This window comes from Hemibagrus wyckioides, linkage group LG10 (genome assembly GCF_019097595.1).
Source record: "Hemibagrus wyckioides isolate EC202008001 linkage group LG10, SWU_Hwy_1.0, whole genome shotgun sequence".
NCBI lineage: Eukaryota > Metazoa > Chordata > Actinopteri > Siluriformes > Bagridae > Hemibagrus > Hemibagrus wyckioides.
The window spans coordinates 18,248,677-18,376,657 of record NC_080719.1 but is presented as its reverse complement, the minus strand read 5'-3'; the positions used below and the strand labels follow the sequence as shown (position 1 = coordinate 18,376,657).

Genomic DNA, 127,981 nt, shown 5'->3' with positions numbered 1-127,981 from the left:
TCTGATGCTCACATGCCCATTCTTGGCGCTTTCGGTGGTGCACAGGGGTCAGCATGGGCACCCTGACTGATCTGTGGCTATGCAGCACCATACGCAACAAACTGTGATGCACTGTGTATTCTGACACCTTTCTATCAGAACCAGCATTAACTTCTTCAGCAATTTCAGCAACAGTAGCTCATCTGTTGGATCAGATCACACGGACCAGCCTTCGCTCCCCATGTGCATCAATGAGCCTTGACCGCCCATGACCCTGTCACCGGTTCACCACTTTTCCTTCCTTGGACCACTTTAGATAGATCCTGACCACTGCAGACCGGGAACACCCCACAAGAGCTGCAGTTTTGGAGATGCTCTGATCCAGTCATCTAGCCATCACAATTTGGCCCTTACGCTTGTCCATTTATCCTAAGGACAAAATGTTCACTTGCTGCCTAATATATCCCACCCACTAACAGGTGCCATAATGAGGAGATAATCAGTCTTATTCACTTCACCTGTCACTGCTCATAATGTTATGCCTGATCAGTATACATTGTGCATCCATATATATATATATATATATATATATGTATAAGCTACATGAGAAGTGCCTTATGATGCATGATCCAGCTATACATGATAGTTGACTTAACATCCTTTATTTTTTAGGCTTTCACGTGTAATACAATATATATAATGGATATGTATAATATGTATAATGCATTGCACATGTATTTGCTCATATTTTATTTTTTCCCATGCAATTATATAATTACACATGAATATGTGAAAATGTTAAAACATTACATGAATAAGTTCATGTCCTAAAGTCATGTTTTGTCAAGTCTCTTCAGTTAAGATTGATCTTCTCAATTAGACTAGAGGTTCCCAACCATGGTCCTGGAGTATCTCCTATCCTGCACATTTTAGTATTTTCTCTGCTTTTACACACTGGATTCAACCCACTGGTTAATTAACATCCCTTCCTGAGTTGAAGTTGGTTTGTTAAAACAAGAAAAACAGTAAACTCAGGACAGGGGTTACTCCAGGACCAGGGTTTGAAATATGCCATGTAGGATGTCAGAGAATCATTTCAAGGTTGCCAGCAGTTCATGCATGAATAATTAAGGTTAAGGTTTTCTTGCAAAGTTAGCAATTCTTCATTTGTTCTGCTTAGATTCCTGTATAATGAAGAAAAAAGTGTAAGGACCTAGATCATGTTTAAGAGTTTCCGCTTCAGGACAATGCAGTAAAGAGGTGTAAATTAGGAACCATATCCTTGGACTACATTTGCAGTCCTCATTGAGTGATTTTAAACCAGGGTTAGTTTAAGCGGTCAGTCACAATCAAATATTGTGTGCATACTTGGCCACCTAGTGACATGTCTGTAGAAGTACATCGGTGAGAAAAGCAGGGAGAGTCCATTTAGTGCTAATTTTGAACTGAGAGATGCTTTTTATTTTTTGAAACTCATTCGTCATACCTTTCCATAGTCTTTATTTCCCATGATTAGAGAAACTGACATCCTAAACAGATTCTTAGTGAAAACATTTTTTAAAAACCTTTATCATAGTGTTCTACTTAGGAGTGCTGGGTCAGTGGTTAAGCTTTTTGGTTCTAGTCAGAACGGTTAAATCCCAGCTCTGCCATGCTTAGGTTAGCTTAAACAAGCTGCATAATCCCAGTTATACACCGATCAGGCATAGCATTATGAGCAGTGACAGGTGAAGTGAATAACACTGATGATCTCCTTATATATGATTAGTGGGTGGGATATATTAGGCAGCAAGTGAACATTTTGTCCTCAAAGTTGATGTGTTAGAAGCAGCAAAAATGGGCAAGCGTAAGGATTTGAGCGAGTTTGACAGGAACCAAATTGTGATGGCTAGACGACTGGATCAGAGCATCTCCAAAACTGCAGCTCTTGTGGGGGGTTCCAGGTCTGCAATGGTCAGTATCTATCAAAAGTGGTCCAAGGAACAAACAGTGAAGGCTCACTGATGCACGTTGGGAGTGAAGGCTGGCCAGTGTAGTTCGATCCAACAGACGAGCTACTGTTGCTCAAACTGCTGAAGAAGTTAATGCTGGTTCTGATAGAAAGGTATCAGAATGCACAGTGCACAATATTAGAGTTTAGCAGGTGGTCATAATGTTATTCCTAGTCTGTGTATGTCCTGAATTGTAACGTTTGTTTGTTGGAAATTTTTTAATTGTTCCCCCAGAGAATCTTTAAGGATATTGCATGGATCATTTTTCTCTCTAGTGCTGCCAGCTCTTGACTCATACCACCACTGTATATGAGTGGTTTATAACAGGACACGACGCACAGAAGGGCACTCAAGTGTCATCAGATTTGGTAGAATGTAAACAGCAAAAATATCCTGTGCAGAATGAGTAACTGTTAGCACTGACAGCATTAAATAACCACCCACAGTGCTGTATTAACACCTACAAGGTTACCTGCAGTGCTGAACAAACATCATCGGTGTTGAACTGCAAGCATAGTTAGCTATTTTGTTAGCGCTACATAAAGTTTACCTCACATGCTTATTGTTAAAAAAAATTAGTATATTGCGTTTATTAATTAAGAAATATTTTGGAAGTGTGTTAGCGGTTAAAAAATGGCTGACCAAAGGAAAACAGGTCAAAGAAAAAACAACCAGTATGCCATTTGTGCTCTGAAGTAATAAACTATAGATATGATATGACAGATTTGACTAATTCACCTAAATATTTTCATATTTGGATTATGTTCCTAAATCATGCAGAGAACCTTTGGTTTATTTTAGACAGAAATGGTTTTTGGAAACGAAAGGATTGAGAACCCCTGCTGTAGGCTCCATATAATGCTCTGCCTGTCTTGCAGCAATTCTCTCACACTCTCCCTTCCTCCTATACCCGCTTTTCTCTGCAGAGATTTTTTTGAACAGATCGCATACACACAGCACACACACACACACACACACACAATTCTGCTCCTTCCTGCCAGTTGCCATGGTAACCTGACATGTTTTTCTCCATTTGCTCTGATCAGTGGGAACGTTGGTGGCGCAGAATGCTGGAACGTTGCCAGCTCTCTCAGGGGACTCTCTCACTCATCCAGACACAAAGAGACAGAGAAGGATGGGCGTGGCCTTGTGATCCAGCTCTGGATAACATCACAGACAGGCATCTTACTGTGTCAGGACGAATGAGGCACTCCAGAGGTGCAGAATATGTTCTCATCTACTTGGTAATGTCACTGATGAAGTTGTATGCAGTGTATAGTGTAGGAAAGTGTTTATGTTTATCTTTATCATCTATACTTTTTAGGGCTCTTTACGTCTTTTTACATCCCACATATAAAACTACCATAAGGCGAAAAATAAAACATATGCCCTTGCGATTGTAGGCGTCTGACTGAAGTCGGCGTGATGCACATAACCACATGTTAGATTATTCCATGGTGATTTGTTTACTGGACCTGTAATGCAGCCATTACTGTAAGTGCTGCACACTCAGACTGAGGCGTTTTATTGAAGCCAAGCTGCCAAGTCCTACCTGATCTCACCTTTGGCAGTTATATCATCAATAAGTTCACGAAAACATGCTCGTGATGCTCCGTTTACACACTTTATAAATATAAAAAGGGTGTATTCATAAGGTTAAACAAAGGTGTGATAAAACAAACTGACCCGGAAAAATGATTTAAAAATAATAATACCTCTTTTGTACTGTTTGTACATTCCAATATTTAGGAAATTCGTTGATTGATACCTTTCAACAAGTGACATGCATGCTTTTGTAAAAATGCTTTGTAAGCTCTTTGGCTTTAAACATGGCTTCAACAGCTGAACAAAATAAAAAAAAAAAAGAAATCAAAATCCAAGAAGAAGACAATCCTACAAAAATAGCTGATCTTTATTTGGGGTTAATCCGGATGATTTAATGGATGTCAGCTGTATGATAATTACGTTTTTACTTTTTGCGGCTGTGTTTTTTCTTTGAGCCACGTGATTCAATCTGAACACATTGAATCACACACCGCATCCCAAATTATACAAGCCTTTTTTTTCTCTCTCTCTTTTTTTCCCCTAAAATGTTCCTGAATGTCTCTTAATATTTTCACACTGACAATGGAAAAAGTTCTGACAGGACTGATCTCGCTTTCATTTTTTTAAAATCACAAAAACCCTCCATTTTAATGAAGGTGTGTGTCTACTTTTTATAACCATTGTGGAAATTCGATAGATAGATAGATAGATAGATAGATAGATAGATAGATAGATAGATAGATAGATAGATAGATAGATAGATAGATAGATAGATAGATAGATTTGGCATTGGATGGGAAGTTTTAATGTAACAAAACAAGCAACAATTACTATGAAGGTAAAGTGACTTCCTAAACTTATCAAGGACAAAATTATTAATCACTTGAGCGGAGAGCGATGCCAAAGATCTTAAACATCCCAGTCAGTTCAACTGGCTCGATAATATAACAGAGGAAAGTTCTTGGAAGCACAATCATCCATGGAAAGGAGCATCACACAGATTGTGTGTTTTGTTTGTGCTGATGAGTCTCCCTAGCCTTACCTTACTTTGGTCAAGTCCTTTGTTTTAGTTTGACTAGTTTGGGGGTCTTTTCCTGCCATTAAGTTGGTTATAAAGACCGTGCATCTGACTATCTGTATGTGTAACAGTAAAAGAGAAGCCAACAGACATTCAAAAAGAGTTGCACGATGACCTGAAAGCAGCAGAAACATCAGTTACACAGAGAAGAATAACCAATGAACCTCCTCATGCAAAACTCCTGAAAGAAGAAAGAGGCACATCTAAGAGCATTTAGACGAATCACAATTCATGTGGAACAGTAATTCAACTTGTTTGGAGAAAGCCGGGTTGTGTGTTAGACCCCTGGAACACCATAACCAGGGTGAAGCACGGTGGGGTATCCTTCGTCGAAGGATATATAAGAGCAGAGTTTTATTTTATCAGTCTGGGGAGCCTGAAAATATTATGAAAGCTGAGTTGAATCCCATTGGTAAATATAGAGGATTTTGAAATTGACTGGGGAACGGAAAATAATTTGTCAAGAAGAATGGGCAGAAATGAAACCACAGTGCTGCAAAAAGTTCATTACTTCTTCTCGGAGACATCTCAAAGCTGTGATATGTAACAGTATCAGCTACTATTGGTAACTTGTGGTGTCGGAATATATTCCTATTGATTATCTTATTAATGATCTAACCTTTGTTTACATACACTATATTGCCAAAAGTATTCGCTCACCCATCCAAATAATCAGAATCAGGTGTTCCAATCACTTCCATGGCCACAGGTGTATAAAATCAAGCACCTAGGCATGCAGACTGTTTTTACAAACATTTGTGAAAGAATGGGTCGCTCTCAGGAGCTCAGTGAATTCCAGCGTGGAACTGTGATAGGATGCCACCTGTGCAACAAATCCAGACGTGAAATTTCCTCGCTCCTAAATATTCCACAGTCAACTGTCAGCTGTATTATAAGAACGTGGAAGTGTTTGGGAACGACAGCAACTCAGCCACGAAGTGGTAGGCCACGTAAACTGACGGAGCGGGGTCAGCGGATGCTGAGGCGCATAGTGCGAAGAGGTCGCCAACTTTCTGCAGAGTCGATTGCTACAGACCTCCAAACTTCATGTGGCCTTCAGATTAGCTCAAGAACAGTGCGCAGAGAGCTTCATGGAATGGGTTTCCATGGCCGAGCAGCTGCATCCAAGCCATACATCACCAAGTGCAATGCAAAGCGTCTGATGCAGTGGTGTAAAGCACGCCGCCACTGGACTCTAGAGCAGTGGAGACGCGTTCTCTGGAGTGACGAATCGCGCTTCTCCATCTGGCAATCTGATGGACGAGTCTGGGTTTGGCGGTTGCCAGGAGAACGGTACTTGTCTGACTGCATTGTGCCAAGTGTAAAGTTTGGTGGAGGGGGGATTATGGTGTGGGGTTGTTTTTCAGGAGCTGGGCTTGGCCCCTTAGTTCCAGTGAAAGGAACTCTGAATGCTTCAGCATACCAAGACATTTTGGACAATTCCATGCTCCCAACTTTGTGGGAACAGTTTGGAGCTGGCCCCTTCCTCTTCCAACATGACTGTGCACCAGTGACCAAAGCAAGGTCCATAAAGACATGGATGACAGAGTCTGGGGTGGATGAACTTGACTGGCCTGCACAGAGTCCTGACCTCAACCCGATAGAACACCTTTGGAATGAATTAGAGCGGAGACTGAGAGCCAGGCCTTCTCGTCCAACATCAGTGTGTGACCTCACAAATGCGCTTCTGGAAGAATGGTCAAAAATTCCCATAAACACACTCCTAAACCTTGTGGACAGCCTTCCCAGAAGAGTTGAAGCTGTTATAGCTGCAAAGGGTGGACCGACGTCATATTGAACCCTATGGATTAGGAATGGGATGTCACTTAAGTTCATATGCGAGTCAAGGCAGGTGAGCGAATACTTTTGGCAATATAGTGTATATATATACATGCATACATTTTTACTGTACATTTAAAGTAAAATATTACGTGTAAGTATCCTGTATCCTGAAGTGGATATACACGGTTAAATAATTAAATAACAAAAAAAAAGTGTGTGTGTGTGTGTGTGAGAGAGAGAGAGAGAGAGAGAGAGAGAGAGTGCTTACTTTCCCTTAGAATATTATAATTTGGCCAGTAGTACAAATTATACAAATAACTATTGCACAATAGGACGATACTGAAACTTGCATTGTATCTTAACCACAAAAGCACAATGCTGACAGGTTTGTGGAGGAATTACGTGTTAATGGATCTGATAGCATGTGGAAAGAAGTTGTTGCAGTGTCTGGTGGTTTTGCTGCATATTGCTGCAGAGGAGGAAGTTGTTTATGTGGTTCGACTGGGTTCAAGGGGTCAGAAATGAAGAGAGCAAGTCCTTGAGCAAGGGCAGGTTTATGCTTATGAGCCTTTCAGCAGCTTGAAAGCACCCTGCAGTCTGTTTATTACTAGGCTGATGAACCAAACCAGGTACATCTATTTAAAAGAGAACCTATTCTTACAAGAGGAGAGAAAAATATCACTGCTTTTCATTTAAATATATAAAGTTCAGCAAATGCCAGGTTTTTGATGTACAGTTTAGGAAAATGTTATTGCATTGCATTGACAAACACTGAGGTTAAAAAAATAAAAAATGTTTGGTTTTTGAGCTGAAGAGCTGAGAGAGGTCAAGAAAAGCTCCTGGTAATCAAAGAGGCCATAGTCTGAATAAAAGCTCTTTAAAATTGAATCAGAATCAGACGAGAGTGAAAATGTCATCATTAACCTGCTCCTTCAGGCTTTTCCAGTGCAGTCGAGGACATCGTCAATAACACACAATCAAATTTGCTTTCCGTGTTTCAGCATGAGGATAAACTGCAATCTGCAGAATCGGCGGATTAAAACTGGAATCTAAATTCGATCGGACTATTAGACGTGTATTAGATCGAAACCTGCTGGTAAAGGCACTTTGAGGGGCATTCAGGATAATATGAAATGTACGAAAGTAAGGAAGTACCTTAAAATCATTTTTAGATGATCCTGATATCTTTAAAAATTCCCAGCAATGTCTCATTCACAGAACAGTTCAGTGAATGTTCAGGGTCTTACTGTAGGCGTTTTACTGTAGCCTCGTCAAAATCCACGCTTCATCACGGTGACATGTATTGCCTCTCTGATTGTGATTTTAAAGCCCCTCCTCACCCTGTCCCTCACACTCTTCTCATTAAAATGATAAATTACTTCATACTGCTCAGCACCCGGATGCCATGGCAACAGCTAGAGCCCCGTTTGCCTGGAAGGAATAAAATAAATAAAGGGAAAGTACATTATGGACTGGCTGTGCAGGATCAAGGGGGCGTTTGCAAACTGTGGAGGATGTAAAGAACACCAGCCTCACAAATGTAGGAGGGAGTTCAGGTGGGCTTCAAATCCACAGCCAGTACCGTACTCAGTCTTCATATCTGCTGAAAGAACAGTGTGTTCATCCAGAGAGCTGGGGATGTATGTAAACTGCAATGAATTCTCCTCCACATTCAGTAGCAATATAATCTGAGGAGAGAATACAAGCCTAAATGTGAATATTAATTAAAGGGAGGAATATTAATGCTGAATTCTGTATAATAGCGGGCATATCTAATAGTAATTTATTACATTATAGGTACCCTACAGTCAAAGGGCTGTCCAAAGATCTATATTTAAACCTGTATCCCACATATACTCTCCAGCCACTTTATTAGGAATACCTGCTGATGCAATTGTACAGTTTTATATGATGTGAACAGCACATAGATGGATGGATGGATGGATGGATGGATAGATAGACAGATGTTCACATCAAATATAATGTTCTCACCTTGCTTAATGAGAGAGGTCTGAGGACAATCAGCAGGCTGACAGGAAGTCTATGTTCATTCAAATAATCGCTCTTCACAACCACAGTAAGCAGAAAACCCAGGGAACAACACGTGTCTGGGTCACAACAGCCGAAGACAACATGATTAGGTTATATAGGTTGGCTTTTTGAGGCTACAGTGGTCACAGGCTGACCAGCACAAGGCAGATGATGAAGATGGGGAAAAAATAGGCAAAGTTTTTCCATTCTCATGTACACCCTTACAACTCCCTTACCCTAAACCAACTAAAATTCAACTGAGCAGCTGAAGGTTAAGTGCCTTGCTCAAAGGATTTGCAACATGACCTTCCATTCAGAAATCCAATGTCTTATCCCCTGAGCTACCACATACTCTAACTGTCCAGTTTCAAAAAGCCTCTTCTCACTGATTCCTGTTAATGGTTGGCAAGACTGAAAGCTGATGTGGTCATCTGCTGTTTTAGCTCATCCACCTCAACGTTAATGTGGATGTGATCTTGGACGAGAATGTATTTAAAAATTTCTGTGACATACAGCTAAAAAAAATGGAGACCTTCTTTTTTAACTTGCAAGGACCAAGGATCTCCTTAGCTCTCATTACTGACCTGTTAATAAAATACACATTGATTGGTATTTTTAGACTAACATCTTTGCAATTTGCACTTTCATTACTAGCTTAAAAAATCAGTAAACGCAGAGTTACATGATAAATATGAGAATAAAAAATAAGCTAGTGCTTTGTGGCTTTCTCCTGCTGTCTGTAATTTTCTGTCAACACTCGTTCCAAAGGCACGAGAACACACATTTCAGCCTTTCTTCTTCTGTGTCCAATGTGCCCAAGGCTTTCTTCATACCAATAATCCTTAGTTCACACTGCATGCTTTCAAGCTCAGCACACAGAAAACATGGCAGTCTTTTCAAAATATTTCACAGGAATAATATAAAAGCCAAGAGAACAAGAAGCAGTTCATCCTGCTAGAACTATTCTATTCTATTGTGCATAAAATATGTACAAGATTTTATAAATATAGTCTAGTCAGTGGGTTATTCTGTAATAAATAACTCTTTGTATTTATTGTGCTCTTAAGGCTGTGCTATTATTCATAAAATAATGAACTTTGGTTTGGTAACAGCACCACATCACATTCAATATTGATTATGTGATATTTTATGTGATGCATTTTTAAGCGGTATACACCAATCAGGCATAACATTATGACTGCCTGCCTAATATTGTGTTGGTCCCCCTTTTGTTGCCAAAACAGCCCTGACCCATTGAGGCATGGACTCCACTAGATACCTGAAGGTGTGCTATTGTATCTGGCACCAAGATATTAGCAGCAGATGATTTAAGTCCTCTAAGTTGCGAGGTGGGGCCTCCATAAATAGGACGGTGTACAGACGATGGTCTGCAGTAATGCTTAGGAAGGTAGTATGTGTTAAAGTATCATCCACATGGATGGCAAGACCCAATACATGGATGGCTGCCTCTGCCAGCTTGCCTTCTTCCCATAGTGCATCCTGTTTCCATCTGCGGCTACGCAGCCCCATACACAACAAACTGTGATGCGCTGTGTATTCTGACACCTTTCTAGAACCAGCATTAACTTCTTCAGCAGTTTGAGTAACAGTAGCTCGTCTCTTGGATCAGATCACATGGGCCAGCCTTTGCTCCCCAAGGGCATCAATGAACCTTGGCCGCACATGACCCTGTCGCCGGTTCACCACTGTTCCTTCCTTGGACCACTTTTGATAGATACTGACCACTGCAGACCAGGAACACCCCACAAGAGCTGCAGTTTTGGAGATGCTCTGATCCAGTCCTATAGCCATCAGAATTTGTCCCTTGTCAAATCCTTACACTTGTCCATTTTTCCTGCTTCTAACACATCAACTTTGCGGACAAAATGTTCACTTGCTGCCTAATATATCCCACCCACTAACAGGTGCCATGATGAGGAGATGCTCAGTGTTCACTGCACCCGTCAGTGCTTATAACGTTATGCCTAACCTATTGATGAAGTATTGTTCAGTGCTGATTATAAATAGGATGCTTTCAATTTTGCTTTCAATCTTACCGATTTTCCTTTTTTGTTCCTTGACTAACTTTGGAGTTCTGCTTACTACATTATTGTCATGGAGGATGCATCGCTAGATTTGAACAAAGAACGAACTAGATTTGTTCTTTCATTAGTTAGTCCATTCTGCACCATTCCCAGCAAAACAAAAGCTGGTCCACTCATAATCTCTTGGAATCTCATGTGTTGTTACCCATTGTGGATGTAACCTGTATGCTAGTACTCTGTGATTAGATTTATTTCACAAATCTTATTGAAAACAATAAAATATAATCTTTGAATACATAGAATTTTAATACAATCTCATGCTGATATCATAGTTTTCCAACTATGCTGAAAGGTTTGGCAATATTATCGCAATATGAAAATTATATTATATTTATATCTTCACACGTCTGCACATTAAATGTCCATTGTGCTTCATTTGCCACACGATGCAAAGACAATCACTGATCAAATTTAATTCATCACTGTGACAAGGCTGAACTTCCAACTGATACAACCACTCACGTAACATGCAGTAGTCCATCGGCAAGTGAGCACAAGCCACACGCTCTTCATTAACCGAGAAAAGTATAAACAAAATATGAAGACAATAAATGCCTTAAACAATCCCCCTCACTTATGAACACATTTTTATTACTAGAACCTATAACTGGAACCATATGCCATTCAGGCACTTCCCTGTGCTTTATTTTCAAGTGCTCAGAAAAAAAAAATGCATTCCTTTATTGAAAATAGCAAAAAAGCTATACTTTTTTCTTAAGAAGACTTATGCAGGGAAATGTAGCGCATTCAGACATGGAGCTTACCGCTCAATAACTACCAGTTACTCACCTCCAGTAATTTTTGGTGTTTTTCCCATACAGCCAGAAATGGTGGTCTCTGAACTGTGTTATAGAAAATGTATAATGTGTGCATGAATTATAGTCAAGATCTAAGCGCATGAGCTCCATATGTCAAAAGAGTTATATTTCCCATGACTGTACTACACTGAAAAATGCTAAATGCAGTAGTAGTACAAGCCAAGCATTTTTGAGTGCAGTATTTCTTTAAGCAAAAGAAGTCAAGCTCTCTCCTGCACGAGGAGAAAGTTGATCAATTTAAACTCCATTAAAATGTATCTTAGAGTGTTATTATCCCCAAGGCAATATACTCTAAGATAGTACCACATTAAAAGACATAAATAGATGAAATCCACTTGACATCATAGGCACAGACAAATGTGCTTAAAATCAAGTACCAACAGATAAAAAGGCCACAATACAAAATAGCAACCTTGCAATCAGCCTCTTTTTCATATTTCAAATCTGAGATTCTGGTAAATATTATATATAGAGTATATATCTTCTTCATTAGGTTTCGGTGCCATTCCAGTCCAGAGATATGACCAAAAATATTGTGCTCATTGTATTGGCTGAAGCAGCATTTTTTTTGGGGGGGGATATGTTTTCTCATTAAACCATGCAGGTATTTACCCTCACTAGTGAGCAAAGTCATCAAAACTAAAAAAAATGCACAAAAATGAGAACGAAAGTCTGAGTGATGCATAGTGATATGGGTCCAACCTGCATCATTTGTGCTCCTAGATGTTGTGCCTTGTCACTCTTTGAAACGTCTTCCACTCTGCAGCTTTTTGTAAAAGTTCTCCTGATGGTTCTGAGGGTTCTCCCGATCAATAAGCACCAGAGGGGTTTTGCAGCGCAGACTGCGTCCCTCCATGTTTTGATCGAGCTTGGGGAGCTGGGGAGGTTGCGGGGGCTGAGGGGTTTGAAAAGGCTTATGGGAATCTGGGTCAGCCTCACCAGTTGAAGAGCATGGCGAGCTGTTCTTGACCTGACGATATCCTCTAGAGCCCTCGCGGTTCAGGTCATTGAGTTCATACGAATCGGACATGTTCCCGTTTGAGGATCCCCTCCATTCCCAGGGATTGGCAGGGTTGGAGACCATGTGGACTACAGGGTGGTGGGAGGCATGGGCATCAACTGTGATGATCCCAGAGCCGCTGTCACGTTCAGATGGTGGGCGATAGGGGGGTGACTCAGTGCCTGTGATAGAGGAGGTGGCAGAGGAAGAGGATGCCTCAGAGGATTTGGTGCTGGATAGCAGACCCTGCTGCTTGGACATGGCAATGACCTGCATGATGCGAGGTTGGTTCGTCACCCTGAGCACACCTGGTATATTGGCCCCACTCTTCTCTGTGATAGACAGCCACTTAGCACGGGTGCTGGCACTCTTTGGAGACACTGGAGGAGGGACTGGCGGCTTGGGAGGCATCACTACCCTTGCTCCAGTGGGTGCATTGGCTGGTTTGGCAGATTGTGGTACAGTGGTGCTGTATAATGTAGATGGTGCGCTCTCTTCTTCCGTGGTGTCCTCACCTAGGTCTGAGTCCTCTTTACTGCCCTCATCACTCTGTAGACTTGCACTGCGCATCTCCAAGGACTTTTGCTTCCATTCAGAGACTAGCTGATGTGAGCGCATTGGGTCCACAGGCACAGGCACTGTTACCAGACGCCTTGTTGGCTCCTCAGGGCCTGCAGCTGTAGCACGCGGTAAAGTGTTGCTGAATGTCACCATAGTCTCCTTACCCATAGGGCTGCGGGGGGCAAGGAGCTCTACGTCTACACTGGCCCGTTTCAGGCTACCTAATGATGCCTTCTCACGCTGGATGGGGCGGTTCAAGCCATCCAAGGAAGACGGTGACGTGATCTCTTCGTTACTCTCAGAGGCATGGCCTTTATTGTAAACCGAGTCGTGCCCTCTCTGGGCAAGTGCTCGCAGGGCATCCTTTGGAGGGGGTGGGGCAGGAACAGGAATGGAATCCTGTGCTGGTTTGAAGTTAGAAACAGCATAGAATGCCTGGGAAAAAACAGAGAAGGTTCAAGTGAAGTCAATTTCTGTTTATATTCACACACCATGTAATTAACTGACTAAACATTCTTAATTGACTGCAGCTTTCATTTATCTAGTGTATTTAAACATTACATGGTACTGTACACAGAATGATTAATATTGACCACCCGGCCTCAAATTTTACTTTTGCACAGTAGATGCGAAGGGACCACAACACTCACTCATGAGAATATTTTTACATCATGCAATCTAATTCTGGACTAAGGCAAAAGATCAAGGAAAGGAAGACATGACTGACATGAAAGCCCCCGAGGACTCGCACTCTCCCATCTTAAATATTACGCCTTTGGTAAGAGGAAGACATGTACTGTGATAAGATAGAAAGCAAAGGCACAGCTTCCACATGCATATGAAAGGGCATAGAATAACAGCCTCACCAGGTAGACCGCGATGCCAGCGCCGATGCAAAAACCCACATAGACGTCAATGGGGTGGCTGCGGTACTGTGTGATCTGAGTGAGACCGGTCAGGGCAGCTGCAATGGCAAAGGCAAACACCAGGACAGGTTTCAGCAGCTTGGTGTTGTCTGAGATAGTGGAGTTGAAGTACATCTAGAGGAACAGAGAGCACAACAGATGGTCCATACCCGCGTACTCAAATTCCTATCCATCAGCCTGGTATCTTGTGATATTTATATAATGATGGGCTGGTGGCTGAAAATGGGATATGACTGGTTTATTTCTACACAATCTGCCAGAGACCTTGCAAGATGATGCAGTTATGAATAATTAAATCCATATTTTCCTTAGTTAAATACCAAAAGCTATAGATGCAAAAACACTGAACCAGTTTGTGTAAATATATTCATTTATTTGTTCCTATTTTCAAAAACCCATTTCTATTATAATCTTTGCTAATACTGTTTATCTTGCCACATCAAGAGAGGGATTAACTTGGATTTGCTTATTGGTACATATTGTTTGCTTTGCTCTTGTCACCCAACACAGACACATTCACACCGAGAGGGAGAGACTTACTGAAATATAAACAGCAGCAAAGGAAGAAAGAGTTGCATGCTGGGAAGGAAAGGTTTTCCTGCCACAAAGGAAAGCAAATGTCTAGAGTAAGGCAAAACCATTGACAGCACTTGGGGTAAGGAAAAAGAGATAAATACAGAAAGTGCATAAAAAACTAATTCCAAATCCTATTTGAATGAGACTTTTGGATAATAGTTATATTATATTCATCCTGGTCAATGTGGGATTGTGGGATTACCTGGCTGACAGAATGGCATGCTGGTCATGGCCAGAGCAGATGTCTTTAGTGATGTAGGGATTTTTGTCACAGGAGACTCCAGGGAGGGTGTAATTGGGCTTGCATACAGTCAGAAAGAAGGGTGTGTGGTAGCCAGTGGCAATTTGGATGACGTCAGTGACCAGTGCCGTGGCACAAAGACCAAACACATGCACACCTGAAAAGGAGGAAATGAAGAAACGCTTAGTCCAAATGCCAAATGATTAGTCAGAAGCAGCAATGTCTGAGACAGTGAAGACACATGAGCATTCTTTCCCAATGTATCCCAACATATCTTCAGTTTTAAATGGAACTGTTGGAAAACAATGTTTTAAGGCTAAAAACCCTTTGAGATATCAGCATTTCACAGCTCAACATCCAACCTGTGGAAACAAATCAGCCATTAGCTAGCTGAGTGAGCTAAACTAGTTAGCCAGATTTTTTTTGTATTAAACGTTAGCCATTATATCAGTGTTCTGTAGTGATTACAGACCCTGTGGTGTTAAATATGTGGCAGTGCTCGGGATGTAAAGGGCATCTTTGCTAGTTATATAGAAAGATGTACGAAACATGCACTAGCTAGCTAGCCATTTCAACCGAGCAAGCCCCTGAATCCTGCACAAGATTTGGATAGTTAGCTAGCCATTTTTATTACTATTTTAAAACTAAACTGTGAAGGGCCTCAGTATATAAAGAACCCTTTTATGAATGAGAAAAAAAGTTCTTAGCATTACGAACATTTGTTCACTACTTTTAACTCAAATGAATTATTACTACAGTAGCAGTATTTTTATAATGCTATGTATACACTTTATACCTTATTTTTAGCATATGAGACGTTTGATCACTTACCAACAAAACGCACTGTTCTGCGGAGGAAGGAGTTGAAATTACATCCACCAGCATTGATGCTTCCCTCATTCCCAGACCCTATCTTGAGTCTGGACTGCATGCAATACACAATACCCTCTCCCATCATAATCTAGACAAACAAAACACAACAGCAGGCAATCCCTCAGACAGAATGCTTTCATTAATGGCTTAACAATGATATATTTAGATAACTGACTGACAATAAAGAAAGCAAACCTTTTTTTTTTAAGCATTATCTGAGATTCCCTCAATATAAAGCTAATGGTATAGTGGTAGCATTATGGCCTGAGCTGAGGTGACTGTATGGTGTTTTTGTATAATCTCCCCAAATTTTCCCTTCAGAATTAATAAGTACATCTATTTATCTAAACATCTGAGCCATGGAGACATTTTGCTTCCTCAAACTGACTGCCGATGAAACGGATCAGGTTCACTGTAGTGTATACTGTACAGCTACAGATTTCTGCGTCACCTTCTCAAACAACTAATTTGGCCAGCATATGCCTATATACAATATACAATAATGCAGTCTGATCACAACTCTTAAAAATGAGCTGTGATCTTAAGAAAACAACTTTTGTTATCTTGACATCACAAATAATAATAATAATAATAATAATAATAATAATACATGGCTTTCCTGGACTTTCATCCAAACATGCTGTACAATTATTATTCTGAGTAAGTACTTGAATAACATATTATATAATAAATATAATATTTTTTAAAACAGTTTCAAAACAATATTAGGAAGAATTTTGCTGGTTTACTGATAAAGCACCGATCACCTGAATCTAATAGATAAAAATTATTATAAAAGTTATTTATTCTGGTCAATCTGTGGGCTACTAAAAGTAAAGTAAAAGAATACCTATAATATAAAAGAATATAAAAGTATTAAGGCAAAGAATATTTCTTTATCAGAAGTCCCTTTTACGAGACCAAGAACATTTAACTATCTAAAGAAGCATTGTCCAAAGATTAAAAACAAATAAATAAACTAGATGCTATTCATACTACAAAAGTTACTCTTGGTCATTTAAGTCCAGTTCACTTACGGAAGCAGCGGGACCAGCAAAGGCGAGACTCAGCAGCATGAGCAGGGGGATAAGTTCCTCTCCGCTCTCCACGTAGGGCATGCTGAGCGAGCGGTCATGGCAGCGAAAACCCACCTGCGCAGGCTGCAGCACATCAGTCAACTCCAGGAAGTACAAAGAGACCATAGAGGAAGCCACGATAGGCAGCTGCGAGTCACATGAGCAAAGCAATGACAATGGAATTAATAATCCATCACCAAGCAAGAAATTATGATGTTGTGTTAAAGTCAATGCTGTCTTTTTCAGTGTCTTTGTTGTTAGACACACGGATTCCCAATGCACAGCTTGATGTTGTAGATCTCACTGAAAAACCCAACTGTGTACCATCGTTTTTGGAACCCATCATGAAAATAAGCGAAAATGATCAGATGAAATGAATATTACATGAATAAATAACAAATGGGGATTTTTTTGTAGTTGTATTAAGCAGTTTATTTCCCCTAAAATGATTATTAACCTTCAAATCAATATTTCAGGAAGCCTCAGTTAGTGGGTATAACAGCACTGAGTCTCTTCCTGTGATCCCTATTCAAGTTAAAGAGATGAAGATTAAAAAACATGAAAGTTTGCTTGATTTGGTGTTAATTTTTGCAATCAGAAAATCATGAAATCCTGGAAGGATGATTCCAGATAGGAATATAACTTTATATAACTTGAGTTAACTTTAGAAGAAGAAGTTAGAATGTTTGCCCCTTGGGTTTAATTACCACCTCCTCTCAGAGATTTTATGTTCTCCCCAGGCTTCATGGATTTACTCTGGGTACTCTGGTCTGGTCCTCCTTCAATCTAGGCTGATCTCTAAGTTAATGGTTCCCTGCAATCCCATATAGATGTACAGAAATTGGATGGATGGGTGGGTGAGTGGCTGGATGGATGGATGGGTGGATGGATGGGTGGCTGGATGGATGGTTGTTTGGTTGGTTGGTTGGTTGATGGATAGGTGGGTGGCTGGGTGGTTGGGTGGGTGGATGGGTGGTTGGACGGATGGATGGGTGGATGGATGGATGTACTAAGAAAATTTCATGATGGCATCAATTTTGCAAAAGACCTGGACTTGTTGGATGATTTGGACCTAGCCCAAATCATCCAAACATTCAATCAAAAACAAATATGACCTAAGCAAATATTCAAGGTTTTCAATGATTATTTAAAAAAAATTACTCCTGATTTAAGCTACTTTATCACAGAAGGCACATCAACATCCACCTGCAACCTGTACACTGAAATCTCTTTGATATTTCCCATATGGGGATTAGGCGACAAATATATTTTACATGTTTGCAACCTAATTGTTACACCATAGAGATAAAACAGGAGATACTGAAAGGCAACAACAGAGTTTTTAGAAAATTGGGACCAATTTAAAAGTTATACAGTTTTTCAGGAAGACTGACTCTATTTTCACACATTTCCTTAAAATAGAATTCATTTTCAATAATTTCGCTGCACATGCATTTTTGGAAAACTTGTTTCTAAACTTTTTTGCTTGTTTTCATAAAGGGTGCCAATAATTATGGAGCTGATTTCATCATTAAACAGCACAAGATATTAATATTCGGTAGAAGTGCTCACCTCTACGAAATAGAAACAGGGTAATAAAGTTAAGCTGTCCTTGGGTGGTTTCTTCTTGGTGGCTTCTCGTGCAGGCATCATTATGGATTCTCTCGAACGCTGAACTGAAGGAAAAAAAAAAAAGGATTCGATGTTTCATTTTCTTCAAGCTATTTTCCACTGCTTTCATCTTACAGACTCGCAGCAACTAAAATCCTTCTGACAGAAATGGAGTTAGTTCTCCGTTTCAAAAGGCAACGTCGTGTGGTTAATCTCTTACAAACAGGGGAAAAAAAGTAATAAGAGCAGAAGGTATGTTTCCAATCGAAATAATCCTCCTCCATGCAATGTGGAAATATGATGAGAATGAAAGCAGGAGATCTGTCCTGTTTGCAATCATGGAAACAGAAATGAATAAATTCCATGCCACAGTTTCTTAAAGGAGGGTGAAAAGAAAATCTATCTGCGTGTTTGAAAAGTTCTCTGTGCTTTATCCTTGACCAGAGTTTCTCAAAAGTTTTTCCTACTCTTAACTCATCAACAAGTTGGGAGAAAGGAAAACACCAAAATGTTCACGTGATTAGTATTCCAGGACCTGGATTGACCAGTAATGCCCAAATGATAACATCAACCAATTTTTTTTTTATATCATGATTAATGTGAACACAGCTGACCAAACCCAACCCAGTTATGAAAGCTTCTAGGTATATTATTTGCAGCCTGGATATAAACAAATTATCATTATCTACCATTAAGTAGATCATTACATCTCTTCCATAAAGACAAACTGCCTGCACATTCCTATTTAGATCATGTGCACTGACTGGACACTTTATTAGGAACACCTGTCTAATCAGCCAATCGTGTGGCAGCAGTGCAATGTATAAAATCCATGCAGATTAGTCAAAGGAGAACACCCAGGCTGGTCATGTGCATGCATCGCTTCATAGCTACAATTTACCATCTTCTCATGGTCAATTCCAGCACCATAAGAAAGCAAAAACTGGTCTCATGAACATGGGAATGAATTCAATGTCCTTCAGTAGCCTTGTTTGAGCGGGAGATTCACAGCATGAAAAATGCGCCTGAAAAAATCTGCATGTCAACATGGACCAGAATCTCAAAAGAATATTTCCAACATCATGTGGAATCCATGCTATGAAGAGTTTAGAGTAACTACCTGGTGTTAGTGTAGTGTTCCTAATAAAGTGCTCTTAAGCCATCAGTTCTAAAGACATGACAAACGGTTCATCCCTTAAGACATGTACTGAATTAACATAATACAAAACATCAGCATTAATAATAATAAAGGAAAAATAAATGTTACAGACTGAGACATTTCCCGGCCAAAGTGCTAGGGGGCGCTGGCAGGTTTATCGCTGTTCATTGTGAATGTCATGTGATTATGTCTTGCATGTCTTCACCTGCACTTTAATTTGGTTTGGTATTTATACCCTTCTTCTTGTGTCAGTTCTTTGATCGAGTCATTGTTCACAACTTGTTCACAATGTCTGCCGTTGTGTACTGTCGTGCTTAGTTTTCTGTTCGTTTATTTAGGATTGTGCTAATTCCTGTGACATGTCTGTGTTTCCAGGAATTTTTATTTTTTCATGTCTTTGTTAATAAACCAAGGATTGGTTTGATCCTGCGTATGGGTCTGGTTGACTATGTTCTCTGAACCTGTGACAATATGACAGATAAAACACGGCTTCCTGGAGTTGCGATCTGTCAAACTGTAGACACAGGATAATTAGAGGATTAATTGACATATCCTAGTTAGGACATTTCGACAGTTCTAATTTCTTCATAATTCACTCAGGAACAATTCAGCCATTTTCCAAACTATATATTTTTTTTGCTTGCATGGATTTTCTCTTTGAAATAAATTCTGGAAGTGTTGTGTTTTGCATTTCTAGTCAGGTCTATAAGTCAGGACATCATTCCGTTGGTGTACACATTGTGTCTTCATGACAGTGGCACAAAATGCAATGTAATGTTGCTTTGGAAAGCACAATAGTGTGAACAGAACAAGTTCATAATTACACGGGACATCATGAAACAATAAAATACCCTGAAAGTCTCTAAAAATACAGGTGGATTGTGTTTATAAGCTAAGTGATGCCGAATAGTTAGTCCTAAAAAGCAGCATACCTCTCTATAGCAGAATACTGATCATGGTATGGTTGAATTCTTGAATCTGATTGGTCAGAAGTTGTTCGGTATAACTACATGAAACAGATCATAGTTCTATTGTAAAATTAATGCCAGGTCATTTTAATGTTATATTAATGTGCATTTGAATACATTATTGTTTTTTTAGTTGTTGTTCTTTCAGCTGCTCCCTGTTCGGACGGATCATTTAGTCCGTATGTATTTATTTGGCACAGGTTTTATGCCTGATACCCCTCCTGACTCAACCCTCACATTTTATCTGGGGTTGGGACTATATATAGATAGATAGATAAACAGAGACAGACAGACAGACAGATAGATAGATAGAGAGAGAGACAGACAGACACAGCAGATAGAGAGAGAGAGAGATGTGGGTACTATAATGTAAATGAGAACAGGAATTAACTTGTCTCTACAACATTCAATCTTATTATTCAACTGTTAGTTCTGGTCTACTAATTTGATTGGACGAGCAGCGTCCCTATATTTCTAATAACCTCACTGGGACCCATCACTGCGTGTAAAACTGCGCTCGTCTGCATGTAAAAATTCCATTTCTTACTGCAAAACTGTTCATTATGGAGTAATCTGTGCTTACCGTATCTTTATCATCACAAATGTCCAATATGATTATGATGGGGTGAATAAACAAATGATGATTCAGATGAATCAAATTGAGTTAATGTTAGCAATAAAATGTGTGAAGATGTTACGGTTTACGCCGGTTACAAAAACGTTCAGATTCATGTTGTAACGCTGATGTGTGTCATTGTTCAATGCCAAACATCACTGTGAACGTGTAAGGGATTATGAATAGAACAATCTAATCAAATCTAATATTGAACATATTTTACTGCATTTGACATGTTGACTCGTGTAGATAATTTATACATCATTATACATTATAATTGTGCATTAACGCTCAAATCGACCCGCTTTATATTTTTGCTAAAAGTCTATTGCATTTCTTTTACATCATTTTTGAGAGCTGTATTTCATAACCAGTGACTGCAATAATCTTTTGTTTCTTGGTTATTTGATAAATCAGTTCAAAATAATAAACATTAATTGTTCCATTTAAAATTTCTAGATTTATGCCATCTAGGTATTTATTATTATAGTACATTTTGTTTACAACTTTATCACAAAAATAAATGTACATTCACTGTTAAATGTGATCTATTAATTGGAATCACAAACGTTATCTATATGTGTAAAAGATTTTATGTATTTTTTTATTTCAATTACATTACACAAAGGTTTATATTATATATATATATATATATATATATATATATATATATATATATATATAAACAAACCTTTGTGTTATGTAATTATATATATATATATATATATATATATATATATATATATATATAGAGAGAGAGAGAGAGAGAGAGAGAGAGAGAGAGAGAGAGAGAGAGAGAGAGATAGATAGATAGATAGATAGATAGATAGATAGTTGGGGGGGCTGAAAAGAGGATGTGCAGAAGATAATTTCAGTTATAGATATTACAGTTATCTTTTATAGAACTGTTTAAATTAATGCATTTGGATGTCGGAGGGCAGCCGAGTGTTGAATCTGCCTTGGGGGAAAAGCTGATACAGAATCTAGCAGCTCTCCCTGCTGTGAAGGAGGTGGGAAAAGTCATCCACAAATATGCAGTAGTGTAGTGTCATGTACTGTTACACAAGGCAGAGATACAGTGTATAGTGACATTTAACATGTACGCTGCTCCTCTTTAGGAAATGATTACATTTCATTTGTCCGCCATTTTAAATTCATATTCGCAATAATTCTGTACAAAACCTACATTCCATTAATGAATGGAAGTAATTTCACAAGTCCATATGTGTTGTATAATTAATCTCCTTACTGCCGTGATATCTTTCTCTTATTCAGTGGAGTCATTTGGGTGTAAAAAGCAATCCAGCTCAGCATTATTGGATTCTTCTCCCGTTTGTATTGTCAGTCCAGACTATCCCAAGTTTTAACCTAAATATTGCTACTGGATCCATCAAACTGATAGTGATCGTAAAGAGATCGTATTCTTTGAGGAATGTTTGTTTACCCTTAAAACCGGGAGTTTGAATTGCTTTTCATTCATTATAATAACTGCAATTACAGCACGAGTGAGAGGTTAAAGTTGGATAAAGGATAAAGTTTCCAGCTTTATCTTTTGAAGAGCTGAGATCCTAGATCCTAGGTATTTTCCCAGCCTAGATATCTATCAGTATTTATATAGTTTCTGGAAAGTGCTTTTTCCTTTTTTTCTAGCCTCTCCAAAAAAATTCACCCCAGATGAGTCTTCAGTCCATTGCAGGACACCATGGACACACACATTTCGCACATCAACTAATCAGCCTAGTGACATGTTTCAGTATAGCAGGAGGAAACACAACTGGACATATCTGGAGAACATGTGAAACTCCGTACATACAGGAACTTGAGGATCAGGATTAAACTAAGGAGCCTGGAGCTGTGATGCAGCAATGCTCCCCACTGTGCCTCCATATTCCTTGTACAAGATGCAAAAATTGCATAATGTAACGCAAAGGTTCCAGGAAAAAATGATTTCATTCAGAGTTTCTTGTCCATGCAATGTGCTTTTACAGCTTTAGGAGATGAAACCAGTGGATATTTGAAATGGCTGAAGTTGTAATTGCTATAATCATCAGCCATTTTGAATAGCAACTCAGCTTCAGATGCATTTTCCTTGCACAGTTTCTGTGGAAACTACACTTCAACACCACAGTTACTCCTTTAGTTATTTCCAGTTATTTCCTTCATACGATGAAATATAGTGAAAGCAAAGAGAAATACTTTGATTTTTCTACAGAGGTAGGTTATATGAAATGTCATTAAATTCCTGCATCCTCATTAAAATAAAATCGGTCTTATTAAAAATTTCTACTGCAGATTTATTTCGCTCCTGTGATACGATCATATGTTTGTCGCCCTTTTGGACGCAGCAATCATATCCAGATCCAAACAATTTGAGGTAATATCTGATTTCTAATCTGCATTTATATTAATTTAGTCTACGGTTATTTACTATCTTTTTCTCAGTTTGTAGATATGTTTTCATGATGGCAGATTTTTCTTTTATGAACCATTTCTCAAATAGAGCAGGATCAACTGTTCTCTGAAGGTTTCGATGGAAAGCCATCACCACCTGGGGCTTGTTTTCAATCTGTGGGTATACGTCACTCTTCACTTTACTGGTCTTCATCTCATTTCAATAGAGGATGAATCTTTTGCGCCAACACCATTTTTCGAAGCTACTACGACTGCATTTTCTGAAATTTGAAAGGAATATATGCTGTATATGTTAATGTTTCATATTTCAAGTTGTGTACAAAGGGCTCAAATTTTATAGAGTTTATTTAAAGCAAATAATTGAGTAATAATTTTACGTAATTGTTTTACTCCTTTGCCAACAATTTAAATTTTTTCACCAACCTTTTTACTCAACTTTTTCTCTCGAATTAGAATTTCCTGTGGAATAAAAATTACTGACTGTACTTTCTTTAACTGGAGACTCCTTCCAAATAATAAATACACATCTCCTCATAGAGAGATTCATCATAACAAAGTTTAATTTTTTTTTTTTGATTAATAACATATTAATCAAAATAGCATACTATTAAACTTGACTTGTTAGTTCTAATATTAGAAAACGTCTTAACACTCTGACCTGATTAAATACAGAAACAGCTCTATAGTATTTTAATATTTCGATAAACGTTCCTCTGTCCTGTTTCGTGTTTATGTAGCCTATTACATTCAAACTGCTAATTGGTTTAGCTGTATTAATTGGACTTGTATGGCTCTACATAACTGATGTATGGCTGGTCTTTTAACCAAACAGTCTTCATATCTGAACATTCATCTTTATTAAAAAATTACTTTATTTATCAGCATACTTGAGGTCTAGATTAAACTCTTCATGTCCAGTGACCAGTCAAACACACTAACAACAATGCTCAATGTGATACAATATAACATGGTTAAAGGGGGTTGAGATTTATGCCGATATATCAAAATAAAAATAAAACTGGTAGTTCCTGGACACAACTATAAGAACCGAGGCTCTAATACATTAATATTTCTCCTGGATCTAGATTACAAATATTTTCATTTATCCACCTTTATTATTTTGATTTTTTTGCTCTGCGATTTGCAATTCCAATTTGTAAGCTCTTTCTTTCTCTGTGTTTTTTAATTGTAGTCTATTACACTTTGTGCATTTTGGTCAGTCATACATTGTTATGTATGAGCACAGTAAATTCTGTTCATTTTTTTCTTGCCCTTGTTCTCTTCATCACCATCTTCATCAGCTGATTGCAAACCTAACCCTTTCACTATGATTTAAAATCTTTCCCTCCTCTTCCTGAAATCTTCAAGTTTTTTAATTTACTCTAACACCACTAATGTTTGTTTGTTAAAATTGGAGTTTTATTCTTCGGCTGTCGATGCCTAGCCAGCCATCTTGCTCTAATCCTCATGTACTCACCATTCAAGTGAATTCTAGTGCATTTTGTCTGCAGTAATTAGAGTACCTGTTCTTGCATGAAGACAAGCTGTATTATCTTAAAGAAGCACATATGTCTTCCAGCCAGTGAAGCAGTCATGAGGGCTCTTCAAGTCAGTGTGTGTGCGTGCGTTTGTGTGTGATTGTGCTAGGCATCGGACTCCTCGTTACACAGATTGACATTTGTGAAAACTGAAGGGCTTCCAATACAGAGCAATTTCAGTGAAACCTGTATGTTTATAGGCGGACTGCACTTTTTTCAACCTGGTTTGCAAATGTGGTCTTCCAAATCAGTGTTATATAGCCTTCTGTTCACAAATCTTCCTGCATAATGATCCAGTGCATGTAGGCATTTGATATGAATTCATAAATTGCTTTTATAAATAGATTTATATTTATATCTATCTGTATATAGATAGATAGATAGATAGATAGATAGATAGATAGATAGATAGATAGAGTACATACAATACATACATACATACACACATATACATTATATATGTATACACACATACACACACACACACACATACATATACATACATATACATATATATATATATATATATATATATATATATATATATATATACACATATATATATATACACATATATATATATATATATATATATATATATATATATAGACATAGATATACACACACACACACACACACACACACATATATATATATATATATATATATATATATATATATATATATACATATATATATATATATATATATATATATATATAGGCATCTGTACAGGCATCTTTGTACAGGCATCTCATCTGTGTGTGCGTGTGTGTGTGTGTGTATTAGAAGTATACATATTACTCATAGAGAACATGTCTAGATAGATAAGACTTGACAGTGGATTAATGATCATGTTGTTTGAAGATCTGACCATGACAGTCCATCACAGATTTGATAAAGTGAGGAAATCTGCATTCCGCTGCATGGACACTTGACTGATGTGCAGTTTATCAATAACACGCTGATTGCCGGCACTTAAGACGATCACACACACACACACACACACACTGCAATGTACACTAATGGCACCATAAGGAGTAATTAACTGTGTGTGAAATTGAAAAATAAGCATGCTTTCAGGACAGCAGTGACAGAGATGTTGTTGAAAACTACAATTTGCGCCCTTCATCACTGCGACAACACAACATGAGCGTTTAACTAACAGCAACCCGCATTATTACTCACCGGATAAACCCCAAGCAGCTCCTCGGTGCTGGTGGAGGTGTATTTTCCCCTCAAGTCTTTAAATCAATCAGCTGTTTCTGCTACAGTGGGTTACACACTGCAGTTTGTATTCGTCTTTCTGCTCACGTTTCCACACGGACATGCAGTGCAATGCTGCGGCTCCAGAACCGACTGAGATGATTTCATTTATTTCTTCTTCTTATTTTTTTTTATTTATTCTTAAATTGATCAATATAGTTAGTTCCCCCATATGAAAGTCTAATACTGTTTCCCCAAGACATAAGCACTAGAAATACGGGTGAGTGTCGTATGGACAAGGCAGTGATGTGTGTGAGGTGATGTGTGATTTAAACACACACACACACACACAGCCTCCATCCCTCCCTCCACAGAAGAACTCACGACACCGAACTGACACCTTCAGTGCTGGATTAACTCTTACACTGTCCATTTATCTGGGTTCATTTAGACTCTACGGGCACTTTACTGGTGATTATACACTGAGGTCGACCCAGAGTTTATTAGGATTGGTCATTTATAGGGTGATCATTTAGCTATCTAAAATGGAGGTTATAAACAAGAGGAACCCCATCAGGAGGCTGCAGTTCGCAGCGCGCATTGATACAAATAGTTAAACGCGGAAGAAGGAGCCTCATCACCACTTCGGGGAAAGAGAGTTGAAACAACATTGAAGTCAGTAAATACAGGATATTAAATTATTACTTATGAAGTTGAATTTAAGTGTAGGGTTAGAATGCACTCTATACGAGTTGCTTTATTTCCATAAAGCCTTCTAACACTCGGTAATAGTTCCCACTTGGACAAATGTTGACTGGACACTTAAAGTGTCTTCTAACTCCACCCCCTGAATCCTCCTCAGAGTGGACGAACAAATTTAAGACTAGCCAGATAAACAAAAGTTTTCTTTAAAATCACCAGCTGCATCAGATGTCATAAAATCAGCCATTTTATTGTGATGATGTATGCAGTGAAGATCACTGAATGGATGGATGGATGGATGGATGGATGAATCAATCAATCAATCTGCATCAAACTAAAGAAAGACAAGAGTTGTTACTAAAACAAGAGATTTATAAAGCTCCTGTCAACCTGCTTTCATAATTAGTTTCTTACGGTTAACTATAGTTGGTTAAAGCTCTAGCTAAAGCTACACAAAGGACCATTTTTATTTGTTTGTTTGTTTTCCCAGTTAATTTTTTTTTTAAATCTGCCATTTCCTGCTGGCCAGGTTGATTTGGGTGAGATATTTGATATAAAAGTGGTATCTAATCTACCAACAAACTAATCAGCATTAGCTGTCTTTTTACCTCATATCCTCCTATTATACCAATCACATATAAAACAGACTTTGTGACTGGGTGTGAACAAACCATCTGCATCTGGTTTAAATATATGGCGTTTTATTTCGTACATTCGTTCTGTGTAGTAGTTTATGTGTGGTAATAGTGAGTGGCTGTTTTGGGGGCATGTTGGCTTAGTGGTTAGCATGTGTGCCTCACACCTCCGGGACTGGGGATTCAATTACCACCTTTGCCCCATGTGTGTGGAGTCTGTATGTTCTCCCTGTGATTTGGATGTTTCCTTTGGTTACTCTAGTTTCCTCCACCAGTCCAAGTGGGGAAGGGTGACTGGTATCTCTAAATTGTCTGTAGTGTGTGAATGGGTGTGCGGTTGTGTCTTGTGATGGGTTAACACCCTGTCCATGATGTCCCCTGAGATAGACTGTGACTCAGAGTAAGATAAGCTAAACAGAAACTGGATGAAAGGATTGCAAAATAAAAGAGGGGCGTTTGAATGAGCGAAATAACCGTGATCTACTGTACACGGTTACTGTGCTGTAAAGTAAGATGTGTTTTTGTGGCTCATGCTCATTATTTAAAACGCCAAGACTCCAGTGTCTTGTTTCAATGCATTATTCATGTTTATATGAATTATATATACTTTCAGTGTTTATTCATATTAATATAAATATATCACTGAACAAAATGAGAAATTTCATCTGAACAATATCAGAAATCATAATCCTATGGGATTCATAAGTCACCTGTGACTGTGTGATAGGCAGCTAAATGAAGAGGAGATAAAGCTTCCAGCTGGATGTATCAGTAGAGTGTACACACATCACACATCTTGTGTTGACTTTTGTGAGTGCTGTGCAGCTATAAATATGCAGAAAATAGGCTGCACCAATCCACCACTGTTCATGACTCATAACTTGGGTATAAACAGAAGTACTGCCAAGTATAAGCTGTGCACTGTTTTTCCTACATGCTGTCCCAGCACTTGCTCTGATGACAAGTTGTTTACTTCGCTGGGAATACACCACTGTCAATCAGCATGCGATCGGACACACCTACACTGTTCAGATAAAACAAAATAATTAAAATAAGACTGTTGGGATACATATTTCTTGAATTTGCAGCATTTTACCAATGCTTATCACAAAGATTTGGAACAGTGTTGTCAGCTCTCTGAAGAGTGTTAAGATGGCTTGCACCGACCAGGCATAACATTATGACCACGTGCCTAATATTGTGTTGGTTCATCTTTTACTACCGGAACAGCCCTGACCTGTCATGCGCTGTGTATTCTGACACCTTTCTATCAGAACCAGCATTGACTTCGTCAGCAATTTGAGCAACAGTAGCTCGTCTGATTGGATCGGATCACAGGGACCAGCCTTCGATCCCCACGTGCATCAATGACACTTGGCTGCCCATAACCCTGTCGCCGGTTCACCACTGTTCCCTCCTTGGACCACTTTTGATAGATACTGACCACTGCAGACCAGGAACACCCCACAAGAGCTGCAGTTTTGGAGATGCTCTGATCCAGTCATCTAGCCATCACAATTTGGCCCTTCGTCAAACTCACTGAAAACCTTTCACTTTCCTGCTTCTAACACAACACCTTTGAGGACAAAATGTTCGCTTGCTGCCTAATATATCCCACCCACGAACAGGTGCCATGATAAGGAGATAATCAGTGTTATTCACTTCACCTGTCACTGCTCATAATGTTATGCCTGATCGGTGTATAAAATATAATCAAGCTTTTCTGTTCATTCAGCTTGTGACTTCATGTAAATCACTGAAAATATTGTGAAATTTGTGACTTGACAGATATGTTTAACATAGTTTAATGATACCACAAACAGAAGAATATACAATACTTAAATCTCAAGTTCAGCGTTTTGCCTTTTCTGGTGGTAAAATGATAAATGGTTTCGGGTTTTGTCCCGACTCCCAAAAAACATGCCAGTAGGAAGTGGACTGGCAATGATTGATGAATGAGTGTATGCATGTGTGTCCTTGTGGCAGGCATCATGGGAACATATGGTATCGTGAAAACTCAGTACAATTTTACAATTACAAAGACCAAAATCACACTCAATACAAAACAAACCAGACAAAGTCCACATTATCATCACATCTGCCCTGGAGTTTATTGTAAGAAAGTTATAAAAAACATAACCTAGACAGGTTTCTTAATATTTACAACTAGTCAAAAAATCATCCATAACTGCATGTATTAGACAATTCTTTTACTGAAATTTAAATATATTGTTTCACTTGTGTATAAAAAATAGTCCTTTTCTGAATCCAGTAACACAAGTGTCTGTTATTATCTTTTTCCATTTGGACCCTGATGGCAATGCTGACAATCTAACACATTAATGAGATTCCTGACAGAAACAGGACCCTCCTAAGATGGTGAGTCATGGCATTTAGGACCAGACCAAGAACCATATAAACCTCCATTGTCAGATTTTTATTGGAAAACCTGTCAGAGGAACTTCTTGCCAGCCTGAAAATAAACTCATGTGAGAGAGTTAGGTATCTTCCTCCAGAGGCCTCCACACAGACAGTTCTTTATCCATCGCTGTTCCCACTGCTTCATAGCGTTGGTCTTGTTTGGGGAGCGCAGCATCGTAACACAGCCGCATCTGACAGAAACAAATAGGTGGTGAATACTTAATAACCATTTAAAATCACATTAGTTATCATCACCGATAAAAACAGTGTTTATACACAAATGTTCATTGTAATAAAAGAAAAATTAGAAATGAAAAATAACCAACCGAATAGGTTCTGAAACATGTACTTCCTAAACAATTTGGCTACATTTCCCTTACAGTTGTTTGATATAAGAAATAGGATCTGAATTAATATTTTATGTAATATTATTTTCTTAATAATATATAAAAAAAAATGAACAAAGCATGTGTCCTACAAAATTTGTAATATGTACGGAAAGTTTTCAAAACTGGCTGGGGTTTTGACCATGGAGGGGTCAGTACCATAAATCTATAAATATTAATGTGTTTATAAATGCAGATATTATTACTTTTTTATTACTATGTAGATATTATTTCCAATTACATCAGTAAGGTTTTATATCCAATATCTGTTGTAGCCCAAATGGATCGGTACTCTATAAGTTCAGCAACTAATTACTTCATTTTTTGTTTCTTTGTACCTGGTACAGGCTTTGCTGTCCTCTGTGGGAGAGATGCCCATGTGTAAGCACCGGAGGTTGTCCATCCTCTGAGATGCTGGACTCCTGAAAAGATAATTGGATTCTTAGAAAATAATAGTGAGCACTCCTTCCAGTGCTCAGTGCCAAACACACCTCTGACAGAGGCTGCCAAAAATATCAGTGTGATGAGAAATATAGTGCACAAGCTGCATTAAGCAGACCACTTAATGATGTGCCTGAACTTAAATTCTAGAAATATTTTAAAAAGGAAGCACCCTTAGGAATGCTCACCTGGAGAAAATCTCCATCTGGGAGTTGGGATTAAGTCCGGGCAACGTACAGGGCTTTCCAAACTGCAGCCGTAAATGGTGCTTGCTCTGGATCTTGGTAATGACGCCATCGTTGATGGGAAGCCAGTCCATGCTGGGCACAAGCAGCTGGCTGGGCAGCAAACAGCACTCGTCCAGCAGCGTCTCGTCTGGCTCCTGAGGGTGACTTTCGTCTCGCGCTGCACGTGGATAAAAACCACAAAAACAAAACTGCTAAGAGAGTCATAATCAGACACTATTTATCTTATTATTAAGTCATGCTTTGTTTCCTTTAGGATGACAGCAATAAAGAAACTACATTATTTGAATGAAAGAGGTTAAATAAAATGTACTTGCACTGAACGTTGGCTTTCAGTGAACAATACTAATCAACAGCTTTTTAATCAACGATTTCAACAGATGGTGTTTTTAAGGCAGACTCACAGCAGAGCCAGAGCTTAGTGAGGAGGCGGAAGAGCAGAGACATGCTGTCCTGGTTGTCGGAGGTGGCTGTGTAGATGGGCAAGCAGCCGGGCTTCAGCAGGCCCCAGATGCGGATCATCACCATCATCTCCCTCAGCATGCCCAGGGAATGTCCGTCACGCAGGAAACCGAAGCCGGGACGTACCGTGGAGCCCTGAAATGGAGAGGAAGAGAGAGATGGATTGTGGTTCATTCTCATAATGTACATTTACATCTGAAGCGTCTCACAATACGGCACCTGTGGCAGATTACATATAATTTTGCTACTCATACATATAACTTACACCACAAAGCCATTATCACAGACAGACAAACTACTGCACCTTGGATTATCATACTTAGGTGGTATGGGATTTAGATTATAGTGAGTGTCAGTGGTTGCAGACACCAACAACATGGAACCATTTCTGAACTTCTGGCTAAGAAACAAAACAAGAAAAAGAATTAGACTTTTGACCTCCTGCAATGGCATTCTGTGCCCTCTGTTCTTTCCCATCAGGAACGAGGCCACAAGCTGCTTGACACATCCTGTCACTCACTCCTGTAGAAACTTTGATATGTGCTGCATTTAAAAACTTCACTCACTCAACTTAGCATCCCTGTAGGGAGTTCCTCTCTATGCAGCGGATTAAAAAAAAATAAATACTCCAAATATCTTCACAACACACTTTTATGTTCTGCATGACATTTCCACAGTTTCTGTGCACAAACAGGTGGATGGAAGGTAGATTTAGGAGTGAAATATGTGCTCAAGACATCCCTGATGGTTCTGTGCGTGCTCCAACCTCAATCTGTCACAGTTTACTTACTTTCCTGTGTAGAAAAATGAGCTGGGTGCTTAGAAGCTTTTTAACAGGATAAACTTGGGGTAGGTGTAGTTTACATTGCACAATTCTTCACTGTCCCATTCACTATTCTTTACCTAATGGCAGGTAGGATATAAGCAGCATACAGAGGAACCCCACATGAATAATGTGAAATTCCAGTGGATCAAACCTCAAGCTCTGGAACTACGAGATCGTAACAGTGCCCACTCTGCCATTTTCTTTAATTAAGTCTTTAATAGTGCTGCCAAAATTAAGTGTGTGCCACCAAACCGAACCATACTGATTAAAGGAAGGAGTTTTAGGCAGAAAGTTTCACTTTAAAACATTGCCTGTGGGATCTTTGAAGAAAACAAAATAAATCGGAAGTAGTAGTCATTTGCAAAGCTGAATTGAATTACCAAAGAAGTAATTGGTCTTTGGCATATCACCTCGAAGCTAAGCGTCCTACTAAAACTCTCTATGGGGCTTCATCAATCTATATTTCAGCAATGTGGTACTCCTGGGTGAATAACAATATCTGTAAAGGAGAAGGTAACTAATGCTTTGGGTAATTGTAGAGTTAAAAACCACAGCCCAGTTAATATAGTAGTAGACAAAAGACAAGAGAGAGAAATCATTTGAACTGTATTGGAAGAAATGCTCTTAAAAGGATTATAATCTGCTCATCCTGTCTATGAACTTTATAGCATTGAAATTCTGAGACTTTAACATATAGGCCTGAGATTTGTTATGTCTGTTAGTGTGTATAAGTGTGTGTTTCTTCCTCCACTGACCTGGTTGGGCAGGTTGGCCAGCAGATACAGCACAAAGTCCCCCACCCACTGAATGAGTTGTTGCAGGGACTGGAGTGGAGGCCCATCCAGAACGAACTCCTCTGTCTTCAGGTTGATCATCACCTTGTCAATATCTGGTCAAAATAAAGACGGAAGAAATTAATGAGTCACGTTTCTGTCTGTAAACAAAAGTAAACGGCACATTAGCCATGTTACACCCTTTAAAAAAAGGAGTAACAAGGATGCCCTTAGTATATAAAATAGTATTCTATATTTTCTATAAATGACTTTAAATATAGACCATCCTAATTAACAAGTCTATTAACAAATCTACAGCTGAGACAGATGTTTCCAAGAGGCTCTAATTCTTTCAGCTGGTTTAAAGTGAATATTCTTCTTCTCATCACTGATATTTAGATTATTATTGATATAATTTTTTCGGACAAGCATGAATGAGCACACTCTATGCAAAAAGGTTCCCGCAGACAAAGATGGCTCCATAGATACGAGCTTGTTACCAGTGTCTGTGTTCTTGGTGCAGATCTCTGCCAGCCGGTCTCCGGGGCTCTTGTCTGGTGTGTTGAGAACGTGAGGCCTCAACAGAGATTTAAGCGTGGAGCTGATGGCGATGAGGAGCAGCTTGGCGTAGAAGTCACACGCCCGAGCTGCTGTGGCTAAAGACAGCTTGCACAGAGAGGCCTTTACAGCTACGATTCGTGTAGACAGCACCTGCAAAGTATTTCACATGGGTTTAGAATGTTATTGCTCTGTTTTTGAGTGAATCTGTTTTCATCAAAATCCACTCTCCACATTTAACTCCAGTTAGGAGTCAACTCTTGTGAAAATGGATTTTTAATAGAGTCAACAGTACAACCCTGGAGTTGATGTATTATATGAGAGATACGCAGCTATAATAACATTTACAGGAAATAGTGTTTTAATGTAATATTTAACGTAACGTGGAAATCAAACATATCAGAATAAAGAAAATCCCATTCACACGTACCTGCTGTAATGCCTGATTCTGTCTCATGTACTCTTCATGGAGTTTCTCTACCAGGTTATGCACCATGCTGTGTTGCACATGCAGCAGCACGTCCCACCAATCGTAGCCTGTCACCATACAGTACTCCAGCAGGAACAGGAGATGGCGCAGCAGAATGTTCATGTCCAACATCTGGCCCATGGAGGGCGATACCCGTATCATGTGCAGCTAAGAACGGCAGCAAGTTAGTCAAGTTGCTTCATGGAAGATTAATTCATTTAAGTTGGTTCATACTGCCTCTGAAAAACTCTTCAATGACTTTAGAAAATATGTTTATGATCAAATCATTTCAGAGGAATTCATCTGAGGGTACAGACTGGACAAAACTGTTTTGTGTAGTGATGCCTCCTGTGTACTTTCTCCTATTAAACCAATTTAATTCCATTTTTTACACTAGGAATGCATGCAGGCGGATGATCTTTGAGACATTTTAATTTACATATTAAAAATAAACCAGATTTCTTAATTAGGGTGAAAGAAAAGCATTGCCACTTCTTATATTGTTCTTTTAGCTGCTCCCTTTTCAGAGTCACCACAGCGGATTATTTGGTCTGGTCAGATTTTGATCTGGCACAGGTTTTTTACACCGGATGGTTTTTACTTCCACTTTTTATCCGGGCTCAGGACCAGCACTGAGAGTTAATCCCTCAGTAACTGGGTTAAAGTTCCCTGCCAGGGAATCCAACCCAGATCACGACGCGGGATCCTGCTGCTGGACCACCAGGGAACTATAGCCACTTCTTATACTTCTAAATTAAAAGATGCATTTTTAAAGAAGCGCTTTCTCTCCAGTCATACCCAAACTTCACTTTGCGTACCTTTCCATGGTTATCCACACCAACCAGAGCCAGAGAAGTCCAGGAGAACTGCAGGGCTTTGAAGTGCACAGTGGGACCTCCGGTTCTCTGGCGTTTAATCGTCGGCTCGTCCCCTGTGCGCTGAGAAGAGCCGGTAGTCCCGGGGAACACACCCATGGTTTGGAGGGACAGACGGTGTAATATCTGAATAGTGCCATCATGGAAGGCCAAAGCCAGGCCTAATCATGAGAGATCACACAAGGCAATACATATCCTTAAGATGAAATCAAATGTAGGATTGTTCAGTAAAGTCAAACATGAAAGCTGCACAAACGGACAAATTCTATATTACAAAAAATCTGTACAAAAAAAAAAAACCCTTGGAAGCTAAGATTTTTTTTGTACTGAAAATAGCTAGATAAAATATGAGCTATTTTTGACCTTTATTGCTAGATTTCTAGTGTTATTTATGATCGATAAAAATTATATAAATAATTCATTAATGCTAAAAATGATCTCTACAGAAATATTTAAAATGTCTGAAGGAAGAAGAAGATTAGATGCTGGATCATTCTGTCATTCAAGTGACAAGACAAGCAGATCCTGTTGGGGAGAATGTTGGACGTTTGTGTGTTTTCAGAATCGGATTACTTTCTGATACAAAGATAAAGCTTTTAAAAATGAAGCTATTCTATCATGTCCTCACAGTTCTAATCATATCGAGTTGCTCCTGAGCGTGTTGCAAGAATGTGAGTGACATGAAGGAACGAATAAAATGTGTAAAACTAAATTTTAAAAAAGTCTTTGACATAAAATAATAACTTCTATTAAACTTATTATAAGTCATATTTTAGAAGGATTATCGTTCAGGGTCACTTATTTTATAGAAAAAAATCACATAGGAGAGTAATTTATTTATAGGAAGGTTATTTGATATAAATAATTTATCATGTCCTGTGGGCCAGTACCTATTCCCACAAATTAGTAAAAATCCCAGCCTCATTATGGACCGGTTAGGCTAGTCCAGAACAGCTTGGGTCCAGCTTTCAATTGTGATTGGATGCCTTAACAAAAATAAGTTAATGAAGGGTGTAAACAGGCTCTTATTTGCCTTCACACACACACATGCAATAAAGAGGACCTCTAAACATGAAATATTTTTCGAAGTATTGAATTACACGTTTATATTACTCATAGGGTCAGTCCTATACTGGATATTTTTTTTATACTATTTCTACAAAATCATGGGTCAATTACATTATTGTTAACATTTCTCTGACATTACACACTGGACAACAAGCACAGAGGAAAAAAAAAAAAAAAAAAGCTTTACCAAGGCCTGGGCAAAACTTTGTGTCGGCGGCAACTTTAAGGTCAGTGTTAGAAATTGAGATGGGCAGTTTTGGCAGCGCCACTGCAGAAACACGGTCCAGGTCATTTGTGGCAGAAAGGATTCGCCACTTCAGGATCATCGGCTGCTTTTCTCCCACTGCACAACAAAGAAGGATTGATTCAGATATAAACTGCAGCACAGATGAATCGCAGACTTCAACGACGTTTCATGCTTACCAACGGGTGAGCGATGCTGAAATATATTATTGACCGGCAGTCCCTCTTTCCGTAAAGACCAGCACTCTACGATGCTACCCATCTGACTGGATGCACAGAGTAATACCTCCAGAAAACATGAGTGGGATGAATAAACAGAAAAGGACACAATTTACATTTCATTTATAGCTTGCATCCTGACCACCAGGTTTAAATTTGGATTTTCACTGATTACATAACCTTCTTTCTCCATCGTATCTAGCAGCCATCTGCATTAATAAGATTAGACCAAATGTTACACGTTCCCACATACAGAGATTTTATTTCTGCAAGTCACTGTACAGTACAGTTTCCAGTAGGCGTTCCTACTACATGTTGCCATAGTAATAATGTTAATCAGTAGATGGTGCAACTAGCATTTCACTAGACAACAAATCAGTTGGAGGGAGATTTGGTGTTTGGATATAACATTCAGCAGTGAATATCTGCATCATATAAAAGATGAAGGAGAAGCTACATACTATGTACCGATCAGGCATAGCATTATGAACACTGACAGGTGAAGTGAATAACATTGATTAACTCCTCATCATGGCACCTGTTAGTGGGTGGGCTATATTAGGCAGCAAGTGAACATTTTGTCCTCAAAGTTGATGTGTTAGAAGCAGGAAAAATGGGCAAGTGTAAGGATTTGAGCGAGTTTGATGAAGGGCCAAATTGTGATGGCTAGACGACTGGATCAGAGCATCTCCAAAACTGCAGCTCTTGTGGGGTGTTCCCGGTCTGCCGTGGTCAGTATTTATCAACAGTGGTCCAAGGAAAGAACAGTAGTAAACCAGCGATAGGGTCATGGGCGGCCAAGGCTCATTGATGCATGTGCACTACTGTCTTCACTCTTATTGAAAGTTGCTGCACCAACTTACTACATATTTGCTGAAAGTACCTCAACTTTGTCGCATCGCTGGACACACACACCAACAGTCTCTGGTATTTAAAATTAATGTCACTTAGTCGCTACGAGCCGCTGTATGTGTGAACAGAGCTTAAGACTTTCAGCTCACCTTTAGGGGAGTCCCTGCTACTTCTAAATTGCTGCATTCTTTTGTTTTGTTTTTTATTTCTATGAAATTTCATGCTTTAAATTTGCATGTCATCTTGTTATTTTTGGTTCTTATGGTCACCTTGCAAGATCTATGAACATTTAAAAAACAATATTGAACACCTATGAACAGTTTTAAAAAATAGTGACGTTGCCAACTGAAACTGAAAATTAACCATTACACCATTAATACAACACTTTTCATGTAACGTTAAAGGAATACTCCAGGATGTTTCAGTCTAATCTCTGCTTACTGTATCAGTAGCATGTGTGCATGTAACATAGACAATACTTTGTTCTCACCTGCTCTGAGTTTTCCCTGGTAAGAAATTTGAGATGTGTGACAGCAGGGTACTTGTTGCGGCGCACCGGGTCGGTGGTGCAGCGCATGAAGAGTGAAGGGAGCAGCTCTGTGTCGATGCGGCACTTCTCGCTCACCACGCTCACGCACACCTTATAGAACTGCACAGGTGAGGAGCTACTGCCGTCCGTCGTGGCCACCACGATGTTGCCACCGCCCGTGAACGCGATGTCGGCCAGGGCCACGCGGCCACGCAGGCGGCTCAGGCTCTCGCTGGCTGAAAGTAACGTGCCGTTCGGCTTCAGCAGGGACACGCTCACAAGGCCACTCACCGTCACGGCCAACCAGCCCTCCATAGGTTTCCCACCGAAGAGAGTAAGCGATGGAGAGAACTTCACCCGTGAGAACTTCTCGCCGAAGTTGGTGGAACCGGACTGCGGGCACACATAATTGGAACACAAAATAAAGGGTGTTAAATGTGACTGAAGTTTATCAATACCAGACAACTAGAATGCTAGAATTTTCTGCTTGCCTTCTCTACATGCAAAGCAAGCTTCACTCCGTTGTGCAGCCATGACAGGGCAACAATAGGGTCACCCTCGACCGAGCTGCTTTGTGTACTTTCCCAGCTGTTCACCAGGTGTTCGGTCATTGCCCAGCACTTGATCTGTCCATCCCCATCTGCAGAAAGCAGCCTGGATCCTACTCAAACATTAAAAGGAAAAGTAGTAAAATGCCCTGGTCAGCTTGTACCTTCATTTACAACTAAATCTGATGCACTGAAGCTTACTCACCTGATTGGTCCCATTCAAGGCATGAGATAACTTCTGTATGACCAGAGTTGATGGAGTAGACATCCCAGGGATGCTCAACATCAATGATATGGATCATATGACTCAGATCTAAACCGAAAGAAACACAGGATTAGCACAATTTACGGTTAAACACTTAACTTTAACCAGTGTTTAAGGTAGACACAATTCTGAAGTATGCTGTTCAAGATAGATAGATAGATAGATAGATAGATACTTTATTCATCCTAATGGGAAATTTACGTATGCATGCAGGAATTTGTGTGTGTGTGTGTGTCCAACCTCTGTCTTCATCTTCATTCTTCAGGTCAGTGGTGAAGGCGATGAGGTTCCTGCAGGACCACGCACACACCAGCGGGATTGAAGGACAGTGGTTGCTCTTGGTCCTCCTCTCCCACTCGCACACATACACAACGTCCATCGTTAAATCATTGAGGTTTCAGAGGAGTCTTCTGGTTTCTAATCTGTCAACAAAGGCTTCAATTCATTCAACAAACCCATTCAATGTGCGCATGGATATCCTCTATCTATTTATTTACCTACCTAGCTAGCTCTCCAAAAACAAAACGAGAAATGGCGCTCTTCCAAATGACCCCCTAATTTATATCTTTCTGATTCACAAACTGTCGACATTACCCACAAATAACATTTTAAAACGTGATCATTTGCCCAATTGTCTAAAAAAAAAAAAACCCGGCGATCGAACTTAACGAAACCTACGAACCAAAAAATCACATACTGCCGTACTACACAGTAGTGCTAAACCTGCAAGCCAAAGCTAATGACGTAAATACTACTTAGTACACTAGTACGCATGGAGACTTACGAGTAGGCGCTGGAACATAAAAGAAGATAGAATTACAGTGAGCGCCACCTCTGTCATGGAGTATAATGACAGTCTTACCTCCATATTATTACAAATACACCGATCAGCCATAACATTATGAGCACTGAGAGATGAAGTGAATAAGACTCATCATGGCACCTGTTAGTGGGTGGGATATATTAGGCAGCAAGTGAACATTTTGTCCTCAAAGTTGATGTGTTAGAAGCAGGAAAAAGCGTAAGGATTTGAGCGAGAGGGCCAAATTGTGATGTCTAGACGACTGGATCAGAGCATCTCCAAAACTGCAGTTCTTGTGGGGTGTTCCCGGTCTGCAGTGGTCAGTATCTATCAAAAGTGGTCCAAGGAAGGAAAAATGGTGAACCAGTGACAGGGTCATGGATGGCCGAGGTTCATTGATGCACATGGGGAGTGAAGGCTGGCTCCAACAGACGAGCTACTGTTGCTCAAACTGCTGAAGAAGTTAATGCTGGTTCTGATAGAAAGGTGTCAGAATACACAGTGCATGATGGGTCAGGGCTGTTTTAGCAGCAAAAGGGGGACAAACATAATATTAGGCAGGTGCTCATAATGTTATGCCTGGTCAGTGTATCATACAGTATATTGTGTAAACCACCTTAGGTTCCTTCCTGTGGTAAAATGGTGTGACAAAATAGGTGTGTTAGAACATTAAATACACAAAAATACCCCAAGACCCAAGATACATCTATAACTGAGATGACTCTGTATTATAACAGGAGTGATGCGGAATTCTTGAATTTGATTGGTCAGAAGATGTTGTTTAATTTTCTTTAATAGCAGCCCTGACAATATTTCTGGCAGTTTATAGGTTTATACTAATGCGTTTGTTCTAATGATATAATTGTTCCTCTTCTAACAGCTCAATTAAAGGGCAGACACAATCCAAATTAGCTAATATTTAACAGTTAAAAAACATGTTGATATTTAACATATAGTGAAGCTTGTTTATTTAACATTTATAGATGAAGTCTAGAGATTTGTAATAGGATGTTTTTCTGAAACAAAAAAAAGGCTTCCGGACAAAGGACTTTGCACTTTATGATTTGCGATGCAGTATTTTTGTTGTCTTACTTACATCGAGAGACTGAAAAAAAAGGCTAGTGGGAAAGTTTATAGCTGTTATAATGTAACTTGTATATTTTTAGAACATTAAACGTAACTAGAAATTGATTGGAAAAATAAGGCCAGTCATCCATCTATTTTCTGTACCGCTTATCCTACATATGGTCTCAGAAAACCTGGAGACTATCCCTGGGGATTCAGGGCACAAGGTGGTGGTCAATCTGGACGGTGTGCCACCTTACTGCATGGCACAACCACACACATTTACACTTTACAGAAAACCGGAGAAAATACACAAAAGAAAAAACACAGGGTGAACATGCACACTCCACACACAGGGCCACAAATTCAGTGTGAACCCCTAACCCTGTAGGTATGGGGGAAAACGTGCTAAACACTAAGCCACCATGCCCCCAATATGACAAGTTCATTGCTAGATTAAAAATGATATTTGCTCATAGATCATTAAGCTATATGAGGAATAAAACATTTGGGACATGCTAATATAGGAAAATAATCAGCTCTCATGGCCGTCACACATCCCACAGCTCTGCCATTGATCATTTTCCTATAACAGCCTAACCTGCACTGTTTTATTTCTCACTTGTGCCTTTATCTGTGTTTAAATCTGATAAATGGTCTGGCAGATGTTACACACAAAGTATGACAAATCGTTCAACCAGCAATTAAAACTGGTATTTGTTTCATGTAAATGGTTGTGGCTTTGTTTATTTTTATCTTTAACGGTATATCCGGAACTGTTTTACTTCTTACTTATGTGTACATCATCGTGTTTTTTCTTTTTGAGTGCGTCTATAAAACAGCACAACCAAAAAATTTCACATCTTTCATCAAAGATTAATTATATATCTAATATCTAATTTACAGGTTCATGGTTGCTCTTGGTATTGAAGTTAGAGAATCATAAAAAAAAACCTTCAAAAATCAGTGAAAAACAGTCTACTATTTGGTAATGTTAACCAAACGAGTTATAGTGACAAACTTGTGACACAACTCAAAACGAAACAAACTTGGGACCGAAATATTTTGGTATATTTACACCTGAAAAATAAATGAAAAGTTTCCGTCTTTAAACTTACTATGATTACTATGATTATAAAATCATGACATGGATAATATTTAGGTATTATTTTAAGATGAGTTTGGTTGACTTTATTTGGCTTTACATACACCCCTCCAAATCATTGACCAGTGCACAAAGCAAGGTCCATAAAGACATGGATGAGTGAGTTTGTAGTGGAGGAACGTCACAGTGTCTTGACCTCAACCCGATAGAACACCTTCGGGATGAATTGGAGTGGAGACTGCGAGCCAGACCTTCTCGTCCAACATCAGTGCCTGACCTCACAAATGCACTGCTAGAGGAATGGTCAAAAATTCCATAAACACACTCCTAAACCTTGTGGAAAGCCTTCCCAGAAGAATTGAAGCTGTTATAGCTGCAAAGGGCGGGCAAACTCCATATTACATTCATGTGTAAGTAAAGGCAGACGTCCCCGTTTTGTCCTAAAGGTGTTCTATGGGGTTGAGGGTCAGTCAAGTTCCTCCACACCAAACTCTCTCATCCATGTCTTTATGGACCTTGCTTTGTGCACTGGTGTGCAGTCATATTGGAACAGGAAGGGGCCATCCCCAAAATGTTCCCACAGATTTGGGAGCATGAAATTGTCCAAAAATGTCTTGGCATGCTGAAGCATTAAGAGTTCCTTTCATGGGCCAAGCCCTGAAAAACAACACCTGAATGGAGGGGTGTCCCAAAACTTTTGGCAACGTAGTGTATTTATTCATATCTGACCACGGATTCTGGAAAAGAAAAAATAGCAAAGGATAATCCTGTTTGGACTTTCCTAATATAAAGGTTATTGAATTTTTTTTGTAAATCCCTGATAGTGTGTTTGTATCACTGGTTTACTGAAAATGAAGGACAGGTCAGTTAGTGTGTTTGGTCAGTCAGGACACAGGTGGCGCTGTAGTTTGGAGATGGACTTCATCTGGTTTGTGTGACACCTTCTTTTTTTTTCTGATCGCTCCCAAGTACGCCTAAAATCTTGTGTAAACAGGACAAGCGACTCGGAGTTACTGTAGTGTCCGTCGGAGAGGCTCGTGTGGGATTATATAAGTTTTAGTTGTTGAGGTGACGGCCGCTGTCTGGAGCTGGACTTAAACAGCACAACATACGGGTCCTCTGGTGCTTTTAGCTACTAACCGACCCGCACGTCACAGCCGTTGAAGCTCGCGCGGCTAGCATACCGAAAGCTCAGTATTACTCAAAATCTGATTTATTTGACCGAATACAAAACGGTAGCTGGTTAAGAGGAAAGAAGACAAAAAAAGCGTACAATGTTAGCTGGGTAGTGATAAGCTTGTTAGCTCGCTAGCTAGGCTAAACTTGAGCAGCTAAAGGTAAAACCGTGCTCCGCTAGCAACGGGAATAAAGCTGCAGATATTTGCGAGCGGAAAGCGCGTGACATGGTGAATGACAAAAGTGACACATGCTGTTGTTTCTGTTAGAGATCAAACCCGAAGCCATGTCACGGGACATGTACAGGTAGCTAGTGAGCAGTGTAGCTTTAACCAAGGGTCGTGTTATTGAAAGAGACTCATAAAAATCATCACAAGCGACGAGCTAGTTACTGTGACGAGTCTAAGCTACACGTCGTGGTGTGTGTGTGTGTGTGTGTGTGTGTGTGTGTGTTGGCGCAGCTGCATTACTCCCCCATGACCCAAACTGGCAGTTCTGCTCATCCAGCTGTGCCACCGGAATAACAATGTCAGACAATCAGGGCAACCTGAACAACAATAACGTGCCTTTAAACAACAATAACAACAATGGCGCGGCGAACCGACTCCGAAACCCGAACGTCAACCAGAACCCGCTCATCAACGTGCGGGACCGACTCTTCCACGCGCTCTTCTTTAAGATGGCAGTCACATACGCCAGACTGTTCCCTCCGTCTTTTCGGCGGGTTTTCGAGTTCTTCGTCCTTCTGAAGGTGAGGTTTGCTCTGCACCCTCTCACATCCCTATACATCTGCTGTATTTTTCTGGCCATGGCCTGATCTGAGTATGCTGAATGCAACAACAAATCCTGACCTGTGAGCTGAGAACTTGCTTTCACATGGACAGGGCTGGACAGTGAATCTCTTTACCTTGATGGACTTTGTGTAAGGACAGTCTTTTACACCTGTCTCAATCTCATGCTGCTGGCTTTAAAGTATTACATTAGTGACATGGTTTTTGTTGACTCTGATGTTTTGCATTACGTACATATGATCTGATTTTATGATGACGATGATGGAGCTTGCTCTTGATCTTCAGTTTCCTTCAGAGTTTTTTGCCTGGCATGCCAGCAACCTTTAACATTTAGTCCTGTGTCCATGTATTATCCTCTCCAGGTAGATCAACATATCATGCCGTTAGGTCATAAAGAATGAGATAAGACTGAGAAATATGTCGAGTCTGATTTGAAAGCGGATGAACATTTCAGGAGAATGCCAGTGTTCCGCATTTTATCAATGGACTACACCATAAAAATATGGCAAAAGACTTCTTTTTTTTTTTCTTTTTTTTTTAATCAACGATAAAATCCAGCATGAGTCAGGTGATGTATAAATCTGGAAAGTTTGACAGACAGCTGAACCACAGGAAGACCTGCCCCTTCCCCCAATCGCGCTTCATGATTTATTTCTTGTCTCATCTGATTTTTCCTCAAGATATCTTGCTTTATATCGAGGGAAATGGAGTATGCGTTCAAACATTTGGGTGAAATAAAATCTGTCAGTATATGTTTGACTTGGCTGATGTTAGTATATAGTTAATATCAGTTGTCACACAAGGGATGCTACTGAAAATAGTCAGTGGAAATGGTCCAGAATTACACTTCTCTGGCCAAATGAGGGGAAAAATATATATTTTTTTCCCCTGTCGCGTTCCCTAAAACCAGCTTTTACCTTGGGCAAGTGATTTATGAAAGCACTATATTAAAAAAATTGTATTTTCTCACAATTCCAGGCCTTGTTTGTGCTCTTCATCCTGGCCTACATCCACATCGCCTTTTCTCGTTCACCCATTAACTGCTTGGAGCACGTACGTGAGAAGTGGCCACGTGACGGCATCCTGCGTGTGGAGATCCAGCGCAACTCTAGCCGCGCACCTATATTTCTGCAGTTCTACGAGACTGAGGGATTTCAGGGGCTTGTCAAGGAGCCGGACGGGGACACGGAGGATACCGGCCGAGTTCCTGTTCACCAAGAGGATGAGGATGAAGAAGAGATGACTGTTGACATGTTCGACAACAGCTCTGTGAGGGTCAGTGTCTGGAAATACACTCTGTACATTTGTCAGTTGCAGTAGCCATCATCTCTGCACCAAGGATGTTTATTTCTTGTCTGTTTTAATTACGGTTAATTTTTTTAACTATTTGAATGTCACTAAATCAGTAACTTGTACACTGTATATATTTCTATACACAAGCTACTGTTTTCAGTGTTTTCCCTTTTCATCATCAGTGTGCTGTTTAAAGGCTCTGTGTTCACAGCATTGCATTAAACTTCTCCATTTTTTGAGTGAAAAACTTCCCCAATTGTAACGTTCCGGGAATTGCCGTTGGTCTTTCATTGCCCTCATTCGAAGGTCATTAAAATAGCACTATGCTATTTCTTTTTGTAGTGCTAGGCACATCAATACATCTGTATGTGAGTAATAGGACGTGAATTTATAGTCAGTGGTGTTCTGACATTAAAAATCCCCATCAATTCATATTAATAATTGATTTAGTTGATTGTCAACTAATCATTCTATCCCTATTATAAAATGCAGTGGATGCACCAGAGGTGACTGGGCAGTTCATTGTGTTGACCTAATGTTCACGTGTACAATTTTGACAAAAATCGGTGAAGGACAGCAAAGTACTATGTTAACCCATTTTTTTTTGCCAGACTGCAAATGATTCATTTCTCAGTTAATTATATTCTCTTGCAGTTTGAGCTGGACATTGAACCGCAACTGAAGCCTTTGGTGAGCGATGGCGCCCCAGGCTCAGGCTCGAACGACACCCAGGACCTCTCCTTCAGCCAGGCGCCCTCTAAAGGTATGCAGCCGCTGAGGGAGACTGTCTCCGAGATTGAGATGCTTACGAGAGCAGGTAAAGCTCAACATGTCTAACGCTTTTCTCCTGGCACCACAGACATCCTGCTGCAATCCTCTTTCTCCTGCTGCTGTGACCTCATGCTCCCTTTCCTCACTCGCCTCCCTTCATCCACTCCTGCCTGCAATGCCCTCATCCCTTTTGTTCACTGTTTTCCCCACTTCCCCGGAGTCCCATTCTCTCTCTCTCTCTGTCTCGCTCGTCCACGAGCTGACGCATGGTACTGATTGGCGCTAGAAGAATAAACCTCAGGAAACTGCTTGGACTTGCAGCTATTCTGAGATGACATGTTTGAGCTCCTGACGTTTTTGTATGATGGTATCAACTGTCTGCTCTATCACTGCGGATTGTGTTTAGCTCTGGGTTGTAATTAGCTCTGGATTGTAATTAGCTCATCCAAAAGCCCACAGAAATTTGGATTACTTCAGTGTTATGTCATATTAGATCTAATCTCAGATCTTATCACACTGCTGGTGAACACTTTTTCATGTTCATGTCATTTTAGGTGACCAATGTAATGGCATTCTGCCTTCCTCACAAGCCTCTTATCCGCACCGGAACAAAAAAAAAAAAAATGCTTCTCTGTGTGTGTAATCGTGAAGAGGCGCTGGTGACAGGCGTAAACTGCATTCCTGCAGAACAGGCCTGACCTCCAGCAAGAGTTGCACTTTGTAAAGCACCAAGCCGCTGATTTTTCAGCAACACTCTCCCACTTATACCCTCACTTATATTTCATGAATGTGACTTGTGGGTTCACTGAAGATGACAGGTCTTAAGAATTTATGTGTCCAGACGTCTTAAAATAGGCCAAGAGCAGATCTAGTTATTCCAGTGACTGGCATTCACTCTGAAGTGGCTGATCCACGTTGCTCTAATTGCACTTGCATCATGTGCCAGGGAGGTGCCACTCAAGCTAGTATGTATTAGTCATTATTTAAAAGGAGTTCACAAGTAGCACAGAGTCCAGAATAATAACAAGTATAAATGATAGACAGTTTGTGTCCTTGGTAATTTAAGATTCAGTCTAGCTTAAGGTTCATACAGATCATCAAATTCAATAAAGTTTAAGTTATGAATCAATCCTTTATGAATCATGCACTGTGTAGTGAAGATATTTGATTCAAGTAGTTGAAGTTTTATTTGACACCTTACCGTTGAACACTACATTATCCAGTCGTCTTTAACGTATATATGTCGTCCAAAATTAGCAATCTATCCAAAAAAGAGTCGATTCCTTAATTTGAGGCACTAAAAACTAAAAGCTTCGGTGTTGACTCCACGAACCAAACAATGATTCACCTGATGATTCACTTGGCAAGGGAAATGAATTTAGCATTCGGATGTTTCTGTTCAGGGCAGCACCTTTCTTTAGTATATGAAGTGTAGCCCTTGTGTTTGTACTTCTAAAAAATAAATTTAAAATAAAAGCACTATTATTCCTCAATTATTCAAGGTGGGATGCTTTAAACTATTTGAAATATGTACTGTCTATGTGGTTTTGTTAGGTGCCTGTGAAGAACTGTTTCTTTTCCAGGTCTTGGTCACATAGAACAAGTGTATTGTGTGCACATGTCATAGTGTGAGGATGTGATGGGTTTGTATTTTTCTGTCTGCAGTGTGGCCTCAAGAGGAATACATAGTGGAATATTCCCTGGAGTACGGTTTTCTGCGGCTGTCTCAAACCACACGACAACGTCTTAACATTCCCGTCATGGTGGTTACCCTGGGTGAGTTACACACAACACATTAAAAACCTTGAGGATTCACCACAATGGCTCGGTGTTGCTCACGTTTTTACTGCCACCAGCAACTGTTATGCAATCTGTCTGTGGTGTAGATGACTAACCTTACAAGAGAGCCAGGATAATTCTTAACCATACTTTGGCACGGTTAGGTATTATAAAATAATGCATGAATATTCACGTGAAGTGTAAACATTTTAAAAGTGTATTGTATGCCCATCAAGCTTTTATCATTGTTAATTACGTTTTCTCCGTGGAGTGGATTATAATGTAAACAGTAAACCTCTTTAATCTGATTTTGGCTCGAATCTCAATCCTGGATGTAAACATATTGGCAGATTGCAAGTGGCTTCTGCAAGCATCAAATTATTTCCTCCTTGGTACACCAATAAGCCATTATTTCTGGCTGCCAGTTTAACTCCAATTGACTAGAGTGTGAAAGTTACAGCCATGTACATACACACAAGAAACAGTGCAAATTACAGGGTGATGTTTGCTAGCAAAATTTATGAAGTTTTTATATAACTTTTAGTTTGAAATATAGTGCCTGGTGCTTAAACCTTTTCCATTTATACATGACGTGTTTAGTGGAATTGTTATTATTATTATTATTATTATCAGAATGAAAGTGAGTATTATTTAGCAGTAAAAGTATCTATAGCCCAAAGCACTAATATAATGATTATGTGGCAACTCATTTGTATCAGTGGCTCCAGTTGAACTGCTGAGCAAGGGCAACAGAGAATGGCCAAACTGGTTCGAGCTGCAAGAAAGTATTTAGTGACTTCTACAACAGTGGTGAGCAGAAAAGTATCTTCATGCACAAAATATCCACCTATTTTGAAGTGGATGGGATGCAACAGGAGAAGACCATGTCAGGTCTCTAAGCCAAGAAAAGAAAGCAGTGGCTGCAGTGGGCATAGACTTACCACAACTGGACAGGTGAAGACTGAGTAAATGTAGCCTGGTCTGATGAATATAGATTTCTGTGGATGCACACAGATGGTCCTACTTTGGCAAGGCTTCAACCTGATTGTGTCAACAGTCCAGGCTGGTGGAGGTGGTGTAATGGTGTAGGGAATGATTTCTTGGCACACTTTGGGTCTGTTAATACAGTCATCGCTTGAATGCCACAGACAATTTGAGTGTTGTTGCTGATTATGTAAAGCACATGGACACAATTTACCATCAAATAATAGCAACTTCCAGCTTCATAATGCACCATGTCATGAAACAAGTCATCTCAAACTGGTTTCCTGAACATGACGATGAGTTCACTGTTGTTCAATGGCCTTTGGGATGTGGTGAAGTGGGAGATTCAAGTCCACCTGAAAAATCTGCAGGAATTGCGTGATGCAATCATGTCAACATGAACCAGAATCTCACAGGGATGTTTCAAACGCCCTGTGGAATCCACGCCATGAAGCATTGAGGCTATTTTGAGGGACTCTACTCAGTATGAGTGTAGCGTTCCTAATGAAGTGCTCAGTTAGTGTTTTTTTTTTGAAGGTTATATAAAAACATGTATAGTAAAGATGGGTAAAAGGAACTTTTTTTTTTCTTTTTGGTTAATAATAATAATAATTTTACTTTAAAGTTAATTTGATTATTTAGAAGCTCTTATGTATTCATACCAGTGCACCAGTGTTGCATAATTTTTTTTTCTTTGCTGAAGCTGTTGGGCTGCTCTGTTTTATCTTGTTTAGAAATAATACAACCATGTATGAGATTGCGATGCAAATTCACACGTGAAATTAATATATGTCTGTACAAAAATCTTGTCATCTGTGTTCATTTCTCAGTGCGGTTTTACTGAAGAGCAGCATTTGCTATCAGCCAACTATTGCATAAAATGGTCCTCCATTGCCCTCCATCGTTATCATGAACAATCTCCATAGACATATGCACTACCGCACCTCTCGGAGGCAATGCTGGAATATTCCATGAGCAAATTCTTTCATCCATGATAAACCTTACATCCATTTGGAATGAAAAGGAACAAGCACATTTGTCCAGTCCAGATAAACAAACGCTTAATATAATGTACTCAGTTTTTAGTTTGCATTACTGAACAAACATCAGCTACAATGATGCAAGTGAATGATAAGAAGTTCTCTTTGAACGGTGCAAACACAAGATTATCTTTCACACATGAGATTGTCGATCTGCAGTCAGCAGAAAGGTAGAGCTTGTGCCAATAGTCAGTCATGCAACATGCAGAAGAGCTGTCATGCACTAGGTAAAGGAACTGGTGCAGTGTAGAAATAATAATAAAAATAATAATTTATTACTAGCAGAACTGCTGTAGAAGAATTAAGCATCCTAATCTCAGTTCTAAGGCAAAAAAAATGTCCATTTCGAGAATCATGCAGCACTAATTTATGTGGGCTAAATTTATTTTTCCATAGCCACGTCACACACACTGAGCTGCAGTCTACTGAAGGCAGTATGATGATCTAACTTGATGTGATTTCTTTCACTCACTTGAGTACCTTTGGTGACATTTTCTCTTCACATATTTACAGACCCAGTAAAGGACCAGTGCTTTGGAGACGGTTTTAGCCGTTTCCTCTTGGACGAGTTCCTTGGCTATGATGACATACTGATGTCCAGCGTTAAGGCTTTAGCAGAAAATGAGGAAAATAAAGGTAAATACATGTTCCATTTTTTCTTGTAGGGCATTCATGTTTGTGTGTATGTTAAGTATTCACGTGTTTGTGTTTGTTTAGGCTTTTTGAGGAATGTGGTATCAGGAGAACATTACCGCTTTGTTAGTATGTGGATGGCGCGCACCTCCTACCTGGCTGCCTTTGTAATCATGGTGATTTTTGTAAGTATCTCACGTTGCCTGGTGGTTCATGTCACTTGTAGTGGCCAAAGATAGAATTTATTTGGTCAAACAATTTTGATTAAATTTACAGAGATGTGCGTGAAGGATAAATGAATAAAAATTGTTTACTTTTTGATGCTTTTAATAAATAATATACAAATTCACTCATAATGCTGAGATGCACTGACGAACTACTAATGTGACAAGTTGTTTCTCTGTATTGGTTTAACCGTTTCTTCCATCTTCTACAGACATTGTCTGTGTCCATGCTGCTCCGTTATTCCCACCACCAAATCTTTGTTTTCATAGGTAAGCTCAAAGACACTGTTCTAGGCTCTCGCCTATATGACCAGAAATTTGTGGACACCTGACCATCACACCATTTTCTCTTCAGACCATCACAAGTGGTTCTTTCCCAAACTGCTTCTTCTGTCTAGAATGTCTTTGTATGCTGCAGTATTTTTACAATTTCCCTTCACTGGAACTAAGGGGCTCAAACCTGTTCCAGCATGACAGTGCCCCTGTGCACAAAGCAAGCTCCATGAAGGCATAGTTTGTGAAGGTTGGTTTGGAAGAACTTGAGTGTCCTGCACCGAGCCTTGACTTTAACACCGCTTGCAATGTAATGCTGACTTCCTCACCCAACATTACTGTTTGATCTCACTAATGCTCTTGTGGCTGAATGATTACGAATCAGGGCCATATTCCAAAACCAACAAAATGGGAAATCACCTGGAATTGCATTTAAAAAAAAAAAGAAGCCTTGATTGTGTTGGTCAGGTGACCACATACTTTTGGTCATGTGATTTTAATATGATGATGATGAACACTCACTGTCCTTGCTTAACAATGCTTTTCCATTTGTCCTGTGTGCAGTGGACCTCCTGCAGATGCTAGAGATGAACATGACCATTGCATTCCCAGCTGCGCCACTTCTCACTGTAATCTTGGCTCTTGTTGGTAGGTTGTAGCACCAGCATGTCACATTTACTAAACATGCACTGCACTCTCTATACCTGATGGTGACAGCAGTCAGTGAGGTCTTATATCTCTGTGTACATGCCAACTTTACAGAATATGCATAAATCCAAACACCGTATAGTGACATGAATATCTTAATGTTTATTAAAAAGTTTAATGCTTTTAGTATCATCCACACAGCTTTAACGAAGTAGATGTTTAAAATTTCTGACCCAATCTAATTATATTTGATGATATTGCTAACTATGAGCGTCTTGACTCAAGCTGCATCTGTCACATCCACAGGAATGGAAGCCATCATGTCTGAGTTTTTCAACGACACAACTACAGCATTCTACATCATCCTCATCGTGTGGCTGGCGGATCAGTATGACGCCATCTGCTGCCACACCAACACAAGCAAGCGCCATTGGCTCAGGTACTACACGAGTCTTCATCCAAACAGTCTCTGTTTTAAAGGCACAGTGCTGGAAAACCACTCATTTATACTGCTCTTAGAATACATTGTTAGTCAAACTTTGTGATCGAAGATGGCAAGAAAACTGGTACCTGGGACCTTTTAATCTATCATGCACAGGATTTATATTCATCTTTGGAGTTGTATGTAGTTCCTTGGCCACTCTCTAGTACAAGATCGTTTTACCCCAACAACCAGGCTTCAAGATTCAAGTTACCAATAACCAATAATGATTCAAATGAAAGATTTAAGAGAGATTAGAATCACCTTGAGCACATGTGACTTTCTTTAAGGTTGACTTTGCCTCAATAAAGGAATTAGCAGAGTGTAGATTGTTTCTGTTGTTCGTAGTGAATATGCCTACTCAGGGCCTGCTGTTGTGCTGTTTTTCCAGGTTCTTTTATCTGTACCATTTTGCGTTCTATGCATACCATTACCGCTTTAATGGGCAGTATAGCAGCCTGGCTCTTGTCACTTCTTGGCTCTTCATTCAGGTAAGCTTGTTTGTTTAAGCTTATATAGTGTGTTGGTTAGCAAATCAGGCAAATTTGACAGCTATGGTAACTGTATAATTTTGGTCGTGTATCATTGTGCTGTAAGTCTGTATACATGTGTATATAGGTCTCAACAATAATTTATTTAAATATCAGCCAGTCTTGCTTTCCCTCATGCTTATTGTTGCCCATTGCTCTTCATTCTCAGCACTCCATGATCTACTTTTTCCATCACTATGAGCTGCCAGCCATCCTTCAGCAGATCCGCATCCAGGAAATGCTGCTGCAGAACCAGCAGGCTGCTCAGGGCAACCAGACAGCGTTGCAGGACAACCTGAACAACAACACCACAACCAATGCTGTGGCACAGGCTGGCAGGCCAACTGCAGCCAGCTCAGTCACTGCCAATGGCCAGGAACGCCAGTCACCCCTGGTTCAACCACAGGCTGAAGCTTCTAATGGCCTGCCTACTCCCGCACCAAGTGATCAGGATTGGATGTCCGAGACGGCAGCCATCATCACAGATGCCATTATCACGGAGGCGCTGTCAGCCCCACTACTGGAGACTACAGCATCCACTGCAGGCATCAGTGTGGCACGGAGCGCTGATACGGCAGGAGAGAATCGGGAGGGGAGCGATAGTTCAGCTGGACCCCAAGAAGTAGGAGGGAACGATGAGGCAGGAGCAACTCCTCACGTCACAAACTGCAGAGAAGCAGAGGTGGACAAAACAGACATGTGTCAGTTGGACGCCAAAAAAGAGAGCGAGAGTCACACTGAGGCAGCCACAGCTGGCCCTCACTCCGCCCCCTCCTGAGCTCAGCCCTTCCTCGGGTTCAGGTCCAAACCCCATAATTCCGCCTTTTTACCTCTTCAACTAGCAGCAGCAGCAGAGCTTTTCACCCTAAATGCATCCATAACGCGTCAAGGAGGAAGAAGAGCACCAACAGCGATGGAATGTGATGTAATCACAGCCTAAAAAGGGGTGGGGGAAAAGTTAGTTTTCTTTTCTTAAGGACTTGAAGTGAAAATGGATGCTTCTTGAATTATTTTGAAAATGCACCACATGTGGGGGTGTGATTATTTGGAGAGCAATTGTGTTTTTTTTTTTTTTGTTTTGTTTTTGTTTGTTTTTTAAAGATGATTGATTAATGATTGGTTTCTTTAAACACTGGGTGTGTTTGTATACAGTAATGCGTTTAACAATGATAGAACTGCTAATGGCATAGTGGGAGTCATTCAGAGCTCAGCACTGACCTGCGTTATTTCAAATGAACGTCTCATCATTATTGTATCTGATAATTCAAGCCAAATAGCGGTTAATCATGATTACATTCGAGTTTTTGAGGTATAAGGTTCTTATGCAGTAGCAGACGACCCAGTGTAAAGTTGAAACCAAGCTCTCACCTGGAAGTAGTTTACCTTGTGAAAGTATAGTCTTAGTCCATGATGCCTTGAAAACTTGTTGTATTTTAAGTGATTTTTGAAGACTGCATTAAGGTGTCAATGACCGTATTTTTTGAACTCCTTTCTCAAGGGAAAAAAAAATCTATTTGGAAAAGATTGTTAGTCTTTATAATTGCTGCACTAATTTCATTATGAAACTGGTAAGTTCAGTCTGTTTCTGTGCAATTCCAAGAAGATCTGTAAAGGTGACCCAGTAAATCCCGTCTGGTTAGAGAGCAAGTCTTGTAATTTGTCCTGATACGTCCTCTTTATTTAGGGGTACAGTTAGTTAAGGCTATTAATTCCTTCAGCTTTAGGCCTTCAGTTCAGGATGTTTCATTTGTGGGCTTTGAGAATGGTCGCCTTTAGCATTTGGTACTGTGAACCTGTTACATAGTGCTATAAGGTTATACCACAGCTCTAAAGTCTTCTCATTGGGAACATCTTATTAATGTGCTTGATCCTGTTTTGTTGCTCTTTGCTTATGTGTATGCATTAATTGCGTTATAAAAAAAAAAAAGTAGCCATACGAATGGGTCCATTTTCCCCCTACAAAACCCATTTTTCCATCAAATAGTAACTCTAACGGAATGTAGGAGAAACATTTTTGTGACTCCCTTTGGTACTGCAAGGCTTAACAAGACATAGTTCAATGTTTAACAGTAAGCAAGACACAATGGGTGTCAAAGAAGTGCAGGAGAACATTATTATTTAACTGCCTTTCAAAAGGTCTGCAAAATGAATCGGTCATTATGTAAGTATCCAGCATCGTCAAAGATCAGTGAATATTTTGTGTGCACAAATAGATGAAAAAGCTTTTTAAGTTGTATGCTTTAGACAGATAATGCCTATTGAAAGAGATGATTAATTGAGTACAACAGACTTCGTTCTGTCCGATAGACTAAGCTTAACGTGTAAGCAGATTGTCTCTAATCTTTAGGAGAGAGAAGACGTGGAAGTGCAATTTCCTTTGGCAGGGTTTCATTCAAAGGCTATGCAACAAATGACAAGGTAAGCTCCAGTGGCTCTGGGAAGATGGTTTTATCCAAAACGTGTGCAATAAGTCAAGTCAGTTTGAGAGAGATTTTCAGCATGAGCACTCCACCAATGAGCTTTTATGATCGATTTTCTCCTTATTTTTCCTGTGCCTATTTGCCGTTCTGTGTCAGAATGCAAGATGATGAGTTTCTATCCGTTCATCATAGACGATGAAAAAAAACCCCACAGTTCTGTGATGAACTCTGTTTGCTCTTTCATTCAGTTGTATTTAAATGTTAAAAACGAAATGCATAAACAGACAAAAGGATTTTCCACTCCGCATGCTTGCTTGTGGTTACTTCTCATTGTTGCTCTCACATTTAATTTCAGAATTGAGCTCTGTTATAAATAATGCATCAAGCAATATAAAACCGGTTATTGTCGGCTTTACGCTATTTGCAGCTGTAATATCTCCTACCCAATTGTTTATGAAACAAGCTTACTAGAGATTGAGTATGCGTCCCGCATATGCAGTGGTCTATTATTAGCTTGGTGCAAGGACAATATAACACCTAAAATCCCAACTGCATTGATTGGACACACAAAATTTACTTAACGTCAATTATATGGTTTCCGTGTTACAGAATTATGTTTTTTCTTTAATGTTTTTTTTAAGGGTGTACATGAGGAAATATAGGCGGGTCAGTAAATATTCAGACAGTGACAGTTTTCAGAATTTTCCCTCTGTACATCACAACACTGGATTTAAAATGTAGACAATTCAAGGGGTTTAACAAAAATATTGCATTAACCCTCCATTTTAATGTACAAGCACAAAGTAATAGGATAAACTAACGTATACATATAATGATTATTTGTAATACTTGGATGTAAATCCTTTGCAGTCAATAACTGCCTGAGATCTGGAACTCATAGATATCACCAAATGCTGGGTTTCGTCCCTTGAGCTGCTCTGCCAGGATTGTACTGCCTTCAGCTGTTTGTTTGTGGTTTTGTCTTCAGTGAGTGAAATGCGAGCTCAGTTCTGTTGAGGTCAGGTGACTGACTCCATTTAAAAACATTGCATTTCTTTGCCTTAAGAAACTTGTGTTGCTTTCATGGTACTTTTGGGTCGTCAGCCATCGGTAACCATCTGTGTAGCGTTTTTTTTTCAATCTGAGCATTAGGTTTAGCTCTAAACACTTCACAATTCATCCTGCTACTTCTATTAGCAGTCACATCTTCACTAAAGACCAGTTCCACTACCTGCCCAAACCATAACACTGTCTTCACCATGTCTAACAGGTGATGTAGTCTGCTTTGGATTGTGAGAATTTCCTACTCCATACTCCTCTGTTCATCATCACAAGTTCATCCCGGTTTCATCTGTCCAAAGAAACTTGTTGCAGAACTGAGCAGGCTTTTATTTTTTTCTAATCTAAGTCTAATCTGACCTTTCTGTGCTTGAGTATTACCACTGGCATGCATCTTGAAGTAAAACCCTCTGTATTTACATTCATCTAGGTGTCTCTTAATTGTAGACCTTGACGATGACACCCCTCCATCTCGAGGGTGTTCTTGACTGAGCTCGATGTTTGGAAGGAGTTGTCTTCTAGGCCTTTTGGTGTGTCTAAGCTCACCAGGGAATTTCCTCTTTTTAAGAACGTACCAAACTGTTGAATTGGCTTCTCCTTCGACACATCATTAAACCACATTCTGAGAGTTCCATGAACCTGAACAGCTACTCCATGTAAATTGAACAGCTGGAATCACCTCCAGACTTTTTTTTTTTTATTTAAATCTCAGTAATTATGAAACCACGAGGAACCCAGCCAAGCTATGAAACGGCTTATCAGTCAGTTCTGCAACAAGATTCTTTGGACAGATAAAACCAAGATGAATGTGTAGCAGAATGATGAGGAACAAAGGAGTATGGAGAAGGACAGGAAAGGCTCACGATCCGAAGCAGACCACATCATCCAGGTGCTTTTGTGCGTGTGAAAATGAAGTGACTGAAAACAATGGCCGTAATTCTTAAATAGTTCAAACTCCTCGAATTGAAGCCGAAAGCCGACACTTCAATCACATCGATTGCTTCGTTTCGAATCCGTTTCTGGTGGCGAACAGCGGCAGAATAACCAAAAGTGTGTCACTGTGCAAATACTTACGGACCTGACTATAAGTTTTATCGATGTCTGGAGTATGAGGACAGACATTTAATACAGACTTATTTTACATTAAAAAGAAAACAGGTACATTATTTAAAGGTGTAGAGTGCTATTTTGGGCTATTTGTTGGTCTAGTAGATTTAAAAAATATCTTGTAATTGTAATCATTGTAACGAAATTAGAAAATCACAGACCACCTGGCTTTGCTTCATGGACCCCTGGGGTCCTCACTTTGGGGACAATCTGGTAGGATTTCATGATTTATTTAGGATCATTTGATTTTCTAATATTTAAGAATGATCATTTAGCCCTATATAACCTTATTTTGGAAGGAAGGCTGGATAGAGTTACCTTCAGATTTCAAATTTCTAACATGATCATAGTGTAATCGTATAGAAAACTATTCACACATCACCTCTGACATAACATTAACAAAATAAACACTGCTTATGATTATGGGTGAGTTTCAATAACAGGTTAAAGAAATCCTGTTGAGATCCCATCAAATTTTCCACCCTCTGAGTCATCATCACTTTCCTCTTTAGGAGAATTCATAATTAACAAACCCTCATTAGCCATTCTTATATTAGACTTTATTTGTGAAAAACATCCAGGCCCAATTAACAATACTATAATTTCAGATCAAATACTGCATAACTGAACAAAACATTTAAAACCCACCAAATGTTTTTTTTGTCTTCTTAACTACTGACAGAATTTAGGTCATGTTTCAAATCCCAAGCCGAAACTCCCATAAACCCCAAAAACCAAATCTGCAGAGAGGAGCATGTAGAAATCCTGTGCATACTCTCCACACAAGAGGAGACATGAGATAGATAGCCATGCTTATGTGTCCTGCCTTATATCCAGAGAGTGTTGGATGTCTTTAGGCCTCAGCTGCATGGCTAATTTTCTCTTTTGGGTCTTCAGGATAGGGTGCTGAAGTTTTGAATTACTTACGAAAAATCGGTGTCTCATAAGTGTTCTCATAAGCCTAACAGTGCTTGGAGCCTGATGATGCCGGAGCATGAGGACTGCAGCAGATTCTAGGCATCAGTGAAAGCCTTTGGATCGATATCAAAAACAAGATGCCTTGAGTTGGTTGTTGCGTTGTTCCTCGCGGGGCCGTGTTGAAAGCGACAGCATCACCTTTTCCCTTCCAGATCTTTGACGAGGGAGCGGCAAATCGTGGCTGTGACTGTGGGCGGCCCCTCCTGGGTCAGTGGAATCACAGCAGCAGCACGTTCTTTGGCGAGAGCAGTCTGAAGTTGGGCCCGACGGGCCAAAGCTTCCCTCAGCTGACTGCGGATCTCTTCGATCTTCTCCTGCAGCTCCTCCAGCTCTCCGTCTTTGGGAGGATCTGTCGAGTGAGGTGGAGCGGATGGGAGTGGCTGCAGAGGCACTGGCCCGCCGTTTTCACACACTCTCGATACCCGACTTCCACTGGGTGCAGATCCAGAACTGGATTCGGATGCGGCTCCGGATGTAGACCCAGAGGTGCCCTGACCGCCCTCTGCGACAACGCGTGCGAGGAGGCGGCGTGTGTTCAGCGTCTCCAGGTTAAAGTGAACCCTCTTGTTGTCCTTGAGCTCTTTGGCTGCATGGGTGCTCTCGTTATTCCACTTGGCGAAGGATCCTGGAGGCGGAGGTGGTGGAGGTTGTGCCGGCTGGGACTTCTGAATATTACAGCTATGCAGAATTTATCAAATTAGTAACGGCATTAGAAAGTGACACTAGGATACATTATTAACAATTAAAAAACGTCATGATGTAAGTTCAGGGGTGACACAAGAATGAATTACACTGAGGTCATGAAGTAAGATCTCCACATTAAAACGTCGATACCTTTTCTCTGTATTGGCTCTCTGGCGCTTTACGTCCTCGTAAGTCATGTTCAGCGCTCGGTGAATTTTCTGTAATAAAACAAGCAATTATCTCAAAGAAACGAAAGCGTTCGACTCGGAAAATCAATAAGACCTGAGAGAATTGTTCATTTGTCTTCAGCAAGCACTTTATCCTGGTCAAGGTTGCGGTGGAGCTGGAGCCTCTCCCAGGAACACCAAGGCAGAAACACAATCTGGATGGGATGCTAGACCAATGCAGGGGACACCCACACACACATTTACAGCTAGGGACAATCTACAGTTCACTTACAGACATATATTTGAATAAAATCTAGACTTTTTAAAATAACATCACAGTATTATTAACTGATAGTAGTGGGTTTTGACTAGGTTTTTCTCCTCACTCTGTGCTATGCAGGCCTCCACCCTACAAGTTCTAGACAGCATCACAATCATTTCCATTCATTTTCTAAACTGCATATTATACACAGGGTCACAGGGAGCCTGGGAACAAGGCAGAGGTCACCCTGGATGGAACAATTGCACTATGGACACTTTAGAGACGCCATTCAGACTATAATACATGTCTTTTAACAGGACATGGAGGAGGAAACCCCAAAGCCCAGGGAGTACATGCAAACTGTGTACATAGCACAGAGGTGGGAATTGAAACCCACAAAGGTGTGAGGCAAAAATGCTAACCTTTTATTCTGCCCTGACCAAGGCCATGTTTTGTTTGTGTAAGAAAAAATCTCTCTCTCTGTCTCTCTCTCGCTCGCGCTCTCTCTCTCTCTCTCTCACACACACACACACACACTGAACTAACTGATGTACGTGCAAGAAACTACAGCCCTTAAACACAGTTTACAGTTGAACTCTGAACCCTGAGAGACCAACATACCTGCTTCCTGCGCGTTTATTTATTTATTTATTTATTACCGTCATTTATACATGTTTTAGCCACCAGATGGCACTCTTTCTTTAAAGACTCAAGCTTGCTGAATGCAATAATTACTATAAAACATTTATTTGTTACCAATTTTATAATTAGTTGCAGATTGTTACCTTCTCAGGACGAAATCTATACAAAATAAACTAAGTGTGAAAAACACATTAACTACACATTATTCATTTAAAGAAAAGGAGCAATGATTATGAACAAGCAACAGATCTTTACTATGAAACTCATCTAAAAACAATTGAATGTAATGCATTTTTAATGAATAAAACGCCTTCATTTATCCTGATGATTTTAAATCTATGGATATGTTTTCAGTTACTTACATCACTCACCTGTCTCGCCTCATGTCATTAATCACAGGTTTATTTTCCTGGTTCTGGAGTTCGCCTTAAGTGTTCATCTCAATTAATCAGCTAACTAACTGTCTCAGTGAGAAGGTTAGAGCAATGAAGTCATTAAACAAGTGGAACTCCAGGACCAGGAATTGGAGCCTTAACCTTTGGTGTCTCACCTGACTGGTGTGGAGCCAGTACTTGAATTTCTGCCTCCGTCGGATGTGAGGCAGAACCAAGCGGTAGAAGGCATGTTCCCCTGCCAGAGTGAGTAATGCCCCGGTCACGCCCACACACAGCAACACAAACAGCCCTGAGAAATGCCGGATCCCCATCTGCAGCGTCTGCAGGAGACCAAACCACACATAGCATTTAAACAATGGACAGAGTCACAGAGAACCAAGTCACAGGCAACAGTGTCCAGGAAAAAGGAAAAAAACTCCCTGAGACGACATGAGGAAGAAACCTGGAGAAGGACCAGACTCAAAAGGGAACCTCATCCTCATCTGGGTGAGGCCGGAGAGTGTGATTAGAAATCATTTCCCTTCTAGTGCATCAGTTGTACTGTATCAAGCGCAATAGTTCCTATTATTAGTAGTATTTTTGTATCAGAATAAAAAAAAATATTATATTAAAGCAGGTCTATGGTGAATGGAATGATGCTCATATGCATAAGTTGCTCAAAAGCTCCTGGTAATACAAGTGCACTTGACTATATAATGTAAGTTATAGAAAAGAGAGTCTGGATCTTGGCAAGGCTTCATCATCGTCTCAGGGTGTATTTCTGCCTCTGGCTTCTCATTAGAAATAAATATAAAAATTTTTTTAAATCTATGTAAAATATGCTTTGTGATAATGCCAATTGTTAAAATCAGTAAACAAATAAAATTTAATTTACAGAGTTACAACACATTATAGAAATACCTACAAGATAAAACCACAAACCTCAAACCACACATTTTTTATACTGTCCCTTTAATGACAATAAAGAAGAGCTCACTCTCAATGTTGGCCACTGGCATGTATAATATTTTCACATAAGACAGTGTCTAGAGTTTAAGCGACAGTTGTGTTCGTGGAAAAGCCATACTGAGTGAGAGGTCAGAAGAAAATGGACAAATTGGTAGACAGGAAGAATACAGCAACTCAAGTAAAATCATTCTTGACCACCATAGTGAGCAGAAAAGCATCTGAGAACTGATCTAACACATCAAACCTTGAGATAGATGAGCTATAACAGCAGAAGACCACATTACACTACTCCTGTTAACCAAGAACAGGAATCTGAGGATACAGTGGCCACTGGATTCTAGAAATTTGAAGACTGGAGGAAGAGTATGTGATTTTTTCCCCCTAATCTTCAAGCTGTAGGTTCGTATCTGCATGATGTTATGCACTGCATTGCTGTCAAATAAATGGCAGATTGAATAATTGTATGAGCTGTACAGGTGTTCCTAATAAAGTGCAACATGTGACAGATCAATCATATTCAAACAAACTACATTAACAACATGAAACTAAACAGACCTGTGCATTCATACACACACACACACACACACACACACACACACACTTTCAGGAATAGCTACTGATAAAAAATAAAATAGATTTGTTCAAATGCTCCATGAACGTTCATGCCAGTGTTGTGAGAGAAAAGCTGAAGAACGAAGGCTGGAAGGCTTTTGTGCAATAGCCGTCCTGAGCCCTAGGTGTCTTGTCTCTGTCAGAGCTATGACACCTAAAATCCCTTTGAAAAGGCCTCTTTGAAGTGTCCATGTCATACCCCAGACAAGCAGCAGGGGGCATTGTATTTCTTTCAGTCTCAAGGCAGCTGAGGTCTCATCTGGAGCATGGCAGTCAGGATTCATGGCAAATATGTACCGCATCTTCTCACCAGCGTCTTTGCGGGAGAACGGATCCTACTGACTAGAACTAATTGGAAAATTTTTAAAAAATCATTTTGTCTAGATGCAATCAAAGCCATGCTCATATGTGAGTTGTCAAGCTGCTTGGCTTGTGTCTGTAAATGTGAGAAATGCCTAGCAGTTTGAAACTCTTCGTAATAAACAATGCACCTGATGAATTCGGTCAGAGAAATGGGAATGGACATTATTTCTGATGCATTTAAATGACTTAAAGAAGCTTTTCTGCTAATTTGATATTCGTAGAAATGTAATTTTTCAAATATGTCGTTTAGTGCTCCATTCATTCATTCATTCATTCATTCATTCATTCATTCATTCATTCATCTTACTTTATCTTTGTGGATCTGTAGCCTATCCCAGAAATTCACCCTGAACTAGACGCCGGTTCTTCTCAGAGAACTCTTTTTCCAAGGAAATTTAGCACCACTGCTCAACCTACCAGCATGTATTTTGGAGGTGAGAGGGAACCAGAGAACCTGGAGGAAACCCACCTATACACAGGAAGAATGTGCTAAACTCTGCACAGGCAGCAACCCACATGAAACCGGTGACCCTGAAGCAACACGGTGACGAAGCTACCCACTTCACAACTGCGTGGAGAAAATACTTTTCTTGGTGACTTCATGTAAACTGATGCGAGAACAATCATGTCGCTAGGCAACCAGAAAATTATGGACACAGGGTCGCAGGAAGTGTAGATTCTCCCTAAAGGTATGCGGGGCAAGTCACAGGGTTTACCCTGGACAGGGTGACAACCAGAGGACACCATCTCACACACACACTCACACACTATGCATAATTCAGAGGTGCCAATCATTGTACAGTGCATATCTTTGGACTGGGGAAGAAAACCAGAGAATCCAAAGGAAACCTCTGAAGCACATGGAGAACATGCTTACTTCACCCACACAAGATACAAGAAGGAATCAGACCATGCCCCCTGGATGGCAACTATAATCTGAAGCCATGAGTTATTTATCCAGCAAGTCATTAGGACTTTCCTATAGAAAGATACAAAATTCTCAGAAATATTAGCATCTCCATTCCATTTACATAAATTACTCTAACACAAACTGGGCCTCCACGGGTTCTGCCTCATTGAGACTTTTTTTGGGGGAAAGTAGTAAATACTACCACATTTAAATGGGGGATTAATGCAAGCAACTGCACACAAGCTACTGTATCACAGACAAAACTGACTGTGTGTCAATAGGTTATTAATAACAACAGCTTTTACACACAAATCTGTAACGTATAATGTAAATCAAATCAAATCAATTCAAATGATTTATTTGTTTCTGTCAAAGATTTGACATGATTGCCAATGCCGTAATTTACAAACATTTTACAAGTTAGCAAACCAATTAGCAGAGTTGAAACTTGTGGTTATGTTAATCTAAGACTTATGCTGTTATATATATATATATATATATACATACATACATACTAGTTTTCTGAAGGATAACTAGCCACAGAATGCTAATATTCCAGTTATTAACTGAGGGAGCAATGATGGTGCATTTTTTCCTACACAGTATTCAAATATTTTGCTCATCCATGCCTCTGATCAGTATTCAGCACCATAGATAATATGTTTTATTTAAATCTGAGAATAAACACTGTAAAACGATGGTGTCTCTCTCTGGCAAGTCGTTTTAGAGTATGAAGAAAATAGAACATAAATTCCTGAGACTTTTTGCATCAAAAGTAAAACAAAAAGCTGTCCTCAAATGGCTTTAACATTGTGTCTTTGTCACAAATGACTCCTGTCACAATCTGAAAATGACGAATGAGAAAGGAGGAGGAAATGGCTCATGAATGGCGGGTGTCTCCTCTGCTCTTTATTGACCCGAGGGCATCAGAAAAGGAGCTGGAGAAGACCGCAGTAGAATACTGACTGACTCTATACAGTCACTGGTTCTTCAAATCCTCTATATTTCCGGATCAAATTGAACTGTGGTTCACCCGTCACACTGCCCAGGTCAACCTCTATTTCAAAAGCACTTCAGGAAAAGAATTTTGATCTTGCAGCTGGACATATTAATGCCCTCTGTGCCTTTGATCATGAAAGAACAGCCCTTCTAGGAGATTAGGTCAGAATGTGGAAAAAAACAACCTGAATTAATAATATAATATAATATAATAAATAATTGATAGATAGAAAGAAAAAAAAATATTTTGAACATCAGCAATATTGACATGGGTTTTTAATTAATTAACACTAATCATTCACTTTAACAGGAATTCTTGGTTATGGCTTTTATTGTTTCTGTAATTCATATAATATCTATAATATTTTTTATTGTGCAATATTGAAAGATCTTGTTTTCCTTGGTTAGGATTTCTTGTTGTGTGACTCAGGTTCAGTTTCAGGGTCAAGGAACAATTCTCCCTGACAAATGCAGGAAACCAAATATATAGCAGGAAAACAGAACAAAAGTAAAACAAGCTATTATTTGAGCCAGATTTGTGACCAGTGACCAAAAAAAAAAAACAACAACATCTACAATCTTCCTTTGTGGAAAGCACAAGGTCACCCCTTTCATGCCAATCTGATGTGTTTGGTGCACTTCTAGAGCTTCTAGATCTCACAACACCCTGGACCTTTATCTGATGCCATTAAAGCAAACGAATTTTCAAACAGAATGATAAGGAATAATCGTTTTAGCTGAGGCCAAGGTAATTTTTGCCCTCAATTAACTTGGAATATTTTGCAGACTGGGGTTCACATTTCTGCATCTTGATGTTAACTTTCTGGTGTAGAGGAGGCTCGGGGCTTCGTGATCAGACGCTTGGGGATTCAAGCTGGCACTTTAAGGCCTTTGAGCAAATCCTTTAACCCTCTCTTCTCCAGGAGCTCTGTATCATGGCTGACCCTGTGCTCTGAACCCAACAAGCTGGGATATGAGAAGGAGGAATTTCAGTGTGTTGAAATGTAGATGTGTCATCTTCTTCTTCTTGACTTTATTAAGAGCACATGTCTGACAAAAGGTGATGCTGTAATATAACTTTCTATCCAGGATATATATAGGAGCTGAAGCTGAGGATGCTCTACACACATGAATGTAGATCTGAACAAAACCACACAGTTTCATTTAGTCGGAAAAAAAAAAGTTTGTTTAGTTTGTTGAACATCCAGTAATTAACTACCTGGGTATAGTTGTGCCCCAAACCAGATGGTATAAGCTTTATCTTCATATGTTTTCTGCTTCTTTTTTTTTTTTTAGTCTTTCTTTAAAACGTCCCAGTAGCATTGTTTGCTGAGGTTAAACAGCAAATAATTGTGCAATAACATGGTCCAGTGGCTCATGACAGATGGCCTGCAGTTATGTCTGTGTAGAAGAAGTGGGCATATTCCCCTGTTATCCTGTTAGCAGTGCAAATCATAAATTCATTAAAGGAGTGATAAAGAATTTAGAAAGCATTTAGAAGTCTATAATATATGAGATTTCTGTTTTTAAGCAGAAATGATGGACACCGGCTACAATTTTGGAAACGGCGTTCCTTTATTTAAATATTCCAATTGTTTTTTGTTTTCAGACAGGGACGAATTAACAACCACAACAACTTGGCACAAGCCTAGACGCCCTGGCCACTTGGGGGCCATCATGAGCATAGATTTGAAAGTAATGATTAGGCCAAGGATTCCCAAAAGGGCATTATAAATTTTCTTCGTCTGCAAAAAGCCTTAACCTTGTCTTTAAATCCCTGTTTTATAATGTGGGTTACTGTAACCTGACTGTTTTATTATGTCATTCACGTATGTTTAACACAAAGGACTAAAAGCCAAAGGAATACGGCATGCAGCGTCCAGTCTAGTGGAAAGGGTGAGCTTGCATTTCTAGAGGTCGTGAATAAAATACGATGTGGTGTGCTGTGAAGCAGTGGAGCCTGGTTTAGATTTGACAAATGTGTGTGCATGGCAAGTAGAAACCCAAACATCACTGTCTGCCTGGTGTCACGTCAAAATGTAGAATATTAGTGCTTTCATGCACAGCCATGCAAAACACACTGACAAGCTCTGGGGATTATTTAATAACTTTTCACCGTTGTTGTGATTATTATCCTGAACTGCATCTCAAATCAAAACTTTACATTCAAAAGTATTTACTAATCTAGAAAATCCAAAAAACAGACCTTAAAGAGGATCCACAGCTACACGAGAGATTGTTATAATTCACACATTAACTGCAATAGAAAAAAAAAAATCGTAATAATACTCAATAGCATTATAGAGCCGTGCATAAGCATGCAATTTGAGACACGGTGCTAGTTTGTTTGGTGGAGGTAGATAGATGGGGGTATTAGTCGATTTTATTGCTGAATTCCTATATGCTTTTGCAGCAAGTCTTACCAAACATTTTCAATCAGTATAAACAAGTGAATTATTTTAATGCAGCAAGAATGATATGAAAATAGACGGCTTTCTGTCTGAGACGTGTGTTTTTCCGTCTGTAGGATAACCTACACAAAATGTAATGGTTGAAGATAACATCTTCAAATTTTAGCTGCTTATGAACAAACATCTGGAGTATCTCAGAGAACAGAAATAGGTTTGATATCATCATTTACTTTGGATATTTGTGTGAAAAAAACAACCCTTTCTGTGTGTCAGGGTTATGCTTGGACAATTTCCAATTGGACAAGTTTTTTTGTCTTGTGCCATGTGTTTATGTTTACGTTCTGTGCGTACGTGTGTTTGCCCCGCCCTTAATTCCTTCCTGCCTCTGCACAGCTGCTCCTTATGTCATGTTCATTACCCTCCCTGTGTATACCCGCTGTCTTGCATTTGTGTTTTGCTGAATCCTTGTCCTGTTTTTTCTCCTGTTTTCATGCTTTTTTGTCTGTATTTCAGTTAAGCAGCTTACCCCCCAATATTTCTATGTGTTTGTAGCTTGGCTATTTTAATAAACCTCCAGTTTGTTATGCTACCCCTGCATTTGGGTCTGGATTTTGTACCCCCCTGTAGGCACCCATTTGCTGACACTATGAATATACAGTGGAACCTCGGCAAAGGTATACCCTCCCTTACGAATTTTCGCCTTAAGAATTGAAATTTGCATCGGCATACGAAGTTGCGCGTACGTCCGGGAGCCGTTCAAAACTTGTTTGCGTCAGTGAAAAGCCAAGTGAAGCTAACCTAACCAAATTTTACAAATTTTTTCAGTCAGCGAAAGCTGTTTTGAAAGAGTCCACCCATGATACCAATGTTGCCTTCGGCATGCATTCAAAAGCTAGGTGATTTTTCATGCGTTTTTTTGTTGACAGACTGGTGGTGTGGGTGGTCTGTTCTATTTTTAGCCCAAGCTTGGTGGCACGACTTTCTGTGAGGACCCTTGACATTGAATGCTTGGCTTGGGTCAGTTCTTTGTAAGCACCCATACAGTTTACATACACTTCATACTTGTAATATTGGTCATGTTTTTGGGTGGCTGCAACGGATTATCTGCATTTACATTATTTCCTATGGGAAAATTCATTTCACCGTACAAATTCTCGCTTTAAGAACTCGCCTCCAGAATGAATTTAATTTGTATGCCGAAGTTCCACTGTATTGCTCCTAGTAGGCTTGGGGGAAAAAGCAGAAATACTTCTGAGACGCTACAAATTCCGAGTCCTAAATATACTTTCATATGCGCTTCATATTACGCACCACTGTGAAGTGGGACATGACAAAGACATTCAATACTGAACATGGAGACAAGAAAACAGGAGCAAACTCCTGTTAGTCAAAAAAGAGTAAATGGATGAAAAAACCTTTAGAGAACAATCGTACATGATGTGTTTGAATAATAACAAACAAACAAACAGAAAAGATAGATAGATAGATAGATAGATAGATAGATAGATAGATAGATAGATAGATAGATAGATAGATAGATAGATAGATAGATAGATAGACAGACAGAACTTTATTCATCCTAAATTCCACAGGTAAAACTGCCTTCTGTATTTCACTAAGACTGCTCCATATACTTAGAATGGATGTGTAATGTAGTGAAATGTATACATGTAAGTGGTGGACTGTAAGATGGGCTCCATGCACTGGTTCATGCCTTACCGGCTACTGGACACTGGACAAAGGTGTCTGTAGGTAATCCGTCACTAGGATTAGGATTTGGAAATGCAATTCTACTACAGTGAACCTACTGGAAGCTCTCAGTCTCACCTCCGTCATGGCGAAGACTCTCTTTCCACAGGGTACCACTTTGTACCACTTGTCGTGCAGCATGTCCATGTAGCCGTCGGATTTGTAGCGGCTGATGAATTCTGAAATGTTGGACGTGAGCGGCGAGTTCTGAGCCAGTCCGATTCCATAACCTGCCGAGGAAACAGCATGCGAATCAGTCCGAAACCCTAATCAGGCTGCGAGAGCAATGCTATTTATTTCATCTCAAGCGTAAACAGTGAAGGTGAGTCAATGACAGAGCGAGGGTTAGAGAAACACTGGCAGGAAAAAGAAAAGCACAGAAAAACAAAGAGGGCTCATACATTCCCTCCCTGTCAGAACCAAGCAACGAGCTGAAAGGTACAGAACAGATTTCCCTGTTCAACACCATTAAGCCAAGCAAATATGCTCCCTGTTTGTTTCTTCATCGAGCGTAACCATTTGAGTGTGCACACCAGCTTAGTTTTAATTCGAGCACATGCTGATTTTTAGAAAGACATATTCGTCTCCTCTTAGTCTGTATATCTAAGCCAACTGTAATTTAAGGTCCATATTTTAAATCTGTAGAAGGCTGGATGAACAGTTTGTCTGTATGAGTCAGCAGTGCAAGATGAAACTCTGGCCACGAGCAATCAGAGGACAGCCATGATGTAAGGCACATAATTAATGCAGAGAAGATATGTGGAATGAGCAGCTACAAGTCGAACTGAACAGAATTCTAAGGTGTTTTTAATCTCGAGGACAGGAACTGGTCAAATAAAGGTTAACAACAATAACATGAAGGACAAAAAGCGCTAATTATTGTTTTAATCTCATTGTCAGGCTTGTAAAACCGAGGTTAGCTAAAGTGGAAAGCTTCTCCTCGCAAATAATTAAAACTATCTTCTTCTTTCGCCCCTGGAAAGAACAGTGGAACCTTTCCTACAGCAGCTTTTTGTTGATGTTGTTGTGAAGAACCTGTTCCTGCTCTCAGTGGTTGAATAGATGCTTTCTGTGAAAAATAAGAAAGGGCGAGTGAGTCTCATGAAAGAAATCCTCAAGACAAATTTCAAAGCTGGTGAGCTGTGAAATACACTCAGGAGTTTAAAATATGAAAACATGAGCTGAGAACATCCCCTCATTCGTTCATCCGTTGTCACTCCCCAATTCTTTTTATTCCAAAAAAAAAAGGGATGCACACCTTTCAGTGCAGGCTTACACAGGTAAAATCTGTGTTCGGATCAGTCTTTTTTGAGAGACTTTTCTTTTGAGAGGTTTTCTTTTTACATCGATAAGCTACAACACTGCGTAATTCCTAATTTGCGCTCTCATGATGTTTTAATTCTTACAAGTGTGGAGTTATTTAGATGTGGTTTTTAATCTAATTGTCTAAACTAAATGTTCAGTAAAAATGTGAACTCCTAAGAAGGTTAAGCTATAACATGAGCTATAACAAAAAAAACAACCTTTCCAACAATTTTCTGAAAATTTCTACTGTAACAAAAAACAAACATGGAATGTTACAGCATTGTAAAACACCAGAAAACATGACATAATGAAGATGATTAAAATCAAAATTTGTACACTGTTGGCATTCTAGAAACTTTCGCTTTTGAGGATCTGCATTCTGTTAAGACATTCTGACATTTTAGAAAAACGTTGGCCTGGCCCATTCTTTCATTTTCAGCAGGGGTCGAAATGGATCCAGACTCTATCCTAGGAAAACTGGGAGCAAGAAATTATACACTCTGAATGGGACACCAGTGCACTATGCACACACTCATTCACACCTACAGGAAATTTAGCGTAATCAATCCACCTCCCAGGATTCTACTGCAACTCGCTCCAGGCAGCTCTGCCTCTGAGCACCATTTGACCTCTACAACTGATCCAGAATGGCCCAAGTTCTCCCACACCACCTCACTACTACGCTTAAACTGACTTCCTGTAGCTGCCTGCATGAGATTTAAAACACTAATGCTAGCGTACAAAGCCAATAACAAACCGGCTCCCTCTTACCTCAAAGCTCTTATCACACCCTGCACTGCACCACGCTCCCTCAGATCCTCCAGCACTGTTCCACTGATCCCACCATCTCTCAGGATACAAGGAAGGAACGCATCAAGACTCTTCTCTGTTCTACATCCAAACTCTTCCTCTAGATGTCCGTATAGACTGTTTTCAAAGACCTACACTCTTAAAAAAAGAGTTTTTTGGGGGTTCTATATAGAACGCTGGGGGTCTGTCCTTGGCCAGTAGAACTTATTCCCAAAAATGGTTCTATGTGGAATGAAACTTTTAGATTAAAACAGTTCTATGATTCGAAGAATGCGGAAGGTGAAATCAAACAGCGCCTTTAATTTTTTTTTCTATATGTAGAAAATGCTGTGAGATGAATCTGCTGTATTTTTTGTTTAAATTTGTAAATAATAATAATAATAATAATAATAATAATAATAATGATAATGAAGAAGAAGGAGGAAGAAGTAGAAGATGAAGAATACTTTATAAAAGTCTGCAGAACTTGGGATCTGGTCAATGAACCATTCAAAATGGTTCTATGTAAAGAACTATTATGGGGTTCTTAAGTAATTTTAAGGTTATAGAACCAGTTCTTTTAAAAAATGTAGCTCTCTCTGAAGTACTTAACTAACTTAACTAACTAAACAAAAAATGCTTGTGTTGTTTGTGTGCTTTTCTTCCCAAATTACCTCAGTATAGTTTTAGACTTATGGTATTTTTAGACCATGACCCTAGTGACCAATATCAGGATTTATTTACTGATAGAGTCTTCAAAGCACTTTTGTAAGTCTCTCTGAATAAATATCACGTTGTCTGGCAAATGCCATAAATGTGAATGTAAATATGAGATGTGAGGGAACCGGAGAACCTGGAGGAAACCTTTGTGGTCACTATGAGAACATGCAGACCTCCAGACAGTTGGTGCTGTGAGGAATCAGTGTCACCTGCTGCGTACCACGTTGGGTAAACCAATCTTTCACTATAATTCCAAAATGTCTGAGCTAACAATGACTATCCATTCTAGTTACAGCTCCAACAAACCATGATCCATCTGAAACTGGTATTTTACATTCCGGCTGTTTCCAGAACAGTGATTTCACATTTACTTTCTGCTTGTATACAACAACGGCTGTTAGTTATCCTCTTAAAACCAAGCGTTTCTCTCGGCGTTCCACGGAATATTGATTGCTTTTGAATATGGATGTGTGCACAGGGTAACCTATATTAAGAAGATGTTGTGAAGGAGGTTCTGATGGAGGATGTGTTTCTAACCTTCGATAGCGAACGGTTTGCCGACAGTCAAGAGTTTACAGTCAGCGTCGATGGATACCTCGTAGTCCAGGAGAGCTTTGTCCATGATGAAAGCATCAAGCTTAGGGGGATCTGTCCTTCACAACACAAAGAGAGAGGGATTATAGAACTGCATGCACACACACACTTTCCTACATGGCTATTCTTTGTTTGATTAAATATGCACAGCAAGGTTTTCATCAGTCAGACTCTGCCTCCCTGTCAGTTGCAAATGGAACCATCATCATTTGTCCAGGCTAACTGTTCCTAAGCAAGCACCGCCATAAATCTAGTGTCACCCTCAGCGAGATGGAAAATTAATACACAGCAATGCACAATAGAGGGATCAAATTCCTAAGGACAGCAGCACAATTGTTGATTAAGGAGCTATCATGCTAAAGATTTTAGCCAGTGGTTTTTACACCACCAACATTTTCTATTCTAAAGTTCAGACAAGTCACTGAAATGCGGAGAAAGAATTATCCTAAATAAACAACAAGTTAGCACGCACTATCTTGGTTTGTGTGGAATGGACTTGGCGTAGGCGAACACACTAAATCACGATTTCCTTTAAAGGCAAAATATAGCTTTTAATACAGATATCCCAGCTCGCAGTATGACTGTTCTATTGGATTTCAATGGGGTTTAAACCACTACACACGAAGACATTACACATATTAATAATGATTTGGCACCCAGCTGTTAATTCCTGAAACAATCTGACCATTTTTATATTTTATTGGGTTCTTTGAAGTTCTTGCTCCAATACCAGTACAGATATTTTCAAACTAGTGTCACAATCCACCAGCGACTGGAGAGAATAAATCCATTAAGAAGAGATTACAAAAAAACTGAGACACATGGCTGCTCATGAATGTGTGCAGTTATGATGTGCCTTCATCTCTGTAATTTGTATCTGATTATGGTTATCTGCTTTGTTACAAGGCCAAGTTGAGCTCAGCTGTAACGGGGGTTATACCAGCTGAAGAATCAAAACAATGGTAGGAATAAAAGACTGTGCTATTTATTATTCATATAGACTTGGACTACCAAATAGATGCAAGAAACCAGTCATGGACACACACACACACATCCTGAATCAGTGTCAGAGACTTCAGCTCAGCAACAACAAAGAACACAGGTGTGAGCAGACAGGGAGTCCCAGACCTTCTCCCTGCATAGAATAATAAACATCAAGACAGACCAGGAGAAAATCTGGACCTTGTTTATTTCCTTGCCTTCTACTATCAATATTAAAATACCACTTTCCTCCCTAATCTGATAAGAACACTAGTTAATATGTAAATATTAAAAAAGACAGGGGTGTGCTGTCATCGGAAGCTAATCAAGCACAATGCCATTACCTCCTAGAAGCATCAGAAAACAAAGCCATTTCCTCACCAGTGTTTACTCACTTTATACATCTTTAAAAAATGTCTGACATTAACATTAACATGGAACGTCGATGAAGAAATTGTTATCACGTCGCTATATTAACAATAACAAGTTGCTGGTATGGAAAACAATAATGTATTAATCAACACCATCTGACCAATCAGATTCGAGAATCAGCCTGACTTACTTTCAGCAGCATAATTAAGTTCAAATACGTGAGGTGTCTCTTAAATCGCATACTTATGCACTATTCCACACCATTTTGTAGTATAAATAGCACGAGTAGAGTCCCAAATATCCTACTACACACTACTCACTTACACTATGCACTATAGCATCTAGTGTATGAACACTAAATGGTAATATAAGCTATTTCCCAGTCAACGGGAAATGACGTCAAACTCACGTAATGTGACTACAGGAGCTTTAGCAGAATTTTAACACAAATCATACAACATGAGCTAATTTAAAAGACATTTGTTAGACGTCTTGTCTACCAGAGTGTCGTCGGCCATCTTGAATTCTTTCTCTTCCAGCATCGGCACCTGTTAGCCCCGCCCCTTTTCCACTAGGTAAGCAAAGCTGCAAACATTCCACACTTGACTTTTTTAGATCATCTGGTACCTGAAGTGCACCTCTTGTTGCTAAAATATTCAGAGTGAATCCCAAATCACAAAAAAAAAAATAAAATGGTGGAATGTTGGACACTTTATGCACTCAATGCACCTTTGCTTACATAATGGAAGAGGGGCAGGGCTACCAGGTGCTGACGCTGTGTGTGAAAAAAAAAAATTTAAGATGGTGGACGACACTCTGGTGGACACAAAAGTCTTACAAATGTCTTTTAAATTAGGCCACATTGTATGATTTATTTTACAACATTTTAAAAATTCTGCTAAAGCTAATGGCGTCATGTTACTTGATATCATGTTTAATATCATTTTCCATTGACTGTTTAATGGCTTATGCTTGTGTTTGGTAAAAAAAAAAAGTGTTAGTGTTTTATCTGAGATGATTTGACCTTTCTAAAATTCATACACTGGACGCTAGTCTGCATAGTGCATAGTGTACGTGCATATTGTGTGGCACCTCATTTGGCTCCATTAATGGAGTTCTCAGAGAAACCAGGGCTGGATAGAGTGTTGTGTGATCCAAAGCACATCATTTTATATTAAATATCATCTCTCTTGGAACACCACTTGTCCAATCAAATCGGTGGACTCAAATCAAACAGTACCCAAGATGGAAGCTTGTAATTTACACCAAAGGTGAAAATTACAAAACAATTATTTGAAATTGTTTCCTGTCTGAGTATTCGGTTGGTTTTAATGAATGCCATGCTTTCTTACTTGAGAGTAGCAACACCATCTGGGGTGGTTGGCTCGTTGAATCTCCTCATGTATTCGTGCATTTCAGGGAAGCTTTTCTTCATATAGTCCTCAGCACTGCTTTCACGTACGGTGCCAAAGCGGAACCCTTGGGATGGGTGATGGAGCTGGAGACACATGGATTACCAACAGCAATATAGTCAAGACCGACAACCTCAATCACAGCTGATTAGTTGATTACATCTCAGAAGCAAACAAAACTCGCCAAACAACAGCACACACCCTGAATGCTAAGCATTTAGTATAACAAGAAAAGTGTCAGAAAATGCCAGAAAACTCCGGATTATTTGTAAAATAACATTTTTGTTACAAAAGTCTACACTTTCTGTGTCTTCAGTAGGACCACTTAGGGCGTTGTGATGTTCTCGGCTGGAATGCAATATCCTTTATCACTTTTAATCATGAACCACTGAGTTTGTCTCATATTTTTTTACACATCTTTTTACAAATCTTTTGATAAGTCTATTATATAGTACCTCTATTATAAATGTGTAAGTATTTCAGGTATACAGGAAGTAAGAGTTGAATTAAAGCACCTTATGGTACGACTAACATCGGAAACATTAAATATCTTGATGTCCATACATGAGAATATTTGAGATTTAAACGCATTAGCATAGATTTTTGGCTCTACTTTTTACTCAACCAGTGCGATCTCATTTAAACAATCTGCACTGTTAAACATCTGCTACTTAAGATTACTTTCATGTTACTCATCAAACAGTAACTTATGGGAAAAATCTGTACTCCAGCAGTCCAGAAAGAGCCTGGACAACATTTAAAACATGTGTTAGTTACTTGTGTAGATGTTTTCAGTTTCTCAGCTTCAACTTAAAGAGCGAAGTTTGGGGACATGTCATTTTTTAAACTCCTTTGGTGATTACCTAGTATAGAAAAGTTTAACCAGGTTTGTTCTGGGCAGCACAATTTGTGTTTAAATCATATTTTAATTAAAATAATTCTTTGAACAGATAATTACTTCAAACACTTTCTTTATGTAAATTAATCAGCATTCATCAGAGATGCTTTGCCAGGGGTCTTGCACGATTGGGTGAGGTGGAGTGATTGGTCACTGCCTCCGTCCTCCTACCTCTTGCACAGGTTTGAGGGGTGTTTGGAGTCACTGAAATCACTTTAAGTACTTTCCATTTTCAAGATAGCCAAATTGTCCTCAGACTTTTAGATGGAACCTAAATCACTTGCAGGGGGTTATGACTGCTTATAGAGAATTTAGTTAGTACGGACAAGCCTAAGCAGTATTAAGCTTTACTGTGCATTGTGTTATTGTTATGTGACCTGTGGAGCAAATTATTGAACCTAACTACAGCTTTTAGGAATTATTGTGTGAAATAAAACTCTCACTTTGGCATCATGAATGCCCGAAAGCTCTTCAAAGGTCTTTTCCCCAACCATGACTGCAGCAAGGTTGGCTGTGTAACTGGACAAAACTAACAAGCAAAAGATGGCCCACAGGTTCATGAGGAATCTTCCTGTCCAGCACTTGGGCGTCTTACTCGATACCGTGCGGCCAAACAGAATGGCGTAGCACAGGTTAAGGGCTGAGGAGTAGGAGAACACCTTCATGCGGTTACGCCCATGTGGAGTCATGCCAAATGGGCTTTTCCACTCATAGAGAGTGAGGAAGAGTGCTGTCATGTGCAATGCTACAAAGATGCCCACCCACATGGACCAGTGCAGTGGCCACATGAAAGCTCCAATGGGTGCTGCCGTGTCCTTGCTGCGCACTAGAATGCCTAAGCTGGTGGAGAAGAAGGGGCTGGTGAAGTCCATTACTTTGCTGCGTGCTGAGTTGATGCTGAAGCTGGTGACGGCCATATCAGCCACGCCAGAAAGCAGGTCTCCGACCAGCCCTGTCCATCGGCCGCTTTTCCACGCACCGTATTTCCCGTCTCCCACAATGTAAAGGTCAAATTCAAAGTTCAAGTCCTCGGCCAGCTTTTCTAGCAGGTCAATGCAGTAACCATAGCAGCACTTGCTGTAATCCACTGGAACAAATGTGTTATTCCCTTGTGCTCGAGTAGCAAAAAAACGATCCAACATATCTGAACTGTTGGTACCTGCATCCAGGCAGTACTGTCCGGCTGGACAGTTGCCATCCTCATCCACCTCCCTCGTGAACACGAACGGGTGCTCGACTAAGGTGACTACGCGCAAATGACTCCCTGAAACAGGGAAGCCGGGCCTCCATCGGCTGCCCTCGCGACCCTTTTGTGCCTCTGTGCGTTGGCGTGGGGTTGAGCTCTGCCACAGACCTCGTTCCTCAACATCTAGCTGGGTACCTTCCCAGCTGCCCACCGTCACCCAGGTGGGCTGGCCCACAGCATCGCGCCGAAGCCTCCAGATGTGCACGCGCTGAGATGTAAGCACACGTGACATGTTCCGCTGCACGCTAACTGCACCAGTCAGCCCTGTGAAGGATGTGTTTGAGAGAAACCTGAGGGCGAAAGAATTAACATTAGATAAAAATGCAGACCGAAACATAGCTTGCACATCAGTAAAGACAAAAAGCTTAAGGTCAAATATGTTCATCATACCTCTACACTTCCAGGAAGGTGGATAACCCTCAATGGTGACAGGAGTGACCCATTGTTAAGTCTGTCTTATTGCCATCAGCAGGCCAGCAAACAATAAATACTGCAGATGCAGTCAAGGAAAGGCCTGGGGAAAGGGATTGCCTATCTGGATGACTGACACAATCTGGCTGCCTTTGCACTGTAAACTATAGGAGTTGCTTTCACAGGGAGTATATTTGGTTGTGAAACTCCATCTCCTTCAATAAATTAGAGCTGCTTGTCTGGCTGAGCTGAGGATACAGGGAGGAGCTCAGATCACTTTAGACAAGGCAATGCTTCTTTGGGCCAGGCTAGCCTCTTACATGGGCCTGGAAATGAACATCTTCAGCGATCAATAAAAGACATGGCATGTGTCCAATGGTGAGCTGCTTCATAAAAAAAGTTAAAAGTAGGAAAAAAAAAATCGGAAAACGCAATTTGGCCTGAAACCTTTTGTCATTAATTTTGCCTGTGAGAGACACAAGTTGGCCCACATGCCGACATCCCCGTTCCGTCCGCGTTCCTCCTCCCTCCCCCGCCCCACTCATCATGGTGCTGAGTGATATTGCATTTACAGACTATGGTTCCTCCTTTTTAGGATGGCAGGTTTTAATTAGTTAAAACCAGCTCACATCCATTTCTCTGCCAGGCCAAAGAGTGCACTGAGAGGACCAATGAATTGAATGCTAAATCCCCAGTGAACTGTCACAACCTCAGGAGTACATCATGTACTAATGAGTTATAGTGCGCACTTCAATAACGATGAAAGGAAATGACACATCAAACCACAACATTTAAACGGCATGTATGGGTGAGAATAATGTTATTATCATTCAGTTAAGCTGTCTTTACTGTAACACCAATCTGTTCAGGAGAGCGATCGAATCAGAAAATGATCCCCCTTTATGGCAGTGTAACTGGCACTAGTGACGACTATTGATCTGTCTCCCCTGCATTGAAGCTTTGTCCTGCTTGATTGTTTGACATTCTGTTTGGGTCTATTTGACAGATTTTATCCTGTTGTGTTGAGCGGCAGAATTCTCTGCATGGCCACAGCGCAGAGCAATCCTTTTTGTGTTTGTAGGGAGGGTTTGAGAAAAAGAGTGAAACCTCGCTAATCCACACGGAGCAGTGGGCTCGTTTGATAAGAGTGATCCCTGCCTCGTGGGAAGGTATCTGAGTGAAACTCATGAATACAGCTTAAAGCTCCAAAACATGTTTGCATTCCGGCTGCCAGACTAGCAGTTTCTCTGCAGTCACCGAAAGTCAATGGCTGTGTAACCGTGATGCATTAAGAAAGAGCATTATAAAGTGGTTGAAATCAACTACTGCATATAGCTTGGATTTCACCAGGCCATTTATTTTCAAAACCTGAAAATTTGCTAGACTGGGAATTTGGTGTTGCATATCCAACTCAATCTCAAATATAAACGCAGGCGGTTTTGCCCTTCTTAAAGAACAGGCTACTCATTGGAAACCCACCAAGCTCACCAAGCAGTATGAGATTTAAGATTTTCCCAGAGATTTAATAGCTCAAAAATTGCTCTCTTGGACTCATTGAGTTATGAATCAAGCCTAATGCTTTAGATTAATCCATTACATCTTTATAGGCTTGATTTACTTAGTTAAATTTACTTGAATGGATAAATTGCAGGCAAACTTAGTGCGCACAGGGAAGGCGAAACATTGATGTCTTGTGTTGGAAAGATCGGTGGAGCAAACTTCAGGTAAATAACATCTGCAGCTTGGATATCAAAGAAACTACAGGAAGTGCAAAAGCAACTAAAATAGGACGCTGAAAAACTGTTCAAAACATAATTTGAACCTGAAATAAAGGAATGTTGAACTGAGTTCATAAAATAACTGTTAATGAAAAAAAAAATCAAGGGCTTTGTTTTAATGCTGTTTTAATGCTATATAATGAACATCTAATAAGAAACAAATGTTCTGATTATTTTATCATTTCTTTCACGGTATAATTTTCTTTCATTTCTGAGACTTAGTTTCCACAAGGTTCCACAAATCTAATATCTGCCTTCTGTTGATATTAAACTGTACAGTAATTGTCAAAGTGCTGAATACTGGAACATTTCCTGCCATTTAAGTGTTTGTTAGGGATTTAAGTCTATGACTTGTGTTTCTGCTACTACTACACCAGAATGACTTCAATATCTACAAAACAAACCCTATATAACAATCTTCACTTAATCAGGGCCTAAGCTTTTCTCCAAAGTCGTACTTCACTTGCAAGCACTCTGTTCACACTATAAAAGTCAGTGCGATATAGGGCAACATCAACGTCCTAGATGAAGGACTAAAAGAGCTGTAAAAAAAGTGTAGACCACTGGACACTTTTTACAGATCAGCTGCAATCTTCTTTAAATAATGAAAGAGGCAGAGTCTCTGATAACACAAGTGGCTGATGCACCATGCAAGGCTGGTGTAAGACCTGGCAAGAGTTGATTGGATTTTAAAATCAACACTTGATCCTGTGGAGGCTTGTATGGTGCTGGTCAAAGAAGTGAAATACTAACCAATTAGTATTCTTTCATCATTTCTTTTTACTGTAAAAAGGCAATCAGATATGTGATATATAAGCATGTTATGCAATGCATGTACTGTAGAATGGCTTGGCTTTAGTTTTGCAAAGACAAATTACTGGTCAGGATGTTTATGAAAGGTAGAAAGGTTGGTAAATTCAGGAATTTGTTGAATGCATTGTCTTATAAGCTTCAGACCCTTCAGACATTTAATCTGGTGAATAAGTAAGCTTTGATAGAGTACCTAGCGAATGACCGAATGATTAGTGTTAGACCGTGGAAAACTGGATATTTTGCCTCGTGATGAATAGTGGAAAGTTTCCTGCTGTTGAAGTGTTTGTAATGGACTTATGTCTATGAGTCTTTCTACTATTATTACTCTAAATTTTAATAACTAAACAAACTCATCAGTCTTAATTGCATCCTTTGGTCAAAAAATAAAGAACAAAAAAAAAGATATAATTACCTGGCAATGTACTGTCCAGATGAAGGCAGTTCATGTTTATTGGGTTTATCAAAACAATTCACCATGTTTTGGATGAGCGCAAGATCTGGCCGCACGAGTGTGGCAGCAGCAACTGCTCGACTGACCAGCTCTAAAGTATCGTGAATGTAGAAGTCCAGAGGTTTGCGGTCGACCTCGCCATAGGCCAGCAGCCCCAGGGGTAAGCCAATGGAATGCAAGGCATCAGGGCTTAATGGATATCCCATAATCCAGTGTATAGCAGGTAAAGTAAGACCCAGGTCATGAGCACTGCGCAGTACAGCAGAGGCGCATTGTGGATCAGAGCCAAGAAGCAGCACCGAGGCTGGAGGATGCTGGTCCAGGCTGAAGTGCTGCTCCAGGAAGTCTGATATGCCTTTTTGGTCTAATAAACTACCCGAGAGATTAAGGGCAACGCGGAGGTTCCACCGAGAGTTGCCCTTGGCCGTGTTACTATGTAGCTTCAGGAGGTCGAGAAGGCCAGCTTCTTCCCAGCCCTGGCAGAGTACGGCCATGCCCTCGTTCCAGCCGCTCTGCTGCATCACCGTCAACAGAAGCTCCGCCAAATCTGATGCAGGGACTCGTGTCATCATCTGTAGATGAAATCGATTCTGTGAAGCAGAGAAGAAAATGAGTAGAAGTGCAGAAATACCGTAATAAGAAAAACTGAAATGATTACACAGGTATTCCATATTATATTATTAATCTCATTCCATTCCACATCTGTCTGTGGACAATGTCAGTCACACTCTAGAGCAGTATATGCCTCTTAAGAACATCGCTCCTGACCTTTTCCCTTTATCACTTTTCATTTATTTAAGTAACTTTTTAATATAGTTTTTGAATAAAATACAGCTTTGCTTTATTACCTTTTCCCAGTATAATATTTTCTCTGTCTGAATCCCAGACGGCATATCATACAACATATTACATCAATTCCATTACGTTTATAGACGGCATCACATTATTGATACATTTCATCTTATCTTTAGAAAAAGATTTTTAATTTTACTGCAGCCGCAAAAAATGTTTCATCCACCTTAAAGGACACATATATATATATATATATATATATAATATAGATAGATAGATAGATAGATAGATAGATAGATAGATAGATAGATAGATAGATAGATAGATAGATAGATAGATAGATAGATCCTCTTTATAAACTAAAACCCCTTCACTATCTAAAGAAACCTTTATGTCATGAATCGCACACAGATTTGGATGGTTTATTAAAACATGGTCAGCAGCCAAACTAACAGGGCAAATCCAAAAATATATATTCAGGGATGCAAAAAGGTCAGGCGATCAGCAAGCCAACTGAGATAGGCAGGAAGCGGGAATTAATTAAATGAGAAGTAATTAAACAAACAGAGGTCAGAGAACCAGTCGAAATAAACTTGCAGATTCTAGGAAATGAAGTTTGTTGTAGAAGCAGATAGTGATGGTGTGCAATTCTGGGAAGAAGAGTTTTTGACAGGAGCATTTATCACTGTGCTTAAATACTGTACATAAAAATGGACCTGAGACAATAAAGTGTCAGATGAAATAATGATAATGCCTCTATGATTTATTTTAGGAATATGAAACAATTCTGACCCTCCATGATTTATATAGGAATATGAGCACATGCCAGAAATGGTCCTGCTGATGTTTTGCTGTGTTCAGTGACAGAGATGTTCATATCCATGTACTTCTCTAACTTCTCTGTAAAGTAATATTTTAATGTATTTACTGTTTTGAGCTCACCCTCATTATATATCAGTGTGTAAGTGTGTCTTAAATTCTGAAGTCACGACTGGAATAGTTTTCTCCCTATATCCTTTCTTACTCCTTCACTTATTTGTTGTACTTATCTCCTACTAACTTTATTCGTTTCGAGCTATTATGTGTCCTTTTACCGCTAACAGTTTGATTCAGAATGCTGTGTTTATTCAATAAGGTGTGACAAGTTCATTTGGTGGCTTACAGCAGGCCAGGCTGCACTGACTGTAGAAGAGATGGCTATTTGTGGTCTCTCTCAGAGGATTTTCACAGCTATTTGAAACTCCCAGCTGACTTTAGCTGATCAATCACCGCTGCTGTGATGTGAACATTTCAATAAAGGCAAGGCTCAAAGTCTTTGATACTCCTCCAAATGGAATGGATAGTGGAAAATATTCAAGGCACATATATCCAGAGTTTACATTCATGTCCAGATTGCTGACTTCAAGGCTTGGCCAATATCCGTGAGAGTAGCTTAAATAATCTTTTCAGTTGCCCACAGAGGGCAGATGCTGTATACGAGGAATATCCACTGGCATCTGTGGAATAGCAGAAAGAAAAAGCATCTATGCTGCATATAGACATTCTCTTTCAGAGAAGTCTGAACTTTTTCAGCAAACTAACTCTTCCTTAACACTAAGAGGCCTTAATAAACCAGCCAAAAAAAACACTTCCTATTTGCTTTAGAGGTATGTTTCCATTCAAAATAGTTCTCGATTCTTATTACCGTGATTATTTAACTGTCCTACACTGACTAGATTAAAATAAGACGGTTCTGCAGTAGAATATAAACCTCTGGAGTTGTAGACAGAAGAAAATAAAATAGAATAAGACTCAAACCAACCAATGATTGGAGCAGGATGACTGAAACATGCCCAGATCACGTCACAGAATGTTTTTAATCACAAATACTCTATTATCACATGCACCAGATAGGAACGGGTGATTTCATACTGAACCATAAATCATATAAAAAATGGTTTGTTTTCTTATAAAAGACTGGTTTGTAGTGATTTCAGGAAATGTTCTCTCTCTTTATCAACTCTTATGTATCTTATATCACTGTTGTATCAAGGCACTAGAATACTGAGTCTGATCACTAACACCATCATCATAAACATCATCATCATTATAATTATTAGAAACAGACTTGATGCAGGACCACAGTCATTGTTTGCTAGTACATAAGTAAAAAATCACCTTTACTGGCTGTCTCTTTATGAATGGTACCTGTCAAGGCTTATTGATATGTGTGTGGAGTGAAGGCTAGCCCATCTGATCTGAACCCACACTGTTACTATAGTACAAATTGCTGAAAAGCTTGTTGCATATGGGGCTGTGTATACCGGTCAGAGTGACCATGCTGACCCCTGTCCACCACCGAAACCACCTACAATGGGCATGTGAGCATCACTGCATACCACAGCACAATTTCAGAGGTTTTGCCTCAACGAGCTAGAGCTGTTTTATTTACACAAGGTGTAACTACACAATATTATCCAGGTGGTTTTAATGTTGTTGTTGTACTGATTATTGTATATATCACTGGGGAGTCGCACGCTGGAAAAACAACAAGATGAAAAAATAACCAAAGGCATGTCTAGAATTTTCTTTTAAGCAAGACTTCCTGTTAAATGTACCTAATAGTTCTATATTTTCTGCCAAGGAAGCCGTGGTAAAAAATCACGCTGATATCTTCTTTCATGTGTGCATGCATGCCAGAAAGTCTAGAAGTGATTCATGGTGTAGCATAAAACCCGCTGTCCTGCAACCATCTTTCTCTTTCTTCTTGCTGCATACACAAAAACAACATCTTATCTGTTACTGAGGAAAGACACAAGGGGTTTCTTTATCTAAATAGAGAACAGCCCACTAGGTGATGGACATTATCACCAGTGCCTATAGACCAGGTCTATACTGAGATCCTACCACATGTGTCTCTGCTGTTTCTGAACATCTCCATGCGCTTTATTCAAGTCCTACAAGGTTGAGACTGTCCTAAAGCACCAGCATGTTTGTTCTAGCTCTATTGTTAAGCTTGCTATAGACCGCAGCCACCAGATATTTTGACGTTTGTTTATTTTTAAATCATAAACTGTGAATATCGATATGCAAATCGACACTCAGACTCATGAGCTAGTTTACTAGCAGCAAGCTAGTTAGCCAGTTAGCTAGAGGAGATTTTGATCTCGATAAATGAAAATCTCTAGAGATGCATAATTTTTTTACTCTTGCCCATTAGGGAAAAAAAAAACGCACACATACCCTGAAAAAACATTCCCTTTACAGTTTGCTCTCATCTGATCAGCTCATTATTAAGCCCTTAATGAGTTGGTTCATTGTGTAGAAGGAAGTTAAACTTTACATGAAACTTTAAAGTGGCCAGGCCAAACAGCCCCAAGGAGTAGAGTTAAGAACCCTGAGCTTTAGACTGATCCTTGCCTGATTAAAAAGGTTTGTGTTTAATAATCTAGCCTGGTATTGATGTTAAAGCACATACTCTTCGTTAATTTATGTCTGATTTAAGCTTCTAGGGGAGAGAGGAAATAAAAAATTGATGTCATATCAATTAAAGAAGAAGTGTTGCAGAAGTACTGGCATGGTGGATCATCGTATTGCATGCTTAGTCCTTCACAGTCTTAGAGAGAGAGTAAGAGAGACAGTCAGCAAGAGAGAGGGACAGAGAATTAGAGAGAGAGAGAGAGAGAGACAGAGAGAGAGAGAGAGAGAGAGAGAGAGAGACAGACAGAGAGAGAGAGAGTTAGAGTAAGAGAGACAGACAGAGAGAGAGAGACAGACAGAGAGAGGGAGAGAGAGAGAGAGACAGACAGAGAGAGAGAGAGAGTTAGAGTAAGAGAGACAGACAGAGAGAGAGACAGACAGAGAGAGAGAGAGAGAGAGAGAGGGAGACAGAGAGAGAGAGTTTTCTGCTACTTAGAATGTCACATCAAATTATGGCCATGTGTGGAATTTTAGAATAATTATCATGAACTGTAAGTCGTACAAGGTACAGAACATATTTGGGCTCCAAATGATCCAATTGAGCAAGTGAGCAAGTGAATAATGGACATACTGAGTAAACGAATCATATAAATGATTCAAATGAAACACTTTCAAAAATCGATTCATGACACTTTTGTGTGAACAGAAAATCCAGTGGTCTTTGAATTGAAATCTCTCAAGCAGAAAGAGGTATTGCAATCGAAATGAGACTCTAGTGCCTGAAAGAAACACAACTGCATTTCTCTTCATCCTAATAGCTGCAGGAATCTAATGCGATGATTCAAGATTCATGATGCATTAAAATACATTAAAGCCTTTAGAAAAATTTCAGGAATGAATGAATTATCGCACGTTAATGCCCTTCTGAAGCACTTCAATTTAAAACAGTATATCTTTAAACATACACATACGGCTCCACTTGGTCAAAAACACCTAGAGGGTGTAAAAATTATTGAGTAGCATTTATGTATTTTTATTATAAAGGCAGTACATTATTCCAGTGTGGCCTGAGGATCAGTGTTATTCAGCCACTGTGAAATAAATGTTGCCCAAGTGTTCCCAAAACATGTTTACGCTCATCTTATCAGCGGCAACAGATTAGCCTCTCTCTTCTCTTCTTCTTCGCCTGCATAAAAATGTCAAGGCATTTTAGGAGGTATACTTTATATTTGTCCTCCTAAAGGTGCTTTAATTCTATCAGCCAGCAATTTGCATGCTGACGCTCGCCGATGAATCGAAAAGTGCTGTATAAACATGCATCCTGGATGGAATACCATTTAGGTTATATCACAGTCATTGAATATGGTTAGAGGACACACATTTTGACTCGCTTCTTGTCGGTGGTAAATCGATGTCTTAGAGTTTTGCCAATTGAATTTCCCCTCCCTTCTTCATTTTTTTTTTTACTACGGCTGGCTGCTTAAGCACTTAAGACACTTCAAAGACGAAGTAAAAATGATCTTATGTGCTGCCGCCGATGCTGCCTGTATAATGTGTAGATATCACAATCACCATGTCCCCCTTAAACTCCAATTACCAGAATCCCCATCTTCCAGCCATACCCATTTCCCTGAACTCTGTCAGTCAGCCTTGTTCAAGTTCTCAGACTTACTAATCCCTCACCCACAGCTCTTTATTATTAATCACTCCTTTTCTTATCTGATACACAAATAATGTTGAAAGTAGAATTATATAAAGTAGTTAAACATAATTCAGCTAGACCGTCCCTCCAGGAGTTAAACCTCTGTAATGGTTGCATGTTAAAAAAAACAAACAAATGCAGCATTTGTTTTCATATTTGTGATGCAACTCTGCTTGAATTGGTGAAATTGCACGCACATGATTCTTCTTTTAAACTCCCACCACTCAAGACATATGTAATTATTACTTTCTGTGAGAGCTGTACTTTTAGTGTTTTAGTTGAATGTGTGCTGTTATGATGGCACACAGTGTGCCGTGGTCCAAATCTGCAGCAAATCTCCTCAGCAAACTTTACTTGATTTTGCATTCATTTCGATGACTGCAACAATAAAAAGAAACGAAAGAAGACTTTGAAATGTCATTAAAATGTCAAATGGATACACATAGTAATGCTAAAACTTGTTAGTTTGTTTTTGTCTTGTGGAAGGGTCACAACCGACGCTTTCGATTTTGACCACTCCACAATGATAAGGATGGATAATAATATATTTTAATGTAAACATCCATTCATTTTCTGTAGCGGTCATTGTGAGGAACCTGGAGTCTATGCCAGGGACCCGGGGCAGTGAGGTGGGGGACGAGGCGCCAACTCATCACAGGGCACAATCACACACACACACACACACACTAAAGACATTTTAGAGATGTCAATCAGTCTACAGTGCACGTCTTTGGACTGGGGGGAGGAAACCAGAGGATCCTGATGAAACCCCATGGGGAGAACTTGCAAACGGCCAGCATGCAGTGGTCAGGAACCAAACACCCAACCCCAAAGGGGTAAAGTAAATGCACCCAAACCATTGTACCCCTCTAGACACCAAACACTAACGCTAAACATGTTTTTAGCAAAGTCATGCCCAAGATGTTTCTAAACTCAATTCAATTCAATATTATCTGTATGGCACTTTTAACAATGGACATTGTCACAAAGCAGCTTTACAGAAATATGTACAGTTCATGTTTCCATCTGCACTGACTGGTAATTTAATAGTTTGTTCACTTTTTTACACAATGCTGTATAATACTGCACTATTACACAGTGTATATACAGTATTTATCTATATTTTCTACACAGTTAATCATGCTTAAGATTTTTAGTCTTTCCGTTATATTTTCAGGTTTATATTTTTTATTGTTGTGCACCAATACACCACGGCAATTTCCTTGTACATGTAAAAACCACAGTACAATAAATCTGATTCTGATCTAAAATAATAAAAGGATGCATTTTAATTTATTATTATCTATAATTAGAAAGGCGAGAAAAAACTCCCTGAGATGATATTAGGAGGAAACCTTGAGAGAATCCAGACTCATGAGGGGATCCATCTTCATCTGGGTGCCGAACCTCTACACAGTGTTTGTTTGTCACACTGGAGACATGAAGAAGACATCTTAACCTTTACTTTGCATGCATATTTTATGGGACACAGTCATTACAAGACTTGGGATAGTTAGGAGGAAAGAGAAAACACAGCGTATCAACAAGAACGGCAAAAAAAACAACAAAAAAAGGCTAAACGATTCGATTAGAGGTCAGGACGGCCGAGACATGAATGCCAATAACGATCAGTAGGAATGACCAAGAAGGAGGACCTAGAGCAAGGAGGAACTTGGAGTAAAGTTGGGAGTAAACAGCAACGTACTGTGACCTCACCATCTTTAATTTTGGTGATGGGAATCATTAAGGCTGTTTTGACACCCAGAGCTCTCAGTGGATTGCTTTCATTCTGTCTGTACTTTGACACTTCTGACTAGTAATCATCTGCTTTCTCTGTGGCTAAGCACTTCACTGACCTGAGGGAGTAAACTGTTCTCCTTTATACGTCTGAACATTTCTTCGACTTATTTCTTATCATTCTGACAAACACACATGTTTATCACAGGCATGACTAACAGCCTGAAGCTGTTAAAAAAACAAACGTTTTGGCAAATTAATGACAATTGAAATCCTATTTTTTATTTCACGCCGTGTGCTTCTCTTTGGATATACACACACACACACACACACACACACACACGCACACACACGCACAAAAGCAAAAGGACCTCAGCTAATCTGAGGTTTTCAGAAAGGAAACTAATTGCATTCGTGGTCCTGCATGGCTGAACTCCATCCACGATGCTCCAGGTTCCAGAGTATAACACTAAGGTTCCATCCTTCATGTGTCCTAGGAGCTTGAGTTTAAAGAAACAGGGCCCAATAAAAAATTGAAGAGCTTCAGGAAAAGAACAAGAACTAATCAAGTTTACACCATGTGTCCATTTACTAGACAAGATTTCAACCTGGCTTTCAACTGTGAAAATGAAATAATCCAGAATTAGTTTAGACACCAGAAAAGAGGGAGAGAGAGAGAGAGAGAGAGAAAGAGAGAGAGAGAAATAAGCACTACAAAAAGGAAAAATATGATAAAGTCTCCTTAGGCAATTGTTATCCTAATATCAGGTATAGACCATCCTTGCAAATACTAGACTAAAGCATTCGGTAGATTTATGGCTGAAATCTGAGGTTTTATGCTGAGTGCACTGGACAAAAGACCACAAGACACTTATGTGTCAAAGAATGAATATGGTGCCTCTGTGGTGCTTTTTCTCTTTTTGTCAGAGGTCAGAAGAGCAGAAGAGATCACAGAGCTCCGAATTTTTAACCCATTCATGTGAGAAGAGAATCAATACTGCATCCGACTGTTATTAAAGCTTTAAGGCAAGATACAGCACACAATTAGGCTTGTTATGTTTCTTTACTCGTATTAGAATAAAAATTTAGCCTGCTGACATTAATCAATCCTGTAGTACAATTTTCATGCAAACATGTATTTAAAAAATGCAAATGAGGCAACAGAACAAAAGATCCCACTTAAATCCTTAAGATCCTATTTGCATAGAAGTGTGTGTGTGTGTGATAACATACCCACTGATCATCAAAACATTGGCATATATGACAAGTCTTGCATAAATGTATAGATATTGACCAGTGTTCAATTATATGGATGTTGTTTCTTTAAAAAGTTTTAAAAAATAATTTTGAGAAAATATATTTTAAACATGGTGCAGGTAAGAAAGTTATATATGAAAAATGTAAATAAAAAAAAAATAATCTGAATTTTGTCTATGAAAAATCCACCTGGCTTTTCTCAAGACAATAAATAATTAGAGCAGTCCTGTATGGGACTCCATGACCGTGCTTTGCTTAATGGAAAACATACGCATTTTATGATCAGTAATCTCATATTATTCTACTACAGCAACCAGTCAAACCAGTGAAATGTGGAGTGGCTCAGTAGTTTGAGCTCAGTAACATTGTGAATGCAGAAGGTTCTCTGTGGTGCTGAACTGTTACAGGACGGTCCATGGGTCAAACCACAACTGCTCTGTACTTCAGAAGGCTCTTCACCCCAGAATGATTGAGCGTGACATGGTATTATATGGTAAAAAATTTCTGACCAGCAAAAAAACACTGACAAAATGTGACATGCTTTCAGTTTCACAAGGACCGAATTTATTAACTATTACTTTTGGTATTCTTTGATTCCATATGGAAAAAAATAACAAAGCCGAACTGATATTTTCATCCATACTTACATCCAATTTCCTGATGGAAGATGGAGAATGTATAAAGAAATATGTGCATAAAAGTCAAACCAAGAGAATGGAAGTTGGCTACAAATAGCAGCAAACAGTATTAAAAAAATAAAAATAAAAATAAAAATAGTTATAGGCACCAACTCTCCTCTATACATGCACAAGCAGGTGAAATGCTTCCAACATCAAAATCTGTACCTTTTTTAAACCCCAAAATACATGCAAGTGAAATAAACACCACATGCTTGCTTCTGAACGAAACTTCTGAATGTTTGCTATATTATATTATTATATGTTATATTATTATATGTTATTAGAATAAATTCAGATGCAGAATAAAAATACAGATGCAGACTTGATATCTGGTGAACAAAGACAATAATTATCGGTCCTGTAAATAAATAAATGTAATTATTTAAGCTAACCAGCTTACCAGCGGGGCAATTTGTCCCACCTTAATGAACTGCATATACATTATGATTTCATAACCTCTGTTTAAATAATTTACAGTTTTATTTCGTCTAACTAATTTGCTTTATTGTAAGTATAAACTAATTTGTGCACCCAATTTCTAACACAGTGCACTGAAATAAAAGGTTCATTTTAAGCCATTTAAATGTCACTGCTACTTTAGATGAAATTATTTTTAAAGATTTATATTTATCCCTAATAATCAGAGGCAACGATAGCAATTACAGTATCAAAGATATTTCTTAAATGTCTTTACTGTTATTAATACATTTCATCCTACTACACCATTTATTAAAAAGAATAATAATAATAATAATAATAATAATAATAATAATAATAATAATAATAATAACAATATTAATAATAATATTCCAAAAATCTATAATCAGTGTAAAGATTTAAATTTGTTTTCTTACAATAACATTAATAACAGCAATAACAACATTAAAAGATGAATTAAAATCAGAGATCCATGTATGAAGTACAAATACCTTTTACAACCATGTTTAAAAGATATGAATGAACATAAAGTTAGCTAAGGTTATTAATATTATTTGATTAACGTAAAGATCAACATAGATTATTGTAAGTGTATCATCTGAAATTTCAACGCTTAATCCACAAAATAATCTAACTGACCACCTACAACAGTCAAATGTACTTATAACATTAGCTAAGAACTTTTATCAATGGAAACAAACTGGAATCTAACATCACCAGAAACTAGAACCCTTAACTTTTCTTACTAGAGGCCAATTACGCCTGTTTCAGCATTGACTTTTTAGAATTTATTTGTGATGTGAAGCTTTACAGTAATGGTTAAGGCTCAAATGACAAGTACACACTCAGGGCTTAAAAAAATATTAAATTTTTTACTAGGCTCTTCTTGCTTTGAATTGTATAATTTTATTGTGGCAGTTGTGTTGGAGACGTGTGAATTGCTCGGACTCCCTCTGTTCGGCAGCATCTAAACTCAGCATCATGATACTCTACATACAGAAACCCAACCGTGTCTTAAGTAAGCTTATAAAAAAAATTTGGTGATAAAATAATTCCTAAGTTTCTACTGATTGAAAAGTTGCAACAAGACTATTTCCATTCTGCCAGAGTAACGGAACACCAGTGTACTGCAAGATGGGGTTAACGACTTTGAAATTTATATTCCAGGCAGTGGAGTCAATGAGGCACCTAGGGTTTAATATCAAGAGTGTATACAGCCATAGACCTGTGTCCTAGCAAGTGAAACTCAATCAGAGAAAGCAGTGAGTTCAGAAAGGCAGCACTAACAGGTGAACCAAATATAATAATATGAACCTTTCATTATGACCTCAGAAAAAAATAACAATAATAGTCTAGAGGTATTGGGGAAAAAAAGAAATATTTGCTCTAATGCATTGAATGTAATACTTCACATTCTGAATATACGGGTTATTTAGGAATTTCTCACAAATGACTGGCAAAAATATACTTCTTGAATAGAGCTTTCTCAGACAAAAATAACACTCTGCATAATAAAAATGAATCCGGACAGATCTATAACAGAAATGTAAAAGCCGGAGGCAAAAACTATAAGATGGTGAACTGGTGTGATGGATATTTCCTCTACTATAGTGCATGAATATTAAAAGGGAAAAAAAAATCTCTTCAGTCAGGGAGACAAAGAAATGCAAAGATTGCGGTGAATTTGTGAGACTTTAATGCAAATGTGATATATTTCCAAAGGCAGACAAAAGATCCTGAGAAGATTAAAAATGCTGCACGGGGATTTGAATGTGTTTGGAAATACAGCAGATAAACAGGGAGCGTGTAAATACAACATACGGAAATGAAACCATATCTTCAAAGATCTAACATCTGCTGATTAACAGGATGGAAAAAATAAATCAAAATGTGTCAAAATAAAAAATAAAAAAAAAAAACACAGGAGGAGCTTCAGTGAACTAATAGGAGACAGGGGCAGGTAATGTGTAGAACAGAAAAACAGAACCCGGCATACAAGAAGAACTATGGAACAATGGGATGCAAAGCTTTGCTGAATCCTAGGGAATCTGTATTTAAGCCCTGTGGTTGGAATTGCTGAGAAATAGGAAAGGTTTAGAGTAGAGGGCAGGGTTAGGTCACAACTATGTTTATAAAATACTAAGGCAGTTATCACTAAAGTTCCAACAAAGTTCCATACAGCAAGCAGCATTTTCTGAGTAAATAACAAAGTGCACTGCTAATAGAATTCCTGCCTCCGCCATGTGTGTGTGGCATTTGCATGTTCTCCCTGTGCCTTGGTGTTTCATCTGGTTTCCTCCCCCAGTCCAAAGATAGTAGGCTGATTGACATCTCTAAATAAGTGAAAGGGTGTGTGAGTGTGTGTGTGATTGTGCCCTGTGATAGATTGGCACCCTGTCCAGGGTGTACCCTGCCTTGTGCCCTGAGTCTCCTGGGATCGACTCCAGGTTCGATAAGTGGTGCAGAAAATAATAGATAAATGGCTCGCTAATAGAAGATTGCGAGATTGACAATGATGGTCAAATAACAGTTTTTACTAAATTACTATTGCTATATCTGTGGTAGCTTAGTGGTTACGGCGTTGGACTACTGATTGGAAGGTTGTGAGATTGAATCCCAGATCCACCAAGCTGCCACTGATGGGCCCTTAATCCTCAGTTAAGATAAAATGTAAATCGCTCTGGATAAGGGCATCTGCCAAATGCTGTAAATGTAAAAACTTTCTGTAGTTTATCATTTTTCTCTCCTCATGCTGTAAAAGTGGAGAGTGCTTGGCCTCCAACAATAGGGAGGCATCAACTCTTCAAAGCAAAACGATTTTATCAGTGCAGTTGTAGAATTTTATTTACATATTTTGCAGATATCTGGAAAGGTGATCAGTGATCTGCTTGGTGCACAGAGATGGCCAGGCAGCTACAGAACCAACTTCCAGGAAAGGCATATTTCTTAATATCACTTGAAGATATTCTGGATATCTTCCTGAAAATATTGTTTCTGACATTCAATTCACTTTAATGTCTCGATAGTGCACATGGAGCACTGAGCATTACCACACCAGGAACTCAGGTGGTATTTTTACTTTTATTGTGGTTGTTTCACATATAGTGCACTTGAAATGAACCAAACTCAGTTCAGTTAAAGTGAATCAGATCTCATTACTTAAACAGGGACCAGTTTCTTTTCTTTAGCATTGATGTGGCCTCAGACCCCTTGTCATTCACACCACGACTCCTTAAGAACTCCTAAGCTATCTTGATATTCGCCATGTTCATGTACTTCTGTACTTTTCCACAACATCGCAGTGGGGTTCTGCTGTAACCTGTACCTGTCATTTTTTTGCAAAAACTAAAAAAAAGTAAAACTTTGATATTTGTATGTGTGGAGGATTATTGCCGTTTAATGTAATTCTCTCTCCAAATATGAATAAGTGCAATAGTGTCTTTGGAGACCACACAAGCCCATGGCTAGACATTGTGAAAAGTTTTGTTATTTACAGCTGATAGAAGATGGCAGCTCTTTATTGCATGCCTCAAGGTACTTCTCAATGCTTGATGCATGTTGCAGAAATCAATTGAACCACAAAAGGATCCACAAAAGAGCTGTAATCAGACCACCTCCTGTGGTTGAGGACAAACCACTTCATGAGGTTGAGGACAGACCACCTCCTGAAGTTGAGGACAAATAACCTCCTGGGGTTGAGGACAAACCACCTCCTGAGGTTTAAGACAGACCACCTCCTGAGGTTGAGGACAAATGACCTCCTGAGGTTAAGGACAGACCACCTTCTGAGGTTTAAGACAGACCACCTCCTGAGGTGGAGGACAGACCACCTCCTGAGGTTGAGGACAAATGACCTCCTGAGGTTAAGGACAGACCACCTCCTGAGGTTTAAGACAGACCACCTCCTGAGGTTAAGGACAGACCACCTCCTGAGGTTTAAGACAGACCAACTCCTGAGGTTAAGGACAGACCACCTCCTGAGGTTTAAGACAGACCACCTCCTGAGGTTGAGGACAGACCACCTCCTGAGGTTGAGGACAGACCACCTCCTGAGGTTGAGGACAAATGACCTCCTGAGGTTAAGGACAGACCACCTCCTGAGGTTTAAGACAGACCACCTCCTGAGGTTTAAGACAGACCACCTCCTGAGGTTTAAGACAGACCACCTCCTGAGGTTTAAGACAGACCACCTCCTGAGGTTGAGGACAGAACACCTCCTGAGGTTTAAGACAGACCACTTCCTGAGGTTGAGGACAGACCACCTCTTGAGGTTGAGAACAAATGACCTTCTAAAGTTGAGGACAGACCACCTCCTGAGATTAAGGACAGACCACACTATTCAGGTGTCACTCCACTACCTGCCCTCACGACCATCAGTTCCACAGCATACACCATTCAAGCACTCCATCTGCTCTGCCCTTATAACTGTGCATTACACACACAACCTCTTTCCTCAGAAGCAGCGCTTAGAAGCCAGACTTGAGTAACTCCACATAACACTCCACTTTGCCTTATTACTTACACCTTCACCACTTCTTGGCCATTCAAAGACTCTTTAAAAGGCACTCACAGTCTCAGCGCTATACTGAGCAGCACTACACTATTTGTATGCTTTCACACCACCACATCCACAGGATGCCCCAGATTTCATACACTGTTACTGAAATGTAATCCTAGTCTGTCTTAATGCCATTTTGTAAAGATTTGTTTGTTTACCATATAAACTTCAGGACATCTCCACTAGGCGGTGTGTGACTAAAGAAAGGAGGATCATCGGAGTCTCCAGCCACCTGAGCCATGGACTGTTCTCACCGTTATTATCAGACAGACGGTATCACAGCATCAGATCTTGCACCAGCAGGCTGCGGGATAGCTTCTTCTCGCAGACCATCAGACTGTTGAACTCTAACCAAAAACATCACCACACACCACCCACTGCATGTACCACTTCACTTTATCATTATCACTTACTGTACTGTGCTGATATCAGACCCTCAATGTACTCTGAAGGTACTGTATGTGCATCACCTTCCATTTTATTTTAATATTTTTTATTATGGAATAATTTATAGTATTGACTATGCTACTTTATGACCACACATATGGTTTATGAGTACACTTCCCAAAACACAAGAACTCATATACCATATAAAAGACTCACACAAACACACTCATTGCAAAGTAGTCTGCCCATTGTGTTGTGCCTGACTTTCGACTGAGTATTTTTTCTCTGGTTATGGATATTATTTTTTACTGAATCTTTTTGCACTGCTCCTGACCTCTCATATACTGATTTTGCATTTGGATTTGTTTGTGTTTGCACCAATTTCAAGCAACCTTATCTGACATGAGATCATTAATTAGAATGATCAAATTTTAACCATTAAGCACTACAAGAACTCAAATCTAATCATGCTACACTGCATCATAATGCAACACACTGAAACACACCAAAACACAGCACTGACAAATCGTACTACATTAAATGCTTCCTGCTTAAAATGCATTTTTCATGCATCAGATCACTGAACATAAACAAGACATGTGTCACATCAGTCTTGCCAGTGCACTGACCCTTACTGAGACACTACCACACACTCCATATGTGTTGAGGGGAGTGAGAACACACTGAACCTGAGCTGGATTCTGCAAGGAAGACCAAATACCAGAGTAAACAGATTACTGGGATAGACTACCATGACCAAATGACCAGTCTGGAGATTATGTCAAAACAAAAAAAAATAACCTGCACACAGAAAGGAGACAGGTCTGTTTGCAGTGATTGCAGGATGGTGTGTAGCTGCACATATCCAATTACTGCAATTCTCCAGTCAAGGTATCACGCTCCTGCAAACAGTTTAAACAGCCTGTCTGGTGTGTGGCAGCTATTTACAGCAGTCATTTAAACAAGCCGATGGCTCTTTCTCGGTTCCCTTTTGGCGAATACAACAAAGAACAAATAAAACATAAAACAATCAAAACGGTAATGAGTCCTTGGACAGCATAATTAGTAGAGTAAATGGCAACAGCAGCACTGTATAGTCGAATACTTTTTATAACATTCTGTAATAAATCCATGCTCAGCTGAATTGTTCTGGGTTAAGAAAAGTTAAATCAAGATCTGTTGCTGTGAGGCTTCAGACATCCTAAAAGCCACAGGCAGCAGCAGGACTCATTAGTGCGGTCGACACTTCCTGTTTCCCATCACTGGAGTGCATCAGTGGTGAAAGCTGTCTGCACTTCGAATAGCAATGCCACAAAATGCACACAAACCGCACACGAACTGCACACCCAGCGACAAATGGGCTAGAAATTAGCACCTGAGCCACTCAGAGTTGATTCGAGCGAGCACAGGAAGGATTTTCATCTGAAATTCAGAAGTGTGACGCATTAAGTGCAATTCAGAATTGAGGTGAGATTCGATGTGGCATACCAAGTGAAGTCTGAAGAAAGCAGAAGTTACAGGCAAGTTACTTTCTGACGGTTTGACCGAAGAAATACAGCGTTTTTCTTGCGTCATATCAGTTCAAGTGAGGAGCAGCAGTAAATCCTGAACCAACAACTACACCACACACTAAACTACTAAATATCATCAATATTATTTACATAACTATGACACTATTAATGTATTATCATACTTTATAAAATTGTCCCTTCACAGGACTTTACAGGAGGACACTGGAGCACCGGCAAAGACACTGCTTATTAGACAATTTTTTATGGATAAATTTATAAATTAAATTAAGCTGGAAGCACAGTTAACAAGTGCTTGGTCAGCTTATCCTTTACATTCATTGGCACTTTTTCTATACAGGAGAGCACATTAAAAGACCAAAAATACTGATATATTGGTCTAATAAAATATTGGAATAAAAATTCGACAAACCAACTTAAAAGCTTGATAAAATTGCTGACATCACCTACAGTCGTTATGATGTCATGAGACTAATTTAGTATCTGTTCCTTCTTTCATTTGTGTATATGATTTACTGTAAGTGCCTGATGTAAAAATAAATAGATAATAATATTAATATTAATATTAATAAAGAAAATAAAACTACATGTTGGTGCCTGATCAAAGTAAATAAATAAATAAAACAAACAAACAAAAAAATATTATGTGCTTAGATCGAGTCCTATTTGGAAAAGAAACGCTAAAATAAAATGAACGGAAGACACATTAATCAATTCAACAAATATGCTGTGATTAATGTGATAATTACAAGCAGGATTCTTGACACAGCAATCTACTAGACTTGTATTAGAGGTTTATTTCCAAGCTGGTAATCTTCTCTTTCATATTTCATCGTATAAGCGTTTTGATTTGGAAAGTGTCTCTTGCTTTTTATGTAATTCCTATTACATTTGACACCAAAGGGGGAAAAAAGCTATTTAGGTCTTCAGTCTGCATTTTTTTTTTATCCATGATTTTTTTAATGGCTTAAATAAAGTCAAGTGTTTACAAGAAAACCTTGGAAGAGCGAAGAACATTCATGTCATTTGTGCAATTTGAATGATGCTCTCAGAACATCAGCTTTGAAGGTTGAACTTATAAATGCTGATGTGACCTTTTAATTTTTTATTTTATTTACATTAATTAATTCTTAATGAATTTTCGATGAAAGAATATAGAACATGTATTCTATATAGTCATTATAGAATATTTAACCTGAACTTTTATTAAATTTGAATTAGATTTGTGTATGTCAAGTCCATTCAAGAATATAATAATAATAATAATAATAATAATAATAATAATAATAATATTTTAATGGAAAGGGTAAAACATAACGCCATATACACATTATCACACAGATGGAAAAAAAAAACAGATGTTTACGAGTGACCTTGTGGCTCGTTCTATAAATTCGCCACTTTTTTATTACGGAATTCATCAGTGTTCTGATCAAATATGTGCAAAAATGTCTCTTTAATCCATCAAAGGCCTAAAAAGGACCATGCGTTTGAATCATGAAGGAGATGTTGATGAGTGTAAAAGATTAAGAATGAATAAATCAGCATTTCAACTTAAATGTGATATAGTATGATAAAGACAAACTTAAATGCTAATCAGAATTTGAGAGTGTTGTTTGTTGTCATCCTTCAGCTGCTCCCTGTTCTGGGTCACCACACCGGATCGTCCGATCCACGCATTAGATTTTTGGCACAGGTTTTTGCTGGATACCCTTCCTGATGCCATCCTACCATTTTATCCAGACTTTGGACACTCCCTGAGAGTTAACCCCTTCCCTGACCACCATGGAAATGGATCAGAAATTAAGAATAAAGGTTTTAAAGACACAGCAGGCTGACTGAACTCTCTCCACTATTATAAACATGATGAGAGAAGGGTATACTGTATAAGCGCACAGATTCAGATGATCTGCAGACATCTTGACTCTTTTTTTTTAATAAACTCGGATTTTTGCCATCTAAATCCCCTTGGCTTTGAAAGTATTGATTTTTGATCGAAGAGATTTCGTCGGACGGCAGCATTGCTTTAGTCTGCCTGTTAAAAAGCCATCACAAGTCGTCTCAGGGAGTTTTTCCTCACCATCGTCACCTCTGGCTTCTCATTTAAAATGTATGATTTATATCCTGAATTTATACATTAGTGTAAGGCTGCTTTGTGACAATATCCATTAAAATATCCAAAAAACCTGAATCCAATAAATGATCATTAGGATCATTACACAATGAACAACTCATGATTTTTCCATACATCGCACAGTAGACGGATTTCCTGATTCACGTATACTGATGTTATTTCCTAACAGATCACAATAATCACTCCAACACTCTCTGTTCATTCGTAAAGGACGCAGTGCTCCAACCTGCACCTGCTTCCTCCAGCACACCTGATTCAACACTCCAGGGTCTTGCTAATTAGCTGAATCAGTTGAATGAAGCGTGTTACAGCCGGGAAGCGTTGAAGTGAGCATTCTACGTATATCTCTGCCAGAATTATTAATATTCATTGGATGGGTTTATTCAACATTAATCAAAATGATACGAGCTCTGTCAACTCCGTCGCAGCGGAAGTGAAGAACAGGGAAACTCTGTGGGATACGGCGTCGTCAGCAGGTGTCAGAGGATTTCCTGTCACAGTGATAAATGACTGGGTAATAATTTATAGACTTAAAATGAAGAGCGAATATCTGGGAGTGCTGTATTACAACAATTACTGTAAACAACATTAGGGAAAAGTAATGAGAATTCAATCAGACAAACGCAGTGAGGATGTACTTAAGACAAACAAGTGAGAGAGATTTCTGACATACGAATTTGTCCGACGAATGAGTTAAAAATGCTGAAACGTTTGACTGGGAAAGTCTTCTCGTCAATATGCATACCATGTACAGTATAATATAATCAATTATTTGCAACCTTGACAATAATAATCAGTCCATCTAGGATTTATTTTGGGATTGTTGAGGCCAAAAATGCTCGAATTGTGTTTGCTTGCGCCTCTTTTTCAAAATCCGTGATGCAAATTGCAGAGATTTTTGTGCGTTTTTCGCAGAAATCTACTCAAATTGGTAAAACTGCAAGCACAAGATTCACGAAATGTGTGTTGTGATGGCATCACACGACGAGTCTCGGCTCAAATCTGCGGAAAATCTGTGATCACTTTGAAAAACTGTATTGCTTCATTTTGTGTTCATTTCTGTAACTGAAAAGTCACAAAATATATTTTTTAATATATTGTAGCTTTTCAACTAAAAACGAATGAATGAATGAAAAATGAATTCAAGACTTTAATTACTTTTGTGTTGTTGGGATTTCAGCATCATAAACAATGTAAGCACCACATTTTCCTGCCATGCTCCTCAGTGTGTTTAATGCCATTCACCAGTTTTATATTGATCTCTGGTCAAGCGCAGTAAGTTTACAAGCTCGAACCTAAATGACTTTCTAATGACCAGCTTGAGGAGTCTCTTAGGACAATGGCTGGAGGAATAAAATCCTGTGGTTCAGTCCTATGAGATTTTAATATCAGTTTAATGCACGGGACTACTCCATGCTGTGAATTTGATACACTTTGACTGAGCACAAACCTTTTAATAGCCTTAAACAGACATCAGACACAAGTCTGGCTTCAATACACTTCTTTTCCCTCCATCAAATTCAGCATTCATACCCACGCCGCTTTGATCCCACGTTCTTAATTACCCCTGTTAGTCTCCACTGTGTAGTGCTGCTTTTGTCGTAACAATTCCACCCTTGGCAGCTTTTTTGCTGTGCACACAGAGATTTATTTACAGCACGCACTTCATTTCTGCATAATCACATCAACACTTGGGCACAGTGGGAAAGCGTTACATACTGACGCTATTTACATTACCTTGGGTTTTTTTATTTGGCTTCCCTGATGAGAGCTCAGGGCTTTAGCGCTGCAGCAGAGCTCTCGATGGAGGTGCTCACTATAGAGCTCGGCTAATCACGAGTGCAGAAGGTCCCAAGTTAAATCCCAACTGACACGCTAATGACTAGCTTTGCCCCTCTGTTATGACAATGGCTGCAGGAATGAAATCCTTGGGCTCAGATGTTCCTCTACACAGGATGGATGGAGGCGAATTATTGCATGGCGTCAGTCCAGCATTCCTATTTCAAGGCAGATGTTGCTAGCATGGAGTAAAATACTAAGAGTGTAATGATGCAGAGTGTGGACATATTTACTGTTGTAATGATCCCTGAAGTAGACAACACAGAAAATTGCTCAGGGCAACACCGGTACATCACATTCTGTACAGCAGTTTGGGGAATCGTGTGCTATATGAATTCTATATACCTAACATCTTTCCTAAGTAAACAATGCCGCTGATTGGTTGCCATCTGTCGCTCTACTGCTGCCTCAAGAATTAAAGCCACTGTCAAAGTTAAAAACATACAGTTTGGCATCAATCTCTCCTAAAACCTTGATTTGCATTAAAGGAATAAACAACTCTGATACAAAAACATGTGGGTGAGGAGATCAAACAAAACATGCATGAGATGCAAATGTAACTCTAACTTTATATTTCTATTTGATTATAATTGTTGTGTACTTCCACAGTATCTTTGAACCTTCCTTGAAGAAAGCCAGATCAATTATGGTGTTTTTTTTTATTTATTCCCCACCACATAGAAGGCCTTAAGGATCTTTATTTCTATATTTTTCCATTTGTTCATTCGTCTGCTGTAGCTGGTTTTATTCTGGTCAAGGTCATGGTGGATCCACAGCCTGTTCCAGGAACCATGAAGAGGCTGAGACAGATGCAATGAAAGTTCCACAAACAATCCGAAACATAAGACAAATCTGAGGTCAAGAGAACGAGCACAAGCAACAAACCAGTAAAGACATATGGAATTACTTTCTGTGAGAGCTGTGCGCAAGTTTAATACATATGAATCAGAGAGATTCAACCTTGTCTGAATGTTACATGATGTGCCTTGGTCCAAATCTACAGATAATCTGGAGTTATTTTGATAAATTGCTTAATTTTGTGTTAATTTCTGTGATAACAAAATCAGGAAATACTTGAGATACTGAATAAGTGACAACAAGCAACTAAGCAAACAAACGACCCGGAAATACCTCTGTCTGTGTGTGAGTGTGTGTGATTGTGTACAGGTGAGGCTGATCAGAAGTCCGGCGACTGAATGAGGAAATGAGTTGCATTATGGGAAGTGGAGTCTGGTATGTAGGCCGCGGTGCATGCTGGGTATTGGAGCTTGTGGTTTTGTTAGACCTGATAAGAGATGGAAATGGGAATACACCATGAATGGGATGGGCACCATACACACACACACACACACACACACACACACACAAACTCAAATACTCATTCAGAGCTAGGTGCAATTTAGACATTTCTTTGGAAGCTGAAAGAAAAAACGGTCTCAAGAGGTGACCCAAAAAAGGAGAAAGGGCTTCTTCTTCTTTTTCTTCTTCCTGCAGGCAATTTGGACCCTCAACCAGACAATACCTCAAACCTGGACTTTTTCTGGACTCATTTACTCAGCATATTACACACTCTTTGGACCAGTCTACCTTCATAAACACATTATTATATTTTCCATATACTTTCTCCCAACATGCACCACAGCCTATAAACATGGCCACACTGCACTCTACTTCCCATTCACAGGTCTTCTGATTAGGCTCCCAATCACATGCAGACACACACACACACACACACACACAGTCACCCCTTTAAAATAGACTTACTCAGACATACACACTCATTGTCACCCTTTTAAAATAGACTTACACACATACACTCAGTCACCCCTTTAAAAAAGATTTACACACACTTACACACACTCAATCACTCGTAGTGACAATCCTAAGCCTTCGTTTAATCTTTATGATTTCTCAAACTGTGTTTCTGTACAGCAGCTTGTTGCCCATCTCCTCTCCTTGCCCAGTATCGTCTGACTTCTGCTTGCTTTATTGACCTTAATTGTGCCTTTCCATTTGAATTGTTAGCTAAAGTGTCATTAAAGCTGCCTCACCTGCAGTTGCATCTGTCTCAGTCTCTCAATCATGATAATAATATGCGGTTTTGTGTGAGAGCGTCCCTCAGCTCATTTGTGAAGGCCAATTATGCAATTCCCTTAAAATCCAATCAGAGCAGTTAAAATAGAAAAATTAAAAACTGATTTTGTTCCAACTTTTTCCCCCCCATGGTAAATTTGACATTTGCATGGAACCTCTCATTTTCCACAAAGCAAGATATTTTGGTGATTTTGTCAGGACTGCTCTGCATCTCCACAGAGTTTCTTTAGCTTATGACCTTGTCTCACGCTTCCTAATGTGGCGTGGTTGTTGCTTTATGAAAGCAGATATCAGCAGGTGATGTGGGGATGTGGTAGCTTAGTGGTTAGGGTGTTGGACTACTAGTCAGAAGGCTGTGGGTTTTAATCCCAGGTCCGCCAGTCGCTATGGATAAGAGCATGTGGCATTTACTAGTTTTATTATAACACGTGAGCAAGGCTGAAATATCATCACCATTCCCTAACCGTGTGCAGTCCTGGTTAGAGAAGGGTTTACCAGACCTGCAGTGTTAGAAAAGGTTGAAATAGGTGCAAATACAGAGAGAGATTATTGTGACAAACACAATGAAACAAATCCAAATAGTAAAGTTAAACCATTATCTGAAAAACAGGCGAAGGTCAGGTTAAGGGTCAGATGTTCAAAAAACATAAATAAATAAAAAGCTTCAAATTCCAGTAGGCAAAACCCAGATAAACACCACAAGAGCAAAAGGCTTGTTTACTTCACACTGAGTGTTTAAGTGTCCTATTTATGGTAACTGATATGATTAGGTGTGCATGATGAAGTCTGGTGACTGTGGAACCTGACAGAAGATGCATCTCAAATCAGATGCTTCTGTTCTATTCTACACAATTTTGTAGCGGAAATTGTGTGATTAGTGTTTTCACACCAAACAAGAAGAAGGAGTGCACTTGAAGAACAAAAACGAACCAAAAAAAGTTGCAGACACTGTTTCATGCTTTTTTTTTTAATGATGGCAGTTCAAGTATGTGAAAAGAATGTGAATGTTGGGTAACAAGTACTTGTTTGTTTGTTTGTTTGTTTGTTTGTCTTTATGCCATTTTGTGATTTTAATCTCCAGCACAAGGATTTTTAGGATACAGTGTTTTCCACATGACAGGTCAACACTCTCATCTCAGTTTCCCAGAACACACTACAGCCTACAAACATGGCCATCCCATACTACACTTCCCAAACTATCCCAAATGATGTGCTACACACTTACCGAAGTGTGGAATGTTGGACACTTCATGCACTCAGCATTAACAGATTTACTTACGTAGTTAAAGACACTGGCGCTGGATGAGAAAAAATTCCAAAATGGCCATTTGAGACTCTTTTAAACTTCATACATGAGACTCTACAGTACAAAGTGTGTAGCATGTCATTTTGGGACAGTTTGGGAAGTGTAGTATGGGGTGGCCATGTTTGTAGGCCGTGGTGTATTCTAGGAAGAGTGCTGACCTGTCATGTGGAAAACACTGTATCCTAAAAATCCTTGTGCTGGAGATGAAAATCACAAAATGGCATAAAAACAAATACTTGTTACCCAACATTCACATTCTTTTCACACACTTGAACTGCCATCGTACAAAAAAAACAAGTATGAAACAGTGTCTGTAACTTCATTCAGTTTTCTGAAATGCCCCCCCCCCATGAAATTAAAGGACAGCAGCCACTGAGCTCGCCGTGACACTGTAGTGACTCCTGGTTTGATTGAATGCAGGGATCAGCCCAAGCTCGGCACATTTGATTGCACAAAAGAGAGAATCAGTCACAACAGACAGTGCCCTTTTAACAAGTGACACCAGCTCTGAGTGAATGAGGAAGCAGCTCAGGTCAATATCTGATTCGGTGTTTGTCTTAATCAAAGCTCACTTCAAACAGATGAACGACAAGAAACAGCAGCTACTGCAGTGGCAAAGCAGAAATATAATCAGTCGAGAAAGCTGCCAAGATTCATAACTGTCAGGTTCAATGTGGGCTTGAGCATGAGTTTGGCTCTACATAGTAAACACTGGGCAAACAAAAGCGAGGAGTAATCTGGCATCTCAGCAAGATGAAATCAAGACAGATTGTATACATCAAGTTCAATTTGTTAGGAAGAGAAAGAACGAAGGGTGGGGGGGGATAAAAAATGTACAGTGAAGGGTAGAAGCTTTTAAAAGATTGACCATGGTGGATCAGAAATAAATAAATAAAATTAAGACAGATTTATTTAGTTCTAAGATGATTATGTGCCCTGTTTTGTGTTGAGGTTATTTTGTATTTTGTTGTTGTTCCTTTTGTTTTTTTTTTTGTGTGTGTGTGTGTGTGTGTGTTGGGGTTCATTTTATAGATTATTTTGGTCTTTTAGTTTTGCTTAGGGTCATTTTTGTTTTGTGTGTTTTCTTTTTAATGTTGTGTTTAATTGTGGGTTTTTCTGTGATGTGTTCGTCATTTAGTTTTTCGTTGGGGTTCATTTTGCTTTGTTTTTCCATTTTATTGTATGTCTGGGTTAATTAAATTTTGTGATTAATTTGCTTTGTGTTGGGGTTCATTTTGTTTCATTTCGGTTCAGAAAGAAAGATAGATGTGAATAAATGGATGAATGTATGAATGAATATAGAATGGAGGAAGCTTTAAAAGATTGGCCATGGCTGAGAAAAATGAGAACAGATTTATTCGGTTATAAGATGATTCTGCGTCCTGTTTGCCTTCCAAATCGTTCTTGTTTCTTATCAGTCATCCTCTATTATGCAAATGCAGCCTGTGTCCGTCTGCCAAATAATTGGTCTCCTGAGTGTGTGTCTTTGTGTTTGTGTGTCTGTGCATCTGGGTGTGTTTCTGGATGTGTATGTGAGTGTGTGTGCATCTACTTGTGTTTTGTGTTTCTTTGTGTGTGTGTGTGTGTGTGTGTGTATTAAATATAAATGATGCACAAATATCTATAGCCTCCTTTCTCTCTCTCTCTCTCTCTCTCTCTCTCTCTCTCTCTCTCTCACACACACACACACACTCTCTCTCTCTCTCACAGACACACACTATTGGTCAGTGCTGTCTATTAGCAGAAAGGTAGATTTAAGGCAGTTCAATGGACACTTATTCACACACTGCTCCACCCTTTATCTCGATGATAGTGAACACAGCAAGTACTAAAAATCCTCTCAGAGTGTAATGGCTACAGGACTAAAGGAGAAAAAAACAAAGATTCTCCTGAAAGAACTGACTCTCTAAACAAGAGGAGGTGCAGATGTGCTTGCCCTTCGCCAACACCCCCGGGGAGATTAAAAGTCCAGACTGCCCATGTCACTTTGAGGTCTTTTGGAAACGTGGAGTGGAAAAGCTGGCATTGTGAAAATGGTGATCACGACCTGAACAAGACGAGTGCAACATCAGTCCAGGCCAGCTAATCCCAGAGGTGGCATGGCAGTGCTGTGACAGACTCTGGCACGCTTACAGCCCGTCCAGAACCCATCAAGGATGTCGGCTGCCAGAAGACAGTCAGACGGGAAGACTGAATTAGCTCTGAAGCAGTACGCCAATACTCGCCATCCTGTCTCAGGCTTTTACATCCCACTGATGGCATCAGCTTGATTTTTTACTAGCACAGAGAGGTAATAAATACAGATTCAAAATGGCAAATGCATAGATACTGGACATGGTGGGTGATGTGGACATGGTCTGATGTGGACATGGTGATATGGGCATGGTGCGTGATGTGGACAGGGTGGGTGATGTGGGCATGGTGCGTGATGTGGACAGGGTGGGTGATGTGGGCATGGTGATGTGGGCATGGTGGGTGATGTGGGCATGGTGATGTGGGCATGGTGAGTGATGTGGACATGGTGCGTGATGTGGACAGGGTGGGTGATGTGGGCATGGTGATGTGGGCATGGTGAGTGATGTGGACATGGTGGGTGATGTGGGCATAGTGGGTGATGTGGGCATGGTGATGTGGGCATGGTGAGTGATGTGGACATGGTGATGTGGACATGGTGAGTGATGTGGACATGGTGGGTGATGTGGGCATAGTGGGTGATGTGGGCATGGTGATGTGGGCATGGTGGGTGATGTGGCCATGGTGAGTGATGTGGACATGGTGGGTGATGTGGGCATGGTGGGTGATGTGGACATGATGGGTGATGTGGGCATGGTGGGTGATGTGGACATGATGGGTGATGTGGACATGGTGATGTGGACATGATGGGTGATGTGGACATGGTGATGTGGACATGATGGGTGATGTGGCCATGGTGAGTGATGTGGACATGGTGGGTGATGTGGGCATGGTGATGTGGAGATGACGGGTGATGTGGACATGGTGATGTGGACATGATGGGTGATGTGGCCATGGTGAGTGATGTGGACATGGTGATGTGGACATGGTGGGCAATGTGGACATGGTGGGTAATGTGGACATTGTGATGTGGGCATGGTGGGTAATGTGGACATTGTGATGTGGGCATGGTGATATGGACATGGTGATATGGACATTGTGATATGGACATGGTGATATGGAAATTATGATATGGACATGGTGATTTGGGCATGGTGATATGGACATGGTGACATGGACATGGTGACATGGACATTGTGATGTGGACATGGTGATGTGGGCATGGTGATGTGGACATGGTGATGTGGGCATGGTGATGTGGACAAGGTGATGTGGACACCGTGCTGTCCAAGTAGCTAAAACTATCAGACATGGTGATGTGGGCATGGTGATGTGGACATGGTGATGTGGGCATGGTGGGCAATGTGGACATGGTGGGTAATGTGGACATTGTGATGTGGGCATGGTGGGTAATGTGGACATTGTGATGTGGGCATGGTGATATGGACATGGTGATATGGACATTGTGATATGGACATTATGATATGGACATGGTGATTTGGGCATGGTGATATGGACATGGTGATATGGACATTGTGATGTGGACATGGTGATGTGGGCATGGTGATGTGGACATGGTGATGTGGGCATGGTGATGTGGACATGGTGATGTGGACACCGTGCTGTCCAAGTAGCTAAAACTATCAGACATGGTGATGTGGGCATGGTGATGTGGGCATGGTGATGTGGACATGGTGATGTGGGCATGGTGATGTGGACATGGTGATGTGGGCATGGTGATGTGGACATGGTGATGTGGGCATGGTGATGTGGACACCGTGCTGTCCAAGTAGCTAAAACTATCAGTTGTTCTTAAAGAACACGTTTCTTTTCCTCTATATATCATACACTGCCAAGTCTTTTAACTTTATTTTCTAGTCTTTAGAGACATGTGATGGTTATTTATTTTGTTTAATCAGTGAATCTTGTGTGGAAAAAGTCAAGAGACCAGGCTCCGTAGTCAAGCACAATTACAGCTGATAAATCTGAGCACTCAGATGGTCGAGAGAAACATAATGCTTCGTAATGACCAATATCCCAATCTGACAAAGCCACATTATCTTAACAAAATCAAATCCCACAACACCACAATATTATTAATAATAATTAGGATTAGAACTGAAGCTGTGGTTCATTTTGTTTGCAGTGTTGACATTTTGTGTTATGGCATTGTTATTGTATTGGTTGAAATATATTGTGTTGTGGTCATTTTGTTTCATGTTGTGGTCATTTTGCTTTGTGTAGGGATCATTTTGTTATGTATTATAGCCTTTTTTTGTGTCTATCCTTTTAATTTTTGTCTATAATTTTGTTTTATGTTTACATTATTTGTGTTCATTATTTTGTTTTGTGTCTATTCATTTTGTGTTAAGCTTTTTTGTGTTTATTATTTTGTTTTATGTCTTTATTGTTGTTTTGTGTTTATGATTCTTTTTTCTCATCATTTTATTTTGTGTTTATAGTTTTTGTGCTTATTACTTTTTGTGTCACATTTTGTTTCGAGTTTATCTTTTTGTATTTATTATTTTGTTTATTGTTTATCATTTTGCAAAATTTTGTTTTGCATTTTTGTTTTTAGATGTTATCTTTTTTTTGTCCTTTTCTTTGTGTCACGATAATGTTGTTGTTGTGTGTAGTTATTTTGTTTTGAATTCTGGTCAAATTTGTTTGCCTTTATATTCATTTTGTTTTGCCTGTTATGTTTTTGTTTTGTGGGGTTATTTTTTTTGCATTTTGGTTAACTGTTAAATGTTTGGTCTTGTGTTTACTCTGTTGTGTTACGGTCAGTTTGTTTTTATGTTGTGGCGTACTTTGTTTTGTGTTGTGTTTTATTTTGTTTTGCATTTTGGTTCATCTTGTTTTGCCTTGTGTGCATTTGCGTTTGTGTTTTTATGCATTTTGCAGAGTTGTGCATTTCTCTGCCAGTGTAATGAAAATTCCATTTACTCCAAATGATCAGTTCTTCTATCAGTCATATTTCAATAATGAAAAACTTTTAAATTACAACTTAAACCTGTTAATTTCTGAAACATCATTGTCCTGTAGTCCTGCAGTGGTTCATCTTTTTCTGAAGTTTTATCAGATGCATGTGACTGCAGGCAAAAATAAACACAAAGTCAATATAGTTTCATCAGATGATTTGTTTTTGTAGCATGATGCCTTCCTTATCGAAACAGGGGAAGAATTTAATGACGTTTTCAATGATTCCACATTACGTTGGGGAACATAAAGTAAGGTTTATGTACAAATGTGAAAGGAAAAAGGCAGAAAATGTTTCCTTCTACTTGCTTCGTGAGGTTTTCGTTGCTCTCATTATCTGTAAGTGGGCATCCCAAGAGTGCCCATCCTTTTAAAGAGGAATGAATGTGAAAGCTATGCTAATTAATTCCTGTGTCTGGGATCAATAAAACAACAAATGAGAGTATTGATCTGAGACCTTTCATGTAGAGAGAGAAAACTTGAAACTCGGATTCATAACTAACAGGACGAGGCATCCTTCGGAGAGTGGTGAAGCAGAGGTCAGATCAATATGGCCGGCAAGCTGATGTCACTGTATATTGGGCTAATGGCTAATCATTGCTTCAGTGCCAACTAAAAAATGTGGCGGAACAAAATTCTAAAGGAAGAATAAAGAAAAAGTATGCTCTATCGCAAGACAAAATCTTATTTGTGAAGAAAGTGATTGTGTTGGATCTCGTTCCGTGCGATTTACTGGCTGAGAATAGCTTTTTATGGTCAGTCTTTCATCTCCATTGACCGAGATATTTAAGAAATGTGTGTTCGAATAGAAGAAAGGCACTGGCTTCAACCTGGACGGAAACATCAACCTTAATCAGCTGCCTGACTGTACACAAAATACACAAGTACAGCTTCAGCAAGAGCAGGATGTTCATGCAATCAGCTTTCTGTCAAAGTGAGATATCTCTCTGTGAAGCCTCCAGGCCAGAAAGCAATTCTTCCTATCGCTCTTCCACACCTGCGTGCCACTACGACTTATCTTTCACTGGTTTCTTCAATGTCCTTTTCTAGGTCTTCTTCAATTTTATACTTATTAGGGCTTTGCTCCTCAGGCCTTTACCAGCTTCTAGTCGGTAAGCAGCTGCCACATAGTCAGATGGGCACTTTCTGTAAGGTTTAGCATGATTGCATTACCTCCAGGATTAGATAGCACTGTGTCGAGGTCAGTGGTGAGAGTTCATTGCTGAGAGTTATCTGGGCTTGACCTGTCATGACAGCGTCTTTAGCAAATAAAGCTGAATAAAACAAAGTATGCCTGCCAGGGATGGCAAAAACCTATCTACTAATAAATTCACTGGTTTCCGCTCTGGGGATGTTGAGGAGTTCGGCTGTGGAAAAAAAAAGATGGTAAAAAGATGCAGACAGATAGTAAAAAGAAAAAAGCAGGCTAAATATATTTCTCAAAATATTTCTTAAAAGAAGCTAATTTTATAATCAAGACAGGAAAATACTTTTTTAAAATAAATTCCTCTTGCAGACAGGCATTCCCCTTCCTCTTGTTTAGGAAAAAGGAGTTCCTCACAGATTTATTACTTGTTGTGCTTTAAAGCTAAATAAATTTGGAATAAATCCCTGCAGTGTGGCATGGTGAACTCAGATGTGACCAACACTGTGCTGATACTGTGCTCAAGTCAGATCAGTGGCATGTACCAGCTCAAAGCGGCTGCTTGCGGTTACAGGTACAGTTACAGTTGGAGAAACTTCTAGACTCTGCTGTACACACTGCATCCTCCATCCATTATTAAGCTACAGTACACAGCTTTCTTCCCATGCTACATGCTCTCACTTCAAAATCAATGGTTTCTGCAGAACCAACAGCTCACCCAGAAGCGCTTTAAATATCGGCATGTTAAAAACGCAGATTTATTATTACATTGCATTTAATATATTATTTACAACTTTATGGGACTTTTAATCTATCAAACATTTGATATTTTGAACATTTGAATGTTTTAAACAATAAAAACAGTGAACCACCTGGGATTCCTGGGAAAAGTTGCTTTTGAAGAGGCTGAACTCAGTAGTTAGCTGCTCGCAGTCATCTGGTTAACGCTTACATCCATGAAGTGAAGTGACAAAGTTTTAGATAGAAGGTCATCTAAAGATTTTATGTTAAATACTGAATGTCAGGGCAGTATGGTGGCTTAGTGGTTAGCACTGTTGCCTCACAGAAAGAAGGGTTCGAACCCTAGGTTTGGCAGGGGCCTTTCTGTGTGGAGTTTGCGTGTTCTTCCCATGCTTGTGTGTCCAAAAACATGTACATTAGGTTGATTGGTGATTCTAAATTGCCCGTGTGTGTGGTTGTCTGTCTATATGTGTGGCCCTGTGATGGACTGGTGAACTGTCCAGGGTGTACCCCTGCTTTTCGCCCAATGTGTGCTTGGATAGGCTCCAGCAGATCCCCGTGACTCTAATTAGGAATAAAGCGGGTATAGAAAATAGATGGATGGATACTGAACATCATATTCAATCAACTAAATTTGCTAACAGAAAAATTAGCAAAAACAGAGCAAGGACAGAACCAACAGGAAGTGGTAGCTCAGTGGTTAAGGTCTGCTGCTTGGAAGGTTGTGAGCTCGACTCCCAAGCTGCCCCTGCTGCGCCCCTGAGCAAAGCTCTTAACCCTCAACTACTCACTTGTTCAAGTTGTTTAAGTGAAATAAATGTAAGTTGTTCTGGAAATTCTGGAAATGTCTGAGTGTTTATCATAGAAAGCTAACTATTTGAATAGAACGTCTGTTCTCCTAATTCACATAAATTCTGTGTTCTTTGTATTTTAATTATTGACATTGACATTCAAAATCTCAATACCGTAGCCAGTCAATTTTCAAATAATATGTTTTCAGTGAAAAACAAAAAGGCAAATGTAAATGTATTCTTATGAAAGTCATATTCTAATACTTTTGTCAGTGTCTAAGTTCGTTAACAGGGCAACCTAAAAAATCACTGAAGCCGGAAATGTAATTTGTAGCCTGTGTGCGGCTGTTAATTGAGGTGCAGCTTGAAATGTTCTTTGCTGTACAAATTGAACAGCCTAAAAATAGAGATGTCCTTAAACCAGTTGGAAAAATGATCGTTTAGTTAGTTACTCTTCCAGACTATTAGTCCACTACTAAAAATTACTTGTGCAACCTCTAAATCGTTATATTCCATGTTAGAGCGTGTGACCCAAACACACCCCCAACCCAAAATACCAATTTCATCTATGCTGTAGGAAGAATTTGTAATTAGGTCACTGAACTCATCCACCCCCAACCTACTTACATTAGTACCTGCTTCCATGCTTGGGGAACAAAATGAAAAGTTGATACCACCTTGTAGAAAGTGATGAAGTATGTGCACTGACATTCACAGAAAAGAAATTACTCTGAGAATGTACCGTCCTGAATAAACCGGACAGTATTGAGAGATAATTGGCTTTCATAGTTTTGATTAAATTCATTGATTTTTTTTTTCCCGCCGCATTCCTCCATGAACCATAAATATATGCCAAAAATATTCATTGACCTTCCGATTGGTAGCCTGTTATTCTGCAATATGAATAAAGATGACAAATCGATTAGGGAAGTGTATCTTAATTCTGCTCATGGAGTCTCCTTGAACTGCAGATCTGCAGAGTTTAACTTGATAGAATGTAATTATTATATACTCTACATGATATCCGGTTGTTTGTTAGGGGACAGGAAATAGCGAAATGTGCAGTAATGAAAAACATCCGATCTGAACAAAAAGAAAACTCAAAATCCAATCACTCAGAAATCCAATCAGCTTAGAAAAGTTGCCTGGATTCTCAAGGATTCTTCACATTCATCACATTTCTTTCATTTGAACTTGTCAGCAGGTACAAGCTCACATTCCTCCCTCTCCAAACTACTAGGACTTTAGATTTATCCCTGTACACTTCGGAAAAGGTTCCAAGTAGAATCCTCCAATATCGAATGAAGCCTTTTCCGATGTGTGGCCTGTTGTTCTTCAATATGAATAAAGATGACAAATCGATTAGGGAAGTGTTTCTTAATTCTGCTCATGGAGTCTCCTTGAACTGCAGAACTTTAGTGTTTAACTTGTAAGAACATAATCATTATACTGTCTAAACGTTATCAGGTTGTTTGTTGGGGACTTGGAAAGGAAGTAATATGTGCGGTGTGTACATCAGTATTGAAAAACACCCGATTTAGACAAAGAGTCCAATCACACTCTAAGGATTCTTCTCCTTCCTCACAATGGTTTGATTTGAACACGTCAGCAGGTACAAGCTCAAATTCCTCCTTCTCAGAACTACAACAAAGCTGGGACTTTAAGGGGCTACAGATTTAACCCTATACACTTCAGAAGAGTGGAATCCTTCAACATCGAAAAAAGATTTTTCTTTTCTGAGTACCTTCATAGTTTTTTTTTTCCCTTTATTTTTCATTTAGTAAGTGTATATATATATATATACCACTTCAATTTTAGATGTACTGTATATGCCACAAAAACGGCATGCACAACCTTGTCATCTAATACGATATTCTATATCTGTCTGAATTCCTGTGTCTGAACTGCTGACCAAAGCTAAGCCTACACAATACAAAGCGTGCTTTGAAAACTAGCTGCTGAAGCACTCGGACCGATCCGGAGCAAACACTGTTACAGCAAAAAAAATAAATAAAAAACTAGCACCATCTACAGTATAGGCAAGTAAAATAGCCCCATTTGCCCATATTGAATTCACATTCCTGCTACGATCCCAATGAGATTTATGGTTTGACCTTAATGCTGCTATGTCAGAGGAAACTACACACTCAGGGTCACTGCTTCAAGACAGTGTCAGAAGCAGTGTGTGCAGATTATATGTTTCTGAATCTGCATTGATTTTTGCTATTTAGAAAAACAATGAAGGAATCATAATACTCAAGTATTATAAAGCTATGTAAGAAATCACCAGAAAAAATGTTTTTCCAAATCCCAAAAGATTACCATTCAGTATTGTTTTCAGACTTATTTGTAATTTAATACTATATGTGTATAAATATGCAGAGACATATAAAAAATAAACAAATTTGCACATATTGCATATTGTGCATGACAGGTTTATGCTTGGGTTGCCTCGGAACATGGTGCGTTTTTCATTTCTTGTGTTTTGATACAGCTTGTCCTTAACCTTTGCACACCAAGGTCATGGGTTCTCGAGGCATCCCTCTGGGAGAACCCTTATAGGTACTGTGTAGATTTCTACAACATACTGTTTCCCTGTTACACTGGGCCCATTGTACAACCATTGCTGGACACTAAGAACCCTTAATTATCCAGTGGACCATTAAAGAACCCAAAGCAGCTCTTTCTTTTTTCTAAGAGTAGTAAAAGGACTGTTAAAATAATTAATTTGTGCACTAACGAAAGATGGAGCTTTAGCCTGTGATTGCAATTAAGAAATACTGACTTTTATAGACAATAAAACAAAGATTTTGGCTTTACATCAAGGTTTGGCATGTTAACTTTGACATGTTGCTGCATTCCATGGAAAAATTCTCAAACCGGGACCAGCAATGAGAAATACATCAGCATCATGTGACAGTCTTGTTTATTTAGCGTATACACTGTAACTGATCAATAAGATTCTGTGGTGTATTAGCACACTCTACATGAAGCGGTATATCCATGCAGTCAGAAGCACTACAGCATCTCCAGGCACTTGTACAGTGAGCAGGGGCTTTTCTCACACCACGTCTTCATTATGATCACAGATCGTCCTGTGACAACATGAGGAAAGCCCTTTCAGAAGCTCTGAATTGAAAGGATTTCGCATTTTCATTCTGCAGTGTAGTTTGAAGCTGCTGAACTATTCAGAAACACGGAGATCGACTCCAAAGTGTTTTTATTGAGAAGGATAAAAGAAATAAATCAATGCGTTGATTAAGCAGTCTGTTGTTTGTTGGTTTGTTTGTGTTAGTGAATTAAAAACAATTGAAAAGTGATTTTAATGAGTGGATATTAAAAAAAAATAAATAAATGTGGGTCCTTTGCCTAGCTGTAAGATTTACAGTGTGTGAGATTCTCCCCCTTTTAATTTCTTTAAGTACCTTGTGATGTAAGTGGTTTTGTGCTGGTGAGGCATGCCAGTTCCTGCAGCACACAATACAGCCAATACAGGTGCAAAACATACAGGACACTTCACTTAACTGGAAGAAATGATATTAGTCTGCTGGGTCAGTAGAGCAGGGCCAATTGAGAACAAGTCAAGGACAAGACCATGCAGATCTATGCAAATCAACTACATAAACAGCAGTCTAAAAATAGATTGATGTCGTCGAGCTTTTCCACTGATCATCATCAGAACTTCTTACTGGTTAATGCAACACTATTAATGCGCACACTAACTGATACTGATGCATATGCAGAATGTCTTTTCGACCGACATAACAGCTGGATGATGGATGCACAGCTGCTGGCCCGATATGTACAGGCTAATCTCATTAAGTGAAATACAGACCGCTCTGTTTACGGAAGTAGAATATTTGGGTCGAAACGCGCGCGCCCGGCAACAGTTGGCTGCAACTGCGCGCGAAAACAGCAAAAAAAATGACCAGTGTTTAAGAAAAACTTAGACTGTTATCTCCCAGGACACGGATTATACAAGGTAAAAGGTAATTCAGAAATGTACGCGTAATTAAACAGGTTTTTTTGCGCCTGCAAAACATATCCATGTCCTCATTACGCATTAGGAAAATTGGGAAACGCATGAAACACTTTACCTCCGTTTGGAGCGGCTCTCCATGCTCGATAATGCTCACGAAGGGGATTTCCAAAAACGACGACATAAATTCCACCTGCACGAGTTCGTCTTTGCTTTGGGGGAAAGCGAGCACCGCTGAGACCCCCTGCACCACTATGGACTGGCACAAGCACCGGAAAAGCGACTCCGGGTCACCGTCGGCCGGCTCGCGCGCTACCACGTCCAGACTCAGGTTGTAGGGCAGGATGTGGTTTCCGCTCTCGGCCATGGCGCTGAGCGCGCGGTCCAGAGCGGCTCGCACCCGCGTTGGCCGGCGGGAAGGCAGGAGCACGCCGAGGCGCACGGTGTGACCGACCTGGGCGAGCACGCGGCACGGCTGCGGGTGCGAGTGAACCGGCACGATCATGCACTGGAGCATCACCTGGTACAATCCGAAGTAGAAAAAGTACGCCAAGACCCCGGGGCAGATCAAATTCATCCTGCTTCGCTCTCACGCGCAATGAGGCATGATCAAAAGATTGCATTGCTTGCCTCGTGTTGCGTTCCCTGTCTCTCTTTTTCCTTTTTTTTCTTAATAAATCCTTTAATGCCTTTATTTTCAAGGAAAGGAATCTGCGGTGCTGGATGGAGTTGCGGCACGAATGTGTGAGATGCTACGGCTCAGGAAAAGAAGGAGGGAGGAGGGAGAGCGATGGGAAGGCGGAGAAGTCTCTCCAGACAGACACGGGACAGACAACGAGTTAGCAAAAAAAAAAGAAAAAAAAATCCAAAATCAGACTGATCTTTTTTTGTGACATTAGTCAATTTGCAATCCAACAGCCTGTTCACACTGCAGTTTGTTATTTGCCACTGGTGCAGCCTAGTGAACTTTAAATCAAATCTTATCCGGTGCTCAAGAAGCAGTGAGGGTGCAAAAGTGAAAAAAAAGAAAAGAAATAAAAGAAATATAAGGCTAGTTATATCAGGAGAAAATCACATCTTATTAAAATCACATATTTCTAATAAATAATAAACATAGTCATTATAATTGATGAGAAAAATCTGATCATTCTTGCTGTCCACATGTGCCATGAGAAAGAGGCTCGTTTCAGAGATAAAAAGCTGAAGGAATCCTCAGGGACATGAAGGCGCCTGGCGAGACTGCGCATCACCGGGTGACGACAGCAAAACACTGCAACTAACGACGGGCCTCCGACTCCACTGAGTCGATTCTTTCTGTCCGAGTTAAATGACTCGAACAGTTTTGTTTGCTTCGCCATTCAGAACACTTCTTCGTAGGCTTTGTTTCCATCTAAACCTTTACAGTAATCAACCAGAGTTTCATATATATTTAAAGTGTTTATTAACCATAATATAAAACAGAGGAAATGTTATGGTCAAAAATATTCCATACATTTGTACTTTTGTCCCAGTTCCATGACACATTAAAAAAGCAAAAACAGTCCATTGTCAGTATATATATATATACAGCTCTGGAAGATGGATGGTCACAAACCATCAAGCAAAGCTGGAAAAAGAGTGGTATAAAGTTCCCCAACAGCAGTGTGAAAAACTCATGGAGAGCATGGAGCCAAAACGCATACAAATCGGGGTTATTCCACCAAATACTGATTTCTTAATGTTATTTAGCAAAAGCATTAACACAATTTGTTTACAAATTATTTACATTTTGTTTTATTTGAGTTATTAAGGCGCTGCAAATACTGCATGATCTTGGGTTATTCTGATGTGTTGTCATTTCCTTTAAATATACACTCGAAATAACAATAGTTATATTTTGAATTTAGAGAAATATTGTTAGCAGTTCACAAAAAATGAAACAAAACTGTTCATCTCACCAATACATGCACCTGGAAGAAAAAAACATAAGGAACTGATTATTTTGCAATGGTCTCTTATTTTTTTTCCAGAGCTGTATACACACACACACACACACACACACACCATAATATTAAAACCACTGATAAAAACAACATTGATTATCTCATTCCAGTGGCACCTGTCAAGGGTCAAGGGATGGGATATATTAAGCAGTAAGTGAACAGTCAAGGAGAGAGCATCCCTAAACCCCAAAACAGCAATGAAGACCAGCTGTTTTAAAGAAGCTCTGACCGAGTCTTCTAGCCAACACAATTTGGCCCATGAAAGTCGCTCAGATATACCCATTTTCTTACTTCCAACCCGTCAACTTCAAGATTGGACTTATACCACCACATAACATGTGCCATTGGTATACAATAATCAATGTTATTACTTCATCTGCCAGTGCTTTTAATGTTATGGCTGACAACTGTCTGTCTGTCTGTCTGTCTGTCCAGGCTTTTCTGATCTGAAAAAGCTTCCTGTTCTGCATAGATCTCATAGAAAAATGAGCGAATACAAATTCCATTCTGACTGTGGTGCAGGAGCACCGCAGACATTTTGAGAGCGAGAATCTGAATACAATACAAACTGAATTAATGAGGTTTAGATCCGTTTCATTATACAACAACTTGATCAAAGTGTGACACTGACTGTGTGAGAAAAGCTCACTTAGCTAGCAAGGCTTTAGACATTTTTAGGCAGAGTGTTTTTGTTAAACTTGCTCCTTACACAACACAATATTTGTCGGCAGATAAAAATGTAAATAAAACATTTCTCTGTCATTTTGGTGAAATACTGTATGTTTATGGTTTCATAAAAGTGGTGTGTCAAAGAAGGTTACAGACAGAAAAACAATTTTGGCCCAAGCAGCATGTGAATTACCTTTCCCAGACTACCAGACATATTAGGGGGACTGATGACAGTTTTATTATATGTGACAGTACAGGAAGCTACAGTATTTCTCATATATATTGCAAAAGGTTAAAAAGAACGAGAGACTGCATTAATTCTGCTATTTCCCTTTCTTTTTGGTACCTTCTTCAATGTCTGCAGTTGTCAAAAGGGCTTAAACTTTGCCATCACTGATTCATTAATATCTGTAGTTATATTTTATATATCATTATCTATTTATATTATATATTTTATATGATCATTTTTATTCTATTTATGGGTACTGTTATTCAATTAGGAAATTCTCTGTTTAATTAGGATTCTAGTCATCCAGGATTTTGTAGGAAGCTAGTCCTGGCCACTTTACTCCAGTCTAAGCAGAACAAAAATTACAATGATGATAAGTAGAACAGACAATTACGAAAACACTGGAAATTGGAAGTATGCTTAGCTAAACAGCTTCAGCTTAGTTAACAAACTGGTGTAATAAAATGACAAAGCAAGCTGCATCCAGCCACAATCAATGAACACATCGTTATAGCCAGGACAGCTGTACCATCACATTTGCATAAAGCTTTATGTCACAACTTGACACAGTATCATCCAGAATTATGTCATAATTTCTTTCCAGACTGCAGATGAATTGCACAGCTTGCATGAAACTTCATGGGCGACTCCCGCAAAGTGACATTGCACAACCATGCAGCCATTAAATCTCATTTGTTCATTCAACCCTACCTTTACTGAATACATAATGGACCTGCTTTTGCTCCTTCTCCTAATGCTAAAGAGGGGAATGCTCAGGCACATTAGGGGAGCCGCTGTCACGCTGTCAACAGTGCCTATTTCTTTTTAGCCTGACTCTCCAGGGCCGATTTCCTAGAGACAGCATTGATTAGCATGCAGGATCAACTGATCTGATCTACCTTCACACATTCTCCAAATCACCTTTAATGCCAAAACACATCTAGAGTTCAATGAATCTGGACTTGCTTGTTAATAATGAAATAAAGAAACACCTTTAGTGTTCTTTAAAGTGAGCATGTGTGTACATTGCTGTGTAGTGGCCAGGTACATGGCTTCTATACTGTAGTCTGCCTTGTAGTTTCCGGGGCGTAAGGCAAGCCTTATGTATCTTATTTTAATAGCTTTCGTTATTATCCACGTCTCATGGTGACAGTTGTGCACAGAACAGCTGATTTTTGTTTCGTTTTGCAACAACAACAAAAAGTTTTCAGATGTTCCCTTGCCTGCATTACAGTGGCATATTAAAATAACATCACAATAAATGATGTGTAGAAGTTTTAATCAGTTACAGAGTGCATTCATTATGTCCTGTGTAATTTGTTTTAAACAATAAAACAATCATTTGAGCGTAAAGGCTTGTGGATGATTGATAGATAGATTAGACAGATAGATGGATGGATAGAGGGGGTGGCTAGATAGAAAGCTAAATAAGCAGATGGAAATTATGTAATGATCCTGCTCATGTAAGACAGTTTTCTTCAAATCTACACCCATGCTGGCAAAACTAGTATCAGTATCATCTCCTTTATAAGTTGCATGTTTTTCTGCATAATGAAGGGTTTTAGATTTCACTAAGTTAACCATCAGTAGGTGTAAGAGTTAGAGTCATAGTGCAACTCTACATCAATAAATCAAATTATCACTAAATGTAGTCAGTCAGCCAAGATATATTCTGTGTCTGAGGATTCCTTCCCTAGATAGCATTAGAGATAACACATTAACCATAATTGGCCTCATTAATCTACATAATATATTTAAGGAAACTATTTTGTGAGGTCTAGTGTCGCATGCAGGGGGTGTGACGCGGATACTGAGAAGTTTCCCAGCATTCTCCTCTCCATTCCACTTTCCTAATAAGCTGAGTCTGTTGGCATCGACCGTCTTCACCCTGCTACTCCAGCACACTACAGTGTAGAAGTTGACGCTGGCTACCACCGAGTGGTAGAACATCTGCAGCATGGTTCTGCAGGCATTAAAGGACCCGAGTCTCCTGGTCCATTCCAGCTTATGGACAACAAGATACTTATAGCTGAATATTGTATGATGTTGTATATGTAATATTTCTGACTGAGCTGAGCAGAGTTGGAGGCTGAGGAACATTTAAGGCTAAGCTAGTGAGGCATGTTAGCTTATCTGTGCCATGAAGCAAAGTGGCAAGAACTTTTGTTTCAACTCAGAAGATGCTTTCATGATTGCAACAAGCTAGTCAGTTAAGTGATAAATGAGTGATGTATAATTATATCGTAAAAACAGCAAACTGTATAGACAGTGCTTTAGATTTAACAAACTAATGTCTGAAAGCTTATGTTTAGTGTATAGAATATAACTTATTTAAAAGGAAAGTGAAGTGCTTTCCAGTGTTTTCTGGAAATGCTGTGAGCAGCCATGTTGAAACTACGTCATCTCTGGGCTGAGGAAGACCTTCCTGACCTTTCATGTAGGAATTCTGAATAGATGGATTTTAAAAAACATATATTTTATAAGGTTTATATTTAATTTAAACAATAGTTTATATTGTTTTATTTTTCCCCTAGTGTCAAGTCAGAAATTCTGAATGTCTGATTATTTAACATTAACTATTACTATCAATTCAGTTATAGCCATTATACAATAGTATAGCAAAGGTCTGCTAATAGTAAGTCTGTTTTTCTTATCCACTGTGATTCTTTATTCTCTCTAAAACATGGCATCGCAGGGCTGCAGCAATTCTTGTCCGGTTCTGGAACAAGATTCTTTGGACAGATGAACCTAAGATGCTTTTTTGATGATGTGACTGCTGAGAGAAAGCACAGGATTAATTTTTAAGTGTATAAACCTAAACCTTGTGCTCAGATTCCATCAAACGCTACAAAACTCACAGGACAGCATGTCACAGTACAGATGGATAACAACACAAAACATACCACAAAAGCAACCCAAGATCTTCTTAAGGAAAAGAAATGGAATGTTAACAGGAGTCAGTCACCTGACCTCAACCCGACTGAGCTCGCTTTTCACTTACTGAAGACAAAACTGAACGCAGAAAAACCCAAATCAGCAAAAAAAAAAAACAATCAGCGAATAAAGGTGGCAGCAGTGAAGGTCTGGGAAAGTAGCTCAAGGGAGAAAACTCAGCATTTGGTGATATCCATGGGTTCCAGACTTCAGGCAGTCACTGACTGCAAAGGATTTACATCCAAGTATTACATATAATCCAGCGCTCTCTAACCCTGCTGTGGCCTAGGGTAGTTTCCTGGGCAGTGAACCAACCCAGCCACTGGGGTTATACAAACCAGTGTACTCAGTGTTGGTCCCAGGCCTGGATCAAAATGGGAGAGCATTTTAATAAGGAAGGGCATCTGGTGTAAAATCCTGTACCAAATAAAATATGTGGATCAGCTGATCCACTGTGGAGACACCTAACAGAATCAGCCAAAAGAAAAAAAACAAGTTTACTAATGAAATTACCCTGAAAGTATAAAAGGTAAAACAATTTTTTTTGTAAATGGATAATGCAATATTTCCATTAAACCCGTTAAAATTAAGCAAATAAAGTCTACACTTCAATCACACTTGATTGCTTCATTTCAAATTGAGAAATGTCAGAGACTGTCTGAATACTTATGAAGAGTGTTCATCTGGCAGTCATTTGTTCAAATCAAAGTTGTGGTGTTCAGTATATAATAATTACTCATATTATAATAAAGTAAAGAATATGTCCCCAATCTTGTCAAATTTAATACTTGTTTATTAAGACAGTGTTTGAAATTTAGAACCCAGAAGCATGGAGAAGTGCTCAGATACCTCAACCGGTATTTCATCAGCTTGTGGCAGATGCCATTATCCAGAGAAACTTACAGAAGTGCTTTAAGTCTTTATCAATGAATACATCAATACTGGTTCACTAGGTCACAGACTAAGAATACAATCAGTCTAAAACGCTGTTGGGAGGAAATAGAGCAAGACAAGCACAAAGGCAAAAATAAATATCTATAAGAGTGCTAATTTAAGTACTTCAGGAAGAGGTAGGTCTACAGATCTTGTTAGAAGACAGCCAGTGACTCAGCTGTTCAAACATCTAGGAGAAGTTCATTTCACCAGCCAGATGCCAGAACGGAGAAGAGTCTTGATGCGTTCCTTCCTTGTATCCTGAGAGATGGTGGGATCAGTGGAGCAGTGCTGGAGGATCTGAGGGAGCGTGGTGCAGAGCAGGGTGTGATAAGAGCTTTAAGGTAAGAGGGAGCTGGTTTGTTTTTGGCTTTGTATGCTAGCATTAGTGTTTTAAATCTCATGCAGGCAGCTACAGGAAGCTAGTTTAAGCATAGCAATGGGGTGGAGTGGGAGAACCTAGGAGTGTTGAAAATGAGCCACTCAGCTGCAATCTGGATCAGTTGCATGGCGTAGAAAGGAGTGGGTTGCATTAGTCCAGCCTTGAAATGATGAATAAAATGATGAATTCTTTTGATGTTACAGGAGAAATCTACATGAGCTTAGCAACGTGAGAGGAAGAGCACAGTTGATTGCCAACAGCGAGCTGTAATGTATGTGAGACTTCTGTTTTCTATTTTCTAGTAGACATGTAAATGTGTGTGTTAGTATAATGGCAGACATCTCTCATGTATAAAACAGCCCTTTTACCAAATATATGTTCATATATATGAAATAAAAACCAGGCATTGCTTTGACTATATAAATTCAAACATTCCAGGATGTTGTTATTCTGTCTGGAATGAACTAAAATGACAGCACATCCTGCCAGTTTTCCAAGATGGCTGCTCTCATTAGTTACTGCTGTTTGTTACGTCACAGCTACACTGTAAATAGATTTGTTTGATTTGTTAGTGGATATATTTAGAGGGAGATATTTACAGAAAGTTGGTATTGTGGGACTGAATCTTGATAATATTTAGATCACAGAGATTAGCACTTCTAATCAAATGAACGTCTGAATGAATGAACAGACATATTCGAACTTTTTCCTCATTTATAGTTACTAAATGAATCAGATAAATGGTGTGGAAATGCTGTTTCTAATCTCGCTAAGATTCCAATTAAAGTTCAACTTATTTAGCGGCATTTTGGTTGACAAATGTTACCTTAAGAGACATTTACATTTCAAGATTCAAGATTCAAGAAGCTTTATTGTCATTTCAACCACGTATAGCTGACGCAGGACATAGTGAACCTCAAGTGGATGAAATCTTTTTCAAATACACCCTCCACTTTTATATTTCAATGTGGATAATCTCTATCTTAACATAATCCTTATACACAAGACCAATAAATGAGATGGAAAGGTTGTGACAGACTTCTGTAAGTTAGTTAAGTTAGGATCATTCATGCATTTCCAGTGCAAGCTTAAAAATCACCAGACATGTCTGTGTAGAGAATAATGGTATGAATTTGATTTTCACTGAAAGACCCTTTACATTCATTAAATTAAAAAAAAAAAAAAATAAAAAAAAAAGCACAGCATGTCTCTCAGAAGCTAGAAATACCGTGTCTCATCACAGCATTTACTTTCAGAAATTGGCATTGCAAAACATTTTTATTTTAAATGTCACTCTGCTGTTTTCACATTTCAAACCAATCTGTGCTCCATGAAAGAGTATGAGATGTAAGTGCTCAAGTGCTTTGGACACATTCCTGCCAGGTAGTTCCTGCCATCTTTGATCTCCAAGGATTTATGGCTAGAAATCTTAAAATGCCAGCGTGACCAAACAACCTGTTTATTGTAGAGGTTTGATCAAGAGCCAGTTACTTTCTTTTATCCGGCAGACTTTGGACTTTTTCATCTGGGATTTTTTACAGTGTTTACATATTGGGAATATTAATTATATTAATTCACTAATCTTACCATCTGCTTAAAGTTTTAAAAGGTTGTGCTGGTTTATTTTTGGCTCACTAACAAGACTCAAGAAAGGAGTAAAATGACAGGACAGGGACTGGAAGGATGCTAATATAATGTGATAAGGATACCTGAAATAATGGTGTATTACCTATGGGCTGTACTGATTTAGACAGTGACATCTCATTAATATATTTCTGGGGCATTTAAAATATGCTATAATATTTTTTTTTTAAAAATAGAGAAGTGGAGTTTTTTCGACAGACCAGTAAAAGGTAAAAATGATCCTTCTCACGAATACATTTCCTAAAATATCCTGGCAGTTTCTCTTTGTAAATAATTGAATCCTTGCCCCTGTTGCTTGTGCATGAAATTATGTAAATTCTAACATGGTGACATACGGAGACAACTTTCCTTCATGACTCGAGACTTTGTTGTTATGAAGGAGCTTGTGCACTTCCATGAAACTCAGTGCTATATGACTAGGAGCTTAAAGGTAACAGCCGTGTTATTGGCAGATTATGTTGTTCTCTTCGCAGCATCGGAAGTGGATCTCTGACATGTGAACATGTGAAGCAGCTGGGATGAGAATCAACACCTCCAAATTTAAGGCTATGGTTCCTAGGAAATGGGATGGGATGGGTATTTCTGCTTTAAAGCTTAATCATAGTGTAGGAGTTTTCTTGTGATCTTATACATGAGGGATGGGAAAGTGTGAGTGTGAGATCGACAAACAGATTGAGTCGGTGGATGCGGTGCTTTAGTCACAGTACAGATCTGTGGCGGTAAAGCAGGAGCTTGGCTTTTCAGATAAAACTCAATGTTTACTACTCAATCGATGCTGTTATCCTCAGGTTTGATCAAAAGATGCGGATAGTTACTAAACGAATGCATAGTTCAGCCAACCCTGCATGCTGATTGGTTCACTAGACACCATAAGTCATGCTTCTCCACCTACGTAATTCTTTATAATCCTGAATAAACTCCCAGGCGCTGCCCCTGCACACGGCAAGAGATTTTCCTCTTTACCCTCCTCCTACCCAGCATGTCCTGTATAGATCTGCTATGGTGGGGTTTCTCCAGCTTTACCTTCTGCAGCAGCAGCATGTTTCTTAATACCTCTGTGTTTGAGCAGGTTCAACCGGTCAAATCTCTGTACTCGTCCATCATCATCATCATCAGCAGCAGCAGCAGAAGCAGCAGCAACAGTAGCAGATCTAATCCAATCCACCAACACCAAACCTATCAATAAACGTTTGTTCAATCCCTTCTGAAAGTTGTCATGACTAAAATAAATTTGTTCTTCCTCAGTACTCCTCTGCTCTGCTTACTGTCCCTAATAAAGTATGGAAATTTAGCAACATAGGATAGATTTGAAGTAGCTGTTCCTCTGAAACTGTGAGTAGCCTGTTGAGGTGGTTCAAGCATGTCTGGATGCCCCCTGGTCAGCTCCTATTAGAGCCGTATCAGGCAGGTCCACCTATACAAAGACCCCGGGGCCAACCCAGGGCCTGCAGGAGAATTTACACCTGATCCCCTCAGGAGGAGCTGGAATCTAGAGATGAGATAGAGAAACCTGGAATGACCTTCTCAGCCAGTTTTCATTGCAATCATCATCAAGAGAAGTGGAATAAAAATAAATGAACAAATGGATGGAATAATATTTTGGGAAGCAACTGATACCGTTTTGTTACATGTTCTTTGTTACTCATAGACACTGATGACACTGATATGAATACACTACTTAGCATGAATTAATCAGGGACAATATTATGTAGCTCTTATTATGTTTCCCTTGTTTAAATAATGGCCAAGTAAAGGGCACCTGTGTGTGTTCATGCACTCAGGCTGAACTGTTTAAGTGCTGTTATTTTCACTTACCTGAAAATAACATAATAAGCTTTGTGCTACTAAACTTCTCCTGCTGAGTTTTCATCAGGTCACATGTCTACAATGTAGAACCTCCTTTTGATATTTTCACAGAAGACAGTTTGCAGTGTGGTTTGCCTCAATTGCCAAGGTGACTTGTGAATCGCTGTATACACTAGCCTGTAATCACATAGTGGTTGTTATGTTTACAAGTATGAGTAAGTGAGCACAGTATCAGACTCGATATCAGTGTCAAAACATCCCTCAATTTCTCTCACTTTCCTAATAAAAGCCAAGCAGTTAACAGCTTTTGCTCAGTCACACTATCTGCAAGTGGAAATTTGCAAAGATTCTGTAAAGAATGACTTTAATAAGTGTAGCTAGTTATCATCGAAACTGGATTACTGGCTTCTAGCTTTATTATAAAATGAAAGGCTAGAATATACTAGAACATACATGTTCATATTAATTGTTAGCTTGTAAAATAAATGGAATACTATATACTTGAAATTTATGGCCCACAATTCTTTTATTCATGTGTTTGTTTACACTAAAAGGATCAGAAATTTGTGCTTATGGCATGCTATACTGAAAATATAAATTTCGGTTGTATAGTTAGTATAGCGTGAAATTGTTATACCATCACAGCCGTAGGTCAAGGAAATCAATCCACTCACGGTCGCAGCTGACTGGTGGATATCATTGGATAAAAGATGCTTCTTTCAGAATTTTGTGCATTTGTCAGCAGGTTCGCATCCATAATAAACCATCTGGATTGTACCATGTCAGGTTTATTGTGAGGCATTTGGCAGCATAAAAGTCATGAATATTCCACAGTGAACAATCTGGATTGTTTTGCCCTGAGTAGCATATAAGCTTCTGTTGCAGAAGATGCTTTTCAATTTCCCAGTTTTAGTTCAAGCATGTCTGGATGCCCCGTGGTTGGCTCCTGTTAGAGCTGCATCAGGCATGTCCACCTGTACAGAGATCCGGTTATAATTCTTTTCAGAATATGTTTATGAGCATTAAATACTGCCATATCTTTTCTGACTAGCTTTGTCTTAAACTTACTCAGATTGCCAAGCATCAGTATTGAGGGTTTTTTTTTTTTTTAAATCAGAGTGGTCCATATTCAAAGTCAATAGATCATCCAAACTCCACTAAAACAATTATTAATCAGTGAAGGCTTCATACAGACTTCTTTACTCGACTAGACAGAAAAGAGGCAGAGGCAACGGCGGTTTCGATTTAGGTAAGAGCTATTTTTGAATGCCAAAATCCAAAATATGTATAATGTAATAATAATTCAGTCAATAATAATCTAATATAATGCAATAATGTAATAATAATAAAGTACAGAGGGACACTATGAACTATGTGTGCAATGCTTGTAAGTAATGATGGGAAAATATTCTTCAATGGTAAATACAAAAAAAAAACATTTTATGGATACTCTACAGAACTAAGAAGATTTAGAAGAAATGGAGCAAGGAGAGCAAATCAGTGGAACATCAGCTTATATATCATAAAAAAACATCCACCCACCCATCCATCCATCCATCCATCCATCCATCCATTCATGTAGTGCTTATACTACACAGGGTCGTTGGGAACCTGGAGTCTATGGCAAGAGAACCAGGGCACAAGGCAGGAGACTTCCAGTCCATCGCATGGCACAAATACACACACCCACATGCTATGAACTTTTTATATATATTGACAAAATAAATCTAGAAAAGTGATAAATCAGTAAACAGTGTGTTATGGCAGAGTTTGGCTGCCTGGTTGATATAGACCAGTGACAGAAGAGTTTGAGTTTCAGTAAAAAGTGGATGTTTGGCTCGACTGCACCATCATTATGGTAGAATCTAACAGGACAGCTGCTGTGTTACTGTGGAAGAAAAAGCAGCTGAGGTCGTCCAAGCAGCGATCAGGCAAACCCAAAATAATGAGTGACCCTCAGGAAGCTTAGCAGTTCCTGCACTGTGAAACTACCCACTATGAAACTACAGCTATGTGGCATTATAACCTTACGGTTTTTTAAACAAGATTATTTCAGATCACTAAACCACTAAGGGTTTTTTTTAAGCAACAGATCTGTTTAGAGACTTCCAATTAAATAGAAAATAACACATTAGCCACAAACGAGTATATATAATGCTGCAC

The 127,981-nt window shown here is 39.4% G+C and overlaps 4 protein-coding genes across 5 annotated transcripts; 1 reads left to right on the top strand and 3 right to left on the bottom strand.

The window, feature by feature from the left end:
- Positions 1 to 10,731: 10,731 nt before the first annotated feature.
- plppr3b (phospholipid phosphatase related 3b) lies at positions 10,732 to 26,450 on the bottom strand. Its single transcript, XM_058401173.1, has 8 exons — positions 26,075 to 26,450; positions 18,155 to 18,258; positions 16,544 to 16,729; positions 15,465 to 15,594; positions 14,595 to 14,790; positions 14,357 to 14,414; positions 13,757 to 13,930; positions 10,732 to 13,325 (listed from the first exon to the last, which is right to left on the bottom strand). Exons 2-8 carry the CDS (start codon positions 18,233 to 18,235, stop codon positions 12,066 to 12,068), a joined length of 2,085 nt encoding a protein of 694 aa, XP_058257156.1. The 5' UTR covers positions 18,236 to 18,258; positions 26,075 to 26,450; the 3' UTR covers positions 10,732 to 12,065.
- Positions 26,451 to 29,515: 3,065 nt separating this feature from the next.
- med16 (mediator complex subunit 16) lies at positions 29,516 to 39,344 on the bottom strand. The gene is made up of 15 exons (XM_058401172.1): positions 39,111 to 39,344; positions 38,850 to 39,031; positions 38,550 to 38,657; positions 38,288 to 38,457; positions 37,758 to 38,189; positions 36,377 to 36,482; positions 36,141 to 36,296; positions 34,829 to 35,046; positions 33,972 to 34,178; positions 33,484 to 33,694; positions 32,966 to 33,099; positions 31,327 to 31,519; positions 30,866 to 31,082; positions 30,575 to 30,658; positions 29,516 to 30,041 (listed from the first exon to the last, which is right to left on the bottom strand). The coding sequence occupies exons 2-15, from the start codon at positions 38,986 to 38,988 to the stop codon at positions 29,915 to 29,917; spliced, it is 2,502 nt and encodes an 833-aa protein (XP_058257155.1). The 5' UTR covers positions 38,989 to 39,031; positions 39,111 to 39,344; the 3' UTR covers positions 29,516 to 29,914.
- A 3,182-nt stretch (positions 39,345 to 42,526) lies between these two features.
- tmem259 (transmembrane protein 259) lies at positions 42,527 to 54,927 on the top strand. 2 transcript variants are annotated; one of them, XM_058400728.1, is made up of 11 exons: positions 42,527 to 43,508; positions 44,527 to 44,823; positions 45,496 to 45,604; positions 47,278 to 47,388; positions 49,929 to 50,051; positions 50,133 to 50,233; positions 50,485 to 50,542; positions 51,110 to 51,193; positions 51,500 to 51,632; positions 52,066 to 52,165; positions 52,374 to 54,927. In XM_058400728.1, exons 1-11 carry the CDS (start codon positions 43,284 to 43,286, stop codon positions 52,980 to 52,982), a joined length of 1,950 nt encoding a protein of 649 aa, XP_058256711.1. In that variant the 5' UTR covers positions 42,527 to 43,283; the 3' UTR covers positions 52,983 to 54,927. The 2 variants fall into 2 exon arrangements, with proteins under 2 accessions (XP_058256711.1, XP_058256710.1); XM_058400727.1 differs by having other exon boundaries at positions 45,496 to 45,658.
- Positions 54,928 to 57,343: 2,416 nt separating this feature from the next.
- Positions 57,344 to 116,023, bottom strand: grin3bb (glutamate receptor, ionotropic, N-methyl-D-aspartate 3Bb). Its single transcript, XM_058400726.1, has 9 exons — positions 115,358 to 116,023; positions 79,642 to 80,270; positions 75,425 to 76,517; positions 74,024 to 74,169; positions 71,262 to 71,377; positions 67,989 to 68,140; positions 60,074 to 60,238; positions 58,603 to 58,670; positions 57,344 to 58,446 (listed from the first exon to the last, which is right to left on the bottom strand). The coding sequence occupies exons 1-9, from the start codon at positions 115,814 to 115,816 to the stop codon at positions 57,903 to 57,905; spliced, it is 3,372 nt and encodes a 1,123-aa protein (XP_058256709.1). The 5' UTR covers positions 115,817 to 116,023; the 3' UTR covers positions 57,344 to 57,902.
- Positions 116,024 to 127,981: the final 11,958 nt, after the last annotated feature.

Coding starts and splice junctions, on each gene's coding strand:
- tmem259 (XM_058400727.1), top strand. CDS start 43,284: ATGTCAGACAATCAGGGCAACCTGAACAACAATAACGTGCCTTTAAAC. Junction 47,389..49,928: donor CGTCATGGTGGTTACCCTGG/GTGAGTTACACA, acceptor ACATATTTACAG/ACCCAGTAAAGGACCAGTGC. Junction 50,543..51,109: donor CCAAATCTTTGTTTTCATAG/GTAAGCTCAAAG, acceptor TCCTGTGTGCAG/TGGACCTCCTGCAGATGCTA.
- plppr3b (XM_058401173.1), bottom strand. CDS start 18,235: ATGATGCCTGCACGAGAAGCCACCAAGAAGAAACCACCCAAGGACAGC. Junction 16,730..18,154: donor CCTGTTTCTATTTCGTAGAG/GTGAGCACTTCT, acceptor TGTGACTCGCAG/CTGCCTATCGTGGCTTCCTC. Junction 13,931..14,356: donor TTGCTGCTGTTTATATTTCA/GTAAGTCTCTCC, acceptor CTGTTCCTCTAG/ATGTACTTCAACTCCACTAT.
- grin3bb (XM_058400726.1), bottom strand. CDS start 115,816: ATGAATTTGATCTGCCCCGGGGTCTTGGCGTACTTTTTCTACTTCGGA. Junction 58,671..60,073: donor ACTGGCTCCACACCAGTCAG/GTGAGACACCAA, acceptor GTTTTATTACAG/AAAATTCACCGAGCGCTGAA. Junction 58,447..58,602: donor AGAGCCAATACAGAGAAAAG/GTATCGACGTTT, acceptor AATTCTGCATAG/CTGTAATATTCAGAAGTCCC.
- med16 (XM_058401172.1), bottom strand. CDS start 38,988: ATGGACGTTGTGTATGTGTGCGAGTGGGAGAGGAGGACCAAGAGCAAC. Junction 38,658..38,849: donor GAATGAAGATGAAGACAGAG/GTTGGACACACA, acceptor CTTTCGGTTTAG/ATCTGAGTCATATGATCCAT. Junction 38,458..38,549: donor CCTTGAATGGGACCAATCAG/GTGAGTAAGCTT, acceptor ATGTTTGAGTAG/GATCCAGGCTGCTTTCTGCA.